The sequence below is a fragment of the Microtus oregoni genome, unplaced genomic scaffold (genome assembly GCF_018167655.1).
Source record: "Microtus oregoni isolate MIOR12 unplaced genomic scaffold, Mior012 000050F_004, whole genome shotgun sequence".
Lineage (NCBI taxonomy): Eukaryota > Metazoa > Chordata > Mammalia > Rodentia > Cricetidae > Microtus > Microtus oregoni.
The window spans coordinates 51,278-195,456 of record NW_024543228.1 but is presented as its reverse complement, the minus strand read 5'-3'; the positions used below and the strand labels follow the sequence as shown (position 1 = coordinate 195,456).

General features: G+C 40.6%; 2 protein-coding genes and 1 pseudogene across 7 annotated transcripts; 2 read left to right on the top strand and 1 right to left on the bottom strand.

Moving 5' to 3' along the window:
- Positions 1–22,997: 22,997 nt before the first annotated feature.
- LOC121436859 lies at positions 22,998–24,627 on the top strand (annotated as a pseudogene).
- Positions 24,628–56,753: 32,126 nt separating this feature from the next.
- On the top strand, positions 56,754–92,538 carry LOC121436862 (cleavage stimulation factor subunit 2). Of its 4 annotated transcripts, XM_041636766.1 has the most exons (16): positions 56,754–56,939; positions 58,064–58,142; positions 58,744–58,913; positions 59,432–59,568; positions 60,097–60,216; positions 60,331–60,468; positions 63,992–64,112; positions 67,016–67,078; positions 76,238–76,297; positions 76,495–76,596; positions 76,937–77,078; positions 78,259–78,443; positions 78,658–78,920; positions 86,212–86,322; positions 87,247–87,372; positions 89,766–92,538. In XM_041636766.1, exons 1-15 carry the CDS (start codon positions 56,882–56,884, stop codon positions 87,367–87,369), a joined length of 1,872 nt encoding a protein of 623 aa, XP_041492700.1. In that variant the 5' UTR covers positions 56,754–56,881; the 3' UTR covers positions 87,370–87,372; positions 89,766–92,538. The 4 variants fall into 4 exon arrangements, with proteins under 4 accessions (XP_041492700.1, XP_041492697.1, XP_041492698.1 ...); XM_041636763.1 differs by lacking the exon at positions 76,495–76,596 and having other exon boundaries at positions 56,756–56,939; XM_041636764.1 differs by lacking the exons at positions 76,238–76,297; positions 76,495–76,596 and having other exon boundaries at positions 56,756–56,939.
- A 338-nt stretch (positions 92,539–92,876) lies between these two features.
- Positions 92,877–120,093, bottom strand: LOC121436868 (NADPH oxidase 1). 3 transcript variants are annotated; one of them, XM_041636770.1, is made up of 13 exons: positions 120,019–120,093; positions 116,601–116,696; positions 105,641–105,751; positions 105,360–105,444; positions 104,910–105,061; positions 104,625–104,806; positions 104,407–104,539; positions 99,630–99,722; positions 98,168–98,403; positions 97,792–97,954; positions 97,361–97,507; positions 97,047–97,171; positions 92,877–93,003 (listed from the first exon to the last, which is right to left on the bottom strand). In XM_041636770.1, exons 1-13 carry the CDS (start codon positions 120,061–120,063, stop codon positions 92,877–92,879), a joined length of 1,695 nt encoding a protein of 564 aa, XP_041492704.1. In that variant the 5' UTR covers positions 120,064–120,093. The 3 variants fall into 3 exon arrangements, with proteins under 3 accessions (XP_041492704.1, XP_041492703.1, XP_041492702.1); XM_041636769.1 differs by lacking the exon at positions 97,361–97,507 and having other exon boundaries at positions 120,019–120,063; XM_041636768.1 differs by lacking the exon at positions 105,641–105,751 and having other exon boundaries at positions 120,019–120,063.
- Between the last annotated feature and the right edge of the window lie 24,086 nt (positions 120,094–144,179).

The window sequence follows — 144,179 nt, the reverse complement described above, 5'->3', positions numbered from 1 at the left end:
AAACTACTGAGCTATCACCCTAACGGTGCTTCCTGGGAACACACCAGGATACATTCACTAAAGGACTCAAAAAGAGCATCAATGTCCTACTTCTTCCATGCAATTTCTGAGAAAATTAGCCTGAAAGTCATTTGGTAGAAGACAAAAGAGGCAATATCTAGAGGGCAGGACATTACAGACTAGATCAAGTAAGAAAGATATGGCACAGGCTAATGGCGCATAAGTAGAATATGGAATGTATCTGTATGAGTGTGGAACAGGACAGCTCAGTGTGAAATAACAAAATCCAAGCAGGGAAAGGAGGGAGTTCATGTCAGAGCCCAAGTGGAATTCGAAGGGTTAGCAGACTCATGCTAGGTATCAGATTCTGAGCAAGATGAAGGGTGCATCAATGAAGCCAAAGAGGAAGGTAGAGCAAGGTGTCTGAGCCCAAGCAGAGCAAAGAAGGCATGAATGGGGGGTGGGAGAATTGGGAATAATCAAGTGTCAAAGCCTGTGAAGGGGAAAGACTTTCTGGTGTGGAGTGAGCCCAACTGTATGAAGAAGACTTTCATTCATCCTAAGACAGAATGCTTGTACCCTAGCAAAGTGAGGAGGTCTTCAGACTCTAGTATAAGTTTCACAGCCCACATAAGAAGGGAAGCCTGGCATTTGAAGGATCTAAGCAGGGAAAGGTTAGGAAGACATTTCTGCACACGGATAGCCCGGCATGAAGTATCAGAAGCCATGTGTAGTTACAAGGATAACCACATAGTGGAGGTGTTGAGATAAAAACTCAGCATCATCATCAACTGAGTGGGACTCAATAAGAATTTCCACAAAACATAGCCTAGAATGGGGGGGGGGTCTCATCAAGAACATCCATGTGTCTGGGGGGGGGTGTCTAACATTATGTGTCAAAATGAAAGTAGGTTGGAAGTATTTCCATAGATGATGGAGTGTTGGATGAAATTCTAATTAATTACATACAAGAAGCCTAATGTTAACTGAAATTTGGACTCTCAGTGACAGAAAAGGGAGCTAGCTACCAAGATGATAAGGGGAAAAAAGAGAATCTTGTGGTATTAAATTAGAATCACATAGATGAATCAATGAAAACTTACATTTTTTTCAATATAATACACAGTATTAAATGCTTTATGTACAGATAGGCATTTAGATAGAAAATTTAGCCACATTCTCATATACATGAGATAGATAGATAGATAGATAGATAGATAGATAGATAGATAGATAGATAGATAGATAGATAGATAGATAGATAGAATCCTAGCTCTGTCTGCTGGAAGGGCTTGAAAAAAGGGCTTCCTGGTAAAAACAGTCACAGTTAGCACCTAGATTTTGATTGCTAAATATCATTCTCTGCCAAAAGAAACCAGAGATCCTTGGACAAATGCCTAGTTACAGAAAAACAATCACAGTGCATTGTATATGAGTATGGATAGTATTGCCAACACTTAAAAATTAATTTTTAGAGCTGTTATTTACTCTTTGAAAATGTTATACATGTACATAATGTATCCTGATCACGGCCACTCCTCACTTCACCATCCAGTTCCCTTCAGGACTAACAGTCACAACTGCCTTCCAACATCATGTCCTCTCCTTAAAGTTCTTTATAGTATTTTTTAATTTTTTTGAGAATTTCACACATGAGTATTCACTGCAGTTACATAGTGTCTACCCTTTCCCCTCCCCCTTCCAACTAATCCCCTACCACCCTTCATAAATTCACTACTTCTTCTACTTACTGAGTCTATTTAGTATTACACACATGCCCGTGTGTTTGGGGATGACCAGCTACGATTAGATAAAATACCATGGCTTTCCTGGAGAAAACTTTTTTCCCTCTCTCATTAGCCATTGATGGATTGAGGGCAGAGATGGGGCCTTGTGAAGCGTCCCCTGACCACATTAACACGTTGACCTGTACAGTCATTTTGCAACCCTTATTTAAGGCAGTAATATTTTTTAAATTCCAATGGTGCGGCTTCCCTATCATAGTCACAAGACACTACCTCACAGCAGGTATCCTGGCCCTCTGACTCTTTGACACTTTCTGCCTCCTCTTCTGTGATTTTCCCCGAGCCATCACTTTCCCCCAGCACCCATCCACTGCCAACAGCACCTCGGCTAGGACTGGGACCTCAGGAGCCCTTTTCCCCTCTGTGCTAGAATTCTTTAATATTTACTCTATAGTTTTGAGAGCATAATTCTTTCATGGCATGCTGTACTATAATTTCTGTATTGATTTATTACTTGATAGGCAAATAGGTTGTTTGTAGTTCTGATGTGGTTGTAGAATCTCCTCCAATAACCAACATTCAGACCAGTTCCAGCTCAGGGGTCTCTGAGCCCTGTTTCTGAAGTATATGATATCTTCAGCAATAGGGACTTACCTTCCACCTCTTAGGGGGGTAACCAAGGACAACAGTAATAGGCTGTGTGTTCTAGGAGTCTCTTGGGAAGCACTGGTCAATAACTCAGAAGACAACTTCTCATGTTTGGTATTGGGGGGGGGGGTTGCTAGATGGTTTTTGGCCCTTGGAGGGAGCAATGTCAGCCTAAATGAAATATACATATATAGTTAAAACTATATACATATATATACGTATGTATATGTATATTTATATACTGAATTATGTGTATTGTAGGGATTTTAAGGTAAATAGTTAATAGTATGGTTCCTTGTACTTTTTTGGATAGACATTGTTATTTTATCTTCCTCCCGTTTCTGTATTAGTTAGTTTTCTCTATTGCTGTAATAAAATACTGACCAAACAGACTTGGGGAGGAAAGGGGTTTAGTTCATCATACAACTTACAATCCATCACTGAAGGAAGTCAGGGAAGGAATGGAAGGCAGGAATCTGCTGTCGGGAACTGAATCAAAGGCCATGAAGGAGTGCTGCTTAGTGGCTTGCTCTCCTTGACTTGCTAGGCTTCTTTTCTTAGATAATCCAGAACCACCCACAGTAGCCTAATCCTCCCACATAAATTATCAATCAAGAAAATGCCCAGAGGAAACTATATAATTACATTTAAAAATTCTTTCAACTAAAAAAAAAAAGAAAGAAAAGAAAATGTTCTATATATATGTCCACAGGCCAATCTGATAGAAGCAGTTCCCTAATTGATGTTCCCTCCTCCCAGGTGACTCTAGCTTATGTCAAGTTGGCAAACATTAACCAGCACACACATTAACGTGTACAACTTTCTGGTGTCAGCTAAAAAGAATAATTAAGTTAAACATTAAAAATCCCATTTAAAATAAAAGAACAGGAAAATAAAACACATCTGGGCCAGAAGTTGGTTGCCCTGACAGAGTGCTTGCAGGCCAGATGGTACATTACACCAACAAGGTGAGTCAGAAAATAAACAACAATTTGATATGTGTGGAATGTGAAATGGCCGGCTGCTGTTGCTCCCTCCGAATGGTCCGCAAAATTTTCTTGTGGCTCACCCAAAAAAAAAGGGCTGAAAGCGTATCTCATTTGGCAGAGTGTTTGTCTAAATATCTTATTAAGACATATATATAAGAGAGAATAGACAAAGCTAAGGAGTTTACTAAATTGAAGTGTGTCAGCATGCAATGGCATGGTACATGTCTGGAAATTCTTTGTAAAATGAGATTAAGCCCCACACCTGTTTCATCTACAAAAACAGTCATACTACTTCGTGGGATTCTTTAAATTTTGAAGGTAATATTTACCAGATTTGACCATGCTGTGTGTTAGTCAACTTTCCATCAATATAATGAAATACAGGAGATGATCAACTTATAAAGATAAAAGATTTACTTCGCCTCTCAGTTTTATAGATTGTAATCCATGATCTATTTACTTCATTGCTTAGGCCTGTGGTGAGGCAACAAATCACAATAAAAACACTTAGGAGAACAAAGGAAGAGAAGAGGTTCTACAGTCTCCTTCAAGGGCAGATTTCCCTATTCCCAGTGAAACATGGACCTTCTACTAATCCTAAAGGCCCCACCACCTCCCAATAGCACTACCCTGGGAGGAAAGCCTTTAACAGGCGTGATTTGAAGACAAGTATATATCAGTGCCATTTTGACCCATTTCCTGGGAATATTGTAATGCTTTACTTCCAAGGAAACCTGCCATGGAAACAATAGCTTTGGAGCAGGAGTCAGTAGAACAATCTGGTGTGTCACTTAAATCTTGTGACTCAGGATATTCAGTGTCACTCAAAATATCAGGCACACAGTACAGAACACTGGTAAGTCCTAACAGAAACACAGAAACTCACTGTGAAGATTACTGTGGCTTGTAAGGAAAATCATACTTCCATCTGTTGACAACCATTCTTCATTAGACCACAGCTACCATTTGACTATGGGAACCCTGGTAGAGTCTGAACACCTAGTCATCAGATGTAAAATAACTAAACAACCTATGTTTGCCTTCATGAACTGAATGATACCTGGTCCATCAAGACATGAAACTGATGACATGAAGCAGCATGTAGAAGCTGGACGTAAAGGAATATGATGAAACTACATTTAAAGCAGCCCATTAGACTCCCTGGAAGTTACCTTAATAGAAAACAGCAAATAAGATTGTTTTTTCAAGGAACCCTATCAAAACCCAGAACAGGAAGAGTCTAGGCTGGTTTAACAGGACTCATTCCCTCCCTCCCCATTCCTCAGATGGCTTTGAGGAAAGCTCCATTCCAAGAGTAGGGTCAAGAGGAGGGTTTCTCTCACTCCTGAGCTTAAAATCAAGGTTACTGTATCTTATTAGGAAATTCCGGGCAGCAATTTTTTTCCATGTCCCTGTGATTAAAGAAACAAAATGCCTCGTGAATCCTACTAAAAATTGCAGTTCCCTGCTTTCCACCTACTGCCAGCTCCCAGGACAGAGGCCCTATCCCAGTTAGACCACCAAAATGGCCTTCCTCTTGGTCATTTGAAAAATGAACACTTTATGTTAGGAGAGATGGGAGGCTACTAGACATAGATAGTAGCCAAAAATCTCAGGGATCTTTTTCAGGGAAAAGGGAAGCTTGTAAGAACAGAACTCTGAAGTTCTCCTGTAAGAATTAACATCATTTGAAACCTTTTTTGTGGGTAATTTCAATCCTAAAGGTACTCTCGGAAACAATGGATATATTTGAAGGAAGCTAAAACCTCTACCAGAGCAACAAGCTAAATTGTAGGCCAGCTAATTTCCAACAAAGAACCAGGGAAATACAAAGCTAAGCTAAGACCCTCCTGGCATCAAACCAAACCTCCAGTAGGAGGCTCAAAATTATCCCTGTAAGATGCTCAGATTTAATTGGATTCAGCTGTGAAACAATTTAAACCACAGGGCATTCTCTGAAACAATAGAGCAATCAGCCAGCAATTAGAGGAGCCTAACATCTGGGTGTGATGGCCAGAGAGGTAGCCAACTCAACAGACAGATGAGAAAAAAAGACCAAAGACAACCCTGTTGAAGAGTCATTCTATGGAGTTAGTGAGCATGCTCGAGGCTAATTGTAAACAGTGCCAACAAAGGCTTCAAATGGAGAGGGAAAAATATTCTACTAACATAGCATAGCCAAGTGACTATATATAAATAAATAAGAGAACAAAACAAGCCACACATATGGAGAAGAAATCAGTATCTGCACTTACTTCAGAATATTACCTAAAATGTGACTCTCCAAAGCTCGACCAGCTGCTTACCAGGGATCCTCCAGCTGTCTGTCCTTGCCAAAAGCCCATGTGGGGAACCCCAACCACTTGCCAGAGACTCTCCAGCTGCAATTCTTTATGGTAGGGGAAGAAAGACCCAGATGACTAACTCAGGCCTCCTTCTCCCAGCCTTCCTGGGAGTCCCTAGAACCTTGCTTCCAAATGTCCTCTCTTTTCGTCTGTGGTCTGGACTCCTCAAAGCTTCACCCAGTGCCCCTCCAGGATCCTGTGCTTTTTCCTTCCTGCCCATCTCTCCTAGAGATCTCCTAAAGTCCCCGATGCTGGCCTCGGGTGCCCTGGGCCTCTTCTCCCAGCATTCTCTGAAGGGGATTCGCTGAAGCCCAACTTGCTGCTAGGCTAGGACCCTCCTGCTGCCCTCAAGGCAAAAACCTGAAAACCTTGCCTCTTCTCCTCCCAGGCTCTTTTTACTCAAGAATCCCTAAATTCCCTACCCCTACCTGTCCTGGACCCCCTGCTATCAAACTAACTCCTTTTTCCCTCATTTCCTCTCTGTCTTGTTGTAATGCCCCTCCCCCGCGCAAAGCTCTACTGGCTACTTGCCAGAAACCCAGCAGCTGCCCCAAGCGGCCCAGAAACCAGTCCACAAAACCAGGGGAAACTTGCTCCAGGCACTGCAGTGTCCAGACAGTAGCAGATAATAAGAAAGGCCTTGGGATAGGATTCGCAGCTCTCAACAGCAGATCCCCCGAGGAAAGGACATCTCATCCACAGAATGAGTTAGTCCACTTGCAAACATTATACGAGGCTCCACTGAAATGAGAAAGGTGGTTTCACAAAAAAAGTAAGAGGGGGGAGAAAGCTAACCAGCTCACTCCAGATGTGCAAGCCCAGCATAGAAACAGAAGCAACAAGAAAAACCAGGACAAGTCTCCTGGAAAAATCAGTAATTTCATAGTAATATCCACTAATGAAAATGACCTGGGAGAACTTCCAGAAGAAGAATGACTATAATTATGTGCTCAAAGGACTCAAAGAAGACGTGAATATGCTACAAGAGAGCAAACACAATGGCATGAACGAAGTAAGGAAGTCAATCCAGGACAAGAAAATTGATTTCAACAAAGGGATAGACTAGCTGAGGAAAAGCCACATTGAGGTGAAGCTTCAAATGAAAGCCTCAATAAGCCAAATAAATACCTCAATGGAAAAACCTCACCAATAGAAAGGATCATGCGAAAAACAGAGTGTTAAGGCTAAAGACAAAGCAGAGAAGTTGGATCACTCAGTAAAAGTCAATGAGAAATATATGTATATGTGTGGGGCATGGTTTGAAGACACTAAAAACAGATCTAATCTCTAAATTATTTCCATAGGAGGAGAAGAATATGGTAGCAAAGTCACAGAGAATTTTTTTCAGGAAAAGCATGAAAGAAAATTACCCAAATCTAGAGAAAAAGATGCCCATCTAGATATGAGCCCTACAGAACACCAAATAGACAAAACCAGAAGAAAACCTCTCCATGACATATTATAATTAAAACATTAAAAATGTAGAATAACAAAGTATTGAAAAATAGGCCATAAGTTTGAAAGTGATCAAAGAAAGGTATATGGGAGAGTTTGGAAAGAGGAAAGGGGGGAAATTGTGCAATTATATTATAATCCCTAAAAAATAAAAGAAATATTTTAAAGTATTGAAAACAGCTGCCACATTTGGCTAGGACTCAGAATAGTGCATCCCTCAGCCCTCCTCAGAGAAGCTGTCTCTTGCAACAGATGGCAACAAACACAGGGACACACAAGTGGACAAAATGCAGAGTCTAAGAGACTTTGGAGCACTCAGTCCTAAACAGGATAGTCTTTGTCAAATCCCTTCAAGTCTCAGAGATCTACATGGAAGAGAAGGCAAAAAAAAAAAAAACCCACCTTGAAGAGCCAGAGGTGGTGGATGACTCCATCCATGGAAATATTCCAGACACAACAAGATTGATGTACATATGTTACACACACAGAGACTCTGACAGCATACACAAGGCCTGCATGAGTTCAAACCAGACCAAGTCCCTGCATGGAGAAGCAGAAGTGAACACAAAGCACCACCACCAAAAACTATAATTTATACCAATTAAAATAGAGTCAATCAGCTTTATCCAGTGGAGTGGCACTGGGTTGGCCATACTCCAAGGCAGGTGCCCTGCCCAGGAGTAGTGAGCTAACAAAAAACACTCTATATGTTTTGTGTGGCTTTGGTTATTTTTGTTTGTTTGCTTTGTTATTGGGTTTTTGTTTGTTTTGTTTTTTATTTTTGTTTTTCTTAAGAGAGAGAAAAAGAAAATGAAGTTGGGTGGGGAGTTTGGAGATGCAAAATATGAACAAAATATATTTTATGAAAAGTAAGTTTTTAATTTTTAAAAAGACACTGGAAATTGCAGGAGAGAAGGGACAAGACACTTATAAAGCAAGCCTATCTTGGTGAGGGAGCCTGACTGTTGGACCCTAGAGTCCAATTACCAAGGAGGAGTTGCCCCAAGAAAACATTCTCACACCGCAGTTGATGTAAAAGCATGAGGATTTTAATTCTGTCACCACAGGGTCCTTCAGCATTGGAGATGCCAAAAGACCCCAAATAGTTGGTACAGGCTATTTTTATAGAAATAGAAGGGGAAATAAGGGGGGGGGGAACCCTGGGGGTTATTTTTAACTATTATGATTGGCTTATTCAAAGGGCTACTGGACTAAGCAAGGGCGGGAGAGTGGTTACCAGATCAAGTAGGGTAAGGGGGAACATCTGTGGGTTACTTTGACCCCTTCCCAGGGACTAAGTCAAAGCACCAGGAACTGAGTCAACACCTAAGGGTTATTTTGCCCCTATTCCAATAACTGAGTTCTATTTGGAGAACATTCACAAGGACTCAGGGAAATGGAAAGTTCCCAACATTTCAGTACGTGCATGTATAGTTGTTAGGGCCTTGGTTCCCAGGGGAGGGGGGAGCACTAGTGCTAAGAGGCCTCAGTAATGGCCTCAGAGTTGTCTTATAGTTCTACATGACTTTTTTGTTTTTTACAGAAATGTTTAAAGCCAGAAGGGCCTAGACAGAAGTAGTCAAAAGTCAGAATGACCACAACTGTCAATCTAGACTATTATACCCAGAAAAGCCATCCATTAAAAATAAAGAAGAAAGAGAAAAGTTGTTTCATGATAAAAACAGACTAAAAGAATTTATGGTCAGCAAGCCAGCTCTACATAAGCTACTGGAAGGAAAAGTTCAATCTAAAGAGAAGGATAAACATACCCAAGAGGACACAGAAAATAAATAAACAATACCAAGACAGTTTAGAGAGGTTTAAGGAAATACCCCCAAAACACTCCTGCCCTGCTGGTGGGAGTACAAACCTGTACAGCCACTTTAGAAATTAATATGGCAGTTTCTCAGAAAATTGGGAATCACTCTACCTCAAGACACACTATACCAACCTTCGGCAGATAACCAAAGAATGCTCAATCATACCACAAGGACACTTGTTCAACTATGTTCATAGCAGCTTTATTCCTAATAGCCAGAACCTGGAAACAACCTAGATGCCCCAGCAGCTGACGAATGGATAAGGAAAATGTGGTACATTTACACAATGGCGTACTACTCAGCAGGAAAAAAAAAAAAACAAGGACATCATGAAATTTGCATGCAAATGATGGAACTAGAAAGATCATCCTGAGTGAGGTAACCCAGACCAAGAAAGACAAACATGGTTTGTACTCACTCATAAGTGGATATTGGGAGTAAAGTACAGGACAACCAACCTACAATCCACAGCCCCAGAAAGGCTAGATAACAAGGAGGGACCAAAGAGAGATGCATGGGTTTCCCTGGGAAGGAGAAATATAAGAGATCTTCTGAGTAAACCGGGGGGTGGGGAATCACAGCCAAGCACGGGGCTGAGCTCCTGGAATCTTACTGAAGCAAGGGAGGAGAGATTGTATGAACCAGGGAATTCATGATGGGGAACCCACAGGGACTGCTGACCTGAGCTCGTGAGAGTTCATGGACTACGGACCAACAGCTAGGGAGTCTCCATGGCCTTTTTCATGTATATGATAGTTGTATAGCTTGGTCTCTTTGTAAGGCTCCTAGCAGTGAGATCAGGACCCATCCCTGGCACTTAGCTGGCTTTTGGGAACCTGTTCCGCATGCTGGATTACCTTGCCCAGCCTTGATACAGGGGGGAATTTGGTCCTGCCTCAACTCGAGGTGCCACTTTGCTCAAGCCCATGAGAGGTCTGCCCATTTCTGAATGGAGACTGGAGGTCAGAAGAGGAGTGGAAGGGGAAGTGAAGCAGGGGTAGGGGCACTTGGAGGAGAGGAGTGTGGGAAACTGTGGTCGGTATGTAAAATAAATTAATAAATGTTGTTTACATAATTTTTAAAACAGAAAATACCCCAAATGACAGAAATTAATAGATATTTTTCAATAATAACTTTTAAAAGCAATGTAGTAAAGCAATTACTATTAAAAGTTATTATTGAAAAATATCTATTAATTTCTGTCATTTGAGGTATTTTCTGTTTTAAAAATTATGTAAACAACATTTATTCTTCATTAAAGGGACATCTCCTAGCAGATTGGATTAGAAGACAGAACCCATCTTTCTGCTGCCTACAAAAAATATACCTTACCAGTAAAAGGTATGTATGTACCACCTGAAGGTAAAAGAATGAAAAACGAGCAAATGTCACCAAAATCAGGCAGGCATTTTAGTATTGATAAAATTATTCAAAAAAGATGAAGAGGATTACTTCACCCTCATTAGGGGAACAATTCACAAAGAGAACATTACAATTCTAAACAAATATTTACCATGCATAGGTTATCGGATTTCATAAAAGCAATACCACTACATCTAAAATCATAGGTTTTTTTATATTTATTTATTTATTAAAGATTTCTGCTTCCTCCCCGCCACTGCCTCCCATTTCCCTCCCCCTCCCCCAATCAACTCCCCCTCCCTCATCAGCCCAAAGAGCAGTCAGGGTTCCCTGCCCTGTAGGGAGTCCAAGGACCTCCCACCTCCTTCCAGGTCTAGTAAGGTGAGCATCCAAACTGCCTAGGCTCCCACAAAGCCAGTATGTGCAGTAGAATCAAAACCCAGCGCCATTGTTCTTGACTTCTCAGCAGTCCTCATTGTCCACTATGTTCAGCGAGTCTGGTTTTATCCCAGGCTTTTTCAGACCCAGGCCAGCTGGCCTTGGTGAGTTCCCGATAGAACATCCCCATTGTCTCAGTGTGTGGGTGCACCCCTCGCCGTCCTGAGTTCCTTGCTCGTGCTCTCTCCTTCTGCTCCTGATTTGGACCTTGGGGTTTCAGTCCAGTGCTCCAATGTGGGACTCTGTCTCTGTCTCCTTTCATCGCCTGATGAAGGTTAATATCCAGGAGGATGACTATATGTTTTTCTTTGGGTTCACCTTCTTATTTAGCTTCTCTAGGATCACGAATTATAGGCTCAATGTCCTTTATTTATGGCTAGAAACCAATTAATACAGTGAGGGCAGGTGAATTCACTAGCCCATTCTGATCAATAGACAGATTATCTGGAAAAAACTAAACAGAGTATCAGTGGAGTTTGTGGTAGTTTGAATAGGGATGCCCCCCACAGACTCATGTGTTTGAATTCTTGGCCCATAGAGACTGGCACTATTAGGAGGTATGGCCTTGTTGGAGTAGGTGTGTCACTTTGGGGCACAGGCTTTGAAGTCTTCTATGCTCTAGCCATGACCAGTGTAGCACACAGTCTCCTTCTGCTTCCTGTGGGTCAAGATGTAGAATCCTCAGCTCCTTCTCCAGCACCATGTCTGCCTGCATGTCACCATGCTTCCGGAACACCATGACAATAATAAACTAAATCTCTGAACTGTAAGCCAGCTCCAGTTAAATGCTACCTCTTCAGAGCAATAAAAAATCCAGTGTGTAAATCCATTATGCATATCTTGTGCATAACTGTTCCAAAGGATATTATTTTGTGTATTATGTATCTGTGGTGTACATTGAAATATTGTGTAAAGATCTTCATATGGATGATGCAACCGACTACCCAAGTGTCATGCCAACGAAAACACCAAATAAACCTTGAACAGTGAAAAAAAAAAAATCTAACTAAGACAGTTAAATAAAATCATAATAAAATGGACCTAATAGGCATCTACAGAACATTCTACACAAAAACTACAAAACACACATTCTTCTCAGCAGCTCGTGCAACTTTCTCCAGAACTGATCACATATTGGGACACAGGTATCGATAAATATAGGAAAATTGAAATTGCATCCTGGAGCCAGGCGGTGGTGGCATATGCCTTTAATCCCAGCACTTGGGAGGCAGAGGCAGGCATATCTCTGTGAGTTCGAGACCAGCCAGGTCTACAGAGAGAGTTCCAGGACAGGCTCCAAAGCGACAGATAAACCCTGTCTCAAAAAAAAAAAAAAGAAAAACAAAAAGAAAGAAAGAAATTGCATCCTGTCTTCTGAAAACAATGGAACCAAACTAAATGTCAATTCCTAAAATCGAATACAAATAAAAACACAATATACCCTAATCTATGGAATATAGTATAGAGAAATGTTCATAAGGCTCAATTCTTACATCCAAAAATATAAGAGATATCAAAATAATAAAGTAATAATACACCTTAATGTGCTTTGAGACAAAGCAAACCTCCAAACAGTAGATTGGAAGAGATTATCAAAATCAAGGCATAGATTAATGAACTAGAACAAACAAATGTAAAATAATAACAAGAGTCAATGGAACTAAGAGCTGGTTCTTTTGAAAGATAAACAATATTGACAAAACCCTTAGGCCAACTTAACCAAAAGTGAGAGAAGACCCAAAGGAATACAATTAGAAATTAAAACAGAAGCATTACAACATATGACAATGAAATGAAGAAATTCAACTAGACATAACATTTCGAAACCCTTTATTCCATAAATCAAAACAAAAACAAATCTGAACTGGGAATTTGCTTTAACTTATAGGCATGGGTAAGGATTAAGACATGAAAAGCTACTGTACCACAGATGGTCTGTCAATTAAGAAAAGAGACTGCACAAAGAATGGGTGAAGATTTTTTCCATCTATACTTCTTACAGTAAGTTAGTGTCTAGAATATAAAAAACATATAAATCTAAACATAAAGAAAGCAAACAACTCAGTTGTAAAAATGGGCTATGGAACTGAACCAAAAAAAATCTCAAAACAAGAAAGACAAATGATTAGTGAACATTTGGGAAAGTGTTCACCCTCGTTTGGGCTCTCAGGGAAGTGCAGAATAAAACTATTTTAAGATTCCATCCCACTAAATGAGTGATGTGGGAAGTCCTTCTGTATATGTGGTGCTTTTATTGGTTAATGAATAAAGCTGCTTTTGCCAATGGCTTACCAGTGCAAAGCCTGGTGGGAAATCAGAACAGAGATAGAGTAGGTGGAGTCAGAGAGACACCATGTAACAGCCAAAAAAGCAAGAGGTAAAAAACCACAAGCCTTGTGATAAAAGATGGGATAACAGAAATGGATTAATCTAAGATGTAAGAGTTAGTTAATAAGAATCCTGAGCTAATAGGCCAAACAGTGTTGTAATTAACATAGTTTCTGTGTGATTATTTGGGTCTGGGCAGCTGGCGAAACGAAAAAGCAGTCTCCGACTACAAATCAGAATGGCCAAAATCAGGAATACAAATCCCAAAAAAATACTGATGTGCATGTAGGAAAAGGAGTATATTTATACACTGATGGTGGAAGTGTAAACTTGCAACAGTTCTGGAGATTTCTCAGCAAACTAGAAATAGAACTACCATATGACCCAACTATACCTTTCCTTGACATACACCCAAAATACTTATATCCTATCACAGAGATCCTTGCACATCTATATTTATTGCTATTCTGTTTACAAGAGAGGAAGTAGAATCAACATAGATTCCATTAAATGATGACTGGATAACAAAAGTATTGTGCATATATAAAATGTCCATTTTTCAATGAAAACAATGAAGCAGTCAAAACAAAAATAAACAAACCAAGAATGAGTGACCCATAGACAGAAAAGAGACTCCCTAAAAGGGTGATCATTGAAGACTTTGAAGTTGCCATTATAAATAAATTTTTACAGAAGTCATGGTTAAATAATCAAGAAAGGACATAGTTTTACAACACAAAGGATCATGCTTTTAAAACACAAAACAAAATTCTAGAGTTGAAAGTACAATAACTCAAATTTGAGAAATTAAATTTGCTAAGATATTGCAGAAAGTCCAGCCCTAAATAGGACATATACTAAAACCACTCCTCCAAAGTCTCAGGGAACATTGTGGAAGAAGATACAGAAAAAGTGTAAGACCCAGAGGTGGTGACTAAGTACAAGAAACCAGTGTCTTCTACACGCAGCAGGGCAGCTGCATATATGAACCCACAGCAGTTATGGCTGTCTCTGTGAGTTCACATGTGCATCAGCCTTATTGAGTCTAGAAGACGCTGTTTCCTTGGGGTCATTTATCACCTCTGGCTCTTAGAATCTCACTGCTATTTGTGACACCTAGAAGACATCTTTTATCATTGTTTGACTATGGAACAGCCATTTCCCTCCCCCCAGAAAAATCTTACATGTTGGAAGTTTAGTCTCCTTCTTGTACAATTGTGAAGTGATGAGATCAACTTTACTCCTTTAAGCATACCTTGTAAGAGTGTTCTTCTGTGATTAAAACCTTCAGCCTTTCTTTATATAGAAAAGTTTTCATTTTTTGCCTTCATTTCTGAAGGGCAGTTTCCCCACACTTAGTACTCTTTTTATTTTATGTGTTAAGACAGAGTGTCTCATCGCCCAGGATGGTCTCCAAATCTCTATGCTGCTAAGGATGGCCTTGAGTTTCTGGTCCCTCTGCTTCCACTTAACTGAGTGTTGGAATAACAGACATGCACTACCATGCCATTTTCTGTGGTGTTAGGTGTAGGTAACCCAGGGTTTGGTACATGCTAGGAAAGTATTCTACCAACTGAGCTATATCCCTAGGTCCCAGATACAGTACTTCAGATAGTTGTCTTTCTCTTATTACTACCTTCTATACTGCAAAGATGCTCTTGAGAAAACTGCTAGTGACCTAATAGTAACTCAATTGTATGTAATGAGTCGTTTTTCTCTTGCTGCTTTCAAGATTCTCCGTGACTTTTGAAGGTGTGATTATGATGCCTCAGTTTGGATATCCAAGTAGAAAATGCTTGAGATCCCTGAATATGTGTGTGTGTGTGTGTGTGTGTGTGTGTGTGTGTGTGTGTGTGTGTATTTTTCAGACTTAAGAAGTTTTCAGCTATTAGATCTTCAAAGAACCTCTCTGTTGCCAACTCTTTGTTCTTCTCTTTCTATTTCTTACATAATGTATAAGTATACATGTAATGTGTACATGGAATGTATACATATAATGTATGCCTGTAATGTATACATTACATGTATTCATTGCTGCATGATTAGTCCCCTAGGTTCACTTTTCTTAATTATTTTACTTTTCTTTTCTCTTCTGCCTAGGCAATTTAGAATGTCAGATCTTCAAGCTGGGTGGTGGTGGTGCACACCTTTAATCCCAGCACTGAGGAGGCAGAGGCAGGACTCTCTGAGAGTCCAAGGCCAACTTGGTCTACGGTGTAAGTTCCAGAACACCAGAGTTACACAGAGAAACCTTGTCTGAAGAAGAAGAAGAAGAAGAAGAAGAAGAAGAAGAAGAAGAAGAAGGAGGAGGAGGAGGAGGAGGAGGAGGAGGAGGAGGAGGAGGAGGAGGAGGAGGAGGAGGAGGAGAAGAAGAAGAAGAAGAAGAAGAAGAAGAAGAAGAAGAAGAAGAAGAAGAAGAAGAAGAAGAAGAAGAAGTTCTAGAAGAAGAAGAATATCCTATCTTCAAGTTCACTGATTCTTTTCTATGCCCAGTGAAGACTGATATTAGAAGCCTATAGTGGGTTTTTTTCTGTTTAGTTTATGACAATAGTTTTGAAATTCGTGTGTCTTGTTTTTTTATGATCTGTTTTCAGATATTTAACTTGTTCTCACAGAGTCATCCTCTATCTTTTTGCATGTCTTTCTGAGGCTTTAGCATTAAAATAAATAAATAAATAATAAGCAAGCTCCATTCCTAGTCTTTCCAGTCTGGTTTCATGAATGGAGAACTTTCTTCAGTATGACTAATCAGAGATTAAAGACCTCTCAATTTTTTCCCTAGGGATTTGTTGGTTTTTTTTTTCCTGGTCTCCTGCATATAATCTTTATGTTTTTCTGCTCACAATCTCCCCCTTGTGTCTGTCTATAGTAGTGCATCTTGCCACGTGCTCTAGTAACACATGGTGCTAGAGTGCCACCTAGTATCTATCTGTGGTACTGCATACCATAGTGTGAACATCTGTTTTCAGCAGCCTCTGACTTGGCACTTAATTGTTATTAGCACTTTAGCTTTAGAAATCACTGTCTTAGGCAGCTCCTCCAAAAACTAGAATATTGGATGCCTCTTCCAGTCTCTTTGCCTACTTAGATAGAACTAAGCAGCTGAGAGTTCCCAACTGCACCTGCTATTCTAAGAGGTGGGGCTCTTAGGAGTATTGCAGATTTTCCTACCAGCCTTCGATGTGTCTCTCTTCCCATTGGCAGCAATCTCTTAATTATTGTATGGCTTTCTTACAAGGCAACTTGGTCATGCATTGCTGTTAAGTCAACATCTCCATTGGGAAACTAGTGCCTGGGGTTTCCTATTCTGCCGTCTTCTTAATGTCAGGCCTGTAAAATACTTTTTCTCTCTCCCTCCCCACACTCCTCTCCTGTACCACCAGGTCTCTCATATATATGTCATACTGACCTAGGATTTGCTATGTACTCAAGGGCAGGTGAACTCCCCTTCTCAAGTCCTGGGAGTACAGGTGTGTGTCACCACATCTGCTTGCTTTCTCTATTTTACTCATTTTATTTATTCTGCCATTCGAATATCACATAATTCATCCCTTAAAGTTTTTATGTCAATGGCTTTTGATGTATTTTGATATATATTCACAGGTATGTGCAACCAGCACCACAGTCAATTTTGTGACGTTTTCATCTCTTGAAACAGAAGCCCTGTGTCATGTAGCTCTCATTCTCTTATCGCTTCCATCCTCTCAACACCTAACAACCAGTACTTTACGCCATGTTTATATGTAATTTCTCTTTTCAGGTCATTTCATGATTGAAATTATATAATACATTTTCTTCACTGGCTTTTTCTATTAGCATCATGCTTTGAAGGATCATACACGCTGTGTTATGTATCATTATCTTTTTATAGCTAAATAATATTACATCTTATAATTATACTAAATACATAGAAATAAAGCCTACCGTTGTCTCACGTAATTATATAAAACAATATTCGATGAAATAACAGCAACTTGAACTCAGTACTGTATTAAAAGAATTTTACATAAGCCAAACCCTTTCTAACTGCTGGATTGGTTCAATATTTGAAAATCAACCAATGTAGTCCATTTTATACTGACAGACTAATGAGAAAACACTCATGCTATCAATTCACACTAAAAATATTTGACAATTTAATAGTTATGTGATTATTGGATGGTTTTTACAAGTGTCAAAAAGCTAGAAACAGAAGGGAGCTATTATCTTGTTAAGTATTTTTCATCTATATTCATAATGAATATTAGTCTTTAGTTTGTTTTGTAAGGTATTTAGTGGTTTCCAATTTTTTTATTAAAAATTTTCACATAATATATTTTGATCCTATTCTTTGGTGATTTTGATGTTAAAATAATATTAGTCTCATAAAACAAAGAGGAAACTTTTCCACATGTTTTATATTTAGGAAAGATTTATGTAAATGTGATCTCAATTCTTCTTTAAATAATTAGAATTATTTAAATAATTAGAATTATTTAAATAATTAGAATAACTAAATAATTAAATCCTCTGAAAAGCGATCTGGTCCTAGATTTCTAATAACAGGTTTATGCTTATTTAGATACAATTCATATAAAATAAATGCACAATCTTATAGTATATAATTGTGAACTGGTGATGAAATAGACTTATGTAGTCACCACCACAACCAATTTTAGAACATATTCCTTACATCTGAAAGAAAATCCATACCATCTGGCAGTTGTTCCCTTGCCTACCCTACCCATTCTCTGAGCCTTTTAACTGATAAGCTTTTCTCTCTCTGGGTATTTGTCTATGGTGAATGTTTTATATAAGTGGAAACAGGCTATATGGTCCCTCAGGACTGACTTTTTCATGTAGCATCATGTTGATAAATGTATCAGTGTTGTAGATCAGGGCTCCGCTGCCTTTAATAACTGAATGCTACTCCTTTGTATAGATATGTCACATTTCCTCAGTTATCAGTTGATAGATAGGTCATTTCCTCTTTTGGGTTATTGTGAGGGCTGTGATAAACATTCTCCTACAAGTTTTATGTGAATAAAAACTTTCATTTTTGATTAGAGCTGAATGAGGTTACCACATTGGTGTTTAATATTTTATGGTTTTGCTTCACAAGAATTACGCACCCTTTTACATCTCCACCAACAATGTGTGAAAGTTCCAGTTTCTCCCCCTCCTCACAATGCTTAAACTTGCAGCTGATGATCTTTCTATAATTATTATTATAGCCATACTGAAGTGTGATAATTTGTATCTCGTTATGGTTTTCATTTTCTCTCAAAACTGGTGGTGCTTAGCATTTTTTTCAGGTGCTCATTGATAATCTGTATATTTTTCTTTGAGAAATGTTTGTCCAAACCCTTTCTTTTTAAGTTGGTTCTTGAGTTGGGTGTGATAGGACATGGCTGTAGTCACAGAACTTGTGAGGTGGAGGCAGGAGGGTTAGGAGTTCAAGGCCATCTCTTGTGGAATAGTACTTTAACTTTGTAGTGCATTACATTTGTTTATGCTGCGTTTGTTCAATGATATACAGATGTGTTGCTTTGCCTGCCTACGGCACCTGATTGGTCTAATAAAAAGCTGAATGGCCAATATCTGGGAGTAGAGGGATAGGCAGGGCTGGCAGGCAGAGAGAAGAAGTAGGAGGAGGAATCAAGGCTTGAGAGAGAAGAAAGAACAAGGGAGAAAGAAAGGGAAATGCTATATCAAAAAGCGAGCCCCAAGGGACCATACAGCCTATGTTTCCATTTATATGACAGAATCAAACAAAGGTTAAAAAGTCCTGAGTCCAAATGTAGATGGAGAAAAATTGGTTAAAATAAGTTTTAAGAGCTGGAGGGACAAGCCTAAACTAATCATAACTGATCATAACTAATAATAAGTCTCCATATAGTGATTTGGGAGCTGCTTGGTGGCCCAAAAGAAGGCCAGTTACAGTCATCTTTTGCTAAAAGTGAGTTCACAGCCAGTCGGATCTACACGAGATCCTCTCCAAATAAATAAAGTTATTTATCTGTTTGTTTCTAGGTATGAGACCATTATTCCCTCTAATAGTACCTCCTTATCTGCTAGGTAATGCAAGTATTTCCTCCCATTTTTTGTGTTATCATTTCACTTTATTTTCCCCCATTCTGTGGGTTATCATTTCACTTTATTGACAGTACCATTTGATATAGAAGGTTTTTTATTTCATTTTTGATGAAACATCTATATTTGCCTGGACTGATTCAAATGCACTAAGGTATTTAATTATATAATTATAGGTATAATTATAGGTATAATTATAAGGTATTTAATTATATAATTATAACTAATAATTTAACAGATCCAGCTCTTAGATGTAAGTCTTTGATGCATTTTGAGTATGATATGAGGTGGTGGACCCAGCAAAATTTGATAACAAAACTGATATTTTACTATTGAATTGTTTTAACAAATTGTCTCGACAACTTTGTTGAAAATCATATGACCACAGATATATAAGTGTATAAATAAGTGGGCTTATTTCTGGATATTAAATTTTATTTCAATCATTTATGAAACTCTATGTGTGTCTGCCTCTCTGTGTGTGATGCTGTCTTTCTATCTATGTGTATCTCTCTGTCTCTATGTGTGTGTGTCTCTCTCTTCCTCCTCCAAGCTCTCATGTATCCCTGGCTGCCCAGAATTTGCTATATAAGTGGAAATTGGTGCAGGAGAATTGTCTGTATTCTGTCAATCATGTTTTAAGTAAACACTGATTGGCCAAGCAGGAAGTAGAGGCAGGTCATCCAGACAGGAAATAGAGGCGGGGGGGGGGGGGGGGGGGGGATGAGAACAGGAGAATGCTAGGAATGAGGAAGCTCATTCCTCCCATTCCTGCACAGACCACCGAAGAAGCAGATGTAATCTACCCCAATGAGAAAGGTATCAAGCCATGTGGCTAACTTAGATAAGAACAATGGGTTAATATAAGCTACAAGAGCTAATAAGTAGCCTGAGCTAATGGGCCAATTGGTTTTATAACTTATGGAGACCTCTGTGTGATTTTCTTTGGGGCTTGCCGGCTGTGGGGAACTGGGCAGGACACAAACCCCAACAAACCGGCCCTCATGTTACAAAAGATGGCTTTCAACTTCTGGTCCTCTCTGCTATTGAGATTACTAGTATTCCCTACCACACCCGGTTTATGTGGTAGTGGGACAGAACTCAGGGATTCATCCATGCTAGGAAAGCACTCTTCAAAATGACATATACCCCCATCCACTATGTACTGTCTTTATTTCAGTACTGCACTGTCCTGATTACTACAGGGTTCTAGTGTGTAACTGAATCAAGAACATTAGGACTAAAACTTTGTACCTCCTTTTCAAAGTTATTTTGGCTATTTTGGTTCTCTTAAATTTCCATATGATTTAGAATTGTGTTGTCAAAATGGAGAAGTAGGAAGGCATATGGAATTTTAATAGGGATTGTACCAAATCTGTAAGTAGAGATAGCTGTGTTTATTTTCTTCCATTCTGGGTGTTTTTTGTTTCTTTGTCTAGCCTGATTGCCCTGGCTTGACCCTCCAGCACAAAGCTAAATAGAAATGGTAAAACAGACATCCTTATTTCTTCCTGCTCACAGACAGATTTCTATTACTCACTACTATACATGGGATACTCGTGGGATTTTCCTACATGTTCCTTATCAGACTGAGGAAGTTCCTTTCCTGTACCTAGTTCATTGTTCTGACCATATAATTGTGTTTGAAGTTTTTGAAGTATCTTTTCCCCATCTATTAAAGTTAATCATACTGTATTCTAATTTCTTAGTACATTATATTAGAGTAGTCAATACATAAGACTAACTACACTCCTGACACTAACACCAGTTTTCATGTGTAGAATCTTTTGCCAAACTCCATTTGAGAGTATTTTGCTGTGAAATTTTGTGTCTATCTTCATAAGGGGCTTGTAGGATTTTTTCTTGAATATCTTTGTTTTGATATTAGTGCAACACTGCCTTTTATGATGAGTTGGGAAGCATTCCCTTTTTTTTTTTGGTTTTTCAAGGTGGGGTTTCTCTGTGTAACAGTCCTGGTTGTGCTGGAACTAGCTCTTGTAAACAAACTCACAGAGATTCCCCCTGCCTCTGCCTCCCAAGTGCTGGGATTAAAGGCGTGTGCCACCACCGCCCGGTGAGCCTTCCTTCTTCTAATGTCTAAGAGGAATGTTATATTATCAATGTTAGTTCCTTAAGTGTCTGCTAGAATTGATCAGGGAAGCCATATGAGTCCGTGTTCCTTGTGAAAGGACAGTGATTACCAATGCAATTTTATTACTATTATAGGTCAATTAAGATTCTCATTTTTTTCAAAGTAGTTTTTAGTAGCACATATTTTTCTAGGAATTTGTCTTTTTCTTGTAGACTGTCTAATTTACTAGGTTAAATTTGTTCAGAATGTTTCCCTATAGCTTTTCTCAGTGTAGAGTCAGTGATAATTAATCTTCTTTCATAACTCACCTGATGACATCAAGCTTTTCTCCATCTTCGTGAGCTACCCCTTGCAGAGTTTCTCTACCTCATCTTCAAAGACTGGCTGCTCACCAATGTAAAAAGAAAGCTTTTCCCTTTAGAGAAGAGGAGGACAGAATGCTGTTACAGGTTTGGGCCCTGTGTTCTGGGTGAATCCAAACTGATAATGGGAACATTTGGTGCTAATCCTGGTGAGAAACAGTACCATGCTGTAAGCCATCTAGTAGCGAACAGCCTAGCTACAGAAGTTCAGAAATGGGAGATAGATCTGAATATCGCAAGGGTCACAGTATATCTGACGTTGAAGATGTCAAAAGATGCGGATGGCATCTCTAGTAGCTTGAACTGCAACCACTGAAGCACATTTTAGGCAAAAGTTCCAGTGAAGTCCACACCATGCTCCTGGGTGGGAGAAACATGGGAGCACATCCTCGTGAGGAAGGTTCCTACGCCTCTATTCTAGTGTGTTATAACATCACTTCACTCTTTCCTGTGGTACATTAGGATATTGCTGAGGGACATCTCACATATTTGTTGGTTACCAGTGTGAAAAGAAACCTGTTGCCAACCAAACTTCATTGTTCCCTATTCACACACATACACACACACACACAGGTCCTTAGATACGTAAAAGGGGTTTAGTTTTAAAAGTATATTAAGGATTTCTCAAAAGCTATTATACTTGTAGAAATGGCAACTCTTTTTTAAATATTTATTTTTATTTTTATGTGCCTGGGTGTGTTTGCTTGCATGTATGTCTTTGCACCACACATATGCATTGCCAATGAAGGCCAGAAGAGGGCATCAGATCCACTAGTACTGGAGTTACAGATGATTGTTAGCCACCTTGTGGATGAGAATAAAAACCTGGGTCCTCTAGAAAAGCAGCCAGTACTCATAACCACTGAGCCATCACTGTAGACCTGCAAATGACAATTCTTTGTTGGCAGTTTAAGTATGATACTGCCTCCACTACACAACACCAGATCATTCCATCAAGTCATCAGCCTAGGGTTTCATCAACTGCAATCTTACTGTTCATTAAGATGATACCAGGGCAGCTAAACTTCACCCAACCACCGTCCACGGAGCCTTCGCTTCTTTACAGGTGTCTTTTAACTTCAGTGACTCTGCCATGTTGGCCAGACCATGGTGGCCTGGGAACAGACCTCTAGGCTGCAAGAAGGCTTTAGAATAAACTGGGAACTCGGAGCTAGCTCCTGCTCAGCTCCTGAGTAGGTATGCAGATGCTCAGATTAGGAATATCTTTGAGCTGCAGCCTGATAATGGTTCAGGTATGGAGAAGTAAGAGATTGAGGAGTCCACAGCAAGAACTTTGCCTCCATTTGTGTCCCTGTGACCCCAGTGCTTACTTTAAACTTGATGCGCCCTGGTGTCCAATTTAGGTATTGCAGCAGGACCCAAAGGACCTTAGGAACCATGCCAAAACAGCAAAGCAGAAACTGCCTTCATCCAGACTCAGCAGCCCCACTCAGCCACGCTGACACCTTCCTGGAACACAGGAACACATGCGCCCCTGAACACTGACTCTGCACCCATCACAGCCCTCAACACTGGTATCATTTGTACCTCTGGTCCTCCTTCCTGATCTATGGAGATGCTGAAGGGGATGAACAAGTCTGAAATGAAGGTAGCTCGCCTGAATTTCTCTCATGGAATTTACAAGTACCATGCAGAAATCATCAAGAGCGGGCATGCAGCCACAGAAAGCTTCTCATCTGAAGCCATTCTCTACCGGTCCATTGCTGTAGCTCTGGACACAAAGGTACCTGAAATCCGGACTGAACTCATCAAGGGCAGTGGCACTAAGTGGAGCTGAAGAAGCGAGCCACTCTGAAAATCGCCCCAGACAATGCCTATGTAGAGAAGTGTGATAAGAACATCTAGACTGTAAAAACAATTGTAAGATGGCAGAGGTTGGCAGCAAGATCTACGTGGATGGGGCCACGTTTCATTGCAGATGAAGGAGAAATGTGCTGATTTCCTGGTGACAGATGTGGAGAATGGTGGCTCCTTGGGTAAGGGATGGAGCTCTGAGGACTTCCCTTAGGTGTCAGAAAAGAACATCCAGGATCTGAAGTTTGGAGCAGAGCAAGATGGCATTTGCATCTTTCATCAGCAAGGAAGCTAATGTGCATGAGTTTAGGGCGGTCCCACGAGAGAAGGACAAGAACAAGATCAGCAAAATTGAGAACCGTGAAGGTGTCCGCATGTTTGATGAGATTTTGGAGGCCAGAGGTGGGATGGTGGTGGCTTTTGGTGACCTGGGCATTGAGATTACTGTGGAGAAGGTCTTCCTGGCTCAGAGGATGATACAACTGAGCTGGGAGGCCCATCATCTGTGCCACACAGATGCACAAGAGCATGATCAGGAAACCCTGCCCTATTCGTGCTGAGGGCAGTAATGTGGCCAATGCAGTTCTAGATGCTCCATCATGTTGCCAGGAGAACCAGCCAAAGGAGACTACCCTCTGGAGACTTTGCATGCCACACCTGACGGCCCATGAGACAGAAGCTGCCTCTTTCTACCTCCACAGAAGCGCTGTGGAGGCTTCTTTCAAGGGCTGCAGTGGGGCCATTAGCATGCTCACCATGCCTGGCAGGAGGGCTCACCAGGCAGCCAGGTACCACTCACATTCTCCGCTCCTGTCATTGCTGTGACACGCAATCTTCAGACAGCTAGCCAGGCCCATCTGTGCTGTGTAAGGATGCAGCACAAGATGCCTGGGCTGAGGATGTAGAACTCGGTGTGGACTTGGCCATGAATGTTGGCAAGGCCCAAGGATTCTTCAAGAAGAAAGATGTGCTTATTGTGCTGACCAGGTGGCACCCTGGTTCCGGCTTCACTAACACCACGTGTGTAGTGCCTGTGACTCGAAGGCCCTCTGGAGCCCCTCTTCTAACCCCATCCCACCCCTCCCCCACCCCATCCACTAGACCAGCAATGCTTGTTGTGTTCACTCTGGGCCATAGTGTGGCGCTGGTGGGCTGAGACGCCAGGGAAAATTAATGCCTCTGAAATATGGACTAGAGCCTAGTTCTCTATCACATGGCCCTAACCCGAGCCAGAGGCGAAGAAGGAATGCTGGATTGGATGCCCTCTGACTTTATTACGGGAGAGCAGAAACAACATCTCTGTGTGCTTTGTTCCTGTAGAGAGTTGCCCAGAGAACTCCCAGCCCTGGCCTGGAGTCAGGAGACAGTAGTGGGTAGGGGCTTAGGGCATAGGGTCCAGATAACCTTTGGCCCGGCCCTGACTTGCTTCCCCAGCAGCTTTGGTCTCCCCCACTCCTCCCTGCTCTCTCCACTCAGCTGTCACTGCAGACACACAGACTCCCCTCTCCACCTTTGCATTCCTGCTACAGCCTCTCCAGGCCTGTTGCTATAGCACCCACCTGAATGTAAATAAACAGCGGCTGGGAAAAAACAAACAACGAAAAATAAAACTAAACTAAATGCCCAAAGGTTTTTGTTTGGTTTTGGTTTTGGTTTTTTGAGACAAGGTTTCACCGGCTCTGGCTGTCACTCTGTAGACCAGGCTTGTCTCAAACCGAAGCTTTATTTCAGCCATTTAACTATCATTCTGCATTAACTCTAGACCTTGGCGGTTTACCTAATACCCTGTTCCACCTTCTTACGTGCAATTGACTCCCTACATTACATCACTCAAATGAATAACATGATTCAGTAAAAGTGCAATACTTTGTATGATGAAATGTTGAAAGCAAATGATACGATTTGTTTTGCTTGGGGGAGAAAAAGACATTTTAAAATTATATATTCTCTCACAGTTTCAAACACACCTACAATGTTTTTGCTAAAAGTCTCTCCCATTATTCTACCTTATCCCCCATGCCCTTTTCGAAAGGCTGGTAGCACAGAGGAATGATTGCATATTACTTTAGATATATTTCCCTTGTACCCGCCTTTCTGGTAGCTTTAAAGCAGGTTTGGCACCAGTCTACAACTCTGTTTATTCATAGATATGCTTTTTGTGCTGAGAAGCTAATTACAGGCACAGATAAAAAATGCTATCAAGAACAAGAAGTAGCCAAATGAACTGCTGCTGTCTGGGGACCAGTCTCCAGCAGCACAGGGCTTTGATAGGAATCCACAGAGTTGGCGAGGCTAAACTTTTCCATCTGAGGAGGGTTACGGAAAAAGGCATTCACAAGCTCTCTTGATGTTTTCCTTCTTTATTTCCTCTCTTTTTTATTCTCTCTCTTTATTCTCTCTCTTCTATCTCATGTTGTTTTATAGGTTTTATACCCCAACAGAATCTTCCAGACAAGAGTCAAAACGGCTACACTCCATTTCTCAAGTGGATGATTATAGGGAAAACGTGTTTTTCATCTCCCCCACATGATTAAACATTTTATGTATTACAAGTGAAAAACAAATCATCCCAAGAACCCACATACATCCATACCCAAGCAACCTGTTATAGATTAACCATGTGGCAAGCAAGGTGTTCTTGTCAGGTCTTTCACTGGCAGGCTGCAGTTTGTAGTCACTGTAGAAGGAGCGGCGGGTGTAAAGCTAGCTGTGCGGAAGCCGGGCAGGACGAAAAGCATGCCTGCTCACCTCCTCACTACAAGTCACAAAGAAAGGGCCAATTACTTTATTACTTATCTTGAAAGGTAATCTTATAAGGAATCTTAAAGAAATCACAAACCTATACTTATATATATTGAAAAGAATCAGTCAGCTCTACTTTAAATCTTTAGGGTACATATCTGTTCGTTAATAGTTTTTTACATCAGAAAATTTAGGACGTAAATGGGTATAAGTAATTAATCGTTACTACTGGTTATCAACCAAACCTAGTAAGGAGAGTACATCAGCCAATAATAATTGGGCTGCTTTGTTCTTGTTCCCTGACCTTAAGGAGTTCTGCATTTAACAGTGTGCCTTTCTAAAACTTTAGATTGTCTTCTTGGGCTTTTCACCTTAAAGTTATTTAACGAAACATCTTAGTCTAACTTTGTTATTTTCAAAGCTTTGTTTCAGCTGTGATGCACTCTGAGCCCTGTGAATACATCTCCCAACATTAAGGTTAAAAGAATTTAAACTAGCTGGGCTATTGGAACTCAACTGTTAGTCATTAACTTGAGCTACAATCCATGCAGCTCCTTAGGTGAGACTCACAGACCCTGGCTGTGAAACATGTCCTTGTATTTATTTTTATTTTTATTCATCAAAACTCTGTATAAGCTATTGTTACTATTATTAAATTAGACGGTACAGGTTAGGAAGGGGTCATTTTCTTGACAATCCACAGGTAAAATTGCCAAGTAGAATGGGATGTTTCCAAGCGATAAACACATTATATCACAGGCAGTGAAGATTTCCCCAGAACCACTCACACTATGCTAGATAACAGAAAAAAGAGAGCTGCAGCAAACATGTAAAGGCACAGCAGAAGCAAAAGACATTCCAGGGTCTGTGGGAGGAGGCCCTCTTGTTTGTCCTGGCTGCTCAGAACCAAAATAATCACACAGATACTGTATTATTTAAATCACTGCTTGGCGCATTAACTCTAACTTCTTATTGGCTAACTTTTAACATATTAATTTAACCCATTTCTATTAATCTGTGCATTACCACAAGGTCGTGGCCTACCAGCAAAGTTCCAGCACATCTATCTCTGGTGGTAGATCTATGGCGTCTCTTTGACTCTGCCTTCTTCCTCCAAGAATTCATTTAGTTTTCCCTGCCTACATAATTCTGCCCTATCAACAGGCCAAGGCAGTTTCTTTATTAACCAATGAAAGCAACACACAGACAGAAGGACCTCCTACACCAAGGGTCTGCAGTCCTGTTGCCTTACCTAAACAAGACTGAGCCATCAGAGGATTCCCTTCCGGTGCATTGACACCTGGAACTTCAATTACAGCTGGGGCCTCCTCTGGCATGATCCATGGCAATAACTAGTCAGTTATGGTCCCACACTGTCATTCATGAATAAAGGTTCTGATTTTTATTATTTGAGAATTTCATACATTCATGTAAAGCATTTTGATCAAACCCCTTCATCCCTTTCACTCCTTCAATTCCTTCCCTCTCCCCAAACACACCTTAACTTTTCCCTCCCGACTTCATGTGATTTTTTTTAACCCACTTAATGCTGTCAGCATGTGCATGGGTGTAGGGTCACCTGCTGGAGAACAGGTAGCCTCTCAGGGGCTGCATCCCTGAGGAAGCTGACACTAACCCAGCAGGTGTCCATTCCCAGGGACTCTTCAGCTAGGGAGTGGAACATCATGAGGCCATCCCTCATTTGTGTTGAGGTTCCATCTGACTTGATTGTGTTCAGTCTTGTGAGTGCTGTCACAGCCTCTGTGAGCTCAAGTGTGCAGTGGAGTCCCATAGACCCTCCCAAACAGTATGGGCTATTGCCACAGTTCTTGCTTTAACCATCTAGAAGTTGATGGTAAGAGCCTATTGTTGAGGAAACTACATACTTCTGTCATAGGACTTGGGGAACTCAAGATGGTACTGACGACCTGGAAGCTTCATTGCTATTGGTTACCTTTTATAGTGCTGGAAGGTGCTATGCATGCTACCAAGGGAGAAAAATAAACAGTAGTCCAAGCCAGCTGTGACTCTGGTGAGCTACAGTAATGGCTAGCCTGGCAAAATATGTTCACTTGTGCAATGGTGGCACAGGTATTGGTATAAAACAACCACCTTCTTCTTGGATTTAAAGCCCTCTCTATAAGAAGGAACCCATGACTGAAAGTATTCAGCCAAAAATCCCTAGATGGATCATAGGCCCTAGGGAAGAACCTAATACTATTATCCTGGTAAATGGCTATAATAATAAACTGCCCATACCTATGGATTCCTGCATCTTTCAACCCTCATGATTAAAACTGGCTTGTTTGATTTCTGTTTTGTTTGGTTGGTTGGTTTTCTGTGTTTTCCATATTTGCAGAAGGAAGTTGACCAGGCTGTAAAGACAAAACAAGTTGAGGGGCATTCCCAGGGACTCAGGCACCCTCTTCACCTAAATCTTCCACACTTGACAGTGTCCTGCTACCCAAACCCTAAATGCAGGCCTAGAATCATCTTGTCCCAGTAGAAATTTATTGTGCAGGGTCATAAGCTTCCTGATTTGTTAGTTTCAGCTAGGTCAATAGGATGGTTGACATCTCATTGATGATACCTCAAACACTGGTAGCTTTGTGAGCTGTCTCTTTACTGTTGCTGAAATTGTTTTGGTTTTAACTAAATGCAGATCTGTGTAGTCCTTCCTGCCTCATCCCAGAAAATGAAAAATGGTGCTTTTTGACATAGTCTCGAGAATTTTAAAGTAAAAGAAAAGATACAACCCAAAACTCTCTTGTTTCAGAGCATAACAATAGATTGCTTTAACATAGACTCAAGATCGAAATATCTTACCCTCCAAGTTTAGACTGACTGTTGACTTCAAAAGCTTTGATCAATACCAGCAAAACTTTTTCCACTTGACATGCTCAGAATTTTGATGTATGTGTGCATTTGTGTGTGAGCACATGTGCTCCTGTGAGGGTATGTGCATGCAAGTGTCCATTAGTATCAGTGTCTGCCTGAGATAGAATTTCATTCCTGATTCTGTGTGAGGAGAAGGGTAGATAAAGCAACACAAATCAGTGGTGGTGGCACAAACCTTTACTCCCCACACTCAGAAGTAGAGGCAGGCAGATCTGTGTGAGTTCGAAGCCAGCCTGGTCTACAGAGCGAGTTCCAGGACAGCCAGGACTATTTCACAGAGAAACCCTGTCTTGAAAAGCAAACAAACAAGAAAAACAGCACAAAACAACCCTCATTTTGTTTTAAATAAGACTAAAGTTAATTGTTCTCATAACTGCACATTTTCTCCCTCAAAATTAAAACTATGTTTCCTTTTGGATTTAATGAAGTATTGGTAGCTGAAGCCAGCTTTACATGGTTAGAGGAATGTCAGATTGAGGGAAGATGTGCAGTCTGATTTAAAACTATGATTTAATGCTATGTACATTTAGCAGATAAACTATAGTAAGCTCTTCCCTAGCACTTATAATCTATGTAGCTCCAGGTGCCTGTCCTCATTGACAGTGCCAAGTTTTGGTTCTGTCTTATGGAGCAGACCTGAAATCAAATCAGAAAGTTATTGCTTACTCCCATAACAGTTGTGCCACTATTGCACCACTGGATGGATATATCTTGCCAGGCAGGTCATTATTATAACTTGATGGGGTCATAGCTTGGAGAGATTTATGAATTTTTAGGTATACTTCTCAATGTTCTATGACTCAATTATGTGGTATTTTCAGCAGTAAAGTTATCAGCAAGTTCTGGTAGGTAACCAATAGCAATGGTGATAGCCTGTGATATTTGCAGGGTCTATGGGACCCCACTATATAACAACTCAGAAAAGGTAACCCATTCCTTGGAAATGAGAGGTTTTTTGGAAGCATGTGGTGTCTAGTTGAAGAATTTTCCTTTTATTATATACTGACAACATTTAAACTTTTTTATATGTGTTTGTATATGCATATATTTTAGGAAGCTTCTGCAGTAGTAAGTTTCCATATGGCTTTTTCAAAGGGCCTTTAGCATAAGTTGTTATTACTCCTCATAGTCCATTCTCTCATATGCCCTCCACTCTTCTACAAATTAATACTTCCAGTTCCATTTTCACATATATATGTGTGTGTGTATATATATGTATATATGTATGTGTGTATATATGTGTATATATGTATATATATGTATATATATATATATATATATATATATATATATATATATAGAGAGAGAGAGAGAGAGAGAGAGAGAGAGAGACGGGGGCATGGAAAGTATCACTATGTAGCTTTGGCTGTCCTGGAACTGACTATGTAGACCAGGCTGGCTTCAAACTCACAGAGATCCTCAAGTCTCTGCCTCCTGAGTGCTGGGATTAAGGGTGTGTAATGTGGGAGAGTCTTCTGTTTTGTGTTGATTTCATTGGTTAATAAAGAAACTGCCTTGGCCTTCAATAGGACAGAAAATTAGGTAGGCGGAGTAGACAGAACAGAATGCTGGGAGAAAGAAGCCGAGTTGGTCAGTCACCATGATTCTCCTCTCTGAGACAAATGCAGGTTAAGATCTTTCCTGGTAAGCTACCACCTCGTGGTGCTACACAGATTATTAGAAATGGTTTAATCAAGATGTGAGAGTTAGCCAATAAAAGGCTAGAACTAATGGGCCAGGCAGTGTTTAAAAGAATACAGTTTCCGTGTAATTATTTTGGGTAAAGCTAGCTGTTCAGGAGCCAGGCAGCAGGAAGTGGCCTGCTGCTCCTTCTACAGGTGTGTGCCATCAGCCCAATCCTTTCCCCCTTTATAAGACTATATTCTATTCCCCATTCCTTGAAAGACTCCCTTCCTCCCCGTGGCCCCTTACTAATTCCCTAACCTGTATATTGGTATATGAAATTGTGGTACCTTCACCCCTTATTCTCAAAGGGATGAGAATTTCCTAGCAGAATGTTTTCCCAGGAAGATAGTGGCCTTCCCCTCTCCCACCCGGGAGATTCCAAGCACAAGGCTCAGCCCAGCCAGCCACCTGGTACAGGCTGATAAAGATGTCCTAACTCAGGAACAGTGGCCTTGCTCTAAGAACAAGGAAAAAGCTGACTTAGCAGAATGGGAGGGAGCAAAAGTCCTTGCACCCGTGCCAAAGCATCTTCAAAGATTCTCTTTGTAGTTATGCCTTTAAAAGCTTACCCCACAGAGGAGATACAACTCCTCTCTGCCTCACTGTATCGGGGTCAGTAGACTGAGGTTCCAAACATGGTTTGTACTATACTGATTAAACCTTGCTTATTACAGTCTGGGCCTCTCTGGTGATCTCTCTCTGGGGGTTGTAATCTGTGTACAACACAAATAAAAAGACACACATAACTAAAGCTGAAAAGCTAACATCTATGCATGAGAGAAAACATTAGATATTTGTCTTTCTGGGTCTGGTTTACCTCACTCATTATTTTATTTTATTTTATTTTTTATTTTTTTATTGAAAAAAAAATTCTGCCTCCTCCCAGCCTCCCATTTCCCTCTATCTCCTTCCACTCCTCTCCCCCTCCCCCCACTCCTCTCCCCCTCCCTCTCCAGTCTGAAGAGCAGTCAGGGTTCCCTGCCCTGTGGAAAGTCCAAGGTCCTCCCCGCTCCATCCAGGTCTAGGAAGGTGAACATCCAAACTGGCTAGGCTCCCACAAAGCCAGAACATGAAGTAGGATCAAAACCCAGTGCCATTGTCCTTGGCTTCTCAGCAGCCCTCATTGTTCGCCATATTCAGAGTCCAGTTTTATCCCATGTTTTTCAGTCACAGTCCAGCTGGCCTTGGTGAGCTCCCAATAGATCAGCCCCACTGTTTCAGTGGGTGGGTGCACCCCTTGTGGTCCTGACTTCTTTGCTCATGTTCTCCCTTCTTCTGCTCCTCATTGGGACATTGGGAGCTCAGTCCGGTGCTCCAGTGTGGGTTTCTGTCTCTATTTCCATCCATCGCCAGATGAAGGTTCTATGGTGATATGCAAGATATTCGTCAGTATTGCTATAGGATAGGGTCATTTCAGGTTCCCTATCCTCAGCTGCCCCTGGAACTACCTGGGGACATCGCCCTGGGCACCTGGGAGCCCCTCTAGGTCCAAGTCTCTTGCCAACTCTAAGATGGCTCCCTTAATTAAAATATGTGATTCCCTGCTCCTCTATCCAAACTTGTTTTATTCCCCAATCATCCCGTTTTCCCAAGTTCCCCCCATCCTTCCCTTCTCACTTTTCTCTCACCATCTCCCCTTACTCCCATCCCACCCCACCCCCAAGATCCCAATTTTTTGCCCGGCAATCTTGTCTACTTCCCATAACCAGGAGGATAGCTATATGTTTTTCTTTGGGTTCACCTTCTTATTTAGCTTCTTTAGGATACTCACTCAAGATTATTATTTCAAGTTCTCTCCATTTACCTGTAAATTTCCAGTTGCGTTTTTGAAAGAGAATTTATAGTATTCTTTGTGTTGTTCATTGTGATGGTTGACACACATCTGAAGTTGCGGCTGTCCTCCTGAGAGTAAACTGCATTTTTCTGCCTTCTAAAATAGACTGAACACTAGCAACTCAGCAGGGAGCTCCAAGCTTCTAGCACTGCTTTGAGACTGAGGCATTTAGCTTCAGAGACTAAGTAATTACCAGGTCAATTCCCTCCCCTGCATGCAGAGAGCCATTATTGGAACACCAGCCTTTATCCTGTTAACCAATCTAATATAATATATGTCTACTAGATCTGTTCTTCTAGAGAATGATGCCTAATGCAGATTTTAATATATCCAACAAAACAGTTTGCTTCGCCAGGCGGTGGTGGCACATGCCTCTAATCCCAGCACTCCGGAGGAACAGGCAGGCGAATCTCTGTCAGTTCGAGGCCGGCCTAGCCTACAAGAGCTAATTCCAAGACAGGCTCCAAAGCTATAGAGAAACCCTGTCTTGAAAAAAAAAACACAGCTTTCTTATGGCCTAGAACAACAGGACTAGTAAGGACTCAAGTAGGACTAAACCTAGATGAGAGTATAGGGAAAGTGAATCTACTTCAAGCCACTGGTTTCTACAAATGTAATCTGCATGAAGAGTCCTCTCTCCACCCCTTACCCTGCCTACACTTCTCCAATGTAAAGTAATGATACAGCTTCCAGACTCTCGGTGAAGACTACAAAAGAAAACATTTGTGAGGTTATACCAAAGTTATGCTTATGGGAAATGAAAGTAATAAAGACCAGTTGAGCAACAAAAAGAAAAGGGAGCAAAGATCAAACAAAACAAATGAGTATACACAGTGTTAGTAACATTATAGTAGCTAGCTTAGACAAGAATTGAAGCTACTACCATTAATAGCATAGACACTCTTCAAAACCACACAGCTATAAAGTGGGGTTTGATCTTATGGTATCTGTCTTTTACCTTTTGCTTTTATTCAGGAGACAAAAGGATTATGGCCTTTCCCATATTCCTCTAATTTTTGCTCTATTGACCATGCCTGTACTCACGTACTCCTCTAAGATGGCATGCAGGATCCTTGATCCAGAAGAGCCAGATTTTAGTTGGCAGTGTCCTTGATCCAGGAAAGTTGGTACCAATGATGAAGTCCCAGGAGCTGGTGCAGGTGCTTGGCATTATCTGGAGAGCACTTAGTAAGCTGGTTTGGGCCCAGGCAGCAGGAGTGACCTGTAAAATATGCTAGAAAGTGTCTGGGGTTAGCAAAGAGCTCTGGAGACTGTTAGTTTTTTTACCAGACCTGATTTTGATACAGCAGCAGAACTTTTCCAGGAACCTGTAAGAGAACTGGAACAGATTTACATCTAGCAAAATGCTATTGCTTTAGGTTAAAAGGTATGAGCATTTTAGAATACAATTAAATTGGAAACTCTGAACTTCTGAAGATACAACTGAAACCTGTTAATTCTGGACTATGGAACCTGTTAAAGAATAGTACCATAAGTTGTCAAATGCCCTTACACAGATCTGGGAGGGATAAAAGAGCAAAAATGAGGCAGCTTTTTAGCTATGCAGGCAATTCCAAATCCTTTCCTTAGTCTTTGGAGAACACCAGCCTAGATGCAGTGCTTGCCATTAGCTGTTGAGTACAAGAGGCTCGAAGATTTTTCCTGTGAGGGGAAGATTTAATCTACCTGGCTTGGCAGGATGAGAAGATTGATTCCTGGGTGAAGCATCCAGAAAGCTGGACTGTTGAGGTAAAAGGCTGCTTTTTGCTGCTATGTGGGTTGTACCAAACTCAAAGGCAAGGCATGGAAGTGAAAGGTCTTAAATCTTCTTGGAGGAGCTAAAGGATGCTGTGGAAGCTTTATGTCTGTTTTAGAAGCTCTTGTTAAAATGTCATCTGTAAAAGCATTTTTTTGGGAACCAAGTACTATTGCCTATGATTTTAAACTGGGCATTATTTTAAACTGCCTATTATTTCAAACTATAAGCTAAATTTAGATGTGTATATTATTTAATTAGTTACAGTTTATCAATGCTAGTAGAATACTAGCACATGTGGTTACCCTTACCAATATGGCAGCTAGCACACATGGTTGCCCTCACCAAAGATGGTGGTGAGGTCAAAATGGCAGCTACCCATGTGTCTGTGTTTTTCCAGAGCTGCTGCAATCTGGAAGCACACATGCACAGAGAAACATAAATCCACATACTCACACAGATATACTGTGGCCATATCATTTAAACAGACAGACAAATAAAGCAACTTTAGAGCAAACACTGTAAGAGGAGGTAGGGACAAAGGCCAGAAAAGCACAGCAGATAGTTTAAAGAAGCAGGGTGTTGCAGGAGGTCCTCCCACTCCTCCAGCCTATAGCTGCTGAGATACCAGCCCATTGGGGCTTGGTCTCTCTCCCTTTAAAAAAGCGGCCACTTCCCTCTCCTCTCTCTCTTCACTTCCTGCTCTGCCGGTGACTAGACTCCCTTCCTGGTTGTGCAGAGGGCTGTTGTCTGGGACAGTGATCTGTAAGTTTTTTCCCCTTTAAATAAATACCACCCTATTAATCATAATTCCAAATTGGTGTAGCATTGTTTGTGACTTACGCCTTCATTTGGCGCCCAACATTTGGTTTTAGAACCTCTCCTTTCCCCGCTCGGCTGCCGGCCGCGAGTTCGGCTTGGTGGGAGCCCTCCCTTCCTCAGCTGCCACCTGTGCCTTGCAGCAGCAGCCTTGGCCTCCCCACGTGGATTTAAACTCCACAGGCCCACGTAGTCTCTGCCCGAGTGGTTTGCTCTTTTCTGAGTCGTTTTAAATCTCCCTTGCGAGCACAGCTCTTAAGTGGCGCGAACCAGAGCACGCGGTTGCTGAAAGCTGCAACCCCTCAGGGTGACTCTGTCATGTGGAGGCATAAGCTGCTTCCAGGTTGCTCTTCTCTACCCCTGGATTCTGGGTTTCTGGTTCCGTCTCTGGAATTGATTTAATTATATTTACTTTGTTGAGAAAGTTGCATTTTCCAGTTTTTAACATCTACTAAGGCACTGAAACAGGATCCCGTTTTGTTTTCATCGTGACTTGGCAACAGCACCACCTGCTGGATAATAGGTAATATGGCAGTTTTCATTTCTAACGCAAATTTTACTGCTTTGTTTTCACTAATACAATGGATTAGTAAATTTATATTTACTAATACACTAAATTACATCATACAAGGTTTATATGATTATGGGGATACCTTAATTTGCTTGTTACTAGGTTTCAGTTTTCTTTTCCATATTCTATCATTAAGGAAGAATATGGCACTCCTAAGAACGATTGAATCTTTACGTACTAATAATGAACAGAAGAATATGGCACTCCTAAGAATGATAGAATCTTTACAAACTAATAATGAACAGAAGAATATGGCACTCCTAAGAACGATAGAATCTTAACGAACTAATAATGAACAACTAATTGACAGGATTAAAATTATTGAAAATCAGAGGTTATCTGAAAAAGTGGATACTATGACAGACAAAATTGACTCCATATCCAAGGGTATTAGAAAGTTACCTGAAAGGGTTCAGGCTGTTGAATTTGACCTTCAGACTTTATCACAAAGTTTTGATAAGGTAACCGACAGAATGTACCTCCAAGATGGGAATCTACATGATATACAAGAAAAGTTTAAGGAGGACATGTTATCTTTGAAGGAAAAAATTAAAGCTCTGGAATCACAGGTGCAGAATGGGGACCAAAAAATTGATACCTCAGTGAAATCACTGGAAATATATACAGGTCAGGAGATTCAGGATTTAAGAGAGACAATGATAAAAAGATTTGAAAAGATTGGAGAAATTATTGCAGCTGGTGAACAGAGTAAGGAGGCACAAGGACAGGATGCAATGCCTCCACCAGCTATTAGAACTGGCTTAATCAGGGTTCTAGCAACATACCCTATATTAATTCTGACAAAGCGTCAACTTCTAAAGGCTCAAAGGGAGTCAGAGAAGCTAGATGGACGCCGATAGCAATGAATGATCTGGAAGAAATTAAGCAAGCTGTTGTTAATTTTGGCTTGCACAATGCATATGTAAAGGAAATGATAAGGACTTGGGCTTCTAATGCTAGAGCTACTCCCCATGATTTCCATCAGTTAGTGTCTGCAGTTTTAGATAATGGACCTTCCTTGATGTTTGGAATTTATTTCAGAGAAGAATCCAAACATGTGGAACAGCAAGGAAGAGCAAAAGGTATTGAGGTTTCCCAAGATCAAATTCTTGGTGCAGGAGAATATGCTGATCCACAGGTCCAAGCTCTTTATGACGATGAAGTACTGTGTCTATGTCACCAAGCAGCTTTAAATGCTTGGAATAGGATACAAGATCCAGCAAAAAAAGGTCGAATCATATACCAGAATTAGGCAGGGACAGAGAGAACCCTTTACTGACTTTTTGCAAAGATTAATTAAGGCTCTGGACATAGGGGTAACAGACCCAGAAGCTAGACGAATACTTCTTGAATCTCTAGCTTTTGAGAATGCAAACATAGAATGCAAAAAGATAATTGGGCCTTTAAAGTCTAGATCAGCACCTATGGATGAATGGATTCAGCATACGATGAATGTTGAGACATTTAGCTATAATGATGAATCTTGGGTAGGAGAAGCGATTTCCAAAGCAATGAGGAGACATCAAACTGCCAGGTGTTTTAATTGTGGTAAATTAGGACATTTGCAAAGGGATTGCAGGTGAAGAATTTCTAGGAATAATATCTCTTCTGGGAATGACAAAAATAGGAGACCTCGGCCTTCAGGTATATGTAGGAGATGCGGTAAAGGACGGCATTGGTCCAACGAATGCAGGTCAACAACAGACAGACAGGGCAATCCGATATCATCGGGAAACTCCTTGAGGGGCCTCTCGCAGGCCCCCAAGCCAACAGTGGCCCAGTCATTCCCAGTCACAGTGGAGAACGTGCCTCACCAAGAAAATTAAAAGCTCCAATTTCTGCTGTAAAAAGTAATACTGGTCTAAATGATGAATTACTTGTGGAGGATGAGTCAAAAAAACCAGTAGGACAGAGTAAACGTATATTTTGGCAGACTTCTATTAATGATCAAAGACCAAAGCTAAGAGTCTGTATAAATGGCACTTTTATTGAAGGCTTATGAGACACAGGTGCGGATGTAAGTATCATTACCCCAGAATCTTGGCATCCGAATTGGCCTCTTCAAGAGGTAGATGTTCAGTTCCTGGGAATTGGAACCCTATCTCGTGTAAAACAAAGCACAAGATGGGTTGAATGCATAGGGCCCGAAGGGCAAATAGGAAGACTAAGGCCATATATAGCAAATATTGCCATAAATTTATGGGGCCATGACCTGCTACAGCAATGGAATACCCAGATTAACATTCCTGTATTTCCAGAAACTCATAATTCTGGGAAGGATATGATGAGGTATTATGGAAAAAGGTCACCAGCCATTCAGGCTGTACAAGAACATACAGCAAATACCAAACCTTTAGAGGTACCAACAGCCCTACCTTTAAAATGGCTAACTGAGAAGCCAATATGGATCAAACAGTGGCCTCTAGCTGAAGATAAACTACAGGCATTAGAACAGCTGGTGCAAGAGCAACTAGATGCTCACCATATTGAAGAATCAACCAGCCCTTGGAATTCTCCTGTGTTTGTTGTAAAAAAGAAATCTGGTAAATGGAGAATGGTGACCGATCTAAGAGCTGTCAACAAAGTAATTCAACCTACGGGCCCACTACAATCTGGAATTCCTTTGCCTTCTCTGTTACCAAAAGGATGGCCTCTTATAGTTATTGATTTGAAAGATTGTTTTTTCACTATACCATTACAAGAAAAGCATAGAGAAAAATTTGCCTTCACAGTGCCTACTTATAATAATTCTCAGCCTAATAGGAGATATCAATGGACTGTCCTCCCACAGGGTATGCTCAATAGTCCTACATTGTGCCAATATTTTGTAAGTAAGCCATTGGAAATAATTCGTAAACAATTCCCCAAGTCCATAATTTATCATTACATGGATGACATCTTGTTATCTGATTCAAATAAAGATACTTTAGAAAGGATGTTTGAAGAAGTAAAGAAAGTCTTGCCTAGGTGGGGATTACAAATTGCCCCTGAAAAGATTCAAAGAGGAAATTCTATTAATTACCTAGGTTACAGAATAGGGTTAGAGAAAATTAAAACGCAAACGGCACAAATTAGGAGAGACCGGTTAAAGACTCTTAATGACTTCCAAAGATTGTTAGGAGACATTTCCAGTCTACGACCAGCTGTTGGGATAACACCTGATCTAATAGTTCATTTAAACAAAACCTTAGATGGTGATAAAGATTTGAATAGTCCAAGAGAACTGACAGCTGAAGCAGAAAAGGAACTGACAATGATTGAGGAAAAATTACAGGAGGCACATGTGGATAGGGTGAACCCAAATCTTAGCTGCATCCTAGTCATATTGCCTTCCAGAATTTCTCCTTCAGGGATTCTAATGCAGAGGGAAGATATTATTTTAGAGTGGATATTTATACCTAATAAACCAAGTAAAAAATTAAAAACTTATGTGGAAAAGTCTCTGAATTAATTATAAAAGGTAAGCTGAGATTTCGTCAACTAGCAGGTATAGACCCAGCAGAAATTATAGTGCCTTTTACTACTGAAGAAATAAAAAAATTATGGGAAGACAATGAACTGTGGCAAAGAGCTTGTGCTAATTTTTTGGGAGAAATTAATAGCAACTATCCCAAAAGTGGTAGACTTAACCTCATAAAAAGAACTTCTTGGATTCTTCCTAGAATTGTACGTGATGCTCCAATAACTGGAGCCCGTACATTCTATACTGATGCAAATAAATCAGGGAAAGCAGGTTACAAGTCAGATGAATTGAGTAAGGTGGAACAAAGCCCTTATAATTCTGTCCAGAAGGCAGAATTATATGCCATTCTTATGGTGCTAAGGGATTTTAAAGAACCACTTAATATAGTTACAGATTCACAATATGCAGAAAGAGTTATCTTGCATATTGAAACCGCTGAATTTATACCAGATGACACAGAGTTGACTTCATTGTTTATCCAGGTACAAGACATAATCAAGAACAGGCTTTGTCCGATGTACATAACACACATCCGGTCCCATACAGGTCTGCCTGGTCCTCTAGCCCAAGGCAACACTGAGATTGATCAATTATTGATTGGAAGTGTGTTGCAGGCCTCAGACTTTCATAAGAAGCATCATGTCAATAGTAAAGGCCTAAAGAAAGAATTTTCCATTACTTGGCAACAAGCTAAGGACATTATAAAGAGATGTCCTACTTGTTCTTTCTATAATCAAACACCGTTGCCTGCAGGGAGTAACCCAAAGGGTACTAAGAGAAATAAAATCTGGCAGATGGATGTGTTCCACTTTATGGAATTTGGTAAATTAAAATATGTACACCATACCATAGACACGGATTCAGGTTTTCAATGGGCTACTGCCCTGAGCTCAGAAAAGGCTGATTCAGTAATCACACATTTATTGGAAGTTATGGCCATCATGGGTATACCTGCACAAATAAAGACAGATAATGGTCCAGCATATGTATCTAAGAAAATGAAATGCTTTTTTGATTATTATAATATAAAACACATTACAGGTTTACCAAATAATCCTACAGGTCAGGCAGTCATAGAAAGATCAAATCGTACTATAAAGGATATGCTGAACAAACAGAAAGGGACCGAAAATACCCCCAGAAATAGATTACATAATGCTTTATTAACCTTGAATTTTCTTAACGCTAATGAGAAAGGAACAACAGCAGCAGAAAGACATTGGATAATGGAAAAGTCTGCTGAACTAAATCAACCGATTTATTTCAAAGATGTGCTGACCTCTCAATGGAAGCCAGGAGATGTGCTACGTTGGGGAAGGGGTTTTGCTCTTGTTTCCACAGGAGAAGAAAAATTGTGGATACCATCAAAATTAATAGTTTCGATTTGAAGAGGAGAAACCTCTTGGAAAGGAGAAATGACAACTCATCCACAATAATGATATTCATACAGGTGGTAAGAAAAATATATAAAATGGGGGCAGGGTTCTGTTCTTATCTCCACAGGAAAACACTCATCTTTGAAAAATTCAAGGGACCCTGGATGTTTGGATACTGACAGATGGAAAAATACCTGCCCAATAGGAAATATCAAGAAAACTGAATGGGTTGTGTAAGTAAAATATATTAAACCATATTTCTAAATTTATAAAGCTGGTTTTGAAGTTGGACTCTGGCTCAGTCCCTCTCCAATTCCAAGCCTGTTAGTAAGAGAAAAACCCAGAGTTTCTGGAGTTTCTGTCTCATGTCAAGAGCCATGATATGGGACAGAAAGAAATATGAGTTTAGAAAATATCTTTGCTTTTCTTCATATCTATCATACTTTTCATTGAATATATCTATCATGCCTTTCAGTGAATATGTATATATATATATATATATGTCTATATGATTAATGTTTAAGTTTTTCACAATGAACAATGATTTTTTCCTGAAGTGACATTTGAAGTTTCCAGGAAGAAGATGGGGCCCCATAACAACAACACCTGGTTGATATGACGTCATGATACTGATAGCGCTACTACAAGACCTGCTTTGGGTACCAGCTGCACAAGACAGTTCCAACTTGGTTAGCTGAAATGGTGCACATCTTATACAACATTTTGGCCAGACCTGCACAAAATACTCAAGAGACTATTGGAAATTTTAAAAGACATTGATCTTGAAATTTAACCATCATTTTACTTTCACAGGATCACCCAGAAAGAACGTCGCTCCTATGACAGCTGGAAGTAATTCTAGAGGACGACGTCCCCTCTCCCAGTAAAGTTTGCCCTTGGGTTTAGGGACATCATTTAGGGGTTGATTATAATTAGTATATGATTGAGGGTTGGGGGAGGAATTTTATAAGCTCAGGGATCATTTTGGAAAAAAAAGAGGGATGATGGGATAATATATTTGTAATTGTGAGTTACTGTTTTTAGACAAATATATTGGTATAGATTCTTGTATATTGATACAAAGTTAAATTATATTGACTATTGTATGCATGCATGTTTCTACCTCTGTTTAAAACATTTTTTATGTGTTGACATATATTGTATTGATATATATAGTATATATATTTACCATATTGCAGTGTACATTTCTACCTCTGATTAAGATACTTATATAATATTTGTGTATTGATATATATTTACCTACTGCAATGTATATTTGTACATTGTTTATATTTGGAGGTCATTGTCCTCATTTGTTTCACAGTCATTTATTTTCTTTGTCTTTAAGTTAGATAGATATTGAGAATTATATAGATTAATAGTCATCTAAGTTTGTCATTTATAATTAGACTAATCAGGTTCTTTAGATATATAGAGATTATACTCAGTATAGATAGATAATCTTCAACTTCTTCAAAGAGCTGTAGAAAATGGCCTTTAATCTAACTCAGAGTTTTGTGGTAGTGAGACACAATTGCTCCTGGCAACACCACTCTATTCCTGAGAGAATGTTGAGCACCAAAGACACTCCACCTGGAGCCTTTCTTTTTGGCAGAACTGGCCTTTGGGCAAAGAAATGCCCATACCTCAACCACTGACAGAGATATAGAGCATGCATCAATGGATAAAACAGGGCTGTCATATCCTGCCAAGACAGGGTAAGATAGTTTTGAAAAGTTGCTTGCCTTTGAAAATGGTATGTCAGTTATGTTAGGCCTTAGCCAAAGTTGGTTGCTTCAACACTGCTAACGTGACTTTGGGTGATTGCCCAGGTAGCTAGTTGTCTCTGTGATTTGTTGCATGTTTTGGAAGTTGTTTTACTGAACTTCCTAATTACCCAGGTAACATTATTTCCCTTCTCAGATCTTTGATGGGGTTGAAGACTATATAAATGTAGTTACTTTCTCTCATGACTTGGCCAAGTTATTTATTATACAAGACCTAAGCTAGTTAGAATAGGATATTTGTACTTATTGTATATAATTTCATAATTGGTTTAGAATTCTCTTATTTAAACAAAAGGGGGAGGTGTTGCAGGAGGTCCTCCCACTCCTCCAGCCTATAGCTGCTGAGATACCAGCCCATTGGGGCGTGGTCTCTCTCCCTTTAAAAAAGCGGCCACTTCCCTCTCCTCTCTCTCTTCACTTCCTGCTCCGCAGGTGGCTAGACTCCCTTCCTGGTTGTGTAGAGGGCTGTTGTCTGGGAAGGCGATCTGTAAGTTTTTTGCCTTTTAAATAAATACCACCCTATTAATCATAATTCCAAATTGGTGTGGCATTGTTTGTGACTTACGCCTTCAGCAGGAAAAAGGGAGAGGAGCAGGACAGGAGCATGCATCTAGGAACTGCATCTAGGAACCACAGTCTTTTGGAGCGATGTTTGCTTTATGTTAGCCCCCAAGTTAAAGAAATTTTTTGTAAGAGGGCTCTTAGGAATCAGCTTAGAATCATAAGATACCCATTTTAGCATACGCCTGTGTGGCTCAAGTGTGTCACAGTGCATCTGCTGAGACAATTCTTAAGTTGAAGATGGTGTAATGATCTGTTCTGTCTCTTTAGGAGACAAACCATGCCCAGTCCCTCCCCTGTCCACTGAGGCAGGCTGATCTTCAGCTTCCAGCCTGAGTTCCTTCCCTTTTCCATCTCCCTCTTGAAGAGGCAGCCTCTGTCTCTCCCTTCTCTTTCTCTCTCTCTCTCTTCTCTCTCTCCCTCCCTCTCTCTCTCTTCTCTGTATCTCTCTCTGTTCTTCTCCCCTTCTCCCTTCCCCCTCCATAACCCACATAATAAATATCTAACCTCACTCTGCATGTGCCTATCCATGTCTCTGTCTCTTGCCTGCCGCTGCGTGTCTCCCTGCCCTGGACCAGCTCAGGGACCTGCAGCTGTAGTAAGAAGAATGAGGAGTGGGCCTGCTTTTAGTCCTGCCGCCTGGCTAACTTAGCTCCAAAATAACCACGTGGAAATTATATTAATCAAAACACTGCCTGGCCCATTATCTCCAGCTCCTTATTGGCTAACTCTCACATATTAATTTAACCCATCTCCATTAATGTGTATCGCCACTTGATTGTGGCTTATCGGCATGAGTCTAACCAGCATCCATCTTGGGCAGGAGAAGCATGGCATCTGCCATACTTCCCTTCTTCCTAGCATTCTGTTCTGTCTACTCCACCTACCTAAGGGCTTCCCTATCAAAAGGCCAAGGCAGTTTTCTTTATTCAACCAATGAAAGCAACACATAGAAAGAAGACCCTCCTCCACCATATAGCCATCCCTGCCTGGGACTGGCTGCTCTCAGGGCCAGCTGCCTGCTGCCACACAGCCCGCTGCCACCACTTGGGGACCTGCAGTGTTACTGCTATCTGCCACTGCTGGGGATCTGCAGCATTTTTAATTTTTCCATTACAGATGGGACTGTGAAAAATTGAATGTGAGGAGTGGGCCTGCTTTTAGTCCTGCCGCCCAGCTAACTTAGCTCCAAAATAACCACGATCACTCAAAATTCACCTCAGTGAAAGTGTCTGACTCAAACCGCATGGGTCAGGTTTCTAGTGTGGGCCCACAGCTTCATCAGAGAAACTGAAAAGTGAATGGGTCACTCTAAACCCTACTGAGCATGCACTTTAAAAGAGAAACTCACCTGGAGTCAATCTTGCCTGGTGGAGGGCATGTGCGGGAAGGGCATTTTTCAGCACAGCCCTGTGCCCTGGGCCTGTGGTAAAAAAGAACCCTTTTGGTGGAAACCTCATCTGTTAAGAAAAATCTTAAGACAAGCCACTCTGCCGACACAAAAGAAGTCCAATCAGACCAAATCAAACCAAACTAAATGTTCATGTTTAATAGATGGCACACTCCTGAGTGTCCAGGAAAGCATGGCAAGGGAAAGACAGAGGAAGCACACGTGCAAACCTAAAACCATGTGTTTCTCCTTTCAGCACAAGTTTAAATACCCTGTGGGGTCATCACTTGGCAGGCTGGGAGTTGGAGTCCAAGCACAAAGCATTTGGAAGGCTGGGAGTGACATTTATAACTCAATATTAAAGTAGACATTCACTTACAAATACGAGAACTTCAGTGACATCTATGTAGGTTCAACTGAAGGAGATAGAAACCATGGCGTATTATAATCTATCAGAGGATAAAAACAAATTGGGAATCTTGAAAGCAGCAAGAAAATAAATTCATCACAGCCGGGCGATGGTGGCGCACGCCTTTAATCCCAGCACTCGGGAGGCAGAAGCAGGCGGATCTCTGTGAGTTCGAGACCAGCCTGGTCTACAGAGCTAGTTCCAGGACAGACTCCAAAGCCACAGAGAAACCCTGTCTCGAAAAACAAAAAAAAAAAAAAGAAAAAAAAAAGAAAATAAATTCATCACTTGAAAGGGACCCTCAATAAGCTTGTAAAAGCTGAGGAATGGTGCTGTCTACCTGTAGTCCCATACTGAAGGCAAGTTCAAAGTCAATCTACTCTATATGGCAAGTTTCAGACCAACCAGAGCTATAAAGAGAAACATTTTAAAAAAAAAAAAACAAACAAACAAAAAGAAAGTTATTCAGTGGATTTCTCAATAGAAACCAAGGAAGCCAGAAAGATTGGAGTAACATCTTTAGAGAATAACAGAGAATTCTACATCTGGAAAGACTATTCTCCTGAAACAAGGGAGAAATTGAGGCATTCCCAAATAAAGGAAATTCAGTGTTACCAGAGCAAGTAGATATAAAGAAACAAAAAATCACTTGAATTAGAAAAAAAATAATATTTCTGCTGCACAGAGATGATCTGATATATCAACACTTAAAACGTCATAGCAATAAAACCAAAACAGCTAATAATGGAAGGTTTCTTGCAAACGCTCAGTTTTCTTCAAAAATATCAAAACATGCAAAGACAACGTTGCAGGATATGCATAACAATTAGTTGTCTATATTGATGAAAACAATCTAAAAATGGTGTTAAATGATTAAATTCATAGTAAAAAAGAAAAAAGAAAAACATTTAAAAATAAGTTTATCTGGGCAGTGGTGTTGCCTGCCTTTAATCCCAATACTTGGGAGACAGAGGCAGGCAGATGTCTGTGAGTTGAAGCCAAGACTGGTCTACAAAGCAGGTTCCAGGACAGGATCCAAAGCTACACAGAGAAAAAACACACAAAAAGTTTTTAAAATATAAATAAATAATAAATTTAAGCTGGGTAGTGGTGGTGGTACATCGCTCTAATCCTAGCACTTGTGAGTTCAAGGCCAGCCTGGTCTACAGAATGAGTTCCAGGACAGCCAAGGCAGTTACACTGAGAAATTCTGTCTCAAAAAAAATCAAAAATGAAAGATTTAACCAAGGATTTCTGACATTTGTACACTAAAATATTTCACTTGAAAATTTGTAAAAATGTAAAGATAAAACAAATAAGTCAAAACATATTCCATGTTAAAAAGTTCAAAGACTTAAATTTGTTAAGTTGTCAATTGTACCCAAGTCATCTTTCAAATTCAATGCAACTACTGTCAAAAGTACATATTTTAAGAAAAATTTACCCAAAAATTCAGTGTGAAAAAATAAAAATTAAAAAATAATAGCATGATTAATGTGTAACAGATAGGCAAAAGATCAAGCTAACCCAAATCCTGAAATAGATGGGGTAAATGGTATCTAGGTCTCATCCCTTATTGATGGACTGTGTACTGTTCTATAGGTGGTGGGACCTGGAAGAAAGGAACCAATAAATGAGACAGACTAAAATCTCATACAACAGCCAGCTTCAACTTGCAGAAGCAGCAATTATCTGCACAAGATTGTTGCCCATCAACACCCTGTCACAGAAGAAGGACTAGTTCATGATGTGGGAGAGTCTTCTGTTTTGTGTTGATTTCGTTGGTTAAATAAAGAAACTGCCTTGGCCCTTTAACAGGACAGAAAATTAGGTAGACAGAGTAAACAAACAGAATGCTGGGAGAAAGAAGCTGAGTCAGGCAGTCGCCATGATTCTCCCGCCAGTCACAGATGCAGGTTAAGATCTTCCCTGGTAAGCCACCTTGTGGGACTATATACATAGATTATTAAAAATGGGTTAATCAAGATGTGAGAATTAGCCAATAAGAGGCTGGAACTAATGGGCCAGACAGTGTTTAAAAGAATACAGTTTCCGTGTAATTATTTCTGGGCATAAGCTAGCCAGGTGGCTGGGAGCCGGGCAGGACACAGCCCACTGCTCCACACTGCTACAGAGTGGTTGCTCCTATTACAACAAGTTCATGGGGCCCCGCCCCCAAGCAGATTTATAGGCTGATAAACAGTTAATAGAGAAAAGAGAGACAGTTTCCTCAAGGGTATAGCCACTGGCACAGTGCCCATGATCCCGTAAACAAACGTTTACCTATACTGTAAATAATTCGAATGAGACTCGTTGGGTCACTGTAGTGATATTTTGTTTATTCTCCAACAAATGAAGCTTGCCTGGAGATCAGAGTGTGGAGAGAGCCACTAGTTAGCCTTAGAGGCCAGGCAGTGGTGGTACTCACCTTTGATCCCAGTACTCCGGAGGCATATGCCTTTAATCCCAGCATTAGAGAGGTGGAGACAGGAATATAAGACAGGTGGAGACAGGATCTCTCAATTTGCAGTCTGAGGATTTTATAGAGGTATGAACTCTAATGGCAGGCTGCTCGACATCTCTGAGCTTTTAGCTTTCACCCCCTAATACCTGACTCTGGATTTTTATTATTAAGATCAATTAGAATTCATGCTACAGGTCACCAAAAAAAAAAAAAAGACGTGAAAGTAGAGGGGGTCTAGTTGTGAAGAGGAAAGGGCTTAATAAGAGGGGGAGGGGATAAAAGAGGACAATTGGAATAGATATAACTGAAATACATCACGTATATGTATGAAAATACGATGATGAACCCATACTTATGTATAATTAGTGTATACTAATAAAAATTAGAAAATTATCCAGGTACAGTGACTAATGACTTTAGCTCCTATAATTGGGAAGGTGAGATGGAATCATGAATCTGAGTCCAACCTGGGCCACATAATGAGTCATTATGTCCAAAATTAAAAAAAAAAACAGTAAGATTCAAGGATGAGAAGTACAACAGAGCATTTGTCTAGTATATGTAAAAGTCTGGGTTCAAGTGTGTCAGTATTATTTTTCAAAAATCAAAGAGGCATGATGGCCTGAACAGGACAAGGATATCCACACACTAGCCCCAGGGTGGTCGCCCCCCAGGCACTAAGGAGGAAGCGTGATGCACTGAGCAGGACAAGGAGGCCACATGCAGGCCCGGGGCAGTCCACCCCAGGATCCAGGAGAAAACACAGGCCCTCACTGTGCCTTGAGCCAAACTGATGGACACTATTATGGTGAGCAAATAAATGTATGGTGTGGTATGTGAGAGAGAAAGAGACAGAATGATTCGTGTCCTGTGGACAGAGGCAGATCTGAAGAGGTGAAAACATTGAGAAGGCTGAGTGACTTGATTGTTACCCAGGGCCATGATGATATCTAGCCCTGGGCTGCTGTCAGGGCCTATGTCTGGGTTCATGGCCCTGACACAGCCTCAGTCTGTGTTGATGTCCATGGCTCCTGATACCATCAAAGGCTGAGAGAATAGGGCAGTACAGAATTGGTCCCACTCCTCACTGGCTGCAACACTAGGGAGAACTGTTTCTGCTCCTTACAGGCTTGAGCACTTAGGAGAGAGCGTCCTACACCTCACCAGGGCTGCACAACAGTGCTCACCCTGTTCATAGGGGCATGGGCAAGCTGGCCCTGAGGGTATGAGAGCAAGTCACATCCCTCTTGTGTACCATATGGTAGCATGGGTGAGGGAAAAATGCTGTCCTCTCCTCGCCCCTCACCAGTTGAGGGACCTTGTGCCTTGCACAAGTAGAGTCAACCCTGTAGACAGTGGGTGAGCCAGCCCTGAGGATGTGAAAGGGGTATAGCTGGTACCTCCTCCATGTCTGCAGTATGGTGGGCTGGAGATGCCCTTCCCACTTGCCCCTACTGCCTCCAGTTGGAAAAGAAGCTGACCCTCCCCTTTGCCAGTTGCAACACTTGAGAAAGCAGGTCCTGCACCCCATCTGGGCTGCACAGGAGAGCTGACCTTGTTGGGTGGTGCATCAAGATGAGCCGGTCTAACAACACGACTGTGGGAGATCTGACCCCGCCTCTCATCTGCCCTTCCCCATGATGCACTCCCCCACCACTACTCCTGAGGAGTATGGGAGAGCTGGCTCTGAGGTCTTAAAGATTGGGAGAGCCGCCCCTGCCCCTGTCCCTCCCCAGCTGCAGCACGCAGGAGAGCAGACCCTGCTCTTCACCTGGGCAATACAGTAGAGCTGACCCTGTTGGTGGATGTGTGGATGAGCCAGCCTCAAATTTGTGAGCATGAGAGAGCTGTCCCCAAAACTCATCTGTCATGTGGAGGCATGGGCGGGGGAGAGATGCTTCTCCTTACTCCTCACCACCTGCAACAAATGGGGAGCAGATGCTCCCCCTAACCAGCTGCAGCACTCAGGAGAGCAGGCCCTGCTCCTCACCTGTGTAGCACAATAGAGCTGACCCCGTTGGTGCAGACACAGCTGAGCTGGCCCTGAGGGTGTGCAGGTGGGATAACTAGCCACATCCCCTCCCCATCATCTGCCATGTGGTGGGGAGGGTGAGGGAGAGATGCCCTCCCCCTTGCCCCTGCCACCTGTGACGGTGAGGGAGTTGACCCTCCCTCATACCAGCTGCAGTACTTGGGAAAGTGGGCACTGCACCTCACCTGGACAGCACAGTAGAGTAGACCCTATTGACAGGGGTGAGGGTGACCTAGATGGAGAACGTGAGTGTGGGAGATCTGGCCCCTTCTTCATCTGCCATGTGGTGGTGGGGATGAGGAAGAGATGCCCTCCCCACCTTGCCACCTGTGTTAGGTGAGAGAGCTGGCCCTGAGGTCATAGAGCAGGAGAGCTGTCGCTGCCCCTCATCAGCTGCAGCACTCAGGAGAGTAGCCCTTACACCTCTCCTGAGCAACACAGTAGAGCTGGCCTTGAATGAACAGGTGTGCTCAAGCTGACACCGAGTGTGTGAAAGCAGGAGAACCGGCCCCACCTCTTGCTCATCACTGCAAGGGGTGAACTAGCCAGGGTAATGCTGGAGAGCTCACACTAGAGGTGAGGATGGGGAGGAGCTGGTGGGCTGCCAAACTTTGCAACTGTGCAGGTCCAGAACCAGGGTTATGAGTTGGCCCACCCCAACATCCACGCCATCTATGATCTGCTGGAGCACATGAAGGGGCCAGTCCTGCAGACCCAAAGCTCCAGGATCTCCATGACACAGCAAACAACAAGAGATCCAAGAGGAGTTCCAGTGAGGGTCCAGTACCAAAAGTGTAGTAGAAACCAAAGGCCTCAAACCAGACTAATGACTCATTGCAATGAGCACTTGCAAGTAAAGATATATGGACAAAAGAGCTTACTGCATGACTCACGGTGTCACACTGAAGCTTCCATGATGAGATTTTTTTCCTTTCTTCCTTCTTTTTTTCCTCTTAAATTTTATTTTATTTTATTTTGGAGGGAGGTTGCAAGGGCAGAGGGCAGATATGAAGGGACAGGGAAATGAATGGGATTGAGATGCATGATGTGAAAGACACAACAAATAAAAAGAAATTTTAAAAATTCAAACTGGAGAAAGGAATGGATGTAAATATAGCCTTTTAATATATTTTCTCTCTTGCTTATCTTTATGATCATGTTACAATGATTTCAAAATATCTTGTTCTAATTAAAATGGATTTCTGTAAGCATTGTGATAACCACAAAACAAAAATCTGTAAGCAGGACTGTAGAGATTGCTGTTAAGAGAACTTGCTGATCTTTGCAGAGGACCCAGGTTCAGTTCCCAGCACCCACATGGTGGCTCACAACCATCTGTAACTCCACTTGGAAAGGATCCAACACCTTCTTTTGACCTCCATGGACAGCAAACACACATACAGTGCACATACATAAATGCAGGAAAAACACTCATACAAATAAAATAAATCTAAGAAAAACCTATAGTAGACAAACCAATAATACTAAGCAAGGAATCCAAATGTATATAATTTAGGAAATCAGTCACAAAGAGAGACTGTAAGGAAGGGAGAGATGAGTAAAACCAGAGAACAAGTTGCAAAAGGGTGGTGATAGAAACCATATATATTGCTGTGGAATAATCCTTTTGTACACTGTGAGTATGCATTACTTTCATTGGTTTTCTCAAAAACCAACTGACCAATATCTAAGCAGGAATAGGTTAGGCAGGAGAGCTGAGATTGAGAGAAGGCAGGGAAGAAGAGGGCAGAGTCACCGGATGCAGAGGGAGCAGGAGATGAAAATACTGTGCTGAGAAGAGGAACCACCACTTGGTACAACATAGATAAGAAATATGGGTTAATTTAAGCTGAAAGAGCTGGCTGAGAATAAGCTTAATGTATCAGCTGAGTAGTTATAATTAATAATAAGTCTCTCTGTGTGGCTATTTGCAAGCCAGAAGCCTCAACAAAACATTCTGCCTACAACCTATCAATAGTTTCTTTAGACGTAAAATTTCCAATTGATACACAGAGAATACCACAATGGTTTAAAAAGCAAGACCAACTATAGAGTTACATAGAAGAAACCTCACTTCTCAAGACACACACAGGTTGAAGGCAAAGGTATAGAATAAGAGCCTAGAACCTTCTCTGAAGGAAGAGGATTCTAGGAAATGAAATAGAGAACTATACATTGAGAACAAAATTAACTAAGAAAAATGTTAAAAAAATCAAAAGACCCAAATGAACAATTTTGGTAAAGTGAACAACTTCTTGGTGTAATAGTAGGGATGAAACGTCCAGTCTTACCAGAAGGTATTAATACTGCTGTAGCACCAGTCTGATAATCCAGCAGTGTAGAAAGCAGGATCAGTACTTCTGGAAACAAAGGCTACTGTACCTTCAACTAGACACTGATACGGATCTGTGCCCATCATTCACGCAGTCTCTGTAAGTCACATCTTTCCTTATTTCTTTCAGGCAATGTTCACTGAACAGTTCCCTCACTGCCAGTCTCATCTAGAATCTTTTAGAATCTAGAGTACATAGCATGGCATCTATACAAGAAAGGCTGCTTTTCAATCTATTCTCTGCAAGGCAAACAAAAGAGATTTCTTTTACCTCATGGATTGTTGGAATTACAGACATGAGCCACCAAGTCCACTTTCTACAATCAATGTCTGTGAATGCGATTTTTATTCACATATGAAATTAATGAATTTTAGGAGATTAAAACATGGATTAAACATGAATTAGTGTTGGAAATTTGAACATCTATAATCAGGGAAAAAATTCAAAGTCTATGTACCCTTATAGCTTTGAATATTATTGCTTTCTTCATTTAAGTATACCCTACCTAAAATTTGTAATGTCATCTACAAGATTGGCTAAGAACTCAGAATTTTCTTCCAAAATTTTCATTCCCATAAATTTTAATTACAGGTTCCTATATTAGTTACTTTTCTGTTGCTGTGATAAAATATTATGGCCGAGGCAGCTTAGCGAAGGAAGAGCTTATTTGGGCTCCTGGTTTCAGAAGTTTAGAATCCATGGTTGTGGTGCAGAGATAGCAGGCAGCAGGCAGTGGATGCGGAGAGTAGATGATGAGTTCTCACATCTTGAACCAGAAGCAAGAGGATTTTGAAACCTCAAAATTTGTGCCCAGTGACATATTTCCTCCAGGAAGGTCATATCTCTCAAACCTATCCAAACAGTTTCATGAACTGGGGACCAAGTGTTCAAACATTGGCGCCTATGGAGAACGATCTCATTCAAAGCACCACAACTCCCAAATTCTTTGATTCTCCATTAGTGGTATTTTTAACTTTCTAAAGCCCCCCCCCAGTGCATTTTTTCCTATATGTTTAATTCTACTGGTGTAAAAATGCTTCTTTCTTCATATTTCTTAATATCACACCTATATTGTTGCTAATTTAGCCTTCAATCATAACAGCTACAAGAGGATCAGACACTCCATTTTGTATTCTTACTTTGCTATAAACTGATGACAAAGGAAGTGTCACACAGGAAATGTTAGTGATGAGAAGATTCTCAATAAGCAGGCACTGAGGTAAGAGTAACTACTTCGCAGCCTATATACTAAATCCAAAGATAAAACCGCATTTAGGATGCACCCCTTGCACACACCTCCTTTTGTATAAGCAATACAGTCAGTGTAGCTGCTGATATGATAGTACTTATAGGACTTTTTCCGCAGATGGCTGGTGATGCAGAACAAATTCTGGCTAAGTGCCTCAATCTTTTCTTGGTGGTTTCATTCTATGAACCATCTACTCAGCATTAAAAGATCATATGCTTTACGTTATTTCCCTAAAATGGTAATGAAACATATTGAGCCATCTAAATTTTCTCAGTTATCTTAGGAGGGAATAAAAACAGCATTTGAACAGTCTCTGGCATCAGAAAAACCATGCTACAGCTTCTTATTGTGGGACCTAAAGCAAGTTACTCAAGTGTGTGTGTGGTTTTTTTTTTTTTTTTGAGACAATGCTTTACTATGTAGCTCAAGTTAGGCTCAAATCCACAATCCTCATGACTCAGTCTCCCGAGTGCTGGGATTACTGTCATGTGTAACCACACCTGGCTACTTAGACATGAGTATCCACAAAATGGGCACGATAGGCAGTGATCTACTTATGGACCCTAAGATTCTTTCCCAAGGCCTTGATTATTTGCCTCCTAATTCTTAATGACTTTTACTTTCATGATTCTAATTTGTTGCACAATATAGCTGATCTTCTTACAAAAAATGTATTAGTTGTATTTTTGTGTATGAATTATTGTTTACCTATATATTTGCATGTCACATGTGTGCCTGGTGCCCATGGAGGTCAGAAAAGGGCATGTGTTCCCACAGATCTGGAATTCCTGACCCTTTTGAGCCGCTATGTGAATGGATTCTGAAAATGGAACCTGGGTTCTCTGCCAGAGCAAGAACAACAAGTGCTCTTAACTGCCAATCATTTCTCCAGCCCCAACATAGTTGATCTTGATATGGAGAAAATATCTCAGTGAGCCTGTACAAGCAGAATATTCTCCAGTTATGATTGCAAAACTGAGATTGAAAGCACAAGTTTTTATTGGGCCATTGCTGGTGTTGTGTAGGTAGCCCTTTCTTCCAAGATGGAAACATTCCACCCTGAGAGCTATTTCCTTAAGCAGAGAGCTAAACAACTCAAAATAGTTTCAGGCGTCCCTGAAATTGACCAAATTCACTAGGCCCCTCCCCCAACAGTAAACAAGACAAGCTGCTAAGTACCCCTTCAGACAACAAGACAAGCTTCTAAGAACCCCGTCAGACAAGCCCAAGGTGCAAAACAGACTCTCAGATGAGCCAGGCTGCAAAGATCCTGAGACCAGCCCAGCTGCCTGGAAGATGCAGAAACCTACCAAAGTGCCTGGAAGACACAGAAACCTACCAAAGTGCCTGGAAGACACAGAAACCTACCAAAGTGCCTGGAAGACACAGAAACCTACCAAAGTGCCTGGAAGACACAGAAACCTACCAAAGTGCCTGGAAGCAGTTTCAGACCAACTGACTGTCCTTCCTAAGTGACTCAGATATTTGTGTTTCTTCTCCCCAGGAAAAGTCTTGTCATACAAAAGCTGGCTCTGAGATGTAGTTACCCCATGCACGGACCAGTGAGAAGCTTTTCCATCCACGAGCTAAAGCTAACAGCCCCAGAAAAAATAGGCATCAAGAAAAGAACCACAGTCTATGGCCACAAAGAAACAATTGTTGCTAACAATAAAGGGAGATTAAAAGCTGGTTGTCTCACAGACAAGCCACAGAAAGCCCAACACATTGATTCCATTCTTGTGAAAAATTAAATGGGAGAATCCAGCCATATCCAGTCAGATTAGACTTCTGACCTGCAGAACTGTGAACTAACAAATTAACATTGCCACAAACTATTGTTCTGTGGAAAGATACTGTACAGCAATAGTACTTATGGGGGTCACTGCGAGCCTATGGTGGGCAGCAGAGATCCATGGGAGGCAAGAAAGTTCACCGTGACTCAGTAGTTGGTGTTGGTTCAAACTTAGAGAGCCTGACACTGAGCAGTTTATTTTAAATAGATTCAAGCACAGCACAATTTGGAAAAAAGAAATCCCTGGTGATAAATAACTCAGTGCTGTGTGTACAACAAAGCTTAAGATATGAAGATGCTGAAACTCCCTGTAAAGTACATGTGACTTCTTCCATAAAGATAGGCTCTATAGATTAACTGAGAAAAACCAGCTCATGATAAGGGTCTGGGGGAGGATCCGGTGTTGACTCAGCCACGCAGATAGTACAAAAGTCACCAGGCTATCAACCAGGTCAGCTCCCAGCCTTGTGGGCAGGAAACCGGTTGTACATCTCTTCTCTTGAAGAGACAACACTGTGTGTTTAATATTCCTGGTCCCTCTAGTGCTTATCTGTGAGCAGAAGGACCTCTGTGCCTTCCACGAAAATTAAAACTGCGGACGATGGAGACGATACTTGAACATGCCAGCTTTTATGGGAACTAGCATCGTATTTGTGAGAGAGATAAAGCAGAAGATATCCATGAAAAACAGACCACACAACATGGCTGTTAAGCCAGGGTCTGCTTTCTCCAGTAGAGCTGACAGAAAGTGTTCCTCAAGGAAACCGGGCATCTGGTGGAGTGCGGAGTTTATCAAGTGGAACCCTGGATGTGTTAGTGTGTTACTGTTCCCGGATCTTCTAGCAATCCAACCAAACCATACACACATACATCCCAAACCACTCCTGTGTGTTTCCAAACATCCTCTCTCCCAAGGGGGAGAGCTGAACAAAGAATGTCTAGGCCTCCTACTGTAGAAGAAGCTATTCCTTAACAAAACTTTGCAGATAAAAAGAATGTGTGGCTGTATCAAATGTCATAAAACTGCTTCACTGATTACAATGGTTGCCAAATTGCATAGCCCTGAGAACCACTAGAGGCGCTCACTAAAAATGACTCTCCAGTTCCTTGTGTAAAATCTCACCCTTTATATAGATTGGTGTGGGGGTCCAAGCACCCCTATTCTTAGTTGAGTATCCTAAGTAAATCTTTTGCAGTTTGAAAACATTAGGTGAGAAATCTACTTAGCTATATCACTACACTGAACTATTCGTCACATTTAAAGCACAGACTCTGCCGATATAGGAGGTACGTTTTTTTTCCCCCCTCTGGGGACTTAATCTAGGGTCTCATGCATGGTTTGTAAGCACTCTACCGATGGGCCGCATACCCAGTCCATGGAATTAATATTTTTAAGCCCATGCCTCCAATTCTGTGCTTATTGTACTACTTTGGACTTCCTTTACCAGATAGATTTTCTCAGGTGGCAGTGCTATTGACTCCTTCCATTGTTCTTCCTTTAATCCTATTCTCCTCAGGATACCTACTCTGGATTTCATCCAACCCCAGTGGCAGGTTAGCAACCGTTCCTGCAGTATCCCTGGAGTGTGCACAACCACAGCCAATGGCATTTTCCATCGTTTCAAAGCTTCTCTACTAATATCCACACTCCACCAGCAATAAGAATCTGGAACCCAGGGGCTATATGAGAGAGCACAGTTCGTTCTCCCTAGGCTCTCTTATTAATTGCTGGTACTAGACTTTGCGAGTCCTCTCATTCTGCAGCCTGTCTCAGCTCTCCCTCCGTTCAGCCAAGTCTCAACAAAATAATAGGATGTATGCTACTGGGGAAGGCCTCCGCATTTCCAGTAAGATAGACCTGAGACGAGAGTGCCAGAGCTGATAGCAAATGACTTCCCTGTTATAAAGCCGCTACAGCGTGGCTTTTAAAGGCTGGGGTGAGAGCCAGCTGAAATGACAGAGAGGGAAAGACAGCAAACGCAGAGCCTTCAAATTAGCATAGCCCCGCCCCGCGACGCTTGGACAACGCCCCTTTCCCCAGCCCTTAGCCCTTCCCACTAGCCTGTCGGCCCGCCCCCGGACCAAATGCTAAGCGGGAACCCACACAGCGTGACGCGGGGAGCGGGATCCGCGGCGGCTCCGTCCAGGTGCTTCCGGCTCCCACCGGACGGAGGCGCGCTCGGCCCCGGGCTCGTTCTCCCACGGAAGTGTGTTTAGGCGCACCGGAAGCCACCTCAGGGGGTGAGCCATGGCGGGTTTGCCTGTTAGAGACCCTGCGGTGGATCGTTCTCTGCGTTCTGTATTCGGTGAGAGGATTTCGGTGGCGCCTCTCCGGGCAGGGAGGGACATCCCCTGTGGTCCCCAGCTGGAGCGGGTGTCGGGGCGGGCGTGCCGCTTCGCCGCTGTCCTTTGACGCGGCAGCCTGGTGTACTCGTGGGCTAACAGACTCCCCCCCCCCCCCCGCCCCCCCACGACACCTTGGCTCCAAGGTATTGGAGATTTTCCGCAGTGTGGTTCAGGGAGCTAGACTCTAGCGTTGGTCTTCTCTGCGTTTTCCCCTTCATGATTCTCAGTTATTTTTTAGGAGAAAAGGTGCGTGGAAACAGAGCGTCCCTGTTCCGTGCTGCTTCTCTTAGCCCAAAATACAGATTTTATTCTGAAGCCATCGACCCTATATCCACTTCCCGCCCTCTCATAAACGCGTAATATCGCTTGCTTTTTACTTGTAACGTTTCATCCAACCATAGTGGTAGCGGCCACCTGGCATCTTGAGGTGGGTTGTGAATGAATGAATGAATGATTGATTAAAGCTCAGGGACATTTTAGAGAAGCGAAACTAAGCAATTTTTAAGATTTAAACGAGTTACTTCTAAAATATGTGTCTTGCTTTTAAGCACGTTTTGGAGGCTGTAGAATTGCCTCGAATTCCAGGCCAGCCTAGAACTACATAACAAGGCGAGCCAGAGCTACATGTAAGACTCTCAGAAAGAACCAGAAGCACTGTTTGGAAGAAACGTGCCAAAGCAGTGCTTTTTAAAAGGCCTCCCCTATTCATGGCTACCCCTCCACAAGTGTGTTTATGCGTAGAAATAAAGACATGAGCCCACCCCCTTTAGTTTCTGGTTTTGGTAGTCACTGGCTGAACTCACAGTTCTGTGGGTAAATACCAGTGCTTAAACATTGATTTTCATCAAAGTTAGGGGAAACATGCTAGTTGTCATATCTGTCCAAGAACTGTTTGGAAGACATCTTTTTTATTTAGTCTCTGGCTCTGTTCTGAGGTCTGAAAAGAAACAGTGGAAGTGGGGTTTTGAAGAACATTCAGTCAGTTGCTACATATTTATTGATAAAACTAGAAAGCCTACTGTTTACTTGCTCACCAAAGAGCTCCTTACTGTCCCAGCATTTTAATGTATTATCTGTTCCTTAGTGGGAAACATTCCTTATGAAGCTACTGAAGAACAGCTGAAGGACATCTTCTCTGAGGTTGGGCCTGTTGTTAGTTTCAGGTGAGATCCTCTTTTAAGATATTCATGGGAGATCCTTAAAAATCACCACAGATTTTGTGATAAATATACATGCTTTATTATTCAGATCCAGTCTTAGCTGAGAGATTTCTTTCATTAAAAATGTTTCAAAAACACAAAAGCAGAGTTAGAAGGGTATCTTTTTTTGTTTTTTCCTTTTTCTTTTTTTTATGGTTTTTCGAGACAGGGTTTCTCTGTGACTTTGGAGCCTGTCCTGGAACTAGCTGTTGTAGACCAGGCTGGCCTCAAACTCACAGAGACCCACCTGCCTCTGCTTCCCGAGTGCTGGGATTAAAGATGTGCATCACCACCGCCCAGCCTTGGAACTCCTTCTTTAGCCAGGCTGGCCTCGAACTCACAGAGACCCACCTGCCTCTGCCTCCCGAGTGCTGGGATTAAAGGTGTGCATCAGCACCGCCCAGCCTTGGAACTCATTCTTTAGCCAGGCTGGCCTCGAACTCATAAAAAGCTGTCTGCTACAAGGGTATCTTACTGTGGGCTAAATTCGAACATGCCAATGTTAGCAGGAAGTCAGTCTGTACGTATGTAGTATTTGTTCCTGATATTTGGTTTTGCTCTTCAGATTGGTGTATGATAGGGAGACAGGAAAACCAAAGGGTTATGGCTTCTGTGAATACCAAGACCAAGAGACGGCCCTTAGTGCCATGCGGAACCTGAATGGTCGCGAATTCAGTGGGCGAGCACTTCGAGTGGATAATGCTGCCAGTGAAAAGAACAAAGAGGAACTCAAAAGTGAGTATAAATCCAAACCATATCCATTACAAGTTACTGAAGATGAGGCAATGCAAGTTTTCCATTTGTGATTATGCTTTAGAAGATGCTGAGGGTGGTTAGCCCCTGAGGTACCTGAGTGTATTTACCTGATGTGTATGTTTAAGCAACTTGGCTTTAGAAATCCTTCTCTTCCCTAGGAGTTGGTTTCTAGTTTAAGGGGAGTTCAGGTCCACCAAGCCTAAAGGCAGTTCCACAAATCCTTGAAATTAATGTCTTTGTCTGTTTAAATGCTTTTCTTCTGAAGTGACTTGTCAACGAAATCAGTAATGGCATTATCATTGTGTCTGCTATCCTCTAAGAGCAGAAGGTATACTGTCACTTTCCTTTGCTGACTTTTCCTTCCGTGACTTACTTTTCATTTCCAGAGTTTCAAGTTACGGTTGGTGCTCACAGACACTCTGGAAAATAGACACTTGAAATGACTTAAGGTGTTATTTTGCCTTCCTAACTTTGTTGTTTGCTTTCTTCCTAATCAGGCCTTGGCACTGGTGCACCTGTCATTGAGTCGCCTTATGGAGAGACCATCAACCCCGAGGATGCCCCTGAATCTATTAGCAAAGCAGTTGCTAGTCTTCCACCAGAACAGATGTTTGAGCTGATGAAACAGATGAAGGTGGGAGGAGGCATTAGGTTATAAACAAAACAATTTACATCAGCTTTTCAAGGAGTTAATGAACATAATTCCCTGGGCTTAAGTAATTGAGTCTGTAGACACTACGTCTTCCACGTTTTATACACAGAGCTGTTTTTATACACAAACTGTCCAGCATTTTTTCGTGCCCCCATAGATGTTAAATTATAGCTTTGCCCATAAGTGATAATATTACCATATTATAAGTACTTTTTCTTGCCTGCCATGGCCAAGATTTTTTTTTTGTTCAATGTCAAAATCAGTGCTAAATCACCAGGTGTTGTGCTAAATCACATGATGTTGTGTGCCTTAGTATCACCACTTGGCATGCTGAGGCAGAAGGGTCACAGTGAGTTCAATACCAAAATGGGATACATAAAACACTGTCTCATAAAGAAAATCAATAGTAACTGAGATTGTCTTGAATATTACATTTATGAGATGAAATGGCTCAAATCATTATCATATTCTTAGTATTGACCCTGAAGGTGAATTTTCTTACCTTCTCAGCTCTGTGTCCAGAATAGTCCCCAGGAAGCACGAAACATGTTGCTTCAGAATCCTCAGCTGGCGTATGCTTTGCTACAAGCACAGGTAGTGATGAGAATTGTGGATCCTGAGATTGCCCTGGTGAGTGTTTCTGATTCTTATATGGAAATAGTAGGATGTTCTTTGAGTGGGATAAGAACTGCCTGATTGGCTTGTTAAACAGAGAGCTCATAGATGTATCTTTTCACTTTTTAGAAAATTCTGCATCGCCAGACAAATATCCCAACGCTGATTTCAGGCAACCCTCAGCCAGTCCATGTTGCTGGGCCTGGCTCAGGACCCAATGTTTCAATGAACCAGCAGAATCCTCAGGCCCCTCAGGCTCAATCTTTGGTAGGGTTTTATTCTACAGTATTTTTTTTTATCTGTCTTAAAATGTTATTTTCTTTCCAGGGGAATATTGAGAGAAGAAACAGCAGGAATCAGAGCTGGTAATTAAAATTCTTAGGCATAAGAGAAATTTCCAGATTGCAGAGCACATGCTACCTGAAAGAGTGTAGATTCCATTCCAAGTTAATAAAATAGAGATTCTTCCTGTAAACCCTTTTCTAGTAAGCTAATTTTTTGTGGGTGTGTATATCTGCCACTGTGATTATCACTTCAGTATTCCTTGTTATCTCATTTAATCTGCATAGCAGCAAAATGAGGCAAGCATTTTTACTGCCTCCATTCTCAGCAATAACAAAGGACCAAGCACATATTCAAAAGCATGATTGTAACCCTATAGACATAAAAATTTAATACATCTTAAGGTTGACGTTTATATAAAGAAAAGGAACTAAACACTAAAGACAAAATGGGAAAAGGATTTGTCACACATATGATGGGCAAAAGATTAATTCTAAATAAAGACTATTTAGAATTTAGAGTGGTCATGCTCAAAGATGTCTATTGTCATATAATAGTAGCAAATATTACAAACACATGAAATGTTGATTAGTAAAAAGTGGAGAAAATTTGGTATATATCCAATGGAAAACCTTAAACAGTTAAACTACATGTATGAATAGAAATGACCTTTAGAAACCTAATGCCATATAATATTAAGGTGGGCAAGAATATGTGGTATCAGCACAGATAACTCAAAAATATAATGGCATACAGAAAGTAAAATGAAGTAAATATGGAAACATTTTCCGTATGGATATATATATTAGCATAAGTTCTCAAACTTTAAAGTGAAATGCAAAAATAGTTCAATATTTATAAGTATGTTTTAAAGATTTATGTTATGTATATCTGTTTTTATGCATATATGTAAGTACACTGTGCATGAAGCGTCCAAGGAGGCCAGAAGAGGATGTCAGCGTTCCTAGAATTAGAGATACAGACTATTTTGAGCTTCCATGTGGATGCGGGGAACAGAACCCAAGTCCTCTGCAAGCGAAACAAGTGTTTATAAGCATTGAGACATCTTTCAAGCCCAAATATAAACATTTTAAATGTGTATAAGAATTCTGAGTAGTTATTTAAGGAGTAGAAATATGAGGTGTAGATGAAAGCCACATAGGAAGTTATGTTGTTTATATCTTTATATCTCTATTTTTCTTTTTTTTCTTTCTTTTGGTTTTTTGAGACAGGTTTCTCTGTGTATCAGTCCTAGCTGTTACAAAGTCCTGGAACTCCCTTTGTAGACCAGGCTGACCTCAAACTCACAGAGTTCTTTCTGCCTCCCAAGTGCTGGGATTAAAGGTGTGCACCACCACCACCCGGCTATATCTCTTTTTCATAAGCAAAAAAGCTTATAAATTATTTTTAAAAATACCAAAATGAATTGTAAGCATAAACAGTTCACAAAACTGAAATTAAGTATTCAGTCTAAAAATATAAACTAAAATAAGCCACAATTTTTCACCTACTGGGTGGGCCGAGGTAAATGTGGATGAATCCTATGATGGCATAAGGCAAAAATTTGTAAACATTTTCTTAAGAAACTCAGTAAATATCGTTGCCTTTAAAAGCTCTTATCATTTCTGTAATGTGAGCTAATATGTAAACGTATCTGATTGTATTCCAGGAAAACCTTACTTATAAAGCCACTGATAGGAACAGGCATGGTGGTGCTTGTAATATTAGCACTTGTAAGATGAAGGCAGGTAGATCAGGATTCAAGGTCATCCTTGGCTACCTAGCAAAACTGAAGTCTCTCTGGGATATTTGAGACCCTACCTCCAAAAAAAGAAACCAAGACTGGGGGACTGCAAATGGTTCAGAAAATAAGAATGCTTACTATCAGGCCTGACAACCTGAGTTCAATCACTGGGAGACACATTATGGAAGGAGAGAATGTATTCCTGCAAATTGTCCTCAAGTGTGCCATAGTATACACACACACACTGGATGGATGGATGGATGGATGGATGGATGGATGGATGGATGGATGGATGGATGGATGGATGACAAGATGGCTCAATAGATAAAAGGAGCTTATTGCCACACCTGACAACCTTAGTTCAATCCCCAGGAGTCATATATAGTGGAAAAAGAAAACTTATGCAAGTTGTCTTCTGATGTCTGACCTCCACGTGCGTGCTAGGGTGTACATGTGGACACAAAAAAATTGAGGGAAATATATATATATGACAGGGTCTCTATATGGCTTTGGGACAGTCCTAGAAATCATTATGTAGACCAGGCTGACTTCGTAACTCACAAAGATCCACCTGTCTCTGCCTCCTGAATGCTGTGATTAAAGGCATGCACCACTATTCCTGGCTTGAAAAAAAATTTAACTGGTTAATAGGTTAGCCAAATTTGGTGATACATACCATTAATCCTAGCACTTGAGAGGCAGAGAGCAATGCGGTGGTGGTGCACACCTTTAATTGCAGAAATCGGGAGGCAAAGGCAGGTGAATCTCTGCCTGGTCTACTCAGTGTTCGGGACAGCCAATACTGTTACATAGAGAAACCATGTCTTGGGGGAGGAGTTCTATTTTTAGTTATTGTTGTAAACCTCTAAAATGAACCATAGAGAAAAGCAGTGATATATACAGACAAGTTAAAAAATATATAAGGCTTTGAATATCCACTAGAGGTCTTGAAATGTATCTGAAGAAAACAAGAGTGCCAGTACATTTCACTCCCTTTACCATCACCACTCACAATGATAAGGTCAGGGGTGAACATGTGAACCAGTCATGAGCTATTGGGATCCATGCTGTTTTGGACTTTATCCAACAGGTAAACCACTGCTGTTGCTTTAAGAAGCAGCCGATATGAGAAGCATCTCTACTCTGAATCTCATTCGTCACTTTATTAGTAAACTGTTGTACTATATACAGACTGCAGAGACATGCAGAAAGGGTAGGATAGTACTGAACTCAAGACTCCAAACTGAGTTTGATTTTTAAAAAACTTTATTTTTTGCAGTTCTTTACATTCCAAAGATGTGCATAGTTCTCTATGGAATGCCTCATGAAAAGATTACATTCCCTTTCTCTCAGGCAATTTAATGTATCATTTACAAATTATATACACATTCAAGAAAGTTACATCCAAGGACAGAAATTATTAAAGCTTGAAATTTTTTTTTCATAAATTTTTTTCATAAAAATACAGTACCAGCAAGATTTTTTTGAAGTCTCAGTCCCTTTTTTGTCTTAAACATAAGGTACATTTTCAACTTATTTTTAGGCACCAGTCAGTGATGTCAAGGATGGGTTGTTATTTGCTGCCTTGCCACATGGATAAGACTACATTAGCCTCTATAGTAGGCATATGCTTCATTTTAACTGCATTCGTATAACCAGGCTCAAGCCACGTACTTCAGTTTGCTTCTTTGGAATTCAGAGTATGTGATAAACCTAATGCTGAGGCTGCAGAGACTTGCTCACACTTGTTTTTCTCTTGGTCAGGGCGGAATGCATGTCAATGGTGCAACTCTGATGCAAGCTTCTATGCCAGGTGGAGTACCTGCCCCAGTGCAAATGGCTGCAGCTGTAGCAGGACCTGGCCCTGGTTCTTTAGCCCCTGCAGGTAACTTTCAGTTAAAGTCTTTACTATTTTATTTCTTTGCCGAGGATTTATAATAGCAACTGCTGAAGTGCAGTTACCTGTTTAATAATAGGATCTTGATATAAAATACATAAAATATATGTGTAATTATAACGTGTTCTAGGTTGAAGACTTTGTTTTGTATTATTTGGAAGAAAAGATCTTGCTGTGTAGCTGGAGCTGGCCTCAAACTTGGCAATCCCTCTAATTCAGATGCCCAAGTACTGGGATTAGAGGCATATGTCACCACCAGCTAAATGAAATCTTAAGGGAGACACGTGTGCTGACCACACACTTGGATGTCACAATAGTGTCAAATTCATAGAGATTTCTATCTGCTCTCCATTTCTGTACTTACCTTGTCATGAAATGTTAGCATAGACTATATCAGTACCTTTTCTATAGAGATTTTTACAGATCACATAGTTTGGTTTTAAACCAATAAAATTAGAAATAATTAAAAGGTGAGTGGGAAGAAGTTTTGACTTGGAAAATTAAGAAACATACTATAGCTATTTAAAGAGGAATTAAAAAAATCATAAATAGTATAAATTAAAACAAAAAGTAATATATGTTTATATTCCATACAAATACGTATGAGAAATAGTAAAGGTGGTGTCTAAAGGAAAATGAATATTCTAAATACCCATGTTACTAACCAATAAAGTAAATTCCATACTGCTACTAATTAATTAGAAAAATAATAAACTACAAGACATCAAGAAGAGGAAATGAGGGCTGGAGAGATGGCTCAGAGGTTAAGAGCACTGGCTGCTCTTCCAAAGGTCCTGAGTTCAATTCCCAGCAACCACATGGTGGCTCACAACCATCTGTAATGAGATCTGGTGCCCTCTTCTGGCATGCAGACAGAATGCTGTATACATAATAAATAAATAAATCTTAAAAAAAAAGAAGAGGAAATGAATGAAGATGGGGATGTAGCTTAGTGGTAAAGCACTTGTCTACCATGTCCAAAGTCTCATGTTCAGTCCCTAGCACCAGGCACAAAAAATTTCTTAACAATAAAAACACCCCCAAAAAAGAACCTAAAAGCAAAACTGAGTGTATCCATAAAATTAAAATAATTAACTTTCAAGGGATGTTGAGTTTATAGTATATATATTTATGAATTCATTAAAATGTCTTGGGAATTTTTTTAGCTATCCTACAGAGCTTGAAAATTACTAAGAAGAAAAAAAAACAACTTATAGAAACATGCAGGAAGAAACTGCTTAAGAGCTTTGTAAAAGAGCAAAGCCAGATGGCCAACAACAACAGCCTCCTTTATGGTTTGGGGTTACAAATAACGTAAAAATAAAATGCTACTAAACGCTCATCAGTGCCACGTTTCAAAGAAGAGGACAATATTTGTAAAGCAGTTTGTACTCATACATCATTGATAGAAATAGGAAGGTTTTCAACCTTTCAAGCAAGTAGTATAACATGAAAGATTCCTACAATCTGACTACCAGTTACACCATTGGGAAGTTAGCCTGTACAAATTAAGGTGTTACATATAATTTTTTTAATGTGGGAAATTATGCTCATAATGCCTTCTGCTATCTTTTCCTCATATTCTAAGCCGTTGCGTTGTGTTGGTAATTGGTCTGAATTCAATGGAATGGAACGTTGTGACTGGAAGGAAGCTTTCAAATAATTTTAGATCAGTGGTTTCAAACTTTACTGTGTGTTAGAATCACCTGAAGGGCCTATAAAATGCAGGTTGATGGTCCCTTCTGCCAACTATAATTTAATAAATCTGAGATGCAAAACCTGAGAATTTTCAGTGTTTGCATTTTTCTTGTTGGTAGTGATGTAGCTTGTCTAGCTGGGGGCCACCTTCTGAGGACTGCCATTTGGAACAACTTGTTCATTTTACAGATGAGGAAGTCAGGAATGTAGTAATTTTATTGAGGCACTTGTTCAGAATCCCAGTTACTTAGTAGCAAGAGCTAGACTAGCACCCAGTTCTCTGGGTACTTAATCCCTAAATTTTTTAGTGCTTACCAAGTTCAATGAAATAGGGACAGTGTGATGTATACTTTCTATTTTAAGGAAGTATTAATTAACTGCAAACAAATCAGCTTTCCTTTTGTCCCCACTCAAGAGCATTTCTTGCTCCTTTGAGGAAAAGAGAGTTATTGCTATGTGGAAGGGATCAGACAAGGATTTGTGGTGTATTGATTACTCTCTGTTATAGTAATGTTTGCTTTGGTAATTCAAATACCACAAGGACTATTGATGTGGTTTTCCTAAATAGTGAGGTATCATGCTACTAATTGGAGTCTCCATAATTTACTAAGAAATTGCATTTCTAGAAAAGTCAGTGTATATATACAAAAACAGTACATATAACTTATGTTTACAAATAAAACAGATTCAGATTCAGATTCTAGGTTAAGATGGCAACAGATAGCTTTTCCTTTGTATGAATGTTCAGTGAGTCATTTGAAAGGTTTTCGATTTCCTCATACTTTGTAGGCCACCTAGTATCCCTGGTACCATCTCATTCAGGGTTAACCATGCCCCTAAAGAGCTTTGTCAGAACTAAATAATATAGCCACACATTTATAAAATACCCTAAGAGTCATACTGCCTCCCATGAGAGGAGGCTTGTGGGTAATAGGCATTGTTTTTCGCCATTAAAGGGCTTTCTGCCAAAATTTTGGTAATTGAGATGAAATATTTCTTCTGAGCTCATTTGTCACTGAAGTATGATGTCCTGATAGATTTCATCTTCTGTTTCTCTGCATGGATGGATGATAGTTATCATCTTCCATCATATGCTTCTCCTTTGTGGGAAAAAATGATGACATTTGTAAACTAAGCCACTATTGTTTTTTTCTACAGACCAAATATGTTTTTCCTTGCCCTTTATTTTCTAGGAGTCATGCAAGCCCAAGTGGGAATGCAAGGAGGTGGACCAGTGCCCATGGAAAGAGGACAAGGTTAAATATTAAATATCTGTTGTATATATACTGAACATGGAAATGTTCTATATCTGCACTGTCTAATGTTCAGCCACTAACCACCAGTGGCAATTTAAAGATTAAGTTAATTAAAATCAAGTTTAAATTAAGTAACGCCTAACGGTCTTATTTCCTGGGAACAATAATTGCATTTCAAGTGTTCAGTAGCCAAGTACTTAGTAGCCACACGTGCTAATGAAGACCAGACTGGACATTGCAGATGTAGAATGTTTCAATGGTCAACAAAACTTCTCTTGGTCCAGACTTTCCATAGGGGATATTCAGAGCTTAGCTCTACAGGAATTGGTGATATAGCATATGCATCCTTTGTTTCCTGACAGTCTGACAGATCCACTGGCATGTTCTCAATCTGTGAGTAGCTGTTGACTTTGTAAGAAGATTTACTAGTGAGAATATAGTATGTGACCAGGACTGTAGATGTCAAGATATAATCACTGTAGAAAACTGGGAGCAAAGCAGAGGTCTATAAAGCATAGTTGCAGTGTTTCCTGCACTGTGGCAAAAACACTGTATATATAAGAGCAGCAGCCCTTCCAGAATCTTTGCATTCTTTCCTCATATTATTGGAGTCTGAAGGAAGAGAAAGTATAGTAGTTCAGTTCAAAACAACAGACAATAGAAAAAAGGAAACTGAATATATACTGTAAATACTCAGTCACTTCGTTTCCGTGGACAACCTTGTTAAGGTAGGTGGCAGTGCCTCAGTTTTACAGGTAAAGAAATGGAAGCACAGGAGTTTTCTCAATGGGCTACGGTAAGTACATACTCATACCTCTGAGAATGATCTGGTGTTCTCTTTTGACTTAAAAATTAAAATCCTTAAATCCAAAATCTGCCCTTACCAGGTGGTGGTGACATACCCAGCACTCTGGAGAAGGCAGATCTATGTGAGTTCAAGGCCAGCCAGTTCTACAAAGCGAGTTTCAAGACACCCAGGGCTGTTAGACAGAGAAATCCTGTCTTGGAAAGCCAAAAAAACGTAATAACAAAATTTGCCCTCTTCCCATCATTCTATACTGCCAGTGTTAATTTCAGAATTAATTTTCAAAATACTATGCTTACTCAAAAGGTTCCTCCTGTGATGGGAATAGATTGCTTTGAACAAGAACAGAGGGATTTAATATTTTTCTTTTTAGTGAATTTCTTAGAAGAGAAACCTACTTCAAAAGCAAAATATTAAGATATATAGGCCATGGTTTATACAGAGTCATTGGTGATTGAAATGAAGAGTCTACACATGTCTCATCAGATAAATGGCAACAAGACAAACTTCTGCCAAATAGCTCCTCTTCCCTCTAAAACATTCCATGCTTCTGTGCTGCTGTGTACTTCCATCCTATTGCTGTCAGTATGTGCTGTATCTAACCCAAAGTACCTTTGCAGTAGTGAAAAGGGTTTAGGCTTCCATTAAATCTCTCCCTCTTCCTAGGCTATTAGTCTCAGTGAATCCCTCAGCCGCTTAACACATATTTCTATGAGACATCTTCCTACTGTAATTTAACCCCATCTTTCTGGAAAGAATTAACAAAAGGGATTGACTTGCATTTTGAAACTATTTCAAGGATCTATTGATACAAAGATTAAAATGAAATGAGATTAAAAAATAATTTCCTTCAGTACCTAGTATAGGAAACAATGTTTTCATTTGTGACCAAATTTGTCTTCCTGTGCCTGGAATCCTTGTTCATTTGTGCATTTGTAATGGTGACAAGAGATGTTTGAGATGGTGCTTCTTGCTTTCCCGCCTCCTTTGTTTAATGTTGATGACTGTGTTGGCTCATTAATCTTTGTCATGTTTTTTTATAATCATAGACTTTATGTAGTAGGCTGTTTCATTCGTAACTCTCTTTCATGGAAAGTTCATCAGCTGCATTGACCCATTTAATATTTTTTGACAGAAATGTTTGACTTTTTTCATTTTTACAACATCATTTTATTATACCCTTCACATTTTTGGTTTTTTTTTTAGGTGAGTAAATACATTTTTTAAGCATGTGAAGAAATTAAAAAGCCACTCTCACAAGCACGAACAATTCTTTTTTTCTTTTCCCCCTTTTTTTAATGATTTTTTTATTGAGCTCTACATTTTTCTCTCCTACTCTCCCTGCCTCTCCCCTCGCCCCTTCAATCCTTCCCCAAGGTCCCCATGCTCCCAATTTACTCAGGAGATCTTGTCTTTACTTCCTACTTCCCATGTAGAATAAGTCTTATGTAAGTCTCTCTTAGTGTCCTCATGGTTGTCTAAATTCTCTGTGGGACTGGGGTTTGTAGGCTGGCTTTCTTTGCTTTATGTTTAAAAACCACATGTGATAACTTGTCTTTCTGTGTCTGGGTTACCTCAATCAATAATGCTTTCTAGCTCCATACGTTTGCCTGCAAAATTCAAGCTGTTGTTATTTTTTCTGCTGTGTAGTACTCCATTGTGCAAATGTACCACATTTTCCTTACCCATTCTTCGGTCGAGGGGCATTTAGGTTGTTTCCAGGTTCTGACTATGACAAACAAAGCTGCTATGAACGTAGTTGAGCACATGTCCTTGTGGCTTGATTGAGCATTCTTTGGATATATACCCAAAAGTGGTATTACTGGATCTTGAGGAAGGTTGTTTCCTAATTTTCTGGGAAATTGCAACACTGACATCCAAAGGGTTGTACCAGCTTGCATTCCCACCAGCAATGCAGACGTGTTCCCTTTTCCACACATCCTCTCCAGCATAAGTTGTCATCGGTGTTTTTGATCTTGGCCATTCTTACAGGTGTAAGATGGAATCTCAGAGTTATTTTGATTTGTATTTCTCTGATGACGAGGGATGTTGAACATTTCCTTATGTGCCCTTCAGCCATTTTAGATTCCTCTGTTGAGAGTTCTCTGTTTATGTCTATAGTCCATTTTTTATTGGATTATGTGTTCTTTTGATGACCAATTTCTTGAGTTCTTTGTATATTTTGGAGATCAGACCTCTGATGTGAGGTTAGTGAAGATTTTTCCCTATTCTCTAGGCTGTCGTTTTGTCTTATTGACCATGTCCTTTGCTTACAGAAGCTTTTCAGTTTCAGGTCCCATTTATTAATTGTTTCTCTCAGTGTCTGTGCTGCTGGGGTTATATTTAGGAGGTAGTCTCCAGTGCCAATGCGTTCAAGTGTATTTCCCACTTTCTCTTCTATAAGGTTCAGTGTGGCTGGCTTTATGTTGAGGTCTAAGGTCCATTTGGATTTGAGTTTTGTACATGGTGATAGATATTGGTCTATTTTCATTCTTCTACATGTTGATATCCAGTTATGCAAGCACCACTTGTTAAATATGCTTTCTTTTTTCCATTTGATGTTTTTTGCTTCTTTGTCAAAAATCAGGTGTTCGAAGATGTGTGGATTGATATCCGGGTCTTCTGTTCAGTTCCATTGGTCCTCCTGTCTGTTCTTATGCCAATACCAGGCTGTTTTCAGTACTGTAGCTCCATAGTAGAGTTTGAAGTCAGGGATTGTGATGCCTTCAGAAGTTCTTTTATTGTACAGGATTGTTTTGGCTATCCTGGGTTTTTGACTTTTCCATATGAAGTTGAATACTGTTCTTTCATGGTCTTTGAAGAATTTTTCTGGGATTTTGATGAGCATAGCATTGAATCTGTAGTTTGCTTTTGGTAAGATTGCCATTTTTAGTATGTTAATTCTGCCTACCCAAGAGCATGCGAGATCTTTCCACTTTATGGTGTCTCCTTCAATTTCTTTCTTTAAACATTTAATGTTCTTGTCATACAAGTCTTCCACTTATTTGGTTAGTTACTCCGAGATATTGTATGCTATTTGTGGCTATTGTGAGGGGTGTTGGTTCTCTGAGTTCTTCACCCAGCCCTTTTATCATGTGTGTACAAGAGGGCTACTAATGTTTTTGAGTTAATCTTGTATCCTACTACATTGCTGAAAGTGTTTATGAGTTGTAGAAGTTCCTTGGTAGACTTTTTGGGGTCGCTTATGTAAACTCTCATATCATCAGCTAACAGTGAGAGTTTGACTTCTTTTCCAATTTGTATCCACTTGATCTCCTTTTGGTGTCTTATTGCCCTAGCTAAGACCTCAAAATATATTGAATAGATATAGCGAGTGGACAACCTTGTCTTGTTCCTGATTTCAGTGAATCGCTGGGAGTTTCTCTCCATTTAGTTTGATGTTGGCTTGCTGTATATTGACTTTACTATCTTTAGGTATGTTCCTTGTATTCCTGCTCTCTCCAAGACCTTTATCATGAAGGGATGTTGTATTTTGTTGAAAGCTTTTTCGGCATCTAATGAGATGATCATGTGGTTTTTATTTTTCAGTTTGTTTATATGGTGGATTATGTTGACAGATTTTCATATGTTGAACCATCCCTGCATCTCTGGGATGAAGCTGATTTGATCATGATGGATGATGGTTCTGATGTGTTCTTAGACTCAATTTGTCAGTATTTTATTTATTATTTTTGCATCAATGTTCATGAGTGAGATTGGTCTGTAATTCTCTTTCTTAGTAATGTCTTTCTGTGGTTTGGGTGTCAGGGTGATTGTAGCCTCAAAAAAAAAGGAGTTTGGCAATGTTCCTTCTGTTTCTATTGTATGGAATAATTTGAGGAGTATTAGTATTAGTTCTTTGAAAGTCTTGTAGAATTCTGAGCTGAACCCATCTATCTGGTCCTGGGCTTTTTTTTTTTTTTTTTTTTTGGTTGGGAGACTTTTGATGACTGTTTCTATTTCTTCAGCCAGTTATAGGTCTGTTTAATTTGCTTATCTAGTCTTGATTTAATTTTGGTAAGTGATATTTATCCAGAAAGTTGTCCTTTCCTTTAAGTTTTCCAATTTTGTGGAGTACAGGTTTTTGAAATATGACCTGATGATTCTCTGGATTTCTGTGCCTGTTGCTATGTCCCCCTTTTCATTTCTGATTTTGTTAATTTGGATATTCTCGTTCTGCCTTTTGGTTAGTTTGGATAAAGGTTTGTCTATTTTGTTGATTTTTCTGGGAGAACCAACTCTTTGTCTCACTGATTCGTTGTATTGTTTTCTTTGTTTCTACTTTGTTTTCAGTTTTCACTTTATTTCCTTCAGTCTATTTCTCTTAGGTGAGTTTGCTTCTCTTTGTTCTAAAGTTTTCATATGTTCTGTTAATTTACCAGTGTGGGATTTTTCCAGCTTCTTTATGTAGGTGTTTAGTGCTATGAACTTTCCTCTTAACACTGCTTTCATTGTGTCCCATAAATTTGGGTATGTTGTGTGGTCATTTTCATTGAATTTTAGGAAGTCTTTAATTTCTCCCTTTATTTCTTCCTTGACCCATTGATGATTCAGGTGAGCATTTTTTAATTTCCATGTGTTTGTAGGCTTTCTGGAACTAGTATTGCTGTTGACTTCTAGTTTTATACCATGATGTTCTGATAAGGTACATTGGGTTATTCCAATTTTTTTGTATTTGTTGAGCTTTGTTTTGTTACCGAGTATGTGGTCAATTTTTGAGAAGGTTCCATGAGGTGCTGAGAAGAAGGTATATTCTTTTCTGTTTGGATGGAATATTCTATAGATGTCTGTTAAGTCCATTTGAGTCATAACATCTGTTAGTTTCCTTATTTCTCTGTTCATTTTTTGTCTGATTGACCTATCCAGTGGTGAGAGGGGGAGTGTTGAAGTGTGTGTGGTTTAATGTATGATTTAAGCTTTAGAAGTATTTCTTTGACATATGAGGGTGCCCTTGCATTTGGGGCATAGATGTTCAGTATTGAGATTTCCTCTTGATGGATGTTTCCTTTTACTAATATAAAATGATATTCCTTGTCTCCTTTCACTGATTTAAGCTTGAAGTCTATTTTGTTAGATATTAGGATACCTATACCCACTTGTTTCTTAGATCCATTGGTTTATTTTTTTCCAACCCTTTACTCTGAAACGATGTCTGTCTTTGAGGTTGAGATGTGTTTCTTGTATGCAGAAGAAGGATGGATTATTCTGTTTTCGTATCCAATCTGTTAGCCTGTGCCTTTTTATAGGTGAATTGAGTCCATTTATATTAAGGGATATTAATCACCAGTGATTTCTATCTTCTGTTAATGTAGTTTTCATTGTTGATGATTTTAATTAATGCATTTTTCCCTTCTTTGGGATTTGCTGCTTTGAGACATCAATTGTCTGTGTTTTGCAGCCATCTTACTTGGGTTGGAGTTTTCTTTCTAGTATTTTGTGTAGGGCTGGGTTTGTGGCTAGGTATTGGTGAAATCTAAATTTGTCATGGAATATCTTGTTTTGACCTTCTATGGTGATTGACAGTTTTGCTGGGTATAGTAGTCTGGGCTGGCACCCATTGTCTCTTAATGTCTGCATAACCCTTGACCACGACTTTCTGGATTTCATTGTTTCCAATGAGAAGTCGGGTGTAATTCTGATAGGTTTACCTTTATATGTTACTTGTCCTTTTTTCTTTGCAGCTTTTAATATTCTTTTTTTTACTCTGTATGTTTAGTGTTTTGATTATTATGTGGCAAGAGGACTTTTTATTTGGATCCAGTCTATTTGGTGTTCTGTAAGCTTCTTGTATTTTCATAGATATATCTCTCCTTAGGTTGGAAAAGTTTTCTTCTAGGATTTTGTTAAATTTATTTTCTGTGCCTTTGAGTTGAACTTCTATACCTATTAGATTTGGCCTTTTCATGGTGTCCCATAGTTCCTGGATATTTTGGGTTAAGCTCTTGTTAGATTTAATGTTTTCTTTAACTGATGAGTCTATTTCCTCTATTGTATCTTCAGCGCTTGCGATTCTCTCTTCCATTTCTTGTATTCTGTTCATGCTTGCATTTGTGGTTCCTGATTGTTTTCTCATGCTTTCTGTTTCTATAATTCCCTCGGTTTGTGTTTTCTTTATTGCCTCTATTTCGGTTTTCAAGTCCTGAATAGTTTCTTTCATATGTTTGATTTCTTTTTCTTGGTTTTCTTTAAGTGATTTGCTGACATCTTCCAATTTTTGTTTATCTTTTCCTCCATTTCTTTAAGGGAATTTCTCATTTCTTCTTTTAGAGATTCAAACATTCTCTTGAAGTTATTTTTTAGATCATTTTCTTCTTCATCCATATTTGGTTGTTCAGGTATTGCTGTTGTAGGGTCTTTAGGTTTTACTGGTGTTGTGTTTCTCTTTGCTATGTCGCGTATGTTCTTACCTTTTCTACTCATCTTTTTGCTAATAGGTGTGGTTGGGTCTGTCTGAGATTCTGTTGTATAATCTAGGTTCCAGTGAATCTAAAGCTCAGGTGGTTGTTCCTTGTGATATAGTCGGTGTCACAGTTCTAGTTACCCTGCTGGTTACTCTACTCTTGGAGACAGCTCGGCGCTCCTGTGCTTTGTTCTGCTCCCTTAGAGTTTGCTGTCTCAGGCCTACTTTGACCTAGGTTGCTGGCTTTGCCCTGTTTTTGTAAATTCTGGTCTTGAACCCCTCCTGCAGAAGTCCCTGGGTTGCAGTTGGACCTGGAAAGGTTTCTGGCTCCAATCTACTGCCTTGGAGGTCCCAGGCTTTGGTACATCTGGAATCACAGAGGACCTCCTTACTCCCTCAGAGGTCCCAGACTCACGCTAGGACCCACAGAGGTCCTGGCTCAGGCCTACTCTCTTCAAGTACCCAGACTCACGCCTGGCCCCGCCGAGATCTCTGGTTCCTGCATATTTCCTCAGAGGTCCCAGGTTCACTCACGCCCAGACTGGCAGAGGTCATGGCTCAGGCCTAGTTCCTAGGAGGACCTAGACTCACGCCCAGATCCACCAGGGTCCTGGTTTAGGTCTACTCCCTTGAAGGTTGCAGATTCATGTTGGGACCCTACGTGGTCTCTGGCTCTGGCTCACTCACTCAGCTGTTACTCCCCTGTACCTGTTCTAGTGGAGATAGCTGATTCTGGATCTGGTTGCTGGCTCAGTCCTGGTCTGCCAATGTCCTGGGACTGGGTTGGCTCCCAGGACTGAATTTGCTCCTGGCTTCTGCTCCTGGTGAAGCTTGTTGCTCTCTGTCCTAGGTAGCTCATTCAGAGCCACTCCTGTGGAATTTGTTGCCCAAGGTGGAGTTCCTTGCCTCAGAGCAAATGTGGCCTAGGTTACCAGATTTGACCTGTATCTGTAAATCCTGGTTTGAATTTCCTGCTGCAGGAGTCCCTGGGTTGGAGCTGGATGTGGAAAGGTTTCTGGCTCCTGTCTACTGCTTCAGGTGCACCTGGACCTACAGAGGACCTGCTTACTCCTTCAGAGGTCCCAGACTCACGCTAGGACCCAGGTTCCTATTCCCTTTGATGTCCACAGAAGTCCTGGCTCAGCCCTACTCTCTCTGAGTACCCAGACTCATGCTTGTCCCCGCCAAGATCTCTGGTTCCTGCCTGTTCCCTTGGAGGTCCCAGGTTCACTTACGCCCAGAGTGGCAGAGGTCATGGCTCAGGCCTAGTTCCTGGGAGGTCCTAGACTCATGCCCAGACCCACCGGGGTCCTGGCTTTCGTCTACTCCCTTGAACGTCCCAGATTCACGTCCGGACCCTCAGCAGTCTCTGGCTCTAGCTTACTAGCTCAGCGCTTACTCCCCTGTACCTGTTCCAGTGGAGATTGCTGAGTTTGGGTCAGATTACATGCTCAGTCCTGATCCGCCAGTGTCCCAGGACTGGATTTGCTCCCGGTGGAGCTTCTAACTTTTAAATGAGACAAAATTAGTATTGCCATTAGTGTGGGTCCATTAATGGCCTATCTCTGATAAATCTCATGTCACATTCCATTTGGAATTTATTTCATGTTTTATTTCTGAAAATACATTTTTCTCTATTTCTTTTTTTAATGCACAAGAAGACATAAAGGAAAATTCTGTAGTAACAGAAAGGAGAGTCCAAAATTGCTGGTTATTCTTGCCCAAGTAAACCAGTACACACGTTTCCCTTAAGAAAGATGCCTGTCAAAGTGGAACTGTTGGATAAGAGAAAGGCCTCCTGTATTTAGGAAGTTTTGTAGGCCGGGGCAAACTAACGAACTCTCAGCTTTTACTGACATGTAAGTCTCCATTCTCTATATGTGTATGTTCCTGTGTGTGTGCAAGCTATTTTAAGTGTCTGCTATTTCTCCTTTTGAACTTACTGCTCACCTAGGAACCCTACAGCACTCGCCCGTGGGACCCACCGGGCCTGCATCAATTGAGCGAGTTCAAGGTATCCATTGTATCTGCGGGTTTCCTTTTGCTTGCGGTATTCAGGGTGGGATGTTGAAAGGAAAGGAGCTGCTTGGCAGTCATCCTCACATTCATAACCCCAAAAGGGTAGTGTTTTGGGGTATTTTTTCTTTTTGTTAGTTTTGTGGCTTTTTTTTCTCTTGGGGCCACAAGCCTAAGATTGACCTTTTCACACAGGGCAGAGAACATGGATGATATGGGCATCTGTCCAAAGATCTACTCTCTCCCTACTGGTGTCAGGAGGCTTGGCTGGAATAGTAATCTGTAAGGAGACTGCAGGTTCCTGCAGAGCCATGGCAGGGTTCCTATGCCAAGAACTTACCTTTCTTTTGTGACTCTGGTTCTTAACCTAAGATTGATTAGAAGGAAAACCAAGATCATAAGTTTATTCAGGTTACAGTGCTAGTCCTTGGCAGGTGGCTCCCCAGTTTGTTCTTTATATAATTCCATCCATACCTCTAAAATGGCACTGTTTCTGCCCTTGAGCTGCAAGAGGATTCTGCTGTGGTGAGGTTTCACCCACTCTAAGGTGTCTGAATTATGTTGTCAGTGCTATAGTCATTTCTTGTTTCCTAATGTGTCTTTCACAGCAGTAACTCCCTGTTTGTTTCCCTGCCAGTGCCAATGCAAGACCCCAGAGCAGCTATGCAGCGGGGAGCCTTGCCTGCCAATGTCCCAACTCCTCGTGGTCTGTTAGGAGATGCCCCCAATGACCCACGGGGAGGCACTTTAATGTCTGTAACTGGAGAGGTAGAGCCTAGGTAAGTACTCATGTAGAAGGAAACACCCTGAGAAGTTGAAAAGTTTCCTTACATTGAAAGCAAATGGTCGGACCTGTTTGCCTGCTTTAAAAGATAAATAAGATTTGTAACCACTGTCTAAAACTAAGCACTTTTCCGAAAACATAATCGTATAGCTAAGAAGGTAATTTTGAAGCTGGGCGGTGGTGGCGCACGCCTTTAATTGCAGCACTCAGGAGGCAGAGACAGGCAGATCTCTGTGAGTTTGAGGCCAGCTTGATCTACAAGAACGAGTTCCAGGACAGGCTCCAAAGCTACAAAAAACCCTCTTAAAAAAAGAAAAAGAAGATAACTTGGAGCCAACAATGACTGTTGTATTTTCAGAAATTGAAAATTATAGTAATATATACCTAAACAAGGAAAACGTGAGGTAATGGTACTATTAATGACAGTAGTTGTTGATGTTGGTGGGGATCACACCTCTAGCTTTTCTCTAAGTACTTAAATCACCTCATTATATCTGCCTTAGGCCGGGGGTGTAACTCCCATGGTAAGAGCACTTGCCTAACATTTCCAATGTCCTAGTTCAATCCTCAGCCCCACAAAGATAGACAAATAAATCCATTTAACCTTAGAAATGACTATTCTTAGTCCTATTTTACAGGTAAAGAAACCAGGGCATATAGTGGTTAAGGTAGTGACCACATAGCTAATAAATGGTAAGACCTAGATTTCAGCCATTTATTCTGAATCCAGAATCTGCATTGCTAAGCAGTCTACTGCATATTCATTGTACTTATAGTGTCTATTAATTCTTTACTAATTTTAAATGCCCTGATCAAATAAATTCCAGAATGCATAGATTTACATTCTATAGATTTCTTTTGTCTGTGTGATGTTACTTTTTTTTTGTTTTGTTTTGTTTTTTGAGACAGGGTTTCTCTGTAGCTTTGGTGCCTGTCCTGGAACTAGCTCTTGTAGACCAGGCTGGCCTCGAACTCCCAGAGATCCGCCTGCCTCTGCCTCCCGAGTGCTGGGATTAAAGGCGTGCACCACCACTGCCCAGTGTGATGTTACTTTGTTACCATTTATTTACTGATATTTGTATTAGTTTTCTGTTGGATGTTTGTATACTGATCGGATTGACATTTCAATGTTGGTACGTTCTGCTTTAAAATATGTCACTTCTCTCCATCTCTAGAGCTTACTTGGGACCCCCACCACCACCTCATCAGGGCCCACCCATGCACCATGTTCCTGGCCATGAAGGTCGTGGACCACCCCCACATGACATGAGGGGAGGTCCATTAGCTGAGCCCAGACCTTTAATGGCAGAGCCAAGAGGACCCATGATAGATCAGAGGGGTCCACCCATGGATGCTAGAGGTAAGGGGAAACTGCATCACAACTCCAGCTAATAGCCATGGTTGGTGAAGAATTTGACTCTCTTCAGCTCTAATATGGGACAGAAGTCTTGGGAAAGAGTTTTTACGATTTACCTACAAATCTGATAAACTGGAAAGGAGACAGTGTCACAGACAAGGAGAGATGTGACTAGAAGTTAGTAGCTATACTAACTGGTTTTCTTACAACTTTCTAGGTGGAAGAGATCCCCGAGGATTAGATGCACGAGGGTTGGAGGCCAGAGGACTGGATGCCAGGGGACTGGAGGCCCGTGCCATGGAGGCCCGTGCCATGGAGGCCCGTGCCATGGAAGCCCGTGCCATGGAAGCCCGTGCCATGGAGGCCAGAGGCATGGATACCAGAGGCCCGGTACCTGGACCTAGAGGACCTATACCTAGTGGAATCCAAGGTCCCAATCCAATGAACATGGGGGCTGTCGTTCCCCAGGGATCAAGACAGGTAATACTTATAGTATCTACATAAAATCTTAATGTATTTGGGGATTTGTTACTGAGCCTGATATTTGTTGTCTTCTGACTTGAATGAATTTGCTTGTTAGAAAGGAGAGAATAGGCTCTCCTTTTACTTTCTCATATCCCTTAGGAGAAGGGTGACTAGCCTCTAATACTTAACCCAAAAGAACAACCTTGTTTCACTATTTCAGAAAAACCTCTGAAAATGAAAATGTACAGGGCAGGGAGTACTTTGCACTAAGTATATAAACCATCAATGTGTACAAAGTCCCCCCACCAAATACTTGTGCAGATCTTAGGCCATTTGAAAAACCTCCCCCAAATGATTACCATGTACAACCTGAACTAGAGCATTTGAGGAGTTGCATTCATTTAGATTATCTCGGGGTGGCAGAGACCTGTGTGGATCTATTATCATGAAAGCATCTAAATAAACAGTGGTATAGGAAAGGCCATCTGCATATAATTCTGGAACTGCAGTCTGTCGCTTTTCTGTCTCCTTCACTTGGCTCACTTCAGCTGTATGTATGGGATGCTTTATAAGTCACCTCATTTTTATCATCTCCAGTTAGTTGTGGGAAGATGGAATGTGTGTATCTTCTCAAGTTTCTATATGTTGGTGCCTTCGTTTTTCATTTCTTTCTTCCCATTTTCATGTGCTTCTGTGTCTTCCAGTGTATTTGGGGATTGGGAGAGAAAGAAGAGAGGAAAATATCAAAACTAGAATGCAACATGTCTGGCATCTAGTTCTCTGATTTTATAGGTTTGGAAGGTGAAGGCCAGAAGTTGCAGAATGAGCAGGCTGCTTGTTCATCCCGACCACCCAGCTAGCTTAGTCCCAAAATAACGACACAGAAATTGTATTAATTAAATCACTGCTTGGTTCATTAGTTCTAGCCTCTTATTGGCTAACTCTCACATCTTGATTTAACCCATTTCTATTCATCTGTATATCGCCACATGTCAGTGGCTTACCGGCAAGATTCTAACCTGTGTCCATCTCAGGCAGAGGATCCTTGGCATCTCTCTGACTCTGCTTTCTTCCTCCCAGCATTCCGTTTAATTTTCCCCGCCTACCTAAGTCTGGTGACTTGGCCAAATTCACCTAACTAAAAAAATAACGGAGCAAGAAATACAGCTTGTTCATCTATTCTGCTTCTCTGTCCTATTTGCATCTATATATTGTCTCTGTGTGTGGGTGTTTGCCTGATCCTCCCTAATTTGAGATAAAAATGTGGCTTTTTTTGGTATATATAGAATAAAAATTTATTTTATTTTGTAGTTCAGGTTTTGCTTTTAAAAATGTGTTTGTGAAAAAAAAATAAAAATGTGTTTGTGGGCTTTGATTTTTGTTGCATGCTCTATGGTCAATAGCCTCAACACATTTTTATACATCTTTTCAATACCCCTGAGCTATACCCCCAGCCCAATATAGTTTTTATTAAAAGTCTATAAAGTCAGTTAAATCCAAGGTAGAGAAAATAAGAACTTAAAATTGATACTTTTTACATTTTAGCAATATAGTCAATAATTATATAATAATACATCCCAGCCATCTATAAAAGTGTTATGTTAGGAACCTCAACTTCCTCTTCTGTATCTTTCACTTGTGATAGACAATTGCCTTTATTAGATTGATTTTTTTGAGACAAAGTCTTTTCATGTAGCCCTGGCTGACCTGAAACTCACTATATATACTGGGCTGGCCTTGAACTCACTGAGATTTGCCTGCCCCTGTCTCAGGAGTGATGGACTTGAAGGCATGCACCACCATATTTTGCTTATCTGATATTTTTAGTGTAGCTTTCTACTGTTATCCTTTTTATGATCTTTGTTTTTTTAACTTAATATGGCCTTCATATCCCTTTAAATTAGATTTTAAATTTAACTCCAGTCCACACAGTTAGAAGCATGTAGCTAAGAGGCTTGTTGTTATAGGGTGGTTATATAATTTGTCATACAAAGAAGAAAACATTCAAGAATGAAAGTGTTAATAATTTACCCTGAGGGGAAAAAAAACATAAACTGGGATTGTCTTAGGCCAACCAAGGTATTTGACCAGTCTTACTAGTATTTATCTGCCTAGTACAGATATTCCTAGAAACTTCAACTGGCCATTTGGGGTAGTTATTTCATACTGCAGTGTCTCAGATTGGTATAAATCAGTATTAGTAAATTCCTAAGTGACTGTACCCAGAGGTTGTTCATATCCATAATTATTAAGGTTTATGCAAGTCCCTGAACTAAGTATTAATATAGATAGCATCCTTTATGTGCCATTGCTTCATGTCCCCAGTGTCTGAGAAAAGAGCTGATGCATGAGAGTAAGTATTTCAGATGTCTTAGTTACTGTTGCTGTGAAGAAACACAATGAAAATGGCAACTCTTTTTATTTAAATAACATTTTTTTCATTTATTTTACATCCCAATCAGTTCCCCTTCCTCCTTTTGTCCTGTCCCCCTTTCCCATCTACCCTCCCTATGCAGTCCTCCATCTCCATTCAGAAAGGGACAGGGGACAATGGCAACTCTTACAAGAGATAGCATTTAATTGAGGGCTTGCTTACAGTTTCAGAGTTTTAGTTCCATTATCATGGTGGGAAGCATGACAACATGTAGAAAGAGCTGCAGGCAGGCCTGCTTTTCGTCCCGCCCAGCTCCCACATGGCTAGCTTTACACCCAAAATAACAACACACAAACTGTATTCATTTAAACACTGCCTGGCCCATTATATCTAGCCTCTTACTGGCTAACTCTCATATCTTGATTAAACCATTTCTATTGTGTGTAGCACCACGAGGTGGTGTCTTACCAGGAAGATTCTAACCTATGTTCATCTTGCGCTGGAGCTTCATCACATCTGCCTCACTGCTTTCTTCCTCCCAGCATTCTGTTCTGTCTTCCCCATCTACCTATGTCAAGCAGTTTTCTTTATTAATTAACCAATGAAAGAAACAGATAGATAGAAGACCCACCTACATCAACAGCAGGCATGGCATGCATGGTGCTGGAGAAGTAGATGAGAGCTACATCCTGATCTATAAGCAGAAAGGGAGATACTGGGCTTGGCATGGGTGTTTGAAACCCCCAAAGCCTATCTCCCAATGACCTGCTTCCTAAACCTTTGAAATAGTGCAACTCCCTGGTAAATAAGCATTCAACCATGTGAGTCTGTGGGGGCCATTTTTACTCATACCACCACATTTGACTCCCTGGCTCTGATTGACTTATAGCTATATCATAACACAAAAATGCATTCTACCACCACCTGGCTTCAACTTCAAAAGTCACCATATTCCATCACAGTCTCAATACTGTCCAAAAGTTCAAAGTCTCATCTGAGACTCATGACAATCTCTTAACTATAAACCCATAAAATAAAAATAAAAAGGTCAGTCACACAGTTCCAACATACACTGACACATTACCATTTCAAAAAGAAGGAAAGGAAGCATTGTAAGAATTAAATCCGGACTAGCTGAACATAGCGGACAATGAGGACTACTGAGAACTCAAGAACAATGGCAGTGGGTTTTTGATCCTACTGCACGTACTGGCTTTGGGGGAGCCTAGGCAGTTTGGATGCTCACCTTACTAGACCTGGATAGAGGTGGGCGGTCCTTGGGCTTACCACAGGTCAGGAAACCCTGACTGCTCTTCTAACGGATGAGGGAGGGGGACTTGATGGGGGAGGGGGAGGGAAATGGGAGGCGGGTGCAGGGAGGAGGCAGAAATCCTAAATAAATAAATAAATAAATAAATAAATAAATAAATAAATAAATAAATAAATAAATAGAAAATACTGGACCAAAGCAAGACTGAAAATCAGCTGGGCAAACTCCAAACTCTGGATCTTCATGTCTGATGTCAAAATGCTCTTCAGATCTCCAACTCCTTTCCACTTTGTTGACTGCAGCACATTTCTCTCTTGGGCTGGATCCACACCCAATCTGCAACTTTTCTTGGCAGATATCCCATGACTCTGGCATCTCTAACATCTTAGGAGTCTCCAGTGAAATCTAGGCTTTACTTTCACAGTTTCACACAATGGCCTCTCTATGTCACCATACAAGGACACCTTAACACATGCCTGGCCTCAGCAGCTTTACTTAGCCTCAGAGGGATATTCCACGACCCCATTTTTGTATCATTGACTCTAAAGCCAGAATTCCTTTTGGGCTAGGTGCCAAGTAGTACTGCTTGATGGGGTGGCTTGAATTAGGCCTCCTTGTTCATAATAGACATTTGCATCAGCCTTTGATGTTGATGGCTTCCTTTACTGCTTAAGATTTTCTTCTTTTTCACTAATTGAAGCTTAGATGGGTGGGGTCTTGCTCTGAGGTCACCACTCCTTTTATTCCATTTAGCATCAGGCTTTTCTTAAACTTTTTATCTCCTTGAGCACTGAAATTTTGTTCTGTTGCACTTCCTGGTCCTGCTTTTCTCCTCAAACTGTACATTTTATATTTTTCCTTGCTCAGCTTTTTCCTTTTCTTTATATATCTGAATAAGAGGGGCCACAAGACATAGTCAATATTTGGCAGTCTTGAAATCTCTGCTAGTGCCATTAATCTAAAACTGTTCAATTTGGCCTCAGGCATATTTTTAACACTCAGGCAAAAACAGCTACATTCTTTGCCAAAATGTCGCAATGGTCCCTAGGCCACTTACTAATATCATTCCCATCTGAAACTTCTTGAGCTGGGTTCAAATCACCCTTAGCACTATTGTCACTGTTCTGCTAAGATAGCCCATTGAGCCCTACTTAAAGCATTCAACCTCTTTTCTTCCCTCCTTCCCTTCCTCCCTTCCTTTCTTTCTTTTCTTTTTCCTTTTTTTGGGGGGAGGGGTGGGGTTTTTTTTGGGGGGGGGGTTTCGAGACAAGGTTTCTCTGTAGCTTTGGAACCTGTCCTGGAACTAGCTCTTGTTGACCAGCCTGGCCTCAAACTCAGAGATCTGCCTGCCTCTGCCTCTCAAGTGCTGGAATTAAAGGTGTGCGCCACCACCGCCTGCCCCTCTTTTCCTTTTTTTAAAGATTTATTTATTTTTATTACGAATGCAGTGTTCATAATAAAAATAAATAGATGAATATTTTTATTATGGTTATTTTTATTATGAATAGTGCTCTGCATGTATGCCTGCAAGCCAGAGGAAGTTGCCAGATCTCATTATAGATGGTTGCTGGGAATTGAACTCAAGATCTCTGGAAGGACAGCCAGTGCTCTTAACCACTAAGCCATCTCTCCAGCCCCCAACCCCTTTTCTAGTTCAGAGGCTTCCATATTCCACCAACAAACAGCCTGCTACAGCAATACCCCAGTCCCTGGTACCAAGTTATGTCGTAGTCACTTTTATATTGCTGTGAAGAGACACAATGACCACTCCCCTTAGTTTTTCTTTTGAGCCTGCCCTGGAACTTGCTCTGTAGACAGGCTGACCTCGAACTCACAGAGATTTGCCTGCCTCTGCCTCCAAAGTGCTGGAATTAAAGGAGTTAGCTATCACCACCCAACATGACCACAACAGGTCTTAGCTGGCTTACATTTTGGGAAGTTTAGCCCCATTATTTTCATGGTGGGAAGCATGGCAGTAGACATGCAATGCATGGTGCTGGAGAAGTAGATGAGAGCTACATCCTGATCCAAAAGGCAGAGGGAGATACTGAGTTTAACATGAACTTTTGAAACCTCAAAGCTCCCTACCTGCAGTGATACACTTCCTCCAACAATGCCACACATCTTAATCCTTTCAAATAGTGCCACTCTATGGTGAGTAAGCATTCAAATATATGAGCCTGTGAGGGCCATTCTTATTCAAACCACCATACCAGATGAAAGAACTATTCTAAAAGTTGTTTGAGCTGTTTTAGTGAAAAAGGATCGACTGAATGTATATTTTTCCTCTTTTTTAATTTATTTTTTAATATATGTTATTGTGTTGTCCTTGATGTTTTTATTATTATTATTATTAAAAATTTCCACCTCCTCCCCGCCTCTCTTTTCCCTCCCCCTCCCCCCACTCCCCACCCCCCACACAGTCAGGGTTCCCTGCCCTGTGGGAAGTCCAAGGTCCTCCCACCTCCATCCAGGTCTAGGAAGGTGAGCATCCAAACTGCCTAGGCTCCCACAAAGCCAGTACGTGCAGTAGGATCAGAAACCCACTGCGATTGTTCTTGAGTTCTCAGTAGTCCTCATTGTCCGCCATAGTGACCCTTCACCAGCACAACTCTCTGAATGTATTTTATGCTTCCTATTTTCTTAAGTAAATTGCAAAAATATTTAAATCATTTTTGATTATTCAAAATCGACATGGAAATAGATCTGTTATTATTTATGTTATAGTTTTATCCTGTAGTGTATCTGCCCCTTTTACTGATGGACTATCACCTGGTTCTTCACATTGTTACATCTATTCACATATCATCTATTCCTGACACATGTTTCTGTATATTTCTTCTATACTTCCCTAGTTATAATCTGAGAAAGCAGGTAACAAATTTGTTAAAAATTTATATGCAATAAAAATATCTAATAGTCGAGCAGTGGTCACACACGCCTTTAGTCCCAGCACTGAGGAGGCAGAGGCAGGTGGATCTCTGTGAGTTTGAGGCCAGTCTGGTCTCCAGAGGGAGTTCCAGGACAGGCTCCAAAGCTACAGAAAAACACTGCTTGAAAAAAAAACAAAGGAAGAAGAGGCTTAAAAAAAATTCACACTGCCATTAGTTATCTGAGCATTAAAAGGGATATTCATAGTTTTTGCTTTTAAGAAATCTCTAAAAGGCAAATATTGGGCTAATATTCTCTTTTCCCCAGAGACCTTCCTATCTCCTTTCTGTCTCCATCTGTTTTATTGAATAGAGCCCTTTGAAAATAACTACTAGTGTTTACTTGAAATAGAGGTAGGCAGTAGTCTTGTGAACATCACTTCCCAGAATACAGTTATGTAAAGTCTGCTGACTTCACTTGTGTTTACTCTGATCATTAATTTCTCAAGTGCTCATAGTTTTCCCTATGCTTATTTGGCTAAATTTTGCTAATTTAACGTCCCCTTCCTGCAGTGTGTATTATTTGTTATGATGATGGACCTGTAATATGCAAGAATTTGTATGCTAGTAGGTCTTTGATTAAACACTAACTTCTGATTTTGCTAACAGTATAAGCTGATCTTTAGATCATTAATTCTCTTTACACTCTTACCTGTGTCAAGATTGGTACTGTATTGAGGTTCCATAGACTTCAGGAATTCTGTATGCTGTCTTCTTTCTTTCTACCTATAGGTCCCAGTCATGCAAGGAGCAGGCATTCAAGCAGCAGGCATGCAAGCTGGAAACCAACCTGGTGGCTTTAGTCCTGGACAGAGCCAAGTCACACCCCAGGATCATGAGAAGGTAAGCAACACTGTCTCACTGCCTCCCAGTGCACAAATCTAGTATTTTGATCTTTTCACAGTTACCATGAAGATCCTGGGTCTTCAAAGTCCCTTTGGAAGCGATGTTTACTCTAACTTAGGACTCTAATGATCTTGACTGAGCATTTTGGGGACCTGAACCTTAAGTTTTTTTTTTTTTTTTTTTTTATTTATTATGTATACAATATTCTGTCTGTATGCCTGAAGGCCAGAAGAGGGCGCCAGACCTCTTTACAGATGGTTGTGAGTCACCATGTGGTTGCTGGGAATTGAACTCAGGACCTTTGGAAGAGCAGGCAATGCTCTTAACCACTGAGCCATCTCTCCAGCCCATGAACCTTAAGTTTTTAAGTGAATATAATTGACAACTTATTTTACATTTCAGACTAATTTATAAATGTCAATTGTTTTTATGTGCAAGCCAAACTGACCTAAAAGTCCAAGCTCCTTTCTGCCTCCCCTTTCTACCGATACTTAAACAAAATAGCAGATTCACCACAAGTATATTTTTCTGTTGTTATACTTGGCTATTGTTGGGAGCTTGTGTCTGATAGGAAGGATTAAACTTGTGAAAAGGGAAACTCAAAACAGTGCTCACAGTTACCATCTTAGTATGCAGGAACTTTGAGTTCCTGGAGCATCTCTTCACACCATCTAATCTTAGGTATTTTCATTTAATCTTGTGCTTCACTGTGTCTTTTCTCACCATTTTCTTTATTTTGGCTTGCAGTGTGGGGGCGGGGAGAAATATCCTCCCTTTTCCCATTTTGCTTCATAGTCTATGACAGTTTTTTTAGACAGAAGCTGGTGGTATATTTTGGGTTTTGTTTTTGTTTTTTGTTTCTGTTTTTTTTGGTTTTCTGACACATCATTGAAACTCACAACCTTGCTCTCCTCTGCACAGGCTGCTTTGATTATGCAGGTCCTTCAACTCACTGCAGACCAGATTGCCATGCTGCCTCCTGAGCAGAGGCAGAGTATCCTAATCTTAAAGGAACAGATACAGAAATCCACTGGGGCACCTTAAAAGGTGAGCTGACTGAATGGTACCTGGGCAGAACTAGGTCCTTCTGTATTTGAAGTGCGTAACTTTAACCTTTAACAATGTAATGTTCTCTGAGGCCCTGATCTTCACTAGGCCGTCTTGACCCTTCAGTAGTCAGCACCTTTGGGTATAGGGTAAGGCTGCAGAACATTTGTTTAGTTGTTGAATTATTTTCAGCCTTTGCTGATGATGAAATTAATATAGGGTTTTATTCCAAACCATTCCTTCAAAATGGAGGAAATACAAAATATTTCAATAAAATGTTACTCTAATGTTTGTTTTGGAATGTGTGTCTCTGTGTCCATGTGTGTCCAGGTCTCATATAGCCCAGTCTAGCCTTGAACTCCTTATGTAGCTGAAGATGACTTTGAACTTCGGTCTTCCTGCTACCACTTTCCATTGTGCTAAGATGACAGGCATGCAGTACGGCACTCTGCTTTTGAGATACTGGAGATCAAACTTGGGATTCATGTATTCAAAGCATGCACTATGCCAGCCAAGCTATGTCCCAGCCCTTGTAATGAATATTTTGATGGTTGACTATTACAAACCATCTAAAGTAGTAGATGTCCCTGTCAGCACCAGTTTCTTTACATTTTAAAGAAGAGTGTATAGTACCATTATCTTTCTTGTTCATCCATCATGTAAGAAGAATCTTAAGTGCACTTTCCTCATAAATAACCATATGACCAAACTTGCTATATAAATATTGTTTTGTTTTCAAAACTCCCATCTTTGTATTTCATAAACAATTCCGTTCTCTGAAAGCAGTTTTACTTTCATATTGTCCCAATACCTGTTGGAATGTCTTTGGAATTTTTACATTTTAACCTCACATGTCTTATAATTCTCATGCACAGGCTTACATATAACAGTGAACTCATTTATGATAATTAGCAGTCTTACTATACTGTAGTCTGTATTTGTAGTACTTTCAAAACTTTCAAAATGCGAATATGCATCGTATCTACTGAGACTTTAAATGACTGCACCAAAACTGGGAGTGATTGTAGATGGTTGGAAACTAGATTTTTAATATATTGTACTTCACCTTTGTTTCCATATATCCCAAACATCCTATTTTCTTCATTAAAAATATGGACTATAATCATAGTAATTTACTATTACAAATTATGTCAGAAAAGGCATTCTGTGTGGTTTGAGAAAATTACTGGTTTTAGAGTGTGGGAGATAGCAGTTTTCCTGAAAGTTCTTTCATTGTGTACTCTTAATTGTATCTCATTTGCCTTGAATACTGACCTCAGGGCAAGAATTTACAGGGTTTTTATTTTAACCTTTGAAGCAATCATAGTTTGATAAGAAGTTGGGAAAATAATACAAAGGACCTTGTAGCCTTCACACAGTTTCCCTCGGTGATTGCATCTTATATTTTTACTTTGTAGTACAAAGCCAGGCAGTTGTTCTTAGTATGTTACTGTGAACTAGACTACAAACTGTATTCAGTTTTTACAACTGAGTAATTTATACCAGTGGATGTGAAGCCACAACTGTAATTTTATGTGAGCAAACTCTATTTATGCATGTTGTGGCTGAAACATTGGCTTTTTGTCCTAAACTTAAGAGTTTTGGTTCCTTTCTCCCATCACAATGTTATTTCTCACTAATTAGAGATAAGTATTTCTTGGAGTGGAGAGGTAGCTCAGTTCGTAAAGTGCTTGCTACCCAAACACAAGCATGAGCAGCCAAGTTCAAACCCCAGAATCCACCTGAAAAGTTGGGTGCAGTGGCACACTCTAGTAATCTTATTGGGAGAAGTGGAGACAGGATGATCCTTGGAGCCTGCTGACCAGCCAGCCTAACCTAATCAGTGAGCCCCAGGTCCCAGTGAGACACCCAGTCTCAAGTCCTAGTTAGATGGCTATCCTAAGGATTTACACTTGAGGTTGGTTTGAACTTCTTGCTCATGACTGCACTCATGTGCACACATACGCATATGAGAAAGAGAAAGGAAGGTAGTTGTGAAATAGGGGAGTCTTGCCTGCCTCTACTATATTTGTCAGTTTCTGTAGGCATTTTATGTTGACAAAACATTTGAAAGTAGTATGCCACTGTCATTTAGTGCTTAGAGATCAGAGATGCTCCTGAACATCCCATAATGATGCACAGGGCATCTTTCTCTTTTTGAGAGAGCACTTTGGCTGAAAAATTCCATGTAATGCTAAGGCTGAGAAACCCTGCTACAAAGGACAATGAGGAGACAGGACACAGGCAAACAATGGTGTTTGATCTTCAGCCCCTCCTTCCTTCCCTCAGTCCAATTTTGTTGTTCCTTTTTTTATGAGGGTAGCTGTTTTTTTCTTGGGTTTTAGAAAAAAGAAGTTCACTTACAATGACTTTCTCCAAATTTTTTCTTACAGGTTCTGAAAAATACCTGGCAACAAATCTGGAAATAGTAATTCCTTAACATTGCTGAAATGTTGAAAACATGGTGACTTCTGCATCCTAACCCCTGATGATTCAGTTGGTGCCAGGTGGAGGACTCGCATGACCATTTCTCCAAACGAAAGCAGTTCGTTTTGTTGTCTTAGTTTGTATATTTTCTGTGATGTCAAATAAACTCTGAACACAATCTTAGCATACCGAAAATTGATATATATATATATACACAGAGAGAGAGAGAGAGAGAGAGAGAGAGAGAGAGAGAGAGAGAGAGAGAGAGAGAGAGACCCTTTTGCTTTAAAGAAGCTAAACGCAAAGGTAAAAGCTTAGATATGTTTTCTACTCTTACTGCAGCATTGTCCTTTCATCTTATATTGCCATAGCTCTATTCTCACGTTAGCATAAACATTTATTCTTCTTAGTGATACTTGAGTATTTCTTGGAATCAATGTCTTCAGGAATTTTGTTGTGTTTGCTTTTAGCGAGGTAATAAGACTTTGCCCTTTGCCGGGTGGTGGTGATGCACGCCTTTAATCCCAGCACTCGGGAGGCAGAGGCAGGAGGATCTCTGTGAGTTCGAGACCAGCCTGGTCTACAAGAACTAGTTCCAGAACAGGCTCCAAAGCTACAGAGAAACCCTGTCTCAAAAAACCAAATAAAAAAAAAAAAGACTTTGCCCTTTGAAAACTTTCTAGGGTCTCTGAGTTTTCTGGGAGAAAAAAAGCAAGTGTTTAAAGCTATAAAATAGCCAGAAGGCCATCAAGCAAAGAGCATACCACAGTAATGTGTTTGGTTTAAGAAAATTCAGTTATCCAAATGTGTTGTTTGGTCAGTAGCGAGTCTGAACATACGCCGTTCTGAGTTAAGATAAAGATTGTTTTGGCACTGGTTTGAGTGTGTGTCAACAACCAGAGAGACTGTTGTAGAGCTCTTCTGTCTAGGTAGCCAACTTTACAAGTTTACAAAGCCACTGGTTTTCCACATGTTCAAATTTAATAGGAAAATCAAGTAAGAAAATATATTTTATCCCAGGTTTTAGAAAATTGCAAAGCTTTCAGCCCTATCCGCTAACTAAACTCATTCCAAGAACTTAAAACAGAAAACTCTAAAACTTTTACATTTTCAAGTCTTTTAAGAGGACCAAGTATAGAACACAGGAAGGCCCTGTTATGGTTGCCTGTTTTTTTCCTAAGTACTACCTACTTGGAAGGTTATTAGTGCCATTAGCCTGTGCTAACCAACAGAACACCATGTCTTCTGTTCTCCCATAGTGCCATTAAGGAGGAGCACGGTTTCTTTCCACCAGGTTAACCTCAAGACATTTGAAGAGTTGCCTTAATAATTAGTAAAGTTTACTAGAACTAATTGTGAGCTTATTTATATTCTCAGAACCCTACTCTCTGTGTTAGGATTATGGGCAGGTGAATTAAAATCATTACTAGGCACATAAAGCACATTGCTTACATGCCAAACAAAAGAATGCAAAGATATTAAAATTGAGGGATTTTCTCCATATATTTACAATGAAAATTTGCAGTATATGTCATCAAGAAAAGTGCAAAACAGCAAGCACTCCCTGCCTATTCCACTTATACCACAGGTTCAACTTGGATATTAATTATGCATGTAGCTCCTTGTTTTCACATCACCTTCTGTGCCTCCTACATAAATAATAAGTCAATAATGTGATGATTTTAGCAGCTGTTATGACTTAAAAGCACCAATATATTTAGACACAGAGACCATGAGAAAAGTATTTCTAGTTAGGAACTTGGGTTTTACACAAGCAATTTCCAATCAAGATTACTGAGGCTGAAGTTATTTGGTAAGCAATTGTCTAGTAGAAATCATATCCTGGAAATCCTAGTGTGCATTTTCCCAAGGCCTCATTAAACTTAATGTGGTTAGCAAACATTTAGGTGAATAAATTGACATGAGCAGTGGCATCCCAATTCATCCCTATGGATGTGCTTTTTCTGCTATAATTAGTACACTTAGCTACCCCAAGTTTGTGACCTGTCTCTTATGTTCAGATTAGTGACTGAAAAATGATCCTGCTAATCTTTCAAGCTATAGCTTCCTAAGTAGTAGGAAATGTAAATTTGTTCACTCTTGGTAGAAAATAAGTGGTCTAGATTCAGTGTGCTAAATCTGTGAATTCAACAGTCTGAGTACAATGAAGTGTGGGGTTTTTCGCCTCTGAGGAGGCTGGGGCTTCCTTCTGTTTCTTGTAATTCACCATGACCAACATCCCAGAGCCAGTGTAGTTATTGTCCTGGTTGATAGGAAAAATAGACATTTAGTGAATGATTCCTCAGTAAATAAGACCTGGAAAATAGTCAAAATTATAAAAATCTTTATTTTTCTATACGAGACATTCAAAAACTCCTTTAACAAAAGTAGTAGAAAGCTGCTGTTGAATTAAGTTATTCCATGATGTAGGCCAGGCCTTCCCAGTTAATTCAAACAATACAAAATGGCAGTATAGGTTTCTAATTCTAATTCAAATTTGATTGGTTAATATACTTCAGATGGAAATTCTAGGGAAAGTAAGCAAAATTGTTCAATAAGCAAAGATGAAACTTTCAGTTTTTCTTGACAAAACAAAGTAAACTGTTGGTCACACTGGATAAGATTGTGTTTAACAATGTACCTAGTAAGTATGATATGGGAGTGGGAATCTTGGTAATTTTATGTTGTTTATTTATGATTATTGTTTTGTCTTGGATTCAATAAATATTTTAAAAGTCACCCTACTTAGAAATCTTTTGTGAGGGACTAGTGGGAGGGGAGATTATGAACCAAGTTCAGGAATCAACCAAAACACCAGGGGTTAGATTGTGCAAGTGTCAACCAGCAAAGCTCAGCTGAAGTCAGGGTTTCCCAGGATTTACAACTATCCTACAAAACCCAGTTCATGTGCTTTGAAATTATTGTGGCTTATGCAGCTCTCGGGTTGGCAAAGCTCAGTTATGGTGAAGTTGAATGCAAGCTTTTAAAAGGAGGGAGTGAAGTCCTTGAGAGGCACAGTATTATCTAGTAGCTGACTGCAAGGTGGGAAAGTGGGCTACTGTGCTGCTTTCTGTAATTCAGAAAGTTTCTTTGTTGAAGTAGAATTGAACCTTCCTAGGATCAAGACTTGAGTATCGCTGACAGCATTTGCGCAGGCTCCTTGCCAAAGTCCGAGGGCCGCATAAGAAAACCCCCACTACAGACCTGTAGGAATAGAGCAACAGTAATTACCCAGATGCAATGAAAGCTGTTAGTGGAAATGGAGAACAGCCTCTGCTACTCCCAGCAATGTCGAGCTGTGTGTGACTGGGTCCATCATCATTCTGTCCTTTGCTGGGGTGCACATGGCCACATGGCCCCCACCATTCTCTGAGGAGCTATTAGTAATGGTTGCTGAGGGAAAGAGTCATTTTCACCATTTTCTTCAGTCCTATAGCTACTGGAAACTTGCCAATGCTGGAAGCAGCCCTAATTAAACTTACTAGGTCACCAAAAAGGGAGGAAAAAGAACCCATGAAAGTGGAAGAGGGATGAGTACCAGCAGGAGTGGGAGGGGCACAAGATAGGAAGTAAGTAGGATTGAAATTCAAGTGATCGGCCCTAAAACCACACATAAAGTTAACATTAAACTGAGCAGGTGGTATTTATATAAATTATTTTAGGAAAAAATGTATTCCCATATATGTGTGTATATATGTTTATATACACACATATATGGAAATATATATAGCCATGAATTTGAGGTGGAAGGAATTGGGGGAGGAAATAATGTACTTACTTTAACTCCAAAAAATAAAAATATTTGAAATACATTATATACATGTACGAAAATATAATGAAGCTGGGTGGTGGTGGCACACGTCTTTAATCTCAGCACTTGGGAGGCAGAGACAGGCAGATCTCTGTGAGTTTGAGGCCAGCCTGGTTGACGAGAGCTAGTTCCGGGACAGGATCCAAAACTACAGAGAAACCCTGTCTCGAAAAACCAAAAAAAAAAGAAAAGAAAAGAAAAGAAAATATAATGAAACCCATTGTATATAATTTATATGTTCTGATTAAAAAAACTTAAATTCAGTTGTTGAAATCCTCCTTCCAAGAAAATTTTCTCTTAACATTTTGTTTCCAAGTCCTAAGTATGCTCTCAGCCTTCCCCCATTTTATTGAGACACAAGATACTGAGCAATACTGCTGTTAAATGATAGGCTTTGGGGCAGGGGCAGGAGAAAAAGACAGGAGAAATTAAGAGGACGATCAGGGAGAGATCTAGTTTGTCTTTGATGCTAAGTGAAGAGACCTCAGCCCAGATGATAAAACCAAAATGACCTACCGAGATAATGCAAGGTTTTTTCTAAAGACAAGTCAAACAAGAATGTTAATTAAATCGATGAACTGTGCTTACTCAGGCCTAGAGCATCACCCTGAGTTTTGCCATAGAGGCTTCCCTATCTCATACTTCACAAAAGCACCTGACAACTTCGTTCACAAAAGAATAACACTTAAGTAAAGAAAGTTTTATTCATTTTTAACTCCCCTGAATTTTAAGCTTTGTTTCCATATTAAACCATGTAAAGTATACCCTCTGGGGAATGTTAAACCCAATGACAGGATTATACATTGTCATTGTGAAAGTACATAGATGCAACTCTCTTAAGAAGCCTGTGTCCATGTCTTGGGATTATATACTGCCCTTGTCCTATATGATTCTCTGTTGAAATACTTAAACTCATGAACTTGCTTCGTTTTGATTGGTCTTCAAATTCTTTTCTGCCAAATAATCAAGGCTTTGGCTTTTCCTGAATGGAGGTCCCTAAGGGGGAAGGGTTGAGCTATCTCAGCTAGTGCAGGCAGAGGCCAGCTCTGCCATCCCACCTATGTCACTATGTCATCTCTTTCTCTTTAGAGAATTGGAATTCAAGTAGAACCTACCTTGCAGGGTTCTTCTGAGAATTACAGACATGAAATAGATGGAAAAGTACCTGTCCTGCAGCAAGTGCATATGAGCTAAGTGCTATATAAAGAAGCTTTTGTGAACTTATCCCCACCCCAAACTTTACTGTGCCTTTGAAGGAGGTATTCTGCCAAAGCCAACCTTCCTAATTATGCTGTGGATATCAACTTCTCTTTTTAAGTCTAATTATGGCATAGTACATGTACCATAAAATGCACCCTTTGAACTGTACCATTAATGCTTTTTAGCATAACCACAGCGTAACCACAAAGTTAATACACAACCATCATCACTAATTCCATCCTCCTCATCTACATTTGGTGCAGGAGAATTGTTTGTATTCTGTCAATCATGTTTTAAATAAACACTGATTGGCCAGGCAGGAAGTATAGGCAGGAAAACCAGACAGGGAGTAGAAATGATGCAATGAGAACAGGAGAATTCTGGGAAGGAGGAAGTTGATTCCTCCCAGTCCTGTGCAAATCACCGAGGAAGCAGGATGTGACCTGCCAGCTGAAAAAGGTACCGAGCCATATGGCAAAAATAGATCAGAATAATGGGTTAATATAAGCTACAAGAGCTAATAAGTAGCCTGAGCTAATGGGCCAATCAGCTTTATAACTTATAGAGATCTCTGATTTTTTGGGGGGGCTTGCCGGCTGTGGGGTACTGGGTGGGACAGAAACCCCAACAAGCAAGCTCCTCATGTTACATACATTAGAACGCACTGGTTTCCTCCCAGCTGTACCATCCTGCCCTACAGAATCACTGATCTACTTTCTCTACATACAGAAAGGTCATACCACAAGTGACCTTTTCTTTCTAATAATGTTCATTTTTTAAAAAAAAAAATGTATACATGTGGGGGTAACATGTGCATGTATAATATCAGATTCCCAGGAGCTGGATTTATAGGAAGCTGTGAACCACCTTTTATGGGCAATGGGAACTGAACTCAGGTCCTCTGGAAGAACAGCAAACACTCTTCACCACGGAGGTGAAGAACCCCCACCCCCCGGTTTCTCTTATTCAGCTTAGTATCTTCAAAGTTAATCCACGGTATTGCATGTGTCAGTACTTCTCTCCTCTTTATAGATAAATAAAACTCCATCCTCCACATACAATACATCTGATGATTGGAAGTTGGGATGTTTTCACTTTGGGCTATTATAAATAATGCTGCTATGTACATGCAATATAGTTAGAGTCCTTATTCTCCAGTTCCTGGCTATTGTAGTTTGAATGTAATTGGCCCCCATAATTGCATAGGGAGTGTCACTTTTAGGAGGTGTGGCTTTGTTAGAGTGAGTATGGCCTTGTTGGAGGAATTGTCCACTGTGAGGGCAGGCTTTGAGGTTTTCTATGCTCAGGATACCGCCAAGTGTCTCAGTTGACTTCCTGTTGCCTGCAAGATGTAGGACTCTCAGCTACTCCTCCAGCACCACTTCCGCCCACATGCTACCATGTTCCCCACGATGATGATAATGGACTGAACCTCTGAAAGTGTAAGTCAGACTTGCTGTGGTCATGGTGTCTCTTCACAGCAATAAAACCCTAAGTAAGACAACTATATATCAGGATGTGTGTATACATGTATCTGTATATATACATACATATATGTGTATATATGTACATACATATATATGCATACACACACATCTGTAGAGGCCAGCCTGGGATATATGAAACACTGTCTCAAAACAATGAGCTCTGTTGGTCAGTGAACTAGATAAAGTACCCCAAATTATTGAGCACCCCAACCCCAAAATGTGTGTTAATTTCTCTGGTGCTCTATTTGGTTCAGTACTATCTATAAGGGTAGAGTATCTTCACCTTGTTCATGGCACAGATGCTTGTGGAAACAAGGAACAGGTTTTCCTCAACTGCAAGATCGTGACCCTTATTTTACTAAAATCCCAGATGAAATTTCCTCAGTCCTCAAGTTTTCTGTTAAATTTATTTGTGTGTGTGTGCATGCATATGTGTGCATGTGTGTGTGTGTGTGTGTGTGTGTGCGCGCGCGCGCGCTGTGTAGGTCAGTCAGAGCTCAACACGTGGGTACAGTGCCATGGTTCAAGAGTGGAGGTCAGAGGACAACGTAGGGGAGGGAGTTTGTTCTCACCTTCTACCATGTGAGGTCTCAAGAACTGAAGTTGGATCATCAGTCTTGGTGGCAAACACCTTACCTGATAATCTGTCTCTCTGGCCCTTTCTGGCCCAGCGCTCTTTCCCCAGGTGTGCTCAATAGACTTAAATTCTAACTCTATAGACTCAGTTAAGTGGAGGGCGAGGTACTTACTTGGGGTGAGCAGCCGCTATTCTGGAAAACTCATTGTCCCACATGGGTCTCCCAAAGGAGGTTTTCTGTTTCAGACCTGTCAGGACATCCGTGGCTTTGTCAAAGTTTAATGCTGCATGACCAGCCTGGAAGCAGAAAAATATAAAATTAGAAAATCCAAGTTTGACAGCTGCTTCTGCCTTCAGCCACTTTGAAACCTTTGGTGTGAGAATGAGGCCAGGTAAGAAATGATAAGGAATACTTATTTTAGTATTCATGCATTATATTTTATTTTAACATTTAGAGATTGGAGTCAGTGCTTTAATTGAACTCACAATGTCGCCATCCCAGTCAGTGAGAAAGAGACGGTAGTTTAGGAAATCCATTTTGCCTAATTCCTCCATCTCTTGTTCCAGGGAATTCAGTAAGTTGTTGAACCAGGCAAAAGCACCTGTCTCTCTGCAGATCCAGTAGAAATAGATCTGAAATCAGCAAAAATAGCCCATACCCTTATTATGTATCGTTCACAAAGTACACTGTGGTGATGACAGGTGTGTGTAACATCCATACATATATAACACATATGTATATACACAGGTTTATCAATATTTGTTGACTAAGTCTAAGGGTAATGAATGACATTTACCCTACTTAACTATCTCCAGATAAGTTCTCCTGCCCCCCTTATTAAGGGTAAGACCTCAAGCTACAATGGCCTTAGCCTGTCAGGACCAGGCCAGGAGGAAAATGACATGTGGGAACATACCTTTTGTGTTTTGAGTTTGTGGTCTGCACGCTGGAATTTGTACCAGATAGATTTCAAGATGGAAGCAAAAGGAGTGACCCCAATCCCTGCCCCAATCAGTACAGCCACTTCATACTGGAAAACATGCTCACTGACTGTGCCAAAGGGGCCGTCCACTGCAATCCTACCAAATGAGAGAAGACAACAGATGCATGAAGTCTCGTCTCAGTCCTTAACCTTAATTATCCTTCCAGAAACAAGCTGCTTCCCCAGCCGGTACCTGCCCACTTAGTTTAATTATGTGCTTGATTACCAGGCTTCTGCTTCAAAAAGGAGTTGTTTTCTTTTTGGTTAAACTACATTCTGTTTTGAGTCTCTGAAGGTCTCAAGGACCTACCTGGGCATTGGTGAGGGCCTTTGTTCAAATGTCCTTATGAGATTTTCTGTCCAATCCCCTGCTGCTCGGATATGAATGGAGAAAAATTCTTCCTCTGGAGCAGAGGTCAGAGTAAAGGGATGCCACTCCAGGAAGGAAACGGAGGGGCAATTTACAAATATATACTGTCCCACTTCCATGCTAAAGCCGCGCTTGCACATCTGCAGTTCCAGCACTTTAGATGGGTGCATGACAGCCTGTGAGTGAAGCACATAGATCATGAGAGGCAAACTCTGAACATGGCAAGGGCAGGCATTTAGCTAAATGAGTGCTTTTGACTTGTAAGGTATGAGGTCAAGTCCCCTCTAAAAGGGAGCAGCCACTACTTAGCTCCAGACAATAGTTGCAATGTGGGAGTGAGATTCTGTGCTCTCGGGGCTCCTGATACTTCAAGAGAAGGAAAAAAAAATTGCTTTAATAATGTTGTACTTTAGTTCTCATAAAAATAATGGATGCCATTATGAAACATATTTATACATATCACTGTAATATATGTGTATATGATACATAACATATAAGTATGATATATATCACTGATATATGTGTATATACTATATAACACATATTATATATACATAATGTGATATGTGTATATAATATAGATACATACTGTGATATATGTGTATATGATATAATATATGTATTATATAATACACTGTGATGTGTGTATATAATATGTATGTATAATATATATACACATATATCACTGTACCTTGCTCTTGTCTGCTCCATACTTGCCCCCTTATTAGGCGACACCTTTCTCCCCCAAGTAGTCACCATTCTGATTTCATGTCACAATCTCTTCGTCCCCCACATAGTTCTCCGTTGCTTTCATACTCTATATGCATTTATATTTAATTCATATTGAAATTCCTATTCCAAGCGTGCAAGAAAACATGGCATTGATTTGCCTTCCAGGCTTATTTCACTTACCATGATAATCCTGGATGCAGCTCTTCTTCTGTGAATACCACTCAGCCATCTCCCCAGTCCCTCAGAAGTGTCCTTTTAAAGGGGAAACTTCCATCCAGTTTCTTAAATGGCTGATAACCAGCTCTTTATTTTAGTTTAGGTCACAAGAACAATTCCAGGGCCTTGAGCACAGTAAGAAAGCACTCCACCACGAAGCCACATCCCCAGTCCCATCCACCCTTTAAATAATCACCATGTACACAGAACAAAAGACATTTGTGGGTAAGCTCTGGCTCAGGTCCCCTCTTTGTACGCTCCAATGTAGACCCATGCTAGTGGTTCTGGCCAAAGCCCTATTGCCCACAGTTTTGTCCAGCACTGGGGAAACTAAGCATGTTTCTTCTTCCAACATCATTTTTATGGCTTCGGGGGTGAACATCTGACAACTTAGTTCTGCACTCAGGTAGAACAGAGCTTTTCTTACTGCGATGGAAAGTGGATATTTCTTTACCTTAGTAATCACAACCTTCTGCTGGGAGCGGTAAAAGCGAAGGGTCCTTTCAAAGACATATAGAATGATTGGTGCCAGGATCCACTTCCAAGACTGCACAAAGACAGGGTAAAGAGTGAAATCACCCCTAAAGCTCTCCCTTAGGACTTATTCTTGTAGAGGTTCTTCATTTAACACATGCGTATCAAGTTCTCTACTGTGCATCATTATTGAGTCACTGATTTCAGCACAGGTTAAAATGGAAACAAACACAAAACAAGAGTTTTCTTTGTCAATATGTCATCAACAAAATAGAGCATTCCCTGAAATGTACAGGTCATATCAGGAAACAAATGCAAATGACAAAAATAAGACAGAAGGGTATGTGTGTATGTGTGTGTTTTAAATTATATTTCAAAATTTAAAAAAATGAAAATCAAAGAAAGATGCCCATTATGAAAAAAGGAAATGCACAATAGAAGTAAATGATTAAATACAAAAGTAGCAAAACATCGAGGGAGGACGGAGTATAGGTACCAACACACCGCAAAACACCCAAAGTAAGCAGACTTCTTAAAAACACAGTAGCACTTTAGTCTGTCAAGTTACAAGTCAAATTTTAGCAGTGATGTCCAGAATTAACCGGGGTTTGGAACAATTCACGTGTTCACATATGTAACTAATGGATGTTGACAGCATCTGCCTAGGGGGCAATTTGCCAGCCCATCTCAACAGTGTCAAAGTAGTCCCTCTCTTTGATCCTAGAATTTACTTCTAGAAAATAGGGATCGAAAAAAAATAGCAAGGGTGTGCAAAAAGCCCTTGGCAACTATAGTGACCAAAATATTCACTAAAAAAATGACCAAAATGGTATACACAGATGTTTTAAAAACAAATTTTTGAAAGGAATATTTGACAATAGAGGAAAGACTTCAAAGATATAGATAGTATTATCTCAGGTTGTAAAAATATATGAATTTTTGTTTTTAAAACTTTAATATATGTTATTTTTCTAATTTTTAAATGGCGGATGTGTTAAGAGTATCTTTTATAACAAGGTGTAGGGGCACACACATTTAATTTCAGCACTTGAGAGGCAGAGGCAGACAGATCTCTGTGAGTTTGAGGCCAGCCTGGTCTACAAAGTGAGTTCTAGGACAGGCAGAGCTGTTACACAGAGAAAGCCTGTCTTGAAAAACCAGAGTGTCTTTTTGTAAGCATTTATGGAAGAAACAAAGCAATGCATTTAGGTAGCAAAACTGGCATCCTCACTCAGGATATTCCATGGTCAATCAAAGCAACTCCTGAATTTAAGTACATCTTAAAATAGATTCATCTAATGTGTCTTCAGCACTACATAGAGAAAATACACTGATAAGCAATATCCTCACCTGGATCCCATAAAGAGCAGAGTATCTACCCGTGTAAGAGAAAGGGCAGGTCCGCCATTAACCTGTCATCTGGTCATTTCATATGTTCATCAAAGGACTGAAAAGATAGAGGACTACCCACTGTCTCAGAGGCTTTGGTTCAGTTAAGTCCCTACTGTTGATAGGATCTACTATAAGGCATCTGTCTGTCCATCCACCCATTCATCTGTCTAGATCTGATCCTGCACTTGACCTCCACAGCCTCCCTGGTCCTGGTCCTGCACCTCGCCCCTGCAGATAGACTCAGTGCTGAAGCTCTGCTCACTTATGATGCTGTGGCTTTGCTGGAGCCCTCTTCAATAGCTCTCCTGCAGGATTTATTAGCTGACTCCCACAGAGATTCCCTCTGCAGAAATACCATCAGCCTTGCGTCTGCTTCCGGTAAAGTCACCTCGAAATTCTTGAACTCTGCTGTGGCCTCTCTACTTCTTTGTAGCCATTCTATCACTACATAGATAGATGATAGATACTTTTTAAAAGATACTTTTAAATTACTTGACATATTAGTAAGGACCCAAAAGACTCCTGACATAATGCATTGAGTGGGTTATGGAGAAATAAACCTATGCAGCACTGGTGAGAACATACACATTTCTAGGTACTTGGAGAGGGTGATTAGGCAATATTTGCCAGACTTGGAGTTTATTCCATAAATTTACTTGTATATATGTTTAACTACATGTACTAGGCTGTTAATTATACCATTACTTGATAGAACCTAATACTGGTAACATGTGTCCAGCAGTCGGGGTAATTCATACAGTAAGATATTCAGTGATGATAAAAAGAAAGAGGCATCTGCTAGGGACTTGTCATGGGTGCCCTATATCAGAACCACAGATGATACATTTGGGATTTTCGATAAGGAGAGAACTTATTAAACAGCAACAAATACACAAGCTACTATAGGTTGTGTTTTGTGGAGTAGTCCTGATTTCCCTTGATGCCAGGCTATTGGCAAACACCAGTTCATATAGTCACATCTTAGCTATTAATATTAATTCTTACATAGCACATTATATAGTCTATGAGTTTATCTGTGCATATCATTGAAAGATTTAATCCTTCTCAGAGTGCTTTGAGGCATCACAAGTTGTTCTAGTTCCATCAATTTCCTCAATGTAGCAAATGTTATGAGCAAGCTAAAGTAAACTACATCTATGATAATTTCCAGAGGATACACATCTTAATTCCATGAGTTTATTTGTTATTTATTTATTTTCGGTGGTGTTGAGAATCAAATCCTAGGTTTTGTGCATATATTGATCCTCTTGTCTCTGTGCCCCTCAGTGCCAGAATTGCAAGCGCTATGTTCCACTTTTTCTGTGGGTGTTGAGGATCTGAACTTGTGTCCTTCACCACTGAGCTGTAAACAGCCTCTGGAACTCAGTCTCGGTCTGTCTGTCTGTCTTTGTTTCTCTGTCTGTCTGTTTCTGTCTCTCTGCTCTGCCTCTGTTTCTCTGTGTGGTATGTGTGTGGGTGTGTATACATGCGTGCAAGCACACATGTGTGGTATGTGTGTGGGTGTGTATACATGCGTGCAAGCACACATGTGCACATGTGTGGTACGTGTGTGGGTGTGTATACATGTGTGCAAGCACACATATGTAGTATGTGTGTGGTGTGTATACATGCATGCAAGCACAAATGTGCAAATGTGTGGTATGTGTGTGGGTGTGTATACATGCGTGCAAGCACACATGTGTGGTATGTGTGGGTGTGTGTATACATGCGTGCAAGCACACATGTGCACATGTGTGGTATTGTGGGTGTGTGTATACATGCGTGCAAGCACACATTTGTGATATGTGGGGGGGGGGTTGTGTATACACACCTGTAAGCACACATGTGTGGTATGTGTGTGGGTGTGTATACACACGTGCAAGCATACATGTGCACATGTGTGGTATGTGTGGGTGTGTGTATACATGCGTGCAATCACACATGTGTGTTATGTGTGTGTATACACGCGTGCAAGCACACATGTGCACATGTGTGGTGTGGGTGTGTATACATGCGTGCAAGCACACATGTGCGCATGTGCGGCATGTGGGTGTGTATACACGCGTGCAAGCACATATGTGCACATGTGTGGTATGTGATGGGGTATGTATACATGCATGCAAGCACACATGTGTGGTATGTGATGGGGTATGTATACATGCATGCAAGCACACATGTGTGGTATGTGTGGGGGTGTGTATACATGCGTGCAAGCACACATGTGTGGTATGTGTGTGGGTGTGTGTATACATCCATACAAGCACACATGTGCACATGTGTGGTATGTGTGTGCTGTGTATACATGCATGCAAGCACACATGTGCACATGTGTGGTGTGTGTGTGGGTGTGTATACATGCATGCAAGCACACATTTGCACATGCATAGGCATGTGGTGGCCAGAAATCATTTTCCACCTTACTGTTTGACAGGGAGTCTCTCGCCAAATTTTAAACTTCTCAATTTGACTAGATGGACAGGCCACCAAGCACTAGGTATCGTCTTGTCTCTGCCTCCACAGTGCTGGGATTTTAAGTGCATGCAGCTCTGCCCCACTTTTTCTGTGGGTGCTGAGGATCTGAACTCATCCTTATGTCTGTGGACAAGCACTTTGCATGCCTTCATAAAAACTGTGAAACAGTACTTGTCAAGCATGCTGTACCATTAAAGATAGCCTGCTTCAAGGATGTTTTGATTTTACTCCATGAAAATTTGACCGGGATTTATCAGCTGAACTTTTGGAACAATACAGTGGTCAAGGGTTTCATCTTTGGGTTTGTAAAAAACCTAGACTTGAAGGAAAGCTCCATTAATTACTGATGATGACTTCACATAATCTTTTTTTATATTTATGTATTATATATACAATATTCTGTCTGTGTGTATGTCTGCAGGCCAGAAGAGGGCACCAGACCTCATTACAGATGGTTGTGAGCCACCATGTGGTTGCAGGGAATTGAACTCAGGACCTTTGGAAGAGCAGGCAATGCTCTTAACCTCTGAGCCATCTCTCCAGCCCGACTTCACATCATCTTACAGATTTTTTTGTCCCAAGATGGAGATAAAAGAAGTGCTTACCTCAGAGATCATTTATCTCAAACAGCAAAACTGGGACACAGTAAATATTATCAATAACTTTACTTCTATAGAGAGGCCACACAGCATGCAGCAATTAATGGTTGCTACATGCTGTAGCAATTTCTTTCTTTCTCAAGAGTCCCTGTAATTGCCTGTTGCAGATGATTTTTTTTGGAAAATTATAGATATCTTTCATAGGAAGGAACCAACGGTGAGCAAATAATAATGACAATACTAACAAGGGTAACTGTGAAATAGGAGACAGCCCTTCTTCCATGGCATTCTTACCTCAGGGGGGTGCCCCACAAAGTGAGGACGTCTGCAACTCCATTCATACTTATCCCACTCAAGAAAAGACTTTGAACAATTGTGGGGATGACTTTCACCCATGCTTTCCTCCGTTTGACGTCGGACAATTCCACTGAAACACACAAAGTAGGACAGTTTGTGACAATGAATTATCCAAAGACAGGGGTGGGCATGAGAATGGGATCTGAAGACCTTACCCCAGGCCGTGGATCCCTAAGCAGATGATATAGACGATAAAAAGGTGATGCGTATACCAGAAGAGCTCAAAATAATTCCTGCGGATAAACTCCATAGCTGATGTTACCATGAGAACCAAGGCTGTTGTGGCAATCACTCCAGTAAGGCCAGCAACACTGGTAAACGTTGCATGCATTGCTGTCTGTGAAAGGAGAAATGTCAGCCTGGCCACAAAATCTACCAAGAATACCATGATCTCCCTGATCATGACCAGATACCCATGCTTTCGCATCAAATCACCTCACCGTGTTTGGAGACTGGATGGGATTTAGCCAAGAATCCTTTTCTTTCTCATGACGAGAGAGGTTGGAGAGAACAAAGGCAAGCGATCCATCCATGGCCTGCTGGCTTCTACTGTAGCGTTCAAAGTTAAATAGGTGTGCAATGACATGAATAGCTAAGTGGAAGGATGGGAGGTGTCAGGACATTATGGCAACCATATCCCACTGAAATAGGAGACTCCCACCTATAATGCCAAGCAGAATGCAAAGTCCACAGTATATACCCAAGACCTCCCACCACCATCTACTCAGTTCCCAAAGGAACAGATTATATACTCCACGAATATGGTTCTAAAAAGTGTCTCATAAAGAGTTCCAGGTGCTCATTAAATATTTTTAATGTTTACATGCACAGGCAAATGACATTGCACCCTGATCACCTGTTGTCCATGGTTGCATCTTTTGCCACATTACCTGTGAATATGCAGATCATATATGCCACCAGCTTATGGAAGAGGAGGTTGTGATCCAATGGCTTTCTCAGTGAGTGGTTGCAAAACTACAAATGCAAAGTCATCCTGGTCAGGTGTCACAAGTCAGTCTTATGAAATTCACTAATTCCCACCAACATGCCTGCCTTAACCACAGCATTCCAGTACCCAACCATCGCCATCTACCAAAGGAGACCTCTGGGTTCCATTCCAAGGGACTCTTCCTTTAATGTGAAAGCTGAACTGAGCACAGCGGAAACTCACTGAGCAGGTGCCCCTCAGGAAGGACAGCAGATTCCGACACACAGGAATCAGGATCATCATGCTGTTAAAATTCAAGCAGAAAGCAGAGGCTCGGGCAAAGGCCAAGGCGGTCTGGAATAGAGGAGAAAAAAGAGACTGCTACTTTATCTCAGCATCCAGCAGGTGAGGACTGGTCCAGTCTACTTTTCTAGGATGAGCAAATGGACATTAAGGGGCGGTTTCCTGCCTCTCTCAGTCACTCTCTCTCAGCAACCAGCATACCAGGCCAGGCCCTCTGCCAAAGAGAGACAATGGGCTGAACTTACTGGAATTGAGGAATTCTCATGACAGTGGTTTGGAAATGTTGGGTGATTTATTTACTAATGTGAACAAGAACAAGGTTCAGTAATTCTGCATTAGCAAATACAATCTATGAATGTAATAGTTTGCAGAAGATATTTTTATTTCATGCATTTAATTATACTTTTATTGTTTGCCCTTTATAAAATAGCCTTGGAGATCATATATACTTTTATATATTATTAACTAAAGCTTATATTTAAAGATACAATTATGGTTGATGACTTTTTTATTCTCTTTTCCACATTTTCTAATGTTGAAAATTTAAGAAAGCAATACTTGTTTAGAAAATAAAAATTTAACTAGCTGTATGTGATATCTTTAAAATGGAATGCTTGGAGAACTATTAAATATAGCTAGAGATAGAAGGGAAAGCCTTTCTTTGCTCAGCTCTGGGCATGGGACACAGGGCCGTTTGCATGCCAGGTAAGCACTGTTCCCCGAAAAAGTGTAATTTCTAAGTGAAGAGCTTTAAGATGATTTCCTTGAGTGACCAGGGAGCATAAAATAAGAACAGCAAAAGGTCTAGGCAGTCATGGCAGCTGAAGTCAACCTCTCAATTTTATACAACTGGTCTCCAAGTTGCTTTTTGTTTTTGGACTGCTATCTATGAATTACGACAATCTTATAGTAGTAATTGGGTAGGGGAAGAGTCAGGCTATTTTTCATTGCAATTAAGCAAATTTATGAGTCTTACATGTGTGCCTATAAACAACTAAAAAGACAACTATGGGTGAGAATGCACGATTTCTTAGTATTTTAAAACAATTATTAAGGCACACTTCTTATGCTCATGGATTGGAAAAATCAATATTGTTAAAATGGTTATATTAATGAAAGTAGTCTACAGATTCAATGCAATTCCCCTCACAGTTCCAATGACATTCTTCACAGAATTAGAAAAAAAAAAACCCTAAAATTCTATGGAAATACAAAAGGACCCTGAATAACCAAAGAAATCCTTAGCAGAAAGAATAATGGTATAAGTATTACAAAACCGAATCTCAAATTAATACAAGAGAACCATAGCAACAGAATGACATGGTAATGTCATAAAAATACATACAAAGGGATGGGGAGATGGTGAAGCAGGTAAGAACATTGTTACGTTAACATGAGAGTCTGAGTTCTAACCTCTAGCACCCATGTATAAAGCCAGGCATGACAGCAACAGCTGTAACTACAGTGCTTGAGGAGTGTGGATGGAGACAGGAGTATCACGGGGCTTGCTGGCCACCAGCCTAGCTGCACTTTCAGTGAGAGGCTTCGTCTCAAATGAATAATGTAGAGACTTACAGAGCAGAAGAGCTGACAGCTCCGGGCTTCAGAACAGAAGTACTCACACCTATACACACAGATGCATGTATACTCCCCACACAAAGTAAATAATTTTATAAAACAGTATATAGTCTGATGTAATAGAAAAGAGGACCTGTTGTGGGATTGCCCTCTGTATGCTATGAATGTGTTTTATTACCATTAGTTATTAAATAAGCTGTTTCAGCCAATGGCTTAATAGAGTAAAGTCAGGTGGAAAATCCGAACAGAGATATAGAGAAAAAGTAGGCAGGGTCAGGGAGACACCATGTAGCTGCCAAAGGAGAAAGATGGCAGCCGCCAGCCAGAACCTTACCAATAGGCCACACCCTCATGGGGATATACAGATTAATAAAAATGAGTTAATTTAAGATGTAAGAGTTATCTAAAATATGCCTAAGTTATTGGCCAAATAGTATCATAATTAATATAGTTTCTGTGTGATTATTTGGGTCTGAGCAGTTGGGAAACGAACAAGCAGTCTCCACCTACAAAATGGGCCACCAAAGTGAGGCAACTACATCCACATAAAACCTGAGAGAGTTTGGAAAGTTCTAGACACAAAAGAACAGAGTTAAGCATGACTTCTTGGTAGCTGTATTTTTTTTCAGACTTGTTCTGTTTGTTAGAAGCAAGCAGAGGTATGATTTCTTTAAGAGAAGGCTTCCTGACTCCGTGGTAGCAGCAAAAACTGCACAGATCTTTAAGAAGGCTTCCAGAGCTAGTTGCACAAACAGCTCTGGCTCATTCAGGAGACTGAGCACTTGAATGGGCTTTGTGGGCAGCATGCTACAAGTTACTTGGTGGCAGCATGGGCTATCTGCTTTCTATAGTTGAGGTGGCAGGGATGTCTCCTACCTGACAGTCCCAGAGCTGGTGATAAAGGTACCGCCACCATATCGAAAGGCTGAGAGAGGCTGAGCCAGCATCCAGGGATGCCATGACCAAGATGCTTACCATTTTAAAAGTGTTCCTGGTCAGAAAATGATTACAGATATGCAATAGGACAGATGCAGACATAAAAGACCTCTAAATGAGACACAGTGTGTTAAAAAAAATGTACATAGGCTTGGGAGAGAGAAGAAAAGAAGTATAGACAGTTAAAAAAGAAATAAACCATTTTTAAAAATAAAATAAAGTCTTCAAAGAGACAGAGTGCAGATAGTCATATATTAAAGGAGTAAAGAAAAATAAGCCACATAAAAATGGAAAACACACAGTCTGGATTATGTATATCATTGTGTTTTCTTTGAATTTTTTTGGCTGTGAATAAACTAAGTACAGAGGGACATTTCATTGTATGGGCTGCTCTTGACTTCAAAATTTGAGTCTAAGGATATGTTGCTTTGGAAAAGAGGTTTTGCTTTTGTTTCCACAGAGGAGAGAAAGCTGTGGATTCCTTGCCAGCTAATATGATTTAATCAAACAAGACCCCCTGCAGCAATAGCCCAGATGGTCCAACATCTATGGCAGTTTTCAGGACTGCTGGTTGAGATGGACCTACCACACAAGATACCCCATGAAAGACCTGATTAACAGCATCCCCCAATCAACAGGAAGTGGTTTAGAGAACAATGCCCAAATTCCCTAAATGATTTTTTAATGTTTGTTTACCTTTAAAGAGGGATATGCTATAGAGATGAATATTTTGCATTGGTATTAATCTTGGTTTACTGATACAAATTTAAGATCAATTTTGTTATATGCATATTTCTGCTCTTGATTAAGGTATTGTGCTTGTACAGTTCATTTAAAAATGTAATGTATAAATAAGAAATTCAGGTTAATAGATGGTTATCTATAATAGTCAAGCTTGTAGTCATGTTAATTAGGTTTTCTAGATATACAGAGATATATTTCAGATGGATAGGTATTCTTCAAATCTTTCAAATACTAACAGAATATGGCATTTAAAATGTTTTAAGAACTTAGGATTTTTTATGACAATGAAATACATCTGCTTCTGGCAGCACCAATCTACTTCAAGAGGATGATGGGCATTGAAGAGGCTCCTTATGGAGTTGGTTAGCCATCTGGGCAAGAAACTGTTCCCACCCAGACTGCTTGATGGGTATGCTGTATGAACTGGACATGCAGGACCCACAGAAAAATGACTGCTCAACTTGCCTAAAGGTGAGACAATCCTTCAGGGTTCCTGCTTCATGAAAGAGTCTACCAGACATTCTACAGGATACAGAAGAAAGTGACTGGCAAACTGCCAATAGAGGTGAAACAGTCTTTCAAATTTCTTGTTTCATGGAAAAGTTTGCCTGATACTATGGGCCTATAGGCTGAAGATGGATACCCCAATGTTACAGAAGAACTTTGGGTGACTATCCAGGCAGTGAGATGTCTCTGTCAATTCTAGAGTTTTGGAAGTTGCATACACTTCCTGTTAACTTAGGTAATATTATATCCTTCTGGGGTCTTTAATGGAATTGAAGAAAAGATAGTTATAATCACAGTTTTTTTTAGTTATGATAAAATATAAAGTAGATATAAATGTTGTAACTATAATTCTTGCTTGATAACTGTTTTGTTGTATGTAATTTTACTATGTTAAAGTTCAAACCTTCCTTTTTATTTAGACAGAAAAGGGGAGATTATGTGGGATTCCCCCCTGTATGCTATGAATATGTTTTATTACCATTGGTTACTAAAGAAGCTGTTTCAGCCAATGACTTAGTGGAGTGAAGCCAGGTGGGAAATCCGAACAGAGATATAGAGATAAAGTAGGCAGAGTCAGGGAGACACCATGTAGCTGCCAAAGGAGAAAGACGCCAGCCACCAGCCAGAATCTTAGCAGTAGGCCACATCCTCATGGTGATACACAGATTAATAGAATGGGTTAATTTAAGATGTAAGAGTTAGCTAAGACTATGCCTAAGCTATTGGCCAAACAGTATCGCAATTAATATAGTTTCTGTGTGATTATTTGGGTCTGAGTATTTGGGAAATGAGCAAGCAGTCTCTGCCTACAAGGACTCAGAAATACACTCATACAGCTACCTCTACCTAATATCTGACAACAGTGTCAAAAACAGATATTGGGGGGAAAGCCAGCCAGATGGTGCTGATGAAATGGATATATATCTGTTGAAGGAAGAAACTAAATCCATATAACTTATTCTGTGCAAAAATATCAATTCAAAATGGATTAGAGACCTGAATTTAAGGCCTCAAACTTGGAATGTGGAAGACTCTTCAAAATATAAGCATGGGCTTTCTGGAAAAAAAAAAACTCCAATAACTCAGGCCATAAACCCAAGATTTTAAAAGTGGGATTCAAGAAAATTAAAAGGTTTCTCAGGGACTAGTGAGATGGCTCTAGTGGTAAAGGTGCTTGCTGTCAATCTGGGTTTGATTTCCAGGACACTTGTGGTGGAAAGAGAGAAGAGACTCGTGTTGGAGCATTCATGTGCCTGTCTGTGTCATCAGTCTGTCTGTGGGCATGCAGGCCCCGGAAGTGGAAACAGGACCATGGGAGGAGAGGAAGAGATATTAAGGAAGGTAAAAGGAAAAAAATTGAGAAAGTAATGGATTATATGTGACATGAAAGCAGAAGAGGAAATATTTCAAAAGGGGGAAGCAGCAAGTTGGGCTTTGGGGAGATTGGGGAAGGCTCTGCCAGGGGAAGATGAGTAAGAACAAAGTAAAATTGCACAAAAATGCCATAGTAGAAACCCTTTCCTTATTTATACAGTAACTTGAAAAAGAAAGAGAGGGAGGGAGGGAGGAAGAAATGTAGTCAACTATTAAAAATAAATCCTTTTTTCTATACAATCTAAGCCCAGGACAGTGTGACTTCAGTGAAGCAAGCCAGGTCAAGACTGCTTAGTGTCCATGCTGGCTTTCAGCGTAGGCAGCACTGTGAACAAGAGCTGTCCTGCTGTTTTCCATTTCAGACTCTTCTCATGGCCCATGTTCTTGCCCCTGTTGAGTCACACGCTGGCTGGTTTGGGTAGAGACAGCCTGTTCCATTGCAGACGAAATTGTCTCTGCTCATCAAAAAGATCTTACATTTCCACATTGGCTCCCACTGTGTACCTATTTGAGTCACATAGGATTCTGGAAGCTATGATTATAATTGGCAAGTAAATTGAAAATACTGGACTATAATGTCACATCTCCACATTCTGTGGTAGTTACCCATCCAAGACAAATTCTTTTTAGAAAGAAGCAAACAAAAACAACTTTTATTTCACCCTATTGCAGAACATGGAGCTATCCCAATGTATATTCATTTCCCTATATCAACCAGTGGTATTGAAATCTTGTGGTCAGTAAGGCCTCATTTACTGTGGGTTTAAGCTCCTTCCTCTGCTCCTTATTTGCAATGATTCATAGTATTCTCCCAAGATGATCATGAATTTTCAAATTATCCTATGTAATGACTCAATCAATCAATTATGATCTATCAATATAAGGGTCTGATATTCTCTTCAAACATGAAAAGCAGTGGTATAGGCATTGTAGATATTTTAAAATAGCCAGCTTTTAAAACTTAAACTTGATAATTTTAAAGTTTTCTTTTGTGCACATATATTGTATGTTGATCATATTTCTACCCACACCCCCTTACCCTGCTTTCTCTCACACCCCAGACTGGTGTAGGAGGCCCTTCTGTATTTGTGTTGCCTTCATTGGTTGTTAAAGAAACTGCTTTGGCCTTTTGATAGGGCAGGAACTTAGATAGGCAGGGAAAACAGAACAGAATTCTGGGAGGAAAAAAGCAGAAACAAGCAGACACCATGGTTCTCCTGCCCAAGAAGGACGCTGGTTAGACTCATGCCGGTAAGCCACAGTCAAGTGGCGATACATATTAATGGGAATGGGTTAAACTAATATGTGAGAGTTAGCCAATAAGAGGCTAGAGATAATGGGCCAGGCAGTAATTTAATTAATACAATTTCTGTGTGGTTATTTCGGGGGGTTAACCTAGCCAGGCAAGGGGACAGGACGCAGCCTACTCCTCGCTCCTTACAACACCAGCCTTTTAACAATCTTTGCCCCCAACCGTTCTACTTCCACTCTCCTGTCATATACGCATGTACGCTTTTATTTTCTCCATATGAAACTTGAGACCTGCCATTTAAAGAAACCAACATATTTGCTTTTCCGGGGCTGATTTGATTCACTTAATATATTTATCTTCAGTAGCATCCATTTTTCTGCAAATAATCTAATTCTGTTTCATCTTAATGGTTGGAAGAACGCCTTTTGTTGTGTGTACATTCACTTTGTTTGCCTCTCCCTCTGCTAACAGACCACAAACTGTTTATGTCTATTAAATGGAGCCTCTCCATTTCAAGCATCTGCCTATTTGGAAAATGTAAACACGGTGAATTTCAAAATACCAGCTTGAGATCCTTGAATACAGAGCTGGGATGAACTGGCTCTACAATCACATAAAAAGATAACAAAAACATATTGAGTGTAGGAAGTGATTTCCATACACTTTCTGTACTGTGGTCCCCTTTTTGACTGATTTAAAAAAATGTGGGAGTCCCACTGTATTTGTAGACATATATGCTTAAAAAGAACAACTTTCACTATATTAAAATTTAAAAAGTAAATTAACAATATTACCTACCTTGGAAAAGAAACAAAATTTGTGCCTGATGCAGTGTGACTGTTTAACACATGCAGTGCTCATCTCTGGGGAGTGGGAGCAAAGTGCTTGTTACTGACACACTTTGATCTCACTGACAGCAGCATCATTTATAATTCATTTTCATTGTTTTTCATAGATTGAAAATAGATTTTTCCCCCTGGGGCTGGAGAGATGGTTCAATGGTTAAGAGCACTGGCTGCTCTTCCAGAGGTCCTGAGTTCAGTTCCCAGCAACCACATGGGACTCACAACCATCTGTAATGAGATCTAGTGCCCTCTTCTGGCATACAGGCATATATGCAGAACATTCATATATAAAATATAAATAAATTGAATTTAAAAAAAGAAAATAGATTTTTTTTCTCACATATACTATATCCCTATTACAGTTTCCCTTATTCCTCCCAGCTCTTGCCTGCAAATCCACTCCTTTCTGCCTCTCATTAGAAACTAAGCAGGCTTCTAAGTGAAAATATAATATAATAGCAATATAAACCAAACACTATACAATGGAATAGCACAAAACAAACAGAAGAAAGAGAAACCAAGAAAAGGCACAAGAAACAGAGACTGAGAACACTTGATCCTAAATGGGGTGTCTCCATCAAATCCCTCCCCTCAGGGCTCAGGGAACCCTGCAAAAGAGGAAGCAGAAAGAATGTGAGAGCCAGAGGGGGTGGAGGACCAAGGAAACAAGGTTTACCTTCTAAACACGGTAGGACCTGTGCACACACAAACTCACAGAGACTGAGGCATCATGCAAAGGCCTACATGGGTCCCTATCAGATGGGGTCATGGAGCTGGGAGGAGAAGTGGGCACAAGCCCTTATCCCTAACCCAGTGACTTTCTGAGATTGATAACCACTTGCAAAAGAAAATTGTTTCCCTCACTAGGGAAAGAAAGTGCTGTTATTGTGTAGGCTGCATGCCCAGCAGGCGATGGTAAACAGAAGACAAACACAACGGCATCTTTGGAGGCTCCTTGGTTCATAATGTCTTGCCGGTGAAGTAATAGGGGCGGCAGGGCTGCGTTCTCAGCACCCCTGGCCGCCTGCCCGGCTAGCTTATGCCCAAAAAATAATTACACAGACACTGTATTCTTTTAGACACCGCTTGGCCCTTTAGCTCTAGCACTTACAGGCTAATTCTGTTATCCCGATCAACCCATCTCTAATAATCTGTGTGAACCGGTCTTACCGGGAAGATTCTAGCCTAGTCCATCCTGGGTCGGAGCTTCATCCCGGGAGCGGGGCATGGCGTCTCTCTCTGAGGCGTCTGCTCCCGAGAGAGCTGTGGAGTCTCTGACCTCACTTCCTCTTCCTCCCAGCGTTCTGTCCTGTTTTCTCCTCCCACCTATCCTCTAACCAATAAAATGGGCCAGGGCAGTTCCTTTATTAGCCAATGACCTTCCTCCATCATGCCGGGACCTTTTAGAAAAAAATTTTATCTTATTTAAAATTTTTACATACATACATTAATACCCTTCAGATACTTTGTGTATATATCACGGTTTCCATTTGAGTCTTTTTATGGAATTCCTGAATGGTTCTCCATGCCCATAATTCATTTTTAAATAAGGCTTTAAAAATTGAAACATCCCCAGGATATCAGTGTGATTCATTTCTCGGCAATGAACTCTTTGGTCATGAAGTAAGCAAGTTCTTAATAACTAGTCATATTTATTGCATCGTTCTATTAATATAACGCTATTTTTGGACAAATTAACACTTCCTTTAGAGTTTTAGCTTCTAAAAGGAAATGGAGAATGCACTTTTAAAATAGAAAACAGCAGAGTGGAATAAGCAATGAACAGAACATTCAAATTCATTGTGATCTCAACATGTGCCCTTTGATTATGACGAGAAAAGGTTTTTTTGCCAAGGAGAACTGCCTTTAAATACGAACATAGAGTGAGTCTTTGTGGAAAGCTACTGAAATAAGCTCCGCCAAGATGAAAGTGTTGTAACCAATCCCCTGTCTGTTACTCCACAGTACAGAGAAGTGGAAAGCGAATTTGCTGTCCTAACCAGGTAGGGCCTAGGTACAACTGTCACCTCCAAGTCAGTGCACTCAGCTAAGTTTCACCCCCTTTTCTGTACTTGACCGACCCTTTCCAGCCTTCTCATCTTTGTTCATCCCTGAGATGTTCCAGTGTGTCAGTAGGCCCTGAGTTCTGCAGCAATGTAAGCCTCCCTTTTATCCTCTGAACACCCTAGGTATTTATTCCTCATTTTCACAAGGAGGCACTAAACCATAGCAATGGTTTTGAAGTTTTCCTTTAATTTTTAATTACATTTATTTGTGTGTGTGTGCGTGTGTGTGTGCGTGTGTGTGCGTGTGTGCATGTGTGTGTGCTTGCGTGTGTGCGTGCGTGTGTGTGCGCGTGTGTGTGCGCGTGTGTGCGTGTGTGTGTGCGTGTGTGTGCATGTGTGTGCGTGTGTGTGCGCGTGTGTGTGTGCGTGCGTGCGTGTGTGTGCATGTGTGTGCTTGCGTGTGTGCGTGTGTGTGTGCGTGTGCGTGCGTGTGTGCGTGCGTGTGTGTGCGTGTGTGCGTGTGTGTGCGTGTGTGTGCATGTGTGCGCGCGTGTGTGTGCGTGTGTGTGCGTGTGTGCGTGCGTGTGTGCGTGTGTGTGCGTGTGTGTGTGCATGTGTGTGTGTGTGCTGTGAAAATCAGAGGACAGCTAGCAGGAGGTGGTTCTTTCCTGCTGCTATGTGAGAGTCACAGGTAGCAAACTCAGGTAATCTGGCTTAGTGGCAATTGCCTTTACCTGTCAACTCATCTTGCAAGCCACAACCAAGATTTCCTTTTTAATTTCTCTGTTTTCTTTTTTGTTTTTATTTATTCCTTAATATGTTCAGAACACTCAGAACATTTTCCAGTGCTGGGAATTGAACGCAGGCTTGAGCATACCAGACAAGTGTTCTACAATTTATGTTTAGATTCAGCAAGCTCTTAAAATCATACACAGGAGGCCATATGGCAGGTGAAGACTGCTCTGGCCACAGTGGAAGCAGAGGCAGGAATTCTGTCTAGTTAGCCTCCTGGCTCCCCTGTAGGCTCACATGAACTTTGGAAAACCAGTTGTGAGTCACTGGCTAATAGTTTTCCTCAGTTCATATTTTCTTTATTGGCCCTGAAAGAGTATACCCACTATCAGACATAGCAAATAAAAGTACTGCATGTTGACTTAAATTAGAACTTCCTATGAAGACAGCCATGGTGCTACACACCCTGAATCTCAGGTTTCTGGAGGCCAAGAGGCAGATGAAACCTTGTCTCAAAAAAGTGAAAGTGAATATTTTTGTATTCTTATGTGTATAATTGGAGCATATATATATATATATATATATATATTCATCATTTATTTGAAATTCAACTTTGAATGAGCATCTGTATTTTTCCCCTGGTAAACCAAGCCCCCCAGAAAATAATCAAAGAGCTGGGTCAGAAAGGACCACAAATGGAAGATTTTAAGAAACAACATCAACAAGAAAAGAAAACATTAGCCAGGCCTGGTGGCACATGCCTATAATCATATACATACATACATACATACATACATACATACATACATACATAACAAGCTGTTTGGGAAGTTAAGGTACGAGGATTGCAAGAGCTAGGCCATCATGGGTCACACAGCAAAAATACATCTAAAAAAGGGAAACAGAAATCAAAGCCCACTACTCACCCCAAGAATTTGTCTTGTGTAATAGTACTTGTCAGACTGCTCATAATTCAGGAAGGCATACACAAACAGAAACATGTTCAGCCCCAACCAAGACACCTAGAAGAAAAAACAAGCAAGGAATATGGAGGAGCTGGGAAAAGTGTAGGGAAGGGGTAGGAAATAATATGGACATATCGAGTGTCTTGTACTCACCTATTTTCATTTTAAATTAATATAACTACTAGTATCTAGCTTGTTTTCAGAGTGGCCAATCTGAGGCATGCATCTGATGCTAATGAGAAGGATCAGCCACCTGAGGCCCATGGCCCACACCTGGCTCATCACCAGATTGGCATGTCCTCAAAACTCAGAGTGTTTGCTTTTTGGTTTTCACTTTAAATGCTTGAAAACATCAAAAGAATAACATATTGTGACATAAAAATTATATATACGAAACTCAAATGTCATTGGCTATAAATAAAGTGGGATTGGGATGTCTAATCTTTTCCATATCGTTTATGGATGTTTTCTTTGTGCTATGGTGAACTTGAGTAGCTGGAATGGAGACCAAATAGCTTGCAAAAGCCTAAACCATGTATCTAGCTCTCTTCAGAAACAGTGGCCAGTTCCTGGACTGGCATGAGCTTTCAAACTATCACCCCTAAAGAATGACGCTGAATGAACATGTAAATTTTTGAAGAAACAAAGAAATTTAGCATCTTTTAAACAATGCTCACTAGAGAAAGTCTAAACCATTCCCAGCTGGGTCTGCCTCTTTAATTATACCCTGACATATTTTCCTGCTTTTAGGTTGCGAGACTTTTTGGCAACCTAACCTATTGTTTTGTAATTGTGTGAACTGTAACGACTGTGTGCGCCTGTCCAAACCTCCGCGCATTGGCTAAGAGAATAATTTGGAAGCCAGTATGCGTTGCTATGGAGATGAACTCTATCCTAGTCTGCAACTGAACAGATCTCTTTAGCACTGGGATGCGTTTTGATACACCCCAACCCCAAATCACTAAGAAGCATTTCAGCCCAGTAGTAAAGGGTCTTAGTCTGGGGCATGGCCCGTTCATATTCCCTAGCTATAGAGCACTCACAGACCGGGAGCAGCACAGTAAAGTGGTTCTCAGTGTAAACTGGAGTCAAACATCTGAGACTCCATTCTAGTGCCACCATTAGTAGCTCTGTAATATCAGACATGTGATCTGAATTCTAGGAACAGTTCTTTCACCTATGAAGTGAAATACCTATCCCACAGCAGTGTTGTGGGACTTGAAATAACTAATGCATGCGACTTGAGTAATAATACAATGTTTTACATATAGTACAAGCTTAATACATACTAACTACAGGCTGATTTTCCACACTAGCTTGCTCACTCCTAATTTCTTCCTTCCTTCCTCCTTTCTTTCCTTCTGCCGTTTTTCTCCTGTTCTTTTTTTTTTTGTGTGTGATATGGGGTCTCATCGTAGCTGGTTTGACCCAAGTTAGTCTTGAACTAGGCTTAGACAGTCCTTCCACTTCAGCCTCCCAAGTAGCAGGGACAGCAGGCACCACATCCAATCAGTTCCCTCCTGCCTCCTTTGCCTGGGATCCTTTTTCAAAAATGAAGGTCTTTTAGAGATTATTTGTGCCAGTGGGAAAAGAAAATTGAAAGCCATTGATACTTTAAGAATAATTAAAGAATAAGAGACCATGAACCTGAGGAGTGGAAGGTGTTTGGGAGGATGAGGAGGGAGGAGAAGAGAATGGTATAAATATAGTATTCTTATATGAAATTCTATAACAAACAAATTGGAGGGAAATGAATTTGGTGAACAGGAAAAAAACCTCATTTTTGGGATCAGAACTATTTCAGAATGTGAGATGGACACAGGAACACAGCTCTGCATCAGCCCCTTGACACCTGTAGACAAGGTAGGTGTAATTACAGCAACATCTGGGAGTCAGGAATTACATTTCCCACTGTGAATGGAAAAGAAGGTGAAGTGCAAGACCTGGAAAGAAAGAGGAGTAAAACTATTTCAGAGCAATTTATTCATTTTTTTCTAAATAGTACATAGGAGTGCATGGCAGAGATAGCAAGAAGCCGAGGCCACCAGCAGGGCTGCCGAACAACAACTGGAAACCAGAAGTCAGAGAGTTAAATGTGACTCATCCCTGGAAATGATCAATTTCTCCAGCCCCCCAGAAAAGACTAGAAGGGGGGACTGCAGAGGCTTTTAGAGAAACAAACAGCCTTTATCCGAAGCTAATCAATTCAATTAATTAATCGCATGTTCCTCCACCAGCTGATCGATCACCACCCACACCATGCAGGACCTGAGGTCTGGAAAGAATAAATAATTTAGTCAAGGTCATCCAGTAGCAGAACTGAAACTACTTGCCACATTTCCCTTGTCCTAAGCTAGGGATCTCTCGGTTATAGTGCAGGGGGAACTAAACACAGGACACCGAAGATTAAAAAAAACAAGCGCTTGGGTTTTCATTAACTATTAAACAAAAATCAAGAGACCCCAGAGAGTGAGGAAGGGCGCTGGAGCCTCATGGAGGTGTGACTTACAAATGTAGGAAAAACGATAAAGAATGTGGTGTGTGTGTGTGTGTGTGTGTGTGTGTGTGTGTGTGTGTGTGTGTAGAAAGGGATCCTATATAGGTGGAATGGTGAGCAAAGTCTAGCTTGAATACCAGTGAACTGGGTTTAAATACGGTTACCAATTCACTGTGTATCATCTATCATCTAGATATTTCCTTCATAAACCTCCAGGAATTGTTTTATATCTGCTCTGTGTAAAGCAGTAGCTAGCCATCAGCATGTAGTTATGAAACATTTGAACTGTGACTAATTCTGATTGAGATGTGCTGTGCATGTAAAGTAGACATGCTCTTCCAAGGACCTAGAAACAAACAACAGAAATTATATTGATATTGTCTATATTGATTACATGCTGAACGAATGCCCATGAATTACACTTCTCAAGTATCATGTTTCTTTTTATCCTTTTCAGCACAAGTATGAGATAATTTAGACATTTCTCAAATGGCTCATAGTATATTTCTATTGAGCATTGCTGGGTCAAGATGATCTCGAAGATCACTTTCATCTCAACCAGTCAATAGTTTTATAATGGCAGCAATATAGGGAGGGCAGAAAAAAATCAAGACTCCATGTCATCAGTTGGAAATAAGACAGAAGAGAAAAGAGAAAACATGGAAACAAATCTCAACTGCAGGTCCTCATGGTCTGGAAACAAGAGCAGCTGCACTTCATTTGGCTTTGCTCTCTCATCTGGCCTAGAGTTGGCTGTTTCTAAGTGATAACTGACTTTGACAAGATGCTTTCTCTTTTGAATAACTTTACAAATAATAACAAACATGGTGTCTTCTTACTCTGCTAAAATTCCCAATTAATAGGAAATGAAATAGCACTTACCAGAAACAAAACTGAGAGCCAGTGGCTAGCCAGCCAGTTTCCCATTGTTGAGTCCAAGTTTGGAACCTCCGTAGGAGCAATGTGGCTTCTGGAGCGGGCCCTCTTGGTAAAGATTTCTTTAACAAGGTTTATGAGTCTGTAAGATGCCAAAATACACACCTACTCACAAAGCTTCCAAAACTGTGGTCTGCCTTCTCATCTAGATGGAGCTGTGTTATCAGCTCAGGTAGAAAAGCCCCGCCTGTGGCAACCACAGGGATTTTCCCTGGTGAAGCTTTTGCTCTTTCAGGAAATAGCCACCTCTCTGGTAATCCTACACAAGGTGACTTCATAAAGCACCGTTTTCCTTGACAAGGCATTTGTTTAAATTCTTCACAAGAAGCACAATCAGGCTGAAACTACACAGAGATCCACTATAAGAGAGGAAGAAGGGAAGCAAGTGTTTTAAGGAAGTTTCTACCCTGTGTGGTTTGAGACGGCTCTCACGTAGCCACGCTAGTCTCAATCATACTGTGTAGCTGAGGATGCCTTTAGGCTCTGATCTTCTTGCCTCCTGGGATTATAGGAGTGCGCCCCCACACTTACTCTATGCAATATTGGGGGTCAAAACCAGAACTTCTTCCACACTAGGCAAATACTCTGTCAAACTGAGATACATTCCCAGAATTTTGGAGCTGATCCCTCAGAAGCTATATCACAGCAGCAGCTATCTAGACCATAGTTCAGCTAACTCCAAAATTTGAGTAAACCAATATCCCTGCAGGATGATTCCAGACTGATGGATATGGTAAGGGTGCCAAGGAGAACTTGACTGGCCCGAAGGACAAATAGAATATGACAAGCACCTTATTCAAACAGACTTCAAAACAGAGCTTTCAGAAATGGGGAGGTGATTGTCCTCTAATATGGTGGGGAAGCTGGAGTTCTCTGTTGAGCTCTGAGCACTAAAACTGTTCCTTTCTACACTGAGAGATGCATATAAGAGTACACAGTGTGTGTGTGTGTGTGTGTGTGTGTGTGTGTGTGTGTGTGTGTGCATGTGCTTGTGTGTGTGAAGTACAGAACAATGGTAAAGAATTAATACCTAGGGTGTTCCTCTTTAATCACGTCTCTTTTATCTGCTTCACCAATGAAACCCGAGATTTGAAGCACAAATTCCCCCTTTAGATTTTTCATAACTATATTTCATGGCTCACAAACTCTTCAGTTATTTCCATTCTGATTTTTTCTTATTTTGAAGTTTTGTCAAAGAAATATAGTTGTATGTATGCATTGCACACTTCTGTGTTTTGCTTTCTTCAACACCTTTTCTTCAGAGAGTCACACATGCTGGTATATGTAGTCACAATTCACTTACTTCGTATTAAGCCTTCTGTTTGTGGAGTAATGATGGGATAGTATTAATGGATTGTCACATATATGCCACATTTTGTCTAAGGTTCCTACCCGGGAGTGGAATTCCTGGATCCTGAGATTTGCAAATGTTTTTCACAGCCAAGATGTTCTAAAACCCTCATGTAATTGTCTGCTCCAATGAACTCCACAGAAGAGTTCCACTTCCTCCACGTGAATGTTTAGGATTATTAAATTAAGCATCTTTTAATTCAACTGCTAGTACTTACATTTTCTCTTTTGATAATTGCCAAGTCTAGTTGCTCTGGTTTTTAAATCTATATGTCTATTGGCTTCATTTCCCCTGCTTATAGATTTTGAGAGTTCTTTTATTGATTATAGTTGTTGTAGCTTTACATTTTCTTTGTCTTTAAAAAACGTGAGTGACATGCAATTGTGCAGGTGTAAGTGCCCATGGATGCAGCAGAAGCCATAGGCCAATGTCAAGTGTTTTATTGTCACACTTCAGTTGATTTTTTGGAGACAGGTCTCCCATTAACCTAAAGCTTGTGTTTAGCTGGACTGAATGGCCCAGCAAGTCCCCGAGGCCAAAGCTATCTCAGCACACCCGCCTCTGAGATTACAGACAACCCCAGGACACAGGCTTTACCACAGGTGATGGCATTCAGGTCAGGTTCCTTATGCCTGTTCAACAAGCACTTTACCCACTTGGCCATCTTCCCAACCCTATCTTTATGGCCTTGATAGTGTTTTCTGATAAGTGGAAAGTCTTAAATTTTATATGCTCCGATTCCCAGTCTTTTTCTTAATGATTTCTATATTTTGTGACTGTTTTAGTAATCCATTACTACACAGATGTCAGAATAGTCTCATATATCTTCTTCTTAAACTTCATGGTTTTGCCTTTCACAATTATGCTCTGGATCCATCTGTTTTCTTTCTTAATTACATATCCGCCGTGTTTATCTAGAGGTCAGAGGAGAGTTTGAAAGTGTGAGTTCTCTCATTCCACCACGTGTGATTTAGGGATTGAACTGTGGACATCAGACATGCCTCAGCAGCTGGGCACTCATGAAAAGGTTTTTAAATATAATGTTTTTATCAATTCTTTTTTCACTTTTATTGATTCTTTGTGAATTTCACATCATGCATCAGAACTTCAAACATGCATTTCAAGGTATTTTTAGCATATTCACCCCCTATTCTCTTCCAACTCATCCCAGATACACCCCGCACCACCCAAATTCTGTCTGAACTTCATGTCCTCTTTCATAGCCTCTTTTATAGCCCACTGAATCAAATTTGAGTTCCCCTTAGACTCATGGTGAGCCCATTTTCTCTGACTTCTTGCTCTTACAAGATCCCCACCTATTACACAATGTTTCCTTAGCCTGGAGGGAAAGGGTTGTAGTGCAGTGTCTCATTTGTGGCTGAGAACTTCACGAGGCCACTTAATCTCTGCACTTTGATCAGTTCCGAATTTCTGTGTTGGAAGAACGATTAATAAAAACTCAGTGACAGATATTGGGGTTCAACCTGAAGACCAGAAAATCAAAGCAGCCAGCCACTGGCTCTTACCTCAACCTCAGTCCAAAAATGGTGATCCTGCCTCCAGGAAACCTCAGAATGAGACTGTGTCTGAGAGCTGTCTCCTCCTGTTTTATATTCCTCTCTATTGTTGGGATTAAAGCTGTGTACCACTACCGCCTGGTTTCTATGGCCAGCTAGTGTGGCTCCTGAGATTAAAGGTGTGTGTCATTGTGGCTCCTGGGATTAAAGGTGTGTGTCATTGTGCCTGCTGGGATTAAAGGTGTGTGTCATTGTGCCTGCTGGGATTAAAGGTGTGTTTCATTGCTGCCTGATCTGGAAGGCTGGCCAGTGTTGCTGTTTTACTTTTCTGATCCTCAGGCAAGCTCTATTTATTAAAATACAAATGAAATGTCACTACATGTGTTAACTGTCATCCACTACACAAAGAAGTCTCTTTCAGGAGGTCTGAGAGCTGCACTATTCTATGGATATAGAGATGCGAATTTAGAAAGCAGTTTAACACTGTGTCCCTTTAGGAAAGTAATAGCAGTAGTTTCACCTCTTGAGCCTATGAGCTCCACAGCCATGGGATCTTGGGGTAGATTTACAGTACTAGGATGTATTTCCTCCTGACAGGAAGAGGCAGGGGAAACACGTCTTAAATCTAATCCAAAAGTAGTTACATGAAGTTACGGAGGGTAACCAAGATCAATGGCCATAGTACGTGTGGCTTTGGAGGTCTTTGGTACATCTGTGAACAACCTGGAGCAAAGTATCCTGCATCTGGAATTGCATTTTTTGACGCGGTAACCTGTAGCTTCTAGGATTAGTATAATTCTTAAGCGGTTTTTAAAATTAGAGTGTATTAATTGCTGGAGTTGACTTTTTATGTATGGTGTAAGGCAGAATTTTAATGTACTAGTTTTCTACATGGAAAACTAAAAATTCCAAGATCATTTTTCAAATGTCTTCTTTCTTTCCTGCTATGAAGTGTGAATTGTGTCGTGTTTATTAATAGACATAAAATGTCTATTGCATGTGGCTTTGTTCTTGATCTCTCGGTTTCCTTCTCCCTTGCAGTCGCCTTAATTGCTATGGTTTTTGAAGTCTTAGTTGACAGGACAAGCTTTCACATCTTTCTAGTCAAGAGCATGGCTATCCTTAGCCTTTGAAACTTTTATACAAACTTTATTGCTAAGTGCTTTATATTTTCATGAGATCATAAATGATACATGTTTAAATTATGACCAATACATAAAAATAAAACTAGTGTTTACATATTGAATGCTATATTTAACATTAACAAATTCACTTATGAAGTATTTTATTTTCATTTTATTTGTATGAGTGTTTGCTTGCATGTGTGTCTGTGCCTGGCACCCACAGAGGTAAGAAAAGGATTTCAGATTTCCTGGGATTGGAGTTGTGGATGGTTGTGAGCCACCGTGTGGGTGCTAAAAGCTGAACTCTGGTCCTACATAACAGCAACAAGTACTCTTAGCCACTGAGCCATCCCGCCAACTCTCGCAAATTCTGTATTTAGGCTTGCTATTGTAGGTTTTCTAAAAAGCCCAACTATGTTTCCACTCTAATTACATTTTCCTTCCTCTCTGTTTCTTGTATCTCTTCTTTTTCTTGACTTACTTCATTCACATAACGAAATAAAATGCTGAACAAAGGGAGTGTTCTCATCTGTTTAGCTAATTTAAAAGTCACAAAGAAGAGTCATTCTGCTGACTTTTAAGGATTATCTTTGATGTGAGTTTAATCCCAGGACTTGGGAGACAGAGACAGGCAGATCACTGAGTTCAAGGCCACCTGGGACTACAGAGTGACTTCTAGAAGAGCCAAGATGGTTTCACAGAGAAACCCTGTCTAGAAGAAAAAAAGACACTATTAATTTAAAAGAAGAAACCATAGTATGTTTTAACGGCTTCGTTAAAGTATGATTTTGTATACATAAAAGCTTTACTCTTTATAAGAGTATAGCTCAACACACAGCACACTTTACATTTATTTTTAAAAGCTGAAAATCTCAACACCACAAACCCCATTAAAGCAACATTTTATTAGCTGGGTGACACACCTGCACATTAGAGTTATGCAATACAGAGTGAAATTGGAACAGCAGGTGTTAAGAGTATTTATGGATGTAATTCTTACACTAAGGCATCTCGAAATCACTTAACTATACACAGAAGCGTCCAAGAATGCACATAATTCATATTTCGCTAACCCAAAGCTAAAGCTACCACAGATCAAGCATCCCCATAGCTGGATCCTGGATACACTCATGGCCACTTCAGGCTCCCTCAGTGTGAAAGAAAGCATGCACAGTGGGAAGCTGGAGTGGGCATTGTTCTAATGGCTCACCACAAAATGACTTACTTCTGAAAGCGGTGCAGAATGTTGGAGAAACCAAAGACCACATCTGAAAAGAGGAAGCCCAAGTGAGGGGCAGGGTGCCCAGAATTTGAGACATTCTATGTTAGGAAGAGTTAAGGACTTTGGAAAATGTCTTTGAAAAGAGATTTGTTATGGAAAGATGTGTATGTATAATTCACTCCTGCGGTTAGATGTCTCTCTCTCTCTCTCTCTCTCTCTCTCTCTCTCTCTCTCTCTCTGTGTGTGTGTGTGTGTGTGTGTGTACATAAGAAGATGACCTAAAAATGAAGGAATGAATACTCCAAAATAGCACATTTTGTTTCAATGTAAAGCACATTTTCTAACTCTGGCATTCAAAGAAGGAAAGAGGTAATGACTTTATTCTTACTTGAGATGCCCAATAAACGATGGATAATTCCTTGCCACTCATCTTGTACAAAAATACCAACATTGGATATCAACAGTCCTACGAACTAAATATGTTTTGAATATCCTCCAATACTGAGTGGGTAATTTATCATTGTCGCTAAGTTATCAATATATATTTATCCCTTAAAGAATTATGAATGCTGTGCTAAATGGACCTTTCCGTCTAAAGGTGCGGCTTCCCAACTTCCACTGATGTTGTAGGAAGTCAGTTGATAAGCTGGTTAGCAATGACACTGGACTAAGATAGCTGTGTGCTCTGAATGGAAAATTATTACTACCCTACAGCAGGAAGGTCATTTAACAAGAAGTTTATAGCAGCTAATTTAACTACCATAGTCATGCCTCTAATCTGAAACCTCTCTTCCTTAGACAATGAAAGACACACTATTTTTTTTTTTACTGTACGGCCCCTCGTGTCTCTAAATTCTATAGAAATTGCTTCCCTTCCGTCAGCTCCAAACATTATAACAGTCTCCCTCTACCCTATATTCTCTCATCTATCATCTTAATGTTTGCATTTCCCAGGTTTATAGATTGTTGACATTTGGGTACATTTGAACTGGGCTGTTTCCTGGAGACTTCAAGAGAATACTTCAGTGGTATCAGTGGCTAGTGAATTCTTATTCATTATAAACACACAGCCCTTCCCTAACTTGATTATTCCTATTCTTGATCACCTGTCTTATTCATCACTTATCCTAAACTTAGTTTTACACTTGTAATTCTTGCACATCTCCAGGAATGACTATGTAACAGACAGTGTTGACATGGACATAGGACACTCCAAGCAACAGATAGTTGACATGGACATAGGACACTCCAAGCAACAGATAGTTGACATGGACATAGGACACTCCAAGCAATCCTTTCAGGACCTTTAAAAGAACATGATGGCACTCTCTGTTCCCCAAGACCCAACTCCTCAGTCTCTTCCCTAGCACTGTAACAGAACACCAGCTGCAGCCTTCCTTCACCCCTGCCCACATCTCCTGTGGGTCCCATGGACCATCCCATCCTAACCTTCCTTCCCCCAATCATCACTATATCCCAGCCTGAACACCAGCAGGCAGCCCCTGCTAAACCACAGGCAGGCCACATCTGCCAGAAAATCAGGTAGGCGGCCCTCAGACCTTCTCCTTTCTTTCTGTTCTCCTAGAACCAATCCCCCAGTCCCATCCCTAGCACTGCAACAGAACACCAGCTACAGCCTTCCCTCACCTTGCCCACATCACCTGTGGATCCCACTGAGCATCTTCACCTAACCTCCCTCACCCAACTTGTTCCTTTGTCCCAGACTGTAACGCACCACACCCGTCTGCGCTCTTTGTATTACCATACAGTTCGTGAACCGGGCAAGGGGCTGGAGATTGAAACACACAAAGACTCACAGACAGAGACATGGGTCATCCTTGATGCCAGAATGCCCCCTTTAGTATGTCCAGGGGCAGCTTATATAGGGATCCTTAACTGATAGCCACACCCCAGCCAAACCCACCAGAAACCACTCCCCTGCCATCAGGAACTCCTGAGGGTCTCATGCTCAGAGCAGCTGCAAGTATTACAAGTTGTTTACCAGAAATTCGGGATCTGGGGGGTTCACAGCTCCCAACACCAGATCCCAACTCTAGCAAGCACTCCCTGCAGATCAAGGGCAGTTCTTCCCAGAGCAAAAGTAGGCTGAAGGCAGCAGACCCACGCAGCTCCTACTGCTCCTGAGAGTCAATCCTCCAGTTTCATCCCCAGATTTTTTTTGTTGTTGTTGTTTGTTTTTTCGAGACAGGGTTTTTCTGTAGCTTTGGAGCATGTCCTGGAACTAGCTCTTGTAGACCAGGCTGGTCTCGAACTCACAGAGATCCGCCTGCCTCTGCCTCCTGAGTGCTGAGATTAAAGGTCTGCGCCACCACCGCCAGGCTTCATCCCCAGATTTATAGATAGAAACCTGTTGTGGTCTCCCTTTTCTCTCTGATCCCATCCCCAATGGACCTTAAAGACTTTCTCCTTCAACCTTCCTTCCCCCAGCGCATCTCAGTTACCCAGCCTCCAAAACCAGCAGGCACTCCCTGTGAACACACCAGCTGAGCAGGCCAGGAGAACATGCAAGACATCCATTTGGATGTCAGTGTGGCAATTTCTCAGAAAATTAGGAAACAACCTTCCTCGAGACCCAGTAATACCACTTTTGGGTATATATCCAAAGGATGCTCAATTGTGCCACAAGGACATGTGCTCTATTATTTTCACAGCAACTTTATTTGTCATAGTCAGAACCTGGAAACAGCTTAACCAAAAGAATGGATAAGGAAAATGTGGTACATTTACACAATTGAGTACTACACAGCAGACAAAAATAATGACATCTTGAATTTTGCAGGAAAATGGAGCTAGAAAACATTATTCTGAGTGAGGTAACTCAGACCCAGAAAGACAAGTATCACATGTACTCACTCATAGGTGGGTTTTAAACATAAAGCAAGGAAAACCAGCCTACAAACCACAATCCCAGAGAACTCAGACAGCAATGCAGACACTAAGAGAGATTTACATTGATCTAATCTGCATGGGAAGTAGAAAGTAGAAAAAGACAAGATCTCCCGAGTAAATTGGGAGCATGGGGACCTTGGGGGAGGGCTGAAGGGGGAAGGGGAGAGGCAGGGAGGGGAGCAGAGAAAAATATAGAGCTCAATAAAAACCAATTTTAAAAAAAGAAGCATTTAAATAATCTCGATGATGAAACTAGTGATACCTTGTATTTATTTTGCTGTTTGTTTTTAATTTGAATTTATAGAAGATGCTCCTTTTGGATTTTAGCTTATAGGCCTTTTAAAGACACAATCTGGCCTTATTCACAGTGTGAACAAAATGACACAGCCCAGAATAAGAGTCAGTGACAGATGTGGAATCATTTGAAATCAATTTTCCTCACCATGTATAAACAGAATGAAACCTCATCAAACTAGCACTCTATTAAGGTTCCTGTGATGTGATAAATCACTTTGACTCCAAGAAGCCTTTAAAAAAAAGTCTAGCTTTAGCCCGGTGGTGGTGGCATATGCCTTTAGTCCCAGCACTCAGGAAGTAGAGGCAGGTGAATCTTTGTAAGTTTGAGGACTGCCTGGTCTACTGAGCCAGTTCCAGGACAACCAGGGCTACACAAAGAAGCCTCGTCTTGATAAACCAAAAAAGTCTAACTTCTGTAGGTCTTATTTTTCTTCTTCTATAACATCCTATATATATATCCTATCCTTATGAATAAAGAATTTATTTGAGTTGTTACAGTGTTCTTCTAGCGTACCCAAGGCCCTGGGCTCCATACTCAAGGTTCTTCTTGTTTACCATATAAACCAAACATGGTAGTGTACATCTTCAGTCCCAGCACTCAGAAGATGTAGGCAAGAGGGTCACAAGTTCAGTGTCAAACTTCTCAGCGACATAGTAGTGAGTTCACTGCCATCTTAGGATACATGAAACTCCACCTCATGTGTCAGAAAGGATACAAGATTTTCTTACCTCAGAAATAAAAATAATGTTACTATACTTTAATTTTTAAAAGAGAAATAATGTTTAAGTCTTATACTGTTTCTTTAAGACTAGCAGGGATATAGCTCAGTGGGTTAGAGTTAGGCACAAAACCCTAGGTTCAAGACATAGAACCCCCACCAGCAGCAAAAACAACACCGAACATTTAGTCAGTTCCTTGTCCTATAGGAAGCTGTAGTAATAGGAGCGGCGGGGCTGCGTCCCCAGCACCCCGGCCGCCCGCACGGCTAGCTTTACCCAAAATAATTACACGGATACTGTATTCTTTTAAACACTGCTTGGCCCATTTCTATCTAGCCTCTTCTCGGCTAACTCTCGCACCTGGACTAGCCCATTTCTAATCATCTATGTAGCACCGGTCTTACCGGGAAAATTCTAGCCTACGTCCATCCTGGGTCGGAGCTTCATCGCGTGCATCTTCCAGGGAGCGGGGAGCATGGTCTCTCTCTGAGGCGTCTGCCCCCGAGAGGAGAGCTGTCGAGTCTGAGCTCACTTCCTCTTCCTCCCAGCATTCTGTTCTGTTTACTCCACCTACCTATGTTCTAACCAATAAAATGGGCCAAGGCAGTTCCTTTATTAGCCAATGATCTTCCTCCACCAGGAAGCCATTTCTGATCACCTCAATGGTCATGGATTTTTATGGCATGAGATTCCCTTCTCTTTTTACATCTTCTGGTCCTATGAAAACTTCCACTTGGGCTGGAGAGATGGCTCAGTGGTTAAGAACATTGCCTGCTGTTCCAAAGGTCTATTTATTTACTTACTTATTTATTTATTTATTTACTTACTTACTTATTAAAGATTTCTGCCTCCTCCCCGCCACCACCTCCCATTTCCCTCCCTCTCTCCCAATCAACTCCCCCTCCCTCATCAGCCCAAAGAGCAGTCAGGGTTCCCTGCCCTGTGGGAAGTCCAAGGACCTCCCACCTCCTTCCAGGTCTAGTAAGATGAGCAAGTAAGGGGTACACTCATCCATTGCTGGTGGGAATGCAAACTTGTACAACCACTTTTGAAAGCAGTGTGGCAGTTTCTCAGGAAATTCGGGATCAGCCTACCCCTGGACCCAGCAATACCACTCTTGGGAATATACCCAAGAGATGCCCTATCATACAACAAAAGTATATGCTCAACTATGTTCATAGCAGTATTGTTTGTAATAGCCAGAACCTGGAAACAACCTAGATGTCCTTCAATGGAAGAATGGATGAAGAAAGTATGGAATATATACATATTAGAGTATACTCAACAGTAAAAAACAATGACTTCTTGAATTTTGCATACAAATGGATGGAAATAGAAAACACTATCCTGAGTGAGGTAAGCCAGACCCAAAAAGAGGAACATGGGATGTACTCACTCATAATTGGTTTCTAGCCACAAATAAAGGACATTGAGCCTATAATTCGTGATCTTCCAAAGGTCTTGAGTTCAATTCCCAGCAACCACATGGTGGCTCACAACCGTCTGTAATGAGGTCTAGTGCCCTCTTCTGGCCTTCAGGCATACACACAGACAGAATATTGTATACATAATAAATAAATAAATAAATAAATAATTTTTAAAAAAAGAAAGAAAGAAAAGTTCCACTGTTATTTTCTCTTCTCAAAATAATCCCTGTCTCATCCAGATCACCTCTTCTCTCTGAACATAAAGCTCTCTGTGATTGTTCATGTTCAATAAACATTTTTAAGTAGTGGCATCAGAGGCAGGACTATGCCTCCCTCTCCTCCAGAAGATGCTCCCATCTGAAGCATTGAAGCCTGTTAGTTTGTGGCTTTCCAAGACAAAAAGGCATGAGGGTTGCAGGTGTACTTAAGATGGACTAACCATCTGACTTCAAAGCAAGGTGATGCCTGTGGATTAGATGGATGGTCTGAGCAATCACAAGAAGCCTTAAATAAAGAAAGATGTAAGCAGAACAAGTCAGAATTCTGGAACATGAGAACACATCCTGTTTTTGCTAACTTTGAATACTGAGGAAGGAAGCCAGAAGCCAAAGACTGCAGGCCACCCCTTGAAGTTGAAAAGGAGAGTGAATTCTTCCCAGCAGATATGTCCAATATTTGGCATTGCCACATACAAAGTTCACAATCAAGGATCATACAATCAAGTTGCCAAAGAAATAGCAAAAAAACGGGTCATTATGTTATAAGTATGTTTATGATTTTGTGTTGGGCCATCACATGCATAGCTGTCATGGGGTGTGCGTGGTCCATGAGCTGGACACACGTGAGAGCCTCCAGGAAAGAACGCAGCCTACTAATGGTTTGATTTTAGCCCTATGAGACACTGCAGATTTCTGATGTCTAGAACCGTGAGATTATAGGTGTATGTGGCATCAGTGACTGCTGCGACTTATCACAGTGATGATAGGAAAGGAAGCTGGAGGGAAAGAAAGGATTTTTCTGTACCCAGGTTTATGGACCTGAATTTTCCTGCTTTGTCTGGGACAGAAGATAAAACTACAAGCTTTCCGAAGTCAAGGCTGACCAACCACACCCTCTGCCATGAACATACATGACGTTAATGAGTCAGAAGCCTTTTGTCATATGTAAAGCATATGGAAATGAGTAGCCTCTTAGATAAGGAAGTGCAATGCTTTTGAAAATCTATTTCCCTTTCTAACATTAGAGACTGTTCACACAGAGGGAGGAGCGCTCCCCAGACAAAAAGCAAATATTTATCCTCCCTTACCGAGAATATAAGACTGTCTGAATTTTGAAAGCAGGAGTATGATTCAAAGCTTTTTATGTTCTGTTGATTTTTTTCAAAACTGTTCTTACTGTTATTTTTAAAAAGGAGAAGGAGGGTTGGCATTGGGGTAGAGGGGAGGTACTTTGAAATCCACAGAAGATTGGTAGTTTGGGAGAGGAGAAAGACAATTACTGCATGGATTAGATGACCCAGGTGTATTGGAGATGAAGGCCAGCATGCTGTCTCCAGAGCGCTCATATGCAGGACCTGTATCCTTAAGTCCCGTTGCTTCTGTGCTTTACCAACTGACTTCTTGGAGTGAGTAATGCCTATACATAAATAAGATACTTATGAAAACAGACACATAATCATTAGAAAATGCATGCAAGAGTCACCATTTTAACCATTTAAAATGTACAGTCCAAGGGCAAGAGAGATGGCTCAGCAGTTAAGAGTACTTGCTGCTCTTCTAGAGGACTCATATTTGCTTCCCAGCAACCACATGACAGATGACAATGGCTTGTAACTCCAGTTTCAGGGCATAAGACCATTTCTTCTGGCCTCTGAGGGCACCACACACACACACACACACACACACACACACACACACACACACACACACACGGTACACATGCAAGTACTTACACATATACATAAGAATAAGAATAAATAAGTGTTTTTTCAATGCACGGCTCAGTGGTATATAGCTCATTCCCAGCACTGTGCTGCCCCCAAACAGTTTTCCTCACCATTCAGGAAAACCCCACATTCCTTAAGCAGTTACTTCCATCCACCTCCGTCAGACCTTAGCAACAATTGTTAGCTTTCTGGCCTCTGCTTTTGGCTTCTGTGGATTTGCCTGTTCTGGACATTTTATAGAAGTGGAATCATTATATACAACCACTTATGTCTGGTTTCTGTCCCTTAGCAGAAGGCTTTCAAGATTTATCAATGCCCATGCGTGTGTCTGGGTTTCTTATAGACATTTTATAGAAGTGTAATCATCATATATAACCACTTGTATCTGATTTCTTTCCTTTAGCAGAAGGCTTTCAAGATTTATCAACGACTGTGCATGTGTCTGGGCTTCTTGCCTTTTCTTTTCTGAAAGAAACTCCATTAGACAGATATACCAAATTTTGCTTATTTGTCCTTTGGTGATATGCTTGGGCTGCTTCCATCTTCTGACTGTTATGGATAGTGTTGCTATGAACATTTATATGCTCATTTTTGCTTGACTATCCATAGTCCATTCTTTTGCACATATACCTCGAAGTGAAGCTGATAGATTGTACAGTAATTCTACACTTAATTGAATAAGAGTGAAGGAGTTTTTTAAGTGGTGACTGTACCATTTTAATTGCAATAATAGTTTGTTCTGTCAACAACCACCTACCTCATGTAGCTGTCTCCTTACAAAACCCCCAAACACCCTTTGTTGGAAGCAATAGTCCTCCACAAGTTTCATATACTCCTAAAACTCTTGAGGAACAAGCCACGAACACAAGGTCATGACCTACTCAGGGTATTTGCTACATTCAGTTGGTGCACACAGTCTTGAGAGAAGATAAAGTGTCTTCCCATCAGTCAAGAGTGGGACTGCTTCTGTTTGTTATCAATAAGTCTCTCAAGCCCAATGTTCTTTTGCCACAAAGTAAAGCCATTCTGTGCTCAGGATCCACCTGGTCCTCCTCTGCCCTGCTTATTTAATCTCCGTCAAACTTGAAAGGCAGGACTAACCAACAAACACTACCTGAATGCTCATGCTCCTTTTTGTGCTTTGACCTGGGGTTTGACCTCATGTCCTTCTCAGCATCCCTAATGTAATCATTTTACTCACTAGCTTGTAAAATCCTCAGTGCTTCAGTTCTTGAGACCTAGAAGCCTGGATCATGGATGCGTCCCACATCTGTTCTAGAAGGGCTGGTGAACTAAGCAAGCTTAAACCCCAGGGTCAGGACACAGCAATTTGTGTTTTAAAATAACATTCCATGAAGGGTTGTTTAACACCTAAGGTATATTTTTTCTGTAGATTTATTCCTAAGAGCTCATTCTTATTATTGATGGAAACTTTGATGGTCATTTTCATTACATTTTTATGTTTGTTATGTGTATAGAATTTTACTGGTGTATTTGTTCTTTATTCTGGAATCTAGATCAATCTCCTTCATTCTAATAACATATATGGCCATTCTTTTCTAATCTACAATTAATTAGACTCATGGCAATTTTATTTTTAAATATATATTAATACAAGCTTCAAAATAAAGTCTATGAGCAAAATATAAGGAAAGAAGTCCTAGATGATGAAAAGATTAAAATTCTACCAAACAGGCTGGAGTGATGGCTCAGCAGTTAAGAGCATTTGTTGCTCTTGCAGAAGACCTGGGTTCAATTTCTTGTACCCACATAGTAGCTCACAAGCAGTAGCTCCAGTCCCAGGAAATGTAATGCCCTGTTTTGGCCTCCAAAGACACCAGGCTTGAAAACGGTACACATGGAAACATGCAAATAAGATATCCATACACATAAAATATTTTTTGAAAAAATAATCTACAAAAAATTAAAATAAATAAAATAAATCTACCAGACTACACAATTTGACATTTAATTAGACTTCCTCGCACCTTTCATGGAGCAAAGTTCATGCCCTCCGTTCCTTTAGCCCTACAGGCTCCAGTACATTTTCCTTCATCAACACTTATTTTCTCATCTTTGTGATTCAAGGCCTACAAGGAAAGGGGAACTATGTTTTCAGGTGTATCATCTCAGTGCTATGAATCTCCTTCCCCCTCATCTCTATGTCAATTGCTTTGTTCCTTCGCAGCCTTCCTTGTCTCAACATCTATTAAAGATATCCTTATACAATCCGCTCTACTGACCATTGTCTATTCCTGATAAAAGAATGCGGGCAGTCTAGCCTTTCTTTGTTTTTCTTTTCTTTAGTTTTTTGAGGCAGGATTTCTCTGTGTAGCTTTGGAGCCTGTCCTGGAACTAGCTCTTGTAGACCAGACCAGGCTGGCCTTGAATTCACAGAGATCCGCCTGTCTCTGACTCCCAAGCACTGGGATTAAAGGTGTGCACCACCACCGCCCAGCTAAATCTAACCTTTCTTATGCTGCAAACCAGATGTAATTACTAACTAGTCTATTTGATGGAGTTGTCTATCACTAAGCAATGTGATCGTCCTTTGGCTTACCCGGTTAATGTGGTTATTAGTGAGGTCTATCTAGTTCAATAGGCAGGAAAGGACTGTGGAAAACTTTGGTGTATAGTATATGGTAGAATAGGCAGTCATTTACATCTCTAGTATGGCAAACTCATCTGTTATGAAGCTCTTTCTTGTGTGAATTGCAGGCCTAAAAATTAATGGTTTCAGATCTACAATGGGGAGTTATAAGAGAATTACTAAGTAAATATAGATCCAATGATATCAGAATACTTCACGCTTGAATTAATGGCATATAATGTACTATTGTCTCTAAAGAAACCGCTACTCAGATCTCTGCTGCTTCCATTGCTTTAGAATTGCAAGTCCTTTGGACAAAACCATGAAATAACCATTTGAGCATTCCAAGATTTCACTTATAAATTAAGACAATGCTGCTTTTAATAAATAGGATCAAAGCAGAAGAGGGGTAGCTCAAAGAGTTCAGTAGGTCAGATTAGCAATCCCCTATATTATATGAATTTGTTGTTGAGAAATTTGAAGTTATGTTCTCCCCCACCCTCCTACTAAAATAGCTGTTTGCCCCCTTCTCAGGAGGTAAGAAATTCTCACCATCACTATTCCTTTGAGGAAAATAAAAACGTCGTTGTCCCCAGTTGTTGTATTTCATTTTAGCTGATGCTGGTGGTTGTGATGGCCCAAGAGAGAGGTAGGGTGGTGACTCATCTGTCCACCGCCATATATTTCTGTTACTTATATTTTCTCTTTTCTCTGTTACTCATAATTTCACAGAGAGCATGCCCAAAGAGAAAGCATCCACTTCTGGCAATGTGTCTGGGGCAGTGAGGTAGTGAAGAGAGCACACACATGCAGAACAGCTAGGGTCGGGTGGGCTATGCTCACCCTGGTACAGGGCACCAACTACAAAACCCAGAATCCCAGTGTGTTTGTTACAGACAGCACAGGGAGGAGGAATTAGCTACTTAAGTGGAGACGAGCAGTCTTAGAGCTTATGGGAGGAGGAAGCTGTCATTGCTAGTTTTTGCACACACAGCCAACATTTACACTTGGATCAGAGGAAGGCTTTGCCTCTCCGTCTGAGCTTGATCCTGGGGGTGGGGGTGGCACCAAATCCCCATGGGTGCAAGGCACTGGTCCTTGACATGAACTCGCATTTGCTCAGAACTTCATCCTCACTTTATACATTCGTTAAGGCCTTCCTTGGCTCCCCACAAAGGAAACCCAGGAGAGTTCAGTCTGAAGGTAGGATAAGAACCAAGGGATCTGGCAAGAAGCGGTAGTTACAGATGGGTACTTCAGCTGAGCACAGCGCATTAAGATGAGGTACTCCAGCTGAGGACCCGAGTGCATTGCAGCTGGAGGTGGACCAGAGCTCAAGTAAATGGCCAAATGAGCCACTTGGTCAACTCCACTGTCCCCTTCACAGATCTACAGAATAAGAATTCATTTAACAGTACCAGCAGGTGATTGATACATTAATATAAAATGCTTTGCTAAAGGATTTACAATCCACAAAAATTTAAAAACCACTGTACAAGTAGGTTGGGGAAAAGATTGAATGCGAACAAGATGGGAATTGATCTCACAAAATGGTTTCAATTACTTCCTCCTTTTATTTAAAGATTTGTCTACTGAGAACTAGTTTTTTTTTTTTAAAAAAAAATCAACTTTATTTCCTGCATTATTTGAGTCTTTGTAAAGCACAAACACCCCTCCCTTTTTATTGCAGGAAAATCCCCACTTTAGTTAGGTAAACTTCAAAGATGTAAGATAAACTTCAAAAATGCCGACTAGAGTCCTCTTTGTTAGGGAAATTAAAAATCAATCTGAAAAATCTTGTGAGTCTTTAGAGGTATCAATTTATCTTAGCACCTGTCATTGGTCCTACATCCTGGAGAAGGGAGGGAGGGAGGTCATTGGGTTCTGCGCTCTCCTGAAGTTCCTTGACTTTACCTGAGTCAGTGGATCTATGGGAAAGGATTCTCGTTGTCCTAATGTGCAGTCTGGTGGGACCCATCAATGTGGGCTTCTAGAGCCCCAGAAGGAACTTGGAAGGCTGAAGAGGGCCAGAGAGCCATTCCCGGCTGAGGAAAGCATGCAAATGAGTCTTGGAACTGACCTCCTTTTAGTTGGCTCTGATTTCTACTGCCTTCCGGTGGTTTACTGGTAGCACAAGGAAATGGAAACTTTGGGAGAAAGGAATACAATTATTTTATTGTTTTGTAATTGGTCCTTCGATGAGATTACATTGTTTCAAAGAAGACAAATATGGGACTTTAAGAGTTTGAGATAAAGCCCTATTTTCCTCAAAGAACACTTTACTGCACTATCCTGAGGGTCAGAGAACAAAGGGAGTGTTCATTTATTTAATGTTCATTCAACAAACATTTACCAAAAAAAAAAATTCCAAAGGAATGAAAAAATTTTCTAAAGCAATTGATTGTATTATAAAATTAATAAATTTAAATATATATATAACTTAAAGTCTATTAATAAATTTAAACATATAACTTAAAGTCTATATTATATAAAAGTTTATAAAGCTTAGGGGACCCAATTTATGTCTATTTCTTCTTATTGACACATAATCATATATCATGAGCAATTATTAAATATTTGCTATCAGACATTGTACAAAGTGCTGATATGGAAATCAACAAAATGGGAAAGCTTTCTGTCACCATGTGTTTATGATGAATGACTTCTGTATGCTGAGAAGGGAGCTGCCATAGTTCTTTGCAATTCTAGACAGAAAGACTAGCATGTACAAAGGACCTGAGATAAAAATCAGCATGGTGTGCTAGAGAAGCAGGAAGGGTGGGGTCAGGTAGGTGCTCATCTTCCCAGAACTCATAGTTAAAGGTACAAACCAGAAATCCTAGTTTGGTATTTTATTTGGAAATAGGGTGACGGTAGATACGATTAGTTAAGATGAGATGGGGAGTAGGGCAGGCTCCTGATCGATACAACTGGTGCTCTTACTAAAAGGCGAATGTGAACAACGACACACATACAAAAATGAGAGTAGAAGTCAGGGTGATGCTTAGTCCCAGAATACCAAAGCTGGCTAGCAGATTCACTCATAGACATCTGCCCGCCTCTGCCTCTCAAGTGCTAGGATTATAAGCGTGTGCCACCACATCTAGCTACCCTACTCTTAGAGACAGAGTCTCTCACGGAACCTGGAACTCACTGATTCGGCTAGGCTGACTGGAAAGCAATCCCTAGGTATCCTGTAATCTCTATTTCCTGAATCCTGGGTTCATAGGCTCAGTGCTTCTGTAATTGACTCTTTCTTTCTTTCTTTCTTTCTTTCTTTCTTTCTTTCTTTCTTTCTTTCTTTCTTTTTCTTTCTTTCTTTCTTTCTTTCTTTCGTTCTCTTCCTTCCCTCCTTACTTCCCTCCCTCCCTCCCTCCCTCCCTCCTTCCTTCCTTCCTTCCTTCCTTCCTTCCTTCCTTCCTTCCTTCCTTCCTTCCTTCTTTCCTTGCTTGCTTCCTTCCTTGCTTTCTGGAAATGCCAGCTTTACTACTATAAAAGACAACTAGGGAAAGTCCACCTTTTCTCCCAATTTTTTAACCTTTGACAGATTCATACATGTATATAATAAATTTGAGTCAATGCCACCCCTTTCCTCTTTCTTTTCTCCCTCCCTATCCTGCTGAAACTTTTCTTCTTCCCAACAAGTCCCTCCTTCTTTCATGTCTTCTTTTTGCATTTGACCCACTCACTTTAATTACGAGTTACTGGTACACGCACAGCTGGGAGGCTATTTAATGGACCAAGGGCAGCTTCTCAGCGACTGCGCTGCTAAAGAACATGACAACTCCTCAGCATCCATGAACGGCGCTCCCAAGTACCTCAGGGAGGAGCGAGGCTTCATGGGCCCCTGTCCAATCCCTGATGAACTGGTGATAGGCTCAGTCTTGTCCTGGTGGTGTACAAATTGCCACAGGTGCAGTGAGTTGATGGGTGAACTGGCTATGTAATGTCCAGAAGATACCTTTCTGCTACACATCTCCCCATATTTTTGGCTCTTACCTTCTTACCTCCCCGTCTTCCATGATGTTCTCAAAATCTTGGAGGGAGTGAGACCGATGTCCCTTTAGACTAAGCACTCCACCATCATTTATTCCTGGTACTTTGGCTAGTCACAATCTTTTCCACTAACTGCTATCTACTGCAATTATAACCTTTCTGATAAAGGCTAAACACAGTACTAACACAAATATTGGCATTTAGAAGGCAGTTTAACGTGGCCATTTATTAAAACAATAGTTAGCAGATTTCTCCCTAGTGCCTATGATCTCCCCAGTCAGGGACACTTGAATGGGTTTATAGGACTAAGCATGAGTTCCCTTCTGTAGAGTGGACCTCAAATCTAATCAGAAAGTGGTTGGTCACCCCTATAATAGTCATGCCAGTACTGCACCAGAGGGTAATATCATGCCTGGCAGATCACTATTGCAGTTTGTAAGGTTCACAGCTAAGTAAGACTGCTGATGACCTTTCTCCCCAAGCAGCCTGCATAGCACCTTCCAGCACTATGAAGCTAGTCAGAAGGGAGCTTTCCAGTTCAGTTCCAGCTTTGCTCTGTGTCTTGTGACCAAAATGGGTGGTATCTTTAGCAATGGAGTCTTGCCACCCAGTTCTGGTGTGCATCCAAGAGAAATGGCAATACCCTATACTTTTGGTGGGGCCTCTGGTGCCTTCCTAACCAACAACTCATAGGGAAGTAACCCACACCTGGCACTGGAATCTCATGGATTCTGGTACCTATAGGGGGTACCCTCACTCAATCTCTCTCTCTCTCCCTCTCCCTCTCTCTCTCTCTCTCTCTCTCTCTCTCTCTCTCTCTCTCTCTCTCTCTCTCCCTCTCTCTCTCTCTCTCTCTCTCTCTCTCTCTCTCTCTCTCTCTCTCTCTCTCTCTCTCTCCACACACACGCACACACATACACACACACGGAGAAAAGTATATACATTTATGTGTATATGTGTGTGTGTGTATATATATATATATATATGTATATACCTTTACTGAATTTTGTCTTTGACTATTTTATACATGTATGGAGTGCGTTCCGATTACTATAATCCTTCACCCTCTCTTATTGCCCTTCCATCCTTCCTACACATCACTTTCCCACTTTCATGATTTTTTTTTTTTTGCTTTGAGATCCATGGTACAATAGAAACCCTATCAGAATTCCAATTAGATGGGTTTTTTTTCAGAAATAGAAAAAGAGAATCCTAAAATTCACATCGAACCACAAAAGTCTCTAAGTACCTTGAGATTTCTGTCCGGTGCTCCCATGTGGGTCTCTGTCTCTGTCTCCTTTCATCGCCTGATGAAGGTTAATATTCATGAGGATGCCTATGTGTTTGTCTTTGGATTCACCTTCTTATTTAGCTTCTCTAGGAACATGAATTATAAGCTCAATGTCCTTTATTTATGGCGGGGATGAGGCAGAAATCCTTAATAAATAAATATATTTAACAAAAATAAAAAAAAACAATCTAAAAGTCTCTAAGTAGACAGATCAAGCTTGACCTAAAAGTACTACATTCACACTACCTGCATTTGAAATAAACAACAAAGGTGTGTTAATTAAAACAGCATAGTACAAGTATAAAAACAGATACCCCAGAAAACTACAACATATAAAAGGCCCTGAAAGTGAATCCACATATGTATAGTCAGTTGATCTTCATTGTAGGCACAAAGAACACACAATGAAGAAAGGGCAGTCACTGCAATAAATAGTCCTGGGAAAATTGCATATCCACACGCATAGAAATGAACTTAGGACATTGTTGAACTGCCATATAAAAATGTCAACTTAAAATCAATTGAGTACTTAAGTTTATCAGCTAAAACTCAATATAATAAAAAATATTCATTTTTTATTGAACGTCAAAGTACAGGCTACACAAGTAAAAAGAGAAGAACAGCATTGCATCAAACTACAAATCTCTGCTCAGTGCAGAAAATAGTGTGAAAGAGACACCTACACAATGGGAGGAAATATTCACAAACTATATATATCAAATAAAGAGTTGATTAATAATCAAAATCTGAAAAGAAACTCAATAACAAGGAAGCAGATAACTAGTTTTTAAAATGTGCAAAGACATGAGCAAACATTTGAGAAGAAATAAAAAGGTTCAACATTCCTAGTGCACAGAGAAATGCAAATCTCAGCCACAGGGTGATGTCACTGCGTTCCAGTCACAATGACTAGTATTTCTTAATTATTTTATTAGTTTATTTTACATATCCAAGCACAGTTTCCCCTCCCTTTTCTCATCCTGTTACCTCCCCCCACCTTCTTTCTGCCCCCACATCCACACCTCAGAAAGAGTAAGGCCTCCCATGGGAACCAACAAAGTCTAGCATATAAAGTTGAAGCAGGAGCAAGCTCCTCCCTACTGCATCAAGGCTTAGCAAGGCATCCTACCCTAGGGAATAGGTTCCAAAAAGTCAGCTCATGCACCGGGGACAGGTCCTGGTCCCACCGCTAGGGGCCCCACAAGCAGATCAAGCCTCACAACTGTCACATACATGCAGAGGGCTTAGGTTGGTACCATGCAGGTTCCCTAGCTATCAGTCCAGAGTCCATGAGTTCCCACAAGCTTGGATTAGCTGTCTCTGTGGGTTTCTGTGTCGGGATCTTGAACCCCCTTGCTCATATAACCCCTCCTCCCTTTCTTCAACTGAACTCCCTGAGCTCAGCCCAATGCTTGGCTGTGGATCTCTGCATCTGCTTCCATCAGTTACTGGATGAAGGTTCTATGATGACAATGTAATCAGTCACCAATCTGATTACAGGGGAAGGCCAGTTCCGTTATTTGTAGGAGACAATGACTAATTTTTTTTAAAAGATGAATGCTGGTGTGGATGAAGGAAAAAAGGAATCCTGCACGCTGTTGTGAGGATGTAAATTAACATAATCATTATGGAAATTCCTCAAAAAAATGAAAAGCAAAGCTGCTGCATCAAGTGACCCTACTTCTGAATATCTATTTGAAGGCAATGAAATCAGTGTATTGATTTCACTCCTGTGTGTGTCGCAGCATCATTCACAATAGCCAGGGAGGGGAAAACTAACTCTTCCTCAACTGATGAATGGATAAAAAAAATCATACACCATGAATCCTATGTAGCCTTTAAAAAGAAGGAAATATCATCATTTATTGTGAAAAGCACAACAATAAAAAAATAAAAGTCATTCAAAATGGAGTTGGGAGGCCACATGGGGAAAAAGACCAGGGATCTACTGTGTTACATTACAACTGTAGATCATGCAAATGTATGATGTGCTTGAACATGATTGAGAAATAGAGATTAAGTGTTCTCACCATGAACAATATCTGTGAGGTGTGGTGATGTGAGGTGATGGTTAAGTTAATTAGCTTAGCTTGATCATTCATACTGAATAAGTATACAAAAAGCATTATTTCTTGTGCTGCTAATATGCCAATTATACCATATTATTGCTGAGGGCAATAACCACACTTTGACAAATGCATGCAGGTCACAGAGAAAGATTAAAAACTTTTGATTGGGTAGGTTTCAGATGGGGTAATGTAAATAGCCTAAGGTTCAGCTACACTAGAGGAGTGGACACTTGAGTAAGCTATTTCAGATACTAAGGAATCACTTCTCAGTGCGTATTTTTGATTAAGATTAATCAAATACAAAGACTATGGATCAAAAGCAATATAAGCTGAACTACAAAAATGCCTTGGCAATAAGGATAAATATGTATAGTTCTTTCCTTTTTAAACTACATAACAAATGTACCCCTCCTTCCTACCTCCACAACCTCAACCCAAGACTAAAAGTTCAAAATATTATTGTATAGACAGATGCAATATTTCATTAAAGAAGTGATTCTTTGAGTCCAAGATATTATGGATTTATAAGATCCATCATTCAATAATACACAAAACAGAAAATGCTATGACATTGATAGCAAAATTCACACAACTTTCAGAGGTGATAAAATTCAAAAATATACATCTTAAGTGAACTAAGATATGACACATCACAGAAAGTGGAGTACTTTGAAGTAAATTATAGACAACGTAAAAACACCACACAAGTTCTTTACTTAGGAACTCAGAAGAGTTCTCAAACCTCCTGTCTTGCCACAAGATGGCGAGAGCTCCAAGGAAACTCAAGAGAGGCTGTGACAGAAGTGAGGGCAAATGTCCAGGTGCAAGATCAACAACCACAGAAACAATGGGTTTGTGCTGGGAAAGCCTTCAGCGGGCTTCCTTCAATGGCTCATGATGAACAGCAAACAATTCCTTTAGGGAGATGTAGCTATGCATGTATAATGTTTCACTCTTTACACAAACGTGGTTGGTGTAGTTAGAGACAATGTGGACCTGTCAGTCAAGGCTGTTTAATATGTTCTGGAATGTTCTTCAGCCCCAGGCAGGCAGCTTGATAAGTGACTCATAGCAAGACAAAGCTTGCCACCAAAGTTTCCTTACTGCTACCAAGCAACTCTCTTGTTTTTAGTGCAAGGTATGTCACAAGGAAAATAATAAGACGTAAGCACCGAATATGTCTGTGAGTGAGGCGAAAGGCCCAAATTACCATTCTGAGTCGCATTGGCTCTGGTAGGAGTGGCAACGCAAGCTAGAATAGCCCCACATGAAGTAAATTTGCCAATATCTAGTACAAATGAAACAGGGATATATCACTTCCCAGATGCTATTGCAATTACATACTGGAAAAACTGCGACTAGAGTATGTGCAGTGTTACGTGTTGACATCATCTCAACGTCAATAGACTAAATAGACGTAACATACCCACATACTGCAGTAACGGAGTTAAAGAATCGTATGAAAGCAATCTTCCTATATCGATGTAGAATGAGTTCCAAGATAGAAAAAGTGGACATCAGAAATGTGAACCCAAATCTGGAAAAAAAAAACTAAAGGAAAAGGAAAATGGAATGGGGGACTGATAGGAATGGAAGCGAAATTCTAGCTATGATTTTGGAAGTATGGCTAAAATAAAATCAAGTCAAA

Excerpts from the sequence above, each read along its gene's own strand:
- LOC121436862 (XM_041636766.1), top strand. The coding sequence starts at position 56,882 with ATGGCGGGTTTGCCTGTTAGAGACCCTGCGGTGGATCGTTCTCTGCGT. Across the intron at positions 60,217-60,330 it reads TGGATCCTGAGATTGCCCTG|AAAATTCTGCATCGCCAGAC; the intron begins GTGAGTGTTTCT and ends TTCACTTTTTAG. Across the intron at positions 60,469-63,991 it reads CCCCTCAGGCTCAATCTTTG|GGCGGAATGCATGTCAATGG; the intron begins GTAGGGTTTTAT and ends TCTCTTGGTCAG.
- LOC121436868 (XM_041636770.1), bottom strand. The coding sequence starts at position 120,063 with ATGGGAAACTGGCTGGCTAGCCACTGGCTCTCAGTTTTGTTTCTG. Across the intron at positions 105,445-105,640 it reads TCCTGAGGGGCACCTGCTCA|TTTTGCAACCACTCACTGAG; the intron begins GTGAGTTTCCGC and ends TTGCATTTGTAG. Across the intron at positions 105,062-105,359 it reads TATGATCTGCATATTCACAG|CTATTCATGTCATTGCACAC; the intron begins GTAATGTGGCAA and ends CCTTCCACTTAG.